The sequence below is a fragment of the Coregonus lavaretus genome (genome assembly GCF_964263955.1).
Source record: "Coregonus lavaretus genome assembly, chromosome: 8".
NCBI classification, from domain to species: Eukaryota; Metazoa; Chordata; class Actinopteri; order Salmoniformes; family Salmonidae; genus Coregonus; species Coregonus lavaretus.
The window spans coordinates 46,217,494-46,361,672 of NC_139995.1; the positions used below are offsets into that span (position 1 = coordinate 46,217,494).

The window sequence follows — 144,179 nt, forward strand, 5'->3', positions numbered from 1 at the left end:
TTCAAGTTTTTCTTTATTTTTTAAATTTTTTTATATTTGTAGATGTCACGACTTCCGCCGAGGCTGCCTCCCCTCCTTGTTTGGGCAGGTTTTGGCGTTCGTCGTCACCGGCTTACTAGCTACTGCCGCTCCCATTCTCATCACTCCACTTGTCTTGTCTTGTCAATCACACACACCTGGTGCTCATCCCCTAATTAGTCTGTGTATAAGTGTTCCCTCTGCCCCCTTGTCTTTGTGAGTGATTGTTCTATGTGGGAGGAGAGTAGCTCGGTTGAGATACTCTCTCATTTATTTTGCCAGGGTTGATTTTCCCCTGTGTCATTACATTTATTGTATTTTCTGAGACTGTGTTTGGTGAGGGAGGATTGTTTCCCCTGTACCTGTTTCGATTGCCGTTGTAGGCGCATTGTATGTCTGGAAGGAATACATCTGCATCCGGTTATTTTACTCCTGCGCCTGACTCCGTCCATCATTCACCACAGTAGAATAATAATGAAGACATCAAAACTATGAAATAACACATATGGAATCATGTAGTAAACAAAAAAGTGTAAAACAAATCAACATTTTTTATATTTGAGATTATTCAAATAGCCACCCCTTGCCTTGATGACAGCTTTGCACACTCTTGGCATTCTCTCAACCAGCTTCACCTGGAATGCTTTTCCAACAGTCTTGAAGGAGTTCCCACCTATGCTGAGCACTTGTTGGCTGCTTTTCCTTCACTCTGCGGTCCAACTCATCCCAAACCATCTCAATTGGGTTGAGGTCGGGGGATTGTGGAGGCCAGGTCATCTGATGCAGCACTCCATCACTCTCCTTCTTGGTAAAATAGCCCTTACGCAGCCTCGAGGTGTGTTGGGTCATTGTCCTGTTGAAAAACAAATGATAGTCCCACTAAGCCCAACCCAGATGGGATGGCGTACCGCTGCAGAATGCTGTGGTAGCCATGCTGGTTAAGTGTTCCTTGAATTCTAAATAAATCACAGACAGTGTCACCAGCAAAGCACACCCACACCATAACACCTCCTCCTCCATGCTTTACAGTGAGAAATACACATGCAGAGATCATCCGTTCACCCATACCGCGTCTCACAAAGACACAGCGGTTGGAACCAAACATTTCCAATTTGGACTCCAGACCAAAGGACACATTTCCTCCGGTCCAATGTCCATTGCTCGTGTTTCTTGGCCCAAGCAGGTCTCTTCTTCTTATTGTTGTCCTTTAGTAGTGGTTTCTTTGCAGCAATTCGACCATGAAGGCCTGATTCACACAGTCCCCTCTGAACAGTTGATTTTGAGATGTGTCTGTGACTTGAACTCTGTGAAGCATTTATTTGGGCTGCAATTTCTGAGGCCGGTAACTCTAATGAACTTATCCTCTGCAGCAGAGGTAACTCTGGGTCTTCCATTCATGTGGCGGTCCTCATGAGAGCCAGTTTCATCATAGCGCTTGATGGTTTTTGCAACTGTTCTTGAAGAAACCTTCCAAGTTCTTGAAATGTTCCGTATTGACTGACCTTCATGTCTTAAAGTAATGATGGACTGTTGTTTCTCTTTGCTTATTTGAGCTGTTCTTGCCATAATATGGACTTGGTATTTTACCAAATAGGGCTATCTTCTGTATACCACCCCTACCTTGTTACAACACAACTGATTGGCTCAAACACATTAAGAAGGAAAGAAATTCCACAAATTAACTTTTAAGAAGGCACACCTGTTAATTGAAATGCATTCCAGGTGACTACCTCATAAAGCTGGTTGAGAGAATGTGAAGAGTGTGCAAAGTTTCATCAAGGCAAAGGGTGGCTATTTGAAGAATCTCAAATATAAAATATATTTTGATTTGTTTAACACTTTTTTGGTTACTACATGATTCCATATGTGTTATTTCATAGTTTTGAGGTCTTCACTATTATTCTAAAATAGTCTAATTAAAGAAAAACCCTTGCATGAGTAGGTGTGTCCAAACTTTTGACTGGTACTGTATGTTTGAATATGTAAGCTGTGTGTGTGTACACATTTGCTTTGCTGTGTGTTCGTATGTTTTCAACTGTGATGTGAAAAAGTAGAGCAAGTGCAGAGTAGTGAGGCCACATTCTGATGCAACTGGTGGGATCTGCAATAGCAACAGGTGCCTCCAGGTTCTTAAATGGTTACTCTGGCTGCATTTAGACAGGCAGCCCAATTCTGATCTTTCTTTCACTAATGGGTCTTTTAACCAATCAGATCAGCTATGAAAAAGATCTGATGTGAAATTCTGATGTTATTGGTCAAAAGACCAATTAGTGAAAAAAAAAAAAACAATGGTGTGTATAAAACCCTGGATGACTGACAGGGGGCGCTGTATTAAAGCCACCACGCAGCAATCTTGGCACTCCTCAATTGTAGAACAAATATTTTGGAAGCTATAGAAATGCATTTATTAATGTCTAAAAAAAATTTGGACACCTTTATTATATTACAGACACCTTAATGCATACTTTTAAATTATATTATGTGAGCTAAACATTTAAAAAATATATAAAAACATTTACCTTAAAGTAATTTCTTTAGAGAGTACTAATGTTACTGTCCCCATTACAACATTTACATTTGTCCTTGAAACATTTCATTTAAATACTGTAGAATTCCATTAATTCCTAGGCTTCAAAGCCTCTCAATGGCCAATACATATCATCCAGGGTTTATATATGTCATTGGTCTAAACCCAGCCTATGTGTTTACATACTGTATCTTTTGCCTGACCAATGCACTGAAGATATGCTTCACTGCTTGGTTCGTTCAATATCATATTGCAAGTACTATAGAGTTCTTTCACAATCTCAGTCATGTGGTCTTACTCAGTTTCTCACACGCAGTGTCCTGAGGTATATGGTGCAATGGGAGTGGCGTGGGTCCGGGGTACCTATTGACTAGCCTATGTGTTTAATACTGAGACTACATCTAGCTAGTAGTTTAATACTGAGACTACACCTAGCTAGTAGTTTAATACTGAGACTACACCTAGCTAGTAGTTTAATACTGAGACTACACCTAGCTAGTAGTTCAATACTGAGACTACACCTAGCTAGTAGTTTCATACTGAGACTACACCTAGCTAGTAGTTTCATACTGAGACTACACCTAGCTAGTAGTTCAATACTGAGACTACACCTAGCTAGTAGTTTCATACTGAGACTACACCTAGCTAGTAGTTTCATACTGAGACTACACCTAGCTATTAGTTCAATACTGAGACTACACCTAGCTAGTAGTTCAATACTGAGACTACACCTAGCTAGTAGTTTAATACTGAGACTACACCTAGCTAGTAGTTCAATACTGAGACTACACCTAGCTAGTAGTTTAATACTGAGACTACACCTAGCTAGTAGTTTCATACTGAGACTAAGGTCTCTCATGGTCAGTATTAGAACTGCACCTAGTAGTTTAATACTGAGAGTACACCTAGTGGTTTAATGCTGAAACTACACCTAGTAGTTTCATACTGAGACTACACCTAGCTAGTAGTTCAATACTGAGACTACACCTAGCTAGTAGTTCAATACTGAGACTACACCTAGCTAGTAGTTCAATACTGAGACTACACCTAACTAGTAGTTCAATACTGAGACTACACCTAGCTAGTAGTTTCATACCGAGACTACACCTAGCTAGTAGTTTCATACTGAGACTACACCTAGCTAGTAGTTTCATACTGAGACTACACCTAGCTAGTAGTTTAATACTGAGACTACACCTAGCTAGTAGTTTAATACTGAGACTACACCTAGCTAGTAGTTTAATACTGAGACTACACCTAGCTAGTAGTTCAATACTGAGACTACACCTAGCTAGTAGTTTCATACTGAGACTACACCTAGCTAGTAGTTTCATACTGAGACTAAGGTCTCTCATGGTCAGTATTAGAACTGCACCTAGTAGTTTAATACTGAGAGTACACCTAGTGGTTTAATGCTGAAACTACACCTAGTAGTTTCATACTGAGACTACACCTAGCTAGTAGTTCAATACTGAGACTACACCTAGCTAGTAGTTCAATACTGAGACTACACCTAGCTAGTAGTTCAATACTGAGACTACACCTAACTAGTAGTTCAATACTGAGACTACACCTAGCTAGTAGTTTCATACCGAGACTACACCTAGCTAGTAGTTTCATACTGAGACTACACCTAGCTAGTAGTTTAATACTGAGACTACACCTAGCTAGTAGTTTAATACTGAGACTACACCTAGCTAGTAGTTTAATACTGCGACTACACCTAGCTAGTAGTTTCATACTGAGACTACACCTAGCTAGTAGTTTAATACTGAGACTACACCTAGCTAGTAGTTTAATACTGAGACTACACCTAGCTAGTAGTTTAATACTGCGACTACACCTAGCTAGTAGTTTAATACTGAGACTACACCTAGTAGTTTCATACTGAGGGACCAAGGACACAGATCAAGTCTTTGGCCACAGAGTCATTCTGTCACAATGACTCACTCAAAGACTGCATTGTCTACCCACAGGGACAGAGTGAGGTCATGGATTAGGTATAGTTCTCGGCAATAAAATGGAGTGAGGGGATTGTTCTGTGCACTCTCAGCAGTATAATTTCACCACAATCTTGCCTTGCATTCTGTTTTTGGCATGAGTGAAAGATAATAGATCCTAGAACTGATGCCTCCACATGCAATACCTGCATGAAAGGCAGGTGTATATTTACATGTCTAACTTGTTTGCGTTCCCTTTTATCTACAGTCCACTCAAAGCACATTGCATTGTAGGCAGATGTGTTAGGTGAAAAGGTATCTCTATCTTAACCAAGACTAAACATTGTAGGCGGATGTGTTAGTTAGGTCAAATGGTTCTCTATCTTAACCAAGACTAAACATTGTAGGCGGATGTGTTAGTTAGGTCAAATGGTTCTCTATCTTAACCAAGACTAATCATTGCTGGACTATAGACCAACCCCATGTTGCTGACACACAAACTATTCCAATTTTGTGAATAGGCATGACATTGATGACTCACTTCAAAGTAAAAGTTGTTTGCTCAAGACAAGCGAGTCAAATGAAGGCATCTAAAGGTAACACCCATACCTCCAGTCCTCACAGAGCCATTTGTCACAGATCTTTGCACACCCAATAACTAATTATAGCTACTGAGAAACTGCAATAGAAGCTATGTGAGTTCTTGTTTTGATTCTCCTCCCTGTGACTTCAGTGCTAGTCGCCCAACAGTGGAATGCTATCCTCTTCCAGGAGCCTCTAACCATTGGTGGTTATGATAACACAATCTATAAAGTCCAAATTGAACTTGGCCACACTTGAAAATTGATAGAAAATAGTACTCCTGCCCCTGCCTCCTCCTCCACGTAATGAGCTTGTCATGTTGTTTGCACAACTTATCTCTTATTGCTCAGTGATTGTGTGAGTTGTATTCCATGTGGAAGAGGGTGTGTGCTTTTCCACTGTGGATAAGGCTGTTTGCTGTATAGGATTATGTGTGAATGTATGGTTTTGTGGGTTTCTTTCCTGTCAGTGCATTTTAGCACAGTGTGTGCATGCATTATGCACATTTGTGTGTTGGGGTGTGTTCATGTATGTGTATTTTTGTTTATTGGTGTGTGTGCTCGCTCACGTGTGTTCGATTCCCTGAGAAGGTACTCAGATGTGGCCGGTCGTCAGGTGGTGTCACTCCTATATCAGTGTCCTTCCCTTTATAGCTCAAGCTCTACTGACTGCAGACCTGGGTTCAAATACTATTTTCCATCTTTCAAATACTTTTGAGCGTTTACTTAAGTCTACCTGAGTGCCAGATGGGCGGGGTTTGCAGTCTGACTTTTTAAATTGGTTATTTAAGCCATGCAAGCAACAACAAAAAAAAAGGACAAAAACAATTTGAAATGATTACAAATAATATTTGAACCCAGGTCTGACCGACTGCTCTGTGTGCCTTCCCTTTACCCCTCCCCCTTTCTCCCTGTTCCCTCCCCTTCCCTTTACTCCTGCCCCATGCTCCCTGTCCCTCCCCTTCCCTGTTCAAGGCTGGGGACCATGCTGCAGCTTACAGAGTAGGTACAGAGTCAGACGCATACAGTCACACAGACAGACAGTGAACATGGGCCAGTTACTCAGCTGGGTCCGAGCTCCTCGGGACAGTCAGACCTTACAGGATGTGGCCGTGGAACAACAGGTGAGCTTTCATAATGCAACTCTGCTCACAGGTTAGAGAGGAGTGTGTGTGTATTGTTTTGTATGTTTAGTAGCGGGCTTATATGGGAAGGCAAGTCAGAAGGAAAAGTTTTGCTGGCATTAATCCAAGTCAGACGTCATTCTCTGGGGTGTATTCATTATGCCGATTCTGTTGCAAAATGTTTAGTCTGTAGCAAAACGTTTTGCAACAAACTGTTTACTCCAAACTGAAAATGTTCTGCAACTAAAATGAGTTTCTATTGGGCAAATTCAAGGTAGCTCCCTCCAAGTTTCGTTCCGTTTGCTTCCATTTGGTTCTTAAACGGTAAACGGTTTCCGTTGCAAGACGTAATGAATACACCCCTGCTCGAGCATGGAGGAGGAGGAGGAGGAGGGTAGAGAAGTGGTGTTGGAATGTGAGAGCTGCTCTGTCAACGTCTGGGAACAGAAATACAGGACAGTCTGCGTTATATTAAACCGAGACAAAGACAAAAGCTTTGCTGTGCTCTTCACATGGCACCAGCAAAAGTGTGTTGCTTCCAGTTGTGTCAGTGTGTCTGTGTCTGAAGCATTGAAAGTCATGGTAGTTGAAGTCTGTCAACATTTATTTTTACATTTGAGTCATTTAGCAGACGCTCTTATCCAGAGCAACTTACAGTTAGTGATTGCATACATTTTCATTCTGGCCCCCCATGGGAAACGAACCCACAACCCTGGCATTGCAAGCGCCATGCTCTACCAACTGAGCTACAGGGGACTAGAAGAATAGTCTGGGAACAGAAGAATAGTACAGTCTGTACCGTTGTCATGGATAGAGGATATTGCACCAAGGCAAAGACGAGGTCTGTGCTCTTCACATGGCCCAGCAAAGTGTGTTGCTTCCAGTTTTGTCAATGTGTCGGTCTCTGCAGTTTATTCATTTGCTAAGTTGTGTGTGTGTTGGTTAGAATATGATACAATCAACCAAACAAATATATTTCTAAAACTATCAGGTTGTTATAGTAAAAGAGGATGTGTTCTAAATGATTTAACTGCTTCAATAAAGGCTAAACAAATCAATAAAAAAAAACCTCCCTATTATTATTATTACCTGATCATACATTATTATCTGGTCATACATTATTACCTGGTCATACATTATTACCTGGTCATACATTATGTGCTTACCTTATGACTAAAGGGTCAGTATGAGCTGCTAATGTTATATTCCTTAATGTTTGTTAATTTGTCATGGTGCAACATCGAATAGGCGTATGCACTGTAAGTACCTGACGATAGACACAAGGAAGCACATTAGATAGACACCGGACAACAGTATGTTGATGGCTGTAGATTCGTCTTTTAGCATGGGAATAACTGTGAATTAGCAGGGAGCAAATGCGACCATTACAATTAGAGCATGCTAGCTAACTTGCTCTTACATCAATAACATACAAAAGCACATCCCAGGAAGCCCCCAATATCTAACAGGTACTGTACACACACACATACACATATATATATATATATATATATATATATATATATATATATATATACACATACACACACACTACCAGTCAAAAGTTTGGACACACCTACTCATTCATGGATTTTTCTTAATTTTTACAATTTTTTACATCGTAGAATAATAGTGAAGACATCAAAACTATGAAATAACACATATGGAATCATGTAGTAACCAAAAAAGTTTTAAACAAATCAAAATATATTTTATATTTGAGATTCTTCAAATAGCCACCCTTTTTGCCTTGATGACAGCTTTACACACGCTTGGCATTTCAATTAACAGGTGTGCCTTCTTAAAAGTTAATTTGTGGAATTTGTTTCCTTCTTAATGCGTTTGAGCCAATCAGTTGTGTTGTGACAAGGTAGGGGGAGTATACAGAAGATATTTGGTAAAAGACCAAGTCCATATTATGGCAAGAACAGCTCAAATAAGCAAAGAGAAACGACAGTCCATCATTACTTTAAGACATGAAGGTCAGTCAATCCGGAAACTTTGAAAGTTTCTTCAAGTGCAGTCGCAAAAACGATCAAGCGCTATGATGAAACTGGCTCGCATGAGGACTACCACAGGAATGGAAGACCCAGAGTTACCTCTGCTGCAGAGGATAAGTTCATTAGAGTTACCAGCCTCAGAAATTGCAGCCCAAATAAATGCTTCACGGAGTTCGTCACAGACACATCTCAACATCAACTGTGGGGACTGTGTGAATCAGGCCTTCGTTGTCGAAATGCTGCAAAGAAGCCACTACTAAAGGACAACAATAAAAACAAGAGACCTGTTTGGGCAAAGAATTTTTCCTTTGGTCTGGAGTCCAAATTTGAGATTTTTGGTTCCAACCGCTGTGTCTTTGTGAGACACGGTGTGGGTGAACGGATGATCTTCGCATGTGTATTTTCCACCGTAAAGCATGGAGGAGGAGGTGTTATGGTGTGGGGGTGCTTTGCTGTTGACACTGTCTGTGATTTATTTTGAATTCAAGGCACACTTAACCAGCATGGCTACCACAGCTTTCTGCAGCGATACACCATCCCATCTGGTTTGGGCTTAGTGGGACTATCATTTGTTTTTCAACAGGACAATGACCCAACACACCTCCAGGCTGTGTAAGGGCTATTTTACCAAGAAGGAGCGTGATGGAGTGCTGCATCAGATGACCTGGCCGCCACAATCCCCCGACCACAACCCAATTGAGATGGTTTGGGATGAGTCGGACGGCAGAGTGGAGGAAAAGAAGCCAAAAAGTGCTAAGCATATGTGGGAACTCCTTCATGACTGTTGGAAAAGCATTCCAGGTGAAGCTGGTTGAGAGAATACCAATCGTGTGCAAAGCTGTCATCGAGTCAAAGGGTGGCTATTTGAAGAATCTCAAATATATATTTTGATTTGTTTAAAACTTTTTTGGTTACTACATGATTCCATATGTGTTATTTCATAGTTTTGTACTATCATTCTACAATGTAAAAAATAGTAAAAATAACGAAAAACCCTTGAATGAGTAGGTGTGTCCAAACCTTTGACTGGTACTGATATATATAATCAGGAAATGTAAATATTGAACTTGTACACATTGTAAATTAAATGCACTATTTCAGGACGTGACCTGCCGCTTGCATGTCAATATCAGACTGGGAATAATTGATGTTCGCTATCTCCCCCCATCTGCAAGCGTAGCCAATGACATAACACCTTATTGACATCTGACTTGAACCAACCAATAGAAATACATGAACATTGAATACATATTTCTGCAGTGGGAAGTGGAAACATAACCAATCCTCGTACATGTGTGTAATTCTGATAGTAGAATATGTTCAGGCATGTTTTTGATAATAGTTCACATGTTTAAAAAAAAAAAAGAATTACAGTTGAGTTATGAGTTGTGTGTGGATGTTTATGTTTGTGCATGTGTTCTGGTAGTATTTGTATGATAACACAAGTATCAGTTTTGTGTTATAAAGTTGCCCTTGTGACTGAGTGGGCTGCAGTCTTATATCTCTCTGTTTCTTGTGTTTTGGGGGGGATTCTTGGTTCTGCTTTGGGCTAGTTGGGGTACTTTCCCAGACTTGCATTGTCAACATACTGACTGTGCACTCTGCCATTCCGGCTCAGAATAATCTGCTGCTTTCATCACACACATAGGAAACAGCCACAGGGGAAACGTATCTTTGATACACATTCCAACCATGTTGCATTTTAAAGATGCACTATGCAGAAATCGCTCCGCCATTTCCTGGTTGCTAAAATTCTAAATCGTTAGCCTAATTTCAGTTTTTATGTGACAAAACAAGCAACTATAGTGTAGAGAATCATTGTACCATCTAAACCGCTGTGAAGTATATTTTCCATAACCAGAAATATATTATTTTCAACTGTTTGAAGCTGGTGTACAAAACCAAAATAAGTAAAAACTAAACCGGGAAGCATAGAATAGCACACATAGAACAGATCTACCGCTTCTTAGACTTGCTTTCAAAGAGAATTACATATCTATAACTTACATTTCTATGTGAATTGCAGCTTTAATGATGACCTCATAGAGAATGATAGAGGTCTCTAGTGGCCAAAATGCAATTTTAGCAAGGGCAGCACCATTGAGGGCTTTGACTATTTTAATGTAGTCAACTGGGTGGGACTTCAACTTCAATGGCTGATCCCTCCTGATGATCCGGTTGGAGTCATGTCTAACCGGGTCATCAGGAGGGATCAGCCAATCGTGAAGAAGAAAATGTACTACTTTAAAATGGAGATTGACTCAATGGCACTGCCCATGCTGGCACAGATGCAAAGATTAGTTATTTATCTATCTCTGTGACAACTGGACAATGGTGTTGCATTAATCTGCTTCCCCAGTTCACTTCCTGCTGTTCTGTCAAACACACTTGTTAAGTGAGATATAGTAAGGACCAGTGAGTGTCAGGGAGTGACATTTGACACTCTGTAATAAAATTAGCTGAGCACTGTGTGCTGTCTTATATTTAATATTACCCAATACATTTCCTAATTACACATTCAGTATGTAACTATATAACTTTAAGCTGTACAGAACATACATTTCACAATATATGCTGCTGTATATATTTACATCTGTTATATTCAATGTTAGAGACTCATCATAATATATCGACACAGTATTGTATACATGGATCTAAAGTGATGTTACACAATGAATATAGGAACATATTCACACCAAAAATTAAAAGGCCTATTATAGATCCTGGTAAGTAAAGGCCCGTTTTGTGGCAATGTGTGGATATTGACCAGAGCTCTAATGTGTGGAATGTGTCTATTGTATTGACCAGAGCTCTGTGTGGAATGTGTCTATTGTATTGACCAGAGCTCTAATGTGTGGAATGTGTCTATTGTATTGACCAGAGCTCTAATATGTGGAATGTGTATATTGTATTGACCAGAGCTGTAAAGAGGGGAGGGATCTGTATTCCAGCATGTCTGTGATACCCAGAGGTGTGTGTGTGTGTGTGTTTTGTTTTTGTATTTCCCTTTGAATATGTACAGTACTATGTGTTTCTGTGTACATCAGAAAGATAGATTTCTCGCTCCACTGTCAGTTTGGCTTGAGCGTGACTGCTGATCCAATCATGACACGCTCAGTGGCGCTCTCATGCTCTGGTTATATAAAAGCACCTCTGGGAGAGTTTCCAAGCCTTTGGGCTTACCTGAGAATGTGCTGTTTACAAGGGTGTTGAACAACATGCCATTTACCTATTCGCTTGTGCGTTTGTTCTCCTGTCTATTTCCATCAATTATGGTTGAGGCTAACCCTGGCTCTTTCCCAATACTCTAAGATAACTTCCTTTCCTCGCTTCCTTTCGCATCCTTCATTTGTTTCCTTTCCTTCATTGCCACTGATAGGTGATCATGGAAAAAGGACAGCCCTATTTGCTGGTACCAGATATATATTTTAGTTTAACAGGAATGGACAGGCAATGTCCTGAGTAATCACACACCCTGTAAAGTGTTGAGGTGATGCAGGTTGGCATTTATTGAAATTAATCTTGCCCTGGAGGCAGCTCTGCAGAGTGGTCACTAGCTGGCACAGCCACAAAGTCATACAATCAGATTTGAAACATAACATAACCACACTACTAACCCTAAATTCAATTAAAACAGACATAGACAGACAGACAGAGAGCGAGAGAGACAGACAGACATAGAGAGCGAGAGAGACGGACAGACATAGAGACAGACAGACATATAGAGAGCCAGACAGATATATATATATATATATATATATATATACACATACATATACATACATACATACATACATACATACATACATACATACATACATACATACATACATACATACATACATACATACATACATACATACATACATACAGTGGGGGAAAAAAGTATTTAGTCAGCCACCAACTGTGCAAGTTCTCCCACTTAAAAAGATGAGAGAGGCCTGTAATTTTCATCATAGGTACACGTCAACTATGACAGACAAATTGAGGAAAAAAATCCAGAAAATCACATTGTAGGATTTTTAATGAATTTATTTGCAAATTATGGTGGAAAATAAGTATTTGGTCACCTACAAACAAGCAAGATTTCTGGCTCTCACAGACCTGTAACTTCTTCTTTAAGAGGCTCCTCTGTCCTCCACTCGTTACCTGTATTAATGGCACCTGTTTGAACTTGTTATCAGTATAAAAGACACTTGTCCACAACCTCAAACAGTCACACTCCAAACTCCACTATGGCCAAGACCAAAGAGCTGTCAAAGGACACCAGAAACAAAATTGTAGACCTGCACCAGGCTGGGAAGACTGAATCTGCAATAGGTAAGCAGCTTGGTTTGAAGAAATCAACTGTGGGAGCAATTATTAGGAAATGGAAGACATACAAGACCACTGATAATCTCCCTCGATCTGGGGCTCCACGCAAGATCTCACCCCGTGGGGTCAAAATGATCACAAGAACGGTGAGCAAAAATCCCAGAACCACACAGGGGGACCTAGTGAATGACCTGCAGAGAGCTGGGACCAAAGTAACAAAGCCTACCATCAGTAACACACTACGCCGCCAGGGACTCAAATCCTGCAGTGGCAGACATCTCCCCCTGCTTAAGCCAGTACATGTCCAGGCCCGTCTGAAGTTTGCTAGAGTGCATTTGAATGATCCAGAAGAGGATTGGGAGAATGTCATATGGTCAGATGAAACCAAAATATAACTTTTTGGTAAAAACTCAACTTGTCGTGTTTGGAGGACAAAGTTGCATCCAAAGAACACCATACCTACTGTGAAGCATGGGGGTGGAAACATCATGCTTTGGGTCTGTTTTTCTGCAAAGGGACCAGGACGACTGATCCGTGTAAAGGAAAGAATGAATGGGGCCATGTATCGTGAGATTTTGAGTGAAAACCTCCTTCCATCAGCAAGGGCATTGAAGATGAAACGTGGCTGGGTCTTTCAGCATGACAATGATCCCAAACACACCGCCCGGAAAACGAAGGAGTGGCTTTGTAAGAAGCATTTCAAGGTCCTGGAGTGGCCTAGCCAGTCTCCAGATCTCAACCCATAGAAAATCTTTGGAGGGAGTTGAAAGTCTGTGTTGCCCAGTGACAGCTCCAAAACATCACTGCTCTAGAGGAGATCTGCATGGAGGAATGGGCCAAAATACCAGCAACAGCGTGTGAAAACCTTGTGAAGACTTACAGAAAACGTTTGACCTGTGTCATTGCCAACAAAGGGTATACAACAAAGTATTGAGAAACTTTTGTTATTGACCAAATACTTATTTTCCACCATAATTTGCAAATAAATGCATTAAAAATCCTACAATGTGATTTTCTGGAAAACAAATTCTCATTTTGTCTGTCATAGTTGACGTGTACCTATGATGAAAATTACAGGCCTCTCTCATCTTTCTAAGTGGGAGAACTTGCACAATTGGTGGCTGACTAAATACTTTTTTTCCCCACTGTATATGTTATATTTGAGATTCTTTAAAGTAGCCACCCTTCGCCTTGATGACAGCTTTGCACACTCTTGGCATTCTCTCAACCAGCTTCATGAGGTAGTCACCTGGAATGCATTTCAATTAACAGGTGTGCCTTGTTAATTTGTGGAATTTATTTCCTTCTTAATGCGTTTGAGCCAATCAGTTGTGTTGTAACAAGGTAGGGGTGGTATACAGAAGATAGCCCTATTTGGTAAAAAACCAAGTCCATATTATGGCAAGAACAGCTGAAATAAGCAAAGAAAAAACGACAGTCCATCATTACTTTAAGACATGAAGGTCAGTCGATCCGGAAAATGTCAAGAAATGTGAAAGTTTCTTCAAGTGCAGTTGCAAAAACCATCAAGCGCTATGATGAAACTGGCTCTCATGAGGACCGCCACAGAAAAGAAAGACCCAGAGTTACCTCTGCTGCAGAGGATAAATTCATTAGAGTTACCAGCCTCAGAAACGCAGCCCAAATAAATGCTTCACAGAGTTCAAGTAATAGACACATCTCAATATCAACTGTTCAGAGGAGACTGCGTGAATCAGGTTTTCATGGTCGAATTGTTAAGTTTTGCAGATGGGTCAAATACTTATTTCCCTCATTAAAATGCAAATCAATTTATAACATTTTTGACATGCGTTTTTCTGGATTTTTTTGTTGTTATTCTGTCTCTCACTGTTCAAATAAACCTATCATTAAAATTATAGACTGATCATTTCTTTGTCAGTGGGCAAACGTACAAAATCAGCAGGGGATCAAATACTTTTTTCCCTCACTGTACATACATACACAGTTGAAGTCGGAAGTTTACATACACCTTAGCCAAATACATTTAAGCTCAGTTTCTCAATTCCTGACATTTAATCCTGTCTTATGTCAGTTAGTATCACCACTTTATTTTAAGAATGTGAAATGTCAGAATAATAGTAGAGAGAATGATTGATTTATTTCAGCTTTTATTTCTTTCATCACATTCCCAGTGGGTCCGAAGTTTAAATACACTCAATTAGTATTTGGTAGCATTGCCTTTAAATTGTTTAACTTGGGTCAAACGTTTTGGGTAGCCTTCCACAAGCTTCGCACAATAAGTTGGGTTAATTTTGGCCCATTCCTCCTGACAGAGCTGGTGTAACTGAGTCAGGTTTGTAGGCCTCCTTGCTCGCACACGCTTTTTCAGTTCTGCCCACACATTTTCTATAGGATTGAGGTCAGGGCTTTGTGATGGCCACTCCAATACCTTGACTTTGTTGTCCTTAAGCCATTTTGTCACAACTTTGGAAGTATGCTTGGGGTCATTGTCCATTTGGAAGACCCATTTGCGACCAAGCTTTAACTTCCTGACTGATGTCTTGAGATGTTGCTTCAATATATCCACATACTTTTCCTTCCTCATGATGCCATCTATTTTGTGAAGTGCACCGGTCCCTGCTGCAGAAAAGCACCACCACAGCATGATGCTGCCACCCCGTGCTTCACGGTTGGGATGGTGTTCTTCGGCTTGCAAGCCACCCCCTTTTTCCTCTAAACATAACAATGGTCATTATGGCCAAACAGTTCTATTTTTTTCCATCAGACCAGAGGACATTTCTCCAAAAAGTATGATCTTTGTCCCCATGTGCAGTTGCAAACCGTAGTCTGGCTTTTTTATGTTGGTTTTGGAGCAGTGGCTTCTTCCTTGCTGAGCGGCCTTTCAGGTTATGTCGATATAGGACTCGTTTTACTGTGGATATAGATATTTTGTACCTGTTTCCTCCAGCATCTTCACAAGGTCCTTTGCTGTTGTTCTGGGATTGATTTGCACTTTTCGCACCAAAGTACGTTCATCGCTGCATGGTCCCATGGTGTTTATACTTGTGTACTATTGTTTGTACAGATGAACGTGGTACCTTCAGGCGTTTGGAAATTGCTCCCAAGGATGATCCAGACTTGTGGAGGTCGACAATTCTTTTTCGGAGGTCTTGGCTGATTTCTTTTGATTTTCCCATGATGTCAAGCAAAGAGGCACTGAGTTTGAAGGTAGGCCTTGAAATACATCCACAGGTACACCTCCAATTGACTCAAATGATGTCAATTAGCCTATCAGAAGCTTCTAAAGCCATGACATCATTTTCTGGAATTTTCCAAGCTGTTTAAAGGCACAGTCAACTTAGTGTATGTAAACTTCTGACCCACTGGAATTGTGATACAGTGAATTATAAGTGAAATAATCTGTCTGTAAACAATTGTTGGAAAAATTACTTGTGTCATGCACAAAGTAGATGTCCTAACCGACTTGCAAAAACTATAGTTTGTTAACAAGAAATTTGTGGAGTGGTTGAAAAACGAGTTTTAATGACTCCAACCTAAGTGTATGTAAACTTCCGACTTCAACTGTGTATATATATATATATATGACCGAGAGACATGGAGACAGAGAGAAAGAGAGACAGACAGAGAGAGACATTGACACTCATGTAGCCAGTCAGTCTTCTGTCATGTAAGTCAGTGCATGTTCAACAGAAGGGGATTTTTCAAGACAATGGTCTTTTGAGTATTCACCTGCATGATGGAACAACTACATATGTGTCTTATTTACTTATCAGAGATAAATGACTTGACAGCTGTGGCAACTTGTGAACACTGACTAGTGTGTGCACATTAGTTTGTGTGTACATGTGTGTATTTTGTGTTATTGTTCAATACAAAATATAAAAAGTGTACGTATGTGTGTCCATAGTGACATTGGGATTCTTTGTGTGTATTTAGGGTGGCGCAAACTGACAGGCAACATATTTATTGTTATTTATAGTGTTGCACCTACATGAGCCACATATAGGGCCCAGACTGGCTGCACTCTATACTGTAGGAGAGGGCTATAGGGCAGCTTGTATCTATTGTTGAACAAGGCTGGTCTCCTAAACAGATTTAGTAACTTCCTGTTTGCTCTATGAGAAGCTCATCCTTTTGTTCCAAATGAAACACACATTTTGACCTGTAGAGATACATATATTAGATATATTATACATACAGTGGGGAAACAAAGTATTTAGTCAGCCACCAATTGTGCAAGTTCTCCCACTTAAAAAGATGAGAGAGGCCTGTAATTTTCATCATAGGTACACGTCAACTATGACAGACAAAATGAAAAAAAAATCTCCAGAAAATCACATTGTAGGATTTTTAATGAATTTATTTGCAAATTATGGTGGAAAATAAGTATTTGGTCAATAACAAAAGTTTCTCAATACTTTGTTATATACCCTTTGTTGGCAATGACACAGGTCAAACGTTTTCTGTAAGTCTTCACAAGGTTTTCACACTGTTGCTGGTATTTTGGCCCATTCCTCCATGCAGATCTCCTCTAGAGCAGTGATGTTTTGGGGCTGTCGCTGGGCAACACTGACTTTCAACTCCCTCCAAAGATTTTCTATGGGGTTGAGATCTGGAGACTGGCTAGGCCACTCCAGGACCTTGAAATGCTTCTTACGAAGCCACTCCTTCGTTGCCCGGGCAGTGTGTTTGGGATCATTGTCATGCTGAAAGACCCAGCCACGTTTCATCTTCAATGCCCTTGCTGATGGAAGGAGGTTTTCACTCAAAATCTCACGATACATGGCCCCATTCATTCTTTCCTTTACACGGATCAGTCGTCCTGGTCCCTTTGCAGAAAAACAGCCCCGAAGCATGATGTTTCCACCCCCATGCTTCACAGTAGGTATGGTGTTCTTTGGATGCAACTCAGCATTCTTTGTCCTCCAAACACGACGAGTTGAGTTTTTACCAAAAAGTTCTATTTTGGTTTCATCTGACCATATGACATTCTCCCAATCCCCTTCTGGATCATCCAAATGCACTCTAGCAAACTTCAGACGAGCCTGGACATGTGTCCCCCTTAAGCCAGTATGTCTGGCACTGCAGGATTTGAGTCCCTGGCGGCGTAGTGTGTTACTGATGGTAGGCTTTGTTACTTTGGTCCCAGCTCTCTGCAGATCATTCACTAGGTCCCCCCGTGTGGTTCTGGGATTTTTGCTCACCGTTCTTGTGATCATTTTGACCCCACGAGGTGAGATCTTGCGTGGAGCTCCAGATCGAGGGAGATTATCAGTGGTCTTGTATGTCTTCCATTTCCTAATAATTGCTCCCACAGTTGATTTCTTCAAACCAAGCTGCCTACCTATTGCAGATTCAGTCTTCCCAGCCTGGTGCAGGTCTACAATTTTGTTTCTGGTGTCCTTTGACAGCTCTTTGGTCTTGGCCATAGTGGAGTTTGGAGTGTGACTGTTTGAGGTTGTGGACAGGTGACTTTTATACTGATAACAAGTTCAAACAGGTGCCATTAATACAGGTAACGAGTGGAGGACAGAGGAGCCTCTTAAAGAAGAAGTTACAGGTCTGTGAGAGCCAGAAATCTTGCTTGTTTGTAGGTGACCAAATACTTATTTTCCACCATAATTTGCAAATAAATTCATTAAAAATCCTACAATGTGATTTTCTGGATTTTTTTTCTCAATTTGTCTGTCATAGTTGACGTGTACCTATGATGAAAATGACAGGCCTCTCTCATCTTTTTAAGTGGGAGAACTTGCACAATTGGTGGCTGACTAAATACTTTTTTCCCCCACTGTATGTTGTATTTTATTCTGTGTTTGTTGTATTTTATTCTGTGTTTGTTATATTTTAGACTGTGCTTTGTTCTGGCCCATGAAGTGCAGTGGCAGGAAGCTAATTATTGTTATGCTGCGGTATAACGTTAGCTGAGTTCACACTGTTTGCCTAGTGTCTCCCTAGAAACAAAACCTTATCGACTGGATCCTCTCACCTGCACTGATTTGCTCCTGATGCAGGCCAAGTAATCTGATTCGTCTACTCCCCTGGGATGGGTGGGCCATGCTTTGGCTAAGCACTCAGTGGTGAGAGATAAGGGGTGCATTGGACAGCGTTAATATTGGTGCACAAAATCAAATATTAAGGTTTTGCTCGGCTGAGAGAGAGTATCTCATGATAAGCTGTAGACCACACTATTTACCTATATTTTTCATAGCTGTCTATTTACCACCAAAAACTGATGCTGGTACTAAGACCGCACTCAATGAGCTGTATAAGGCCATACGCAAACAGGAAAACGCTCATCCAGAGGCTGCGCTCCTAGTGGCCGGGGACTTTAATGCAGAGAAACTTACATCCGTTTTACCTCATTTCTACCAGCATGTTAAATGCGCAACCAAAAGGGGGGGAAAAAAACTCTAGGCCACCTTTACTCCACACACAGAGACGCGTACAAAGCTCTCCCACGCCCTCCATTTGGCAAATCTGACCATAATTCTATCCTCCTGATTCCTGCTTACAAGCAAAAACTAAAGCAGGAAGCACCAGTGACTCAGTCAATAAAGAAGTGGTCAGATGACGCAGATGCTAAGCTACAGGACTGTTTTGCTAGCACAGAATGGAATATGTTCCGGGATTCTTCCAATGGCATTGAGGAGTAGACCACATCAGTCACTGGCTTCGTCAATAAGTGTCGATGACGTCATCCCCACAGTGACCGTACGTACATACACCAACCAGAAGCCATGGATTACAGGCAACATCTGCACGGAGCTAAAGGGTAGAGCTGCCGCTTTTAAGGAGCGGGACTCTAACCCTGACCCTTATAAGAAATCCCACTATGGCCTCTGACAAACCATCAAACAGGCAAAGCGTCAATACAGGACTAAGATTGAATCGTACTACACCGGCTCTGACGCTCGTCGGATGTGGCAGTGCTTGCAAACTATTACAGACTACAAAGGGAAGCACAGCCGCGACCTGACCAGTGACACGAGCCTACCAGACGAGTTAAATCACTTCTATGCTTGCTTCAAGGCAAGCAACACTTAAGCATGCATGAGAGCATCAGCTGTTCCGGACGACTGTGTGATCACGCTCTCCGTAGCCGATGTGAGTAAGACCTTTAATCAGGTCAACATTCACAAGGCCGCAGGGCCAGACGGATTACCAGGACGTGTACTACGAGCATGCGTTGACCAACTGGCAAGTGTCTTCATTGACATTTTCAACATGTCCCTGACTGAGTCTGTAATACCAACATGTTTCAAGGAGACCACCATTGTCCCTGTGCCCAAGGACACTAAGGTAACCTGCCTAAATGACTACAGACCCGTAGCACTCACATCTATAGCCATGAAGTGCTTTGAAAGGCTGGTCATGGCTCACATCAACACCATTATCCCAGAAACCCTAGACCCACTACAATTTGCATACCGCCCCAACAGATCCAAAGATGATGCAATCTCTATTGCACTCCACACTGCCCTTTCCCACCGGGACAAAAGGAACACTACGTGAGAATGATAATCATTGACTACAGCTCAGCGTCCAACACCATAGTGCCCTCAAAGCTCATCACTTGGCTAAGGACCCTGGGACTAAACACCTCCCTCTGCAACTGGATCCTGGACTTCCTGATGGGCCGCCCCCAGGTGGTAAGGGTAGGTAACAATACATCTGCCACGCTGATCCTCAACACGAGGGCCCCTCAGGGGTGCGTGCTCACGCCCCTCCTGTACTCCCCGTTCACCCATGACTGCATGACCAGGCACGAATCCAACACCATCATTAAGTTTGCCGACGACACAACAGTGGTAGGCCTGATCATCGACAACAATGAGACAGCCTATAGGGAGGAGGTCAGAGACCTGGCCATGTGGTGCCAGGATAACAACCTCTCCCTCAACGTGATCAAGACAAAGGAGATGATTGTGGGCTACATTCTCATCGACGGGGCTGTAGTAGAGCAGGTTGAGAGCTTCAAGTTCCTTGGTATCCACATCAACAACAAACTAACATGGTCCAAACACACCAAAATAGTTATGAAGAGGGCACAACAAATGCTATTCCCCCTCAGGAGACTGAAAAGATTTGGCATGGGTCCTCAGATCCTCAGAAAGTTCTACAGCTGCACCATCAAGAGCATCCTGACTGGTTGCATCACTGCCTGGTATGGCAACTGCTCGGCCTTCGACTGCAAGGCACTACAGAGGGTAGTGTGTATGGCCCAGTACATCAGTGGGGCCAAGCTTCCTGCCATCCAGCACCCCCACAGCATGATGCTGCCACCCCCGTGCTTCACGGTTGGGATGGTGTTCTTAGGCTTGCAAGTAACCCCCTTTTTCCTCCAAACATAACAATGGTCATTATGGCCAAACAGTTCTATTTTTGTTCCATCAGACAAGAGGACATTTCTCCAAAAAGTACGATCTTTGTCCCCCATGTGCAGTGGCAAACCGTAGTCTGGCTTTTTTATGGCGGCTTTGGAGCAGTGGCTTCTTCCTTGCTGAGCGGCCTTTCAGGTTATGTCGATATAGGACTTGTTTTACTGTGGATATACAGTGAGGGGGAAAAAAGTGATTTTGTACGTTTGCCCACTGACAGAGAAATGATCAGTCTATAATTTTAATGGTAGGTTTATTTGAACATTGAGAGACAGAATAACAACAAAAGAATCCAGAAAAACATATGTCAAATGTTATAAATTGATTTGCATTTTAATGAGGGAAATAAGTATTTGACCCCCTCTCAATCAGAAAGATTTCTGGCTCCCAGGTGTCTTTTATGCAGGTAACGAGCTGAGATTAGGAGCACACTCTTAAAGGGAGTGCTCCTAATCTCATCTTGTTACCTGTATAAAAGACACCTGTCCACAGAAGCAATCAATCAATCAGATTCCAAACTCTCCACCATGGCCAAGACCAAAGAGCTCTCCAAGGATGTCAGGGACAAGATTGTAGACCTACACAAGGCTGGAATGGGCTACAAGACCATCGCCAAGCAGCTTGGTGAGAAGGTGACAACAGTTGGTGCGATTATTCGCAAATGGAAGAAACACAAAAGAACTGTCAATCTCCCTCGGCCTGGGGCTCCATGCAAGATCTCACCTCGTGGAGTTGCAATGATCATGAGAACGGTGAGGAATCAGCCCAGAACTACACGGGAGGATCTTGTCAATGATCTCAAGGCAGCTGGGACCATAGTCGCTAAGAAAACAATTGGTAACACACTACGCCGTGAAGGACTGAAATCCTGCAGCGCCAGAAAGGTCCACCTGCTCAAGAAAGCACGTATACATGCCCGTCTGAAGTTTGCCAATGAACATCTGAATGATTCAGAGGAGAACTGGGTGAAAGTGTTGTGGTCAGATGAGACCAAAATCGAGCTCTTTGGCATCAACTCAACTCACCGTGTTTGGAGGAGGAGGATTGATGCCTATGACCCCAAGAACACCATCCCCACCGTCAAACATGGAGGTGGAAACATTATGCTTTGGGGGTGTTTTTCTGCTAAGGGGACAGGACAACTTCACCGCATCAAAGGGACGATGGACAGGGCCATGTACCGTCAAATCTTGGATGAGAACCTCCTTCCCTCAGCCAGGGCATTGAAAATGGGTCGTGGATGGGTATTCCAGCATGACAATGACCCAAAACACACGGCCAAGGCAACAAAGGAGTGGCTCAAGAAGAAGCACATTAAGGTCCTGGAGTAGCCAGTCTCCAGACCTTAATCCCATAGAAAATCTGTGGAGGGAGCTGAAGGTTCGAGTTGCCAAACGTCAGCCTCAAAACCTTAATGACTTGGAGAAGATCTGCAAAGAGGAGTGGGACAAAATCCCTCCTGAGATGTGTGCAAACCTGGTGGCCAACTACAAGAAACGTCTGACCTCTGTGATTACCAACAAGGGTTTTGCCACCAAGTACTAAGTCATGTTTTGCAGAGGGGTCAAATACTTATTTTCCTCATTAAAATGCAAATCCTTTTATAACATTTTTCTGGATTTTTTTGTTGTTATTCTGTCTCTCACTGTTCAAATAAACCTACCATTAAAATTATAGACTGATCATTTCTTGGTCAGTGGGCAAACGTACAAAATCAGCAGGGGATCAAATACTTTTTTCCCCTCACTGTAGGTACTTTTGTGTCACGATCGTTGAGAGACGGGTCAGACCAAGGTGCAGCGAGGTATGCAAACATGTTTAATAAACTCAATAAACATAAACAAAACAAGAAACAACGTAACGTGAAGTCCTCAGGCTAAACACATACAAGCCTAACACGGAACAAGATCCCACAACTAAGGTAGGCAAACAGGCTACTTAAGTATGATCCCCAATCAGAGACAACGAGCGACAGCTGTCTCTGATTGGGAATCACACCCGTCCAAACATAGAAATACAATACCTAGAACATAAACAGAATTTCTAGCATAGATTCTCACGCCCTGACCAAACCAACTAAAGACAACCGGCCTCTCAAGGCCAGGGCGTGACATTTTGTACCTGCTTCCTCCAGCATCTTCACAAGGTCCTTTGCTGTTGTTCTGGGATTGATTTGCACTTTTCGCACCAAAGTACGTTCATCTCTAGGAGACAGAATGCGTCTCCTTCCTGAGACGGCTGTGTGGTCCCATGGTGTTTATACTTGCGTACTATTGTTTGTACAGATCAACGTGGTACCTTCATGCGTTTGGAAATTGCTCCCAAGGATGAACCAGACTTGTGGAGGTCTACAATTTTTTTTCTGAGGTCTTGGCTGATTTCTTTTGATTTTCCCATGATGTCAAGCAAGGAGGCACTGAGTTTGAAGGTAGGCCTTGAAATACATCCACAGGTACACCTCCAATTGACTCAAATGATGTCAATTAGCCTATCAGAAGCTTCTAAAGCCATGACATAATTTTCTGGAATTTTCCAAACTGTTTAAAGGCACAGTCAACTTAGTGTATGGACCCACTGGAATTGTGATATAGTGAATAAAAAGTGAAATAATCTGTTTGTAAACAATTGTTGGAAAAATTACTAGTGTCATGCACAAAGTAGATGTCCTAACCGACTTGCCAAAACTATAGTTTGTTAACAAGAAATGTGTGTTGTGGTTGAAAAACAAGTTAATGACTCCAACCTAAGTGTATGTAAACTTCCTACTTCAACTGTACATGTACATATTACCTCAATTACGTCGACTAACCGGTGCCCCCGCACATTGACTCTGTACCGGTACCCCCGGTATATAGCCTCGCTACTGTTATTTTTACTGTTATTTTAATGCTTTTATTTTTTACTTATCTATTGTTTACTTAACACTTATTTTTCTTAAAACTGCATTGTTGGTTAAGGGCTTGTAAGTAAGCATTTCACTGTAAGGTCTACACCTGTTGTATTCGGTGCATGTGACAAATAACATTTGATTTGACATTGTGTGATCGCTAATCAGCAACTATCAATGTGTGTTGCATTGTGGGGATAAAAGTTATTTGACTTGCGCCCACATCTGCATGATCTTTACATGAACCACATGATCGAGGGTCATGCAGTTTTTTATGATTTCTGCAAGTTTCTGCAGTTGTTCCTCATCAACTGCACCCTGCATTCATCGCCTACATAATGCCCGTGTTCGAGGTCGACTGCAGACTGACTCATGTACAAATAACGAATCATTATTATTTGTATATCAGACAGTCTGTCACCATTTACCGACAATGCATCCATCATGAATTTTATGCTCTCGAACACAGTCAATGAGAGGCACAATTGTGCACCAAACACAAGGGTGTTTTGCTCGACCCACATGGATGTGACTGAAATGGAGCAAACTTTCTGCCACAATTTACAAGCTATGACTGATTCAAATAAGAAACCTCTCTGGCCAACCATTGTGATTTCCAGTTTGTGAGTGTGTTGTTAGGGTAATATGGGGGTTAGAGAAGAGTTTATTTTGACATTCTAACAAAAAACTTGTATAAACAATGGAAGCATATTACCGTTGATATCAGCCTTGATGTTAGAATACAACTAACCAGCAACTTTTTGTTTCTCCCTTGACTGCAACAGCCTGCTTTTGACTGCTGTCAATGCTTTAAGAACGCGCCCAAAGGTTACCAAGAGTTACCGAGTGAGTCGGTCCCACCCGAGTTGTTCCACCCCAGTGTAAGCATGCCACGCCTACACACATGCATGCATGCGTACACACACTAGTGGGAACACACGGACTGTGTACAATGCTAGAGTCAGTAGGGAAGATAAAGATGGAGGCGATTTCTCCTCAGATCCCTCACAACAAATAAAACACAAATGAATGCCAAGGGCAGCGATTACATAACAAGCAGAGAAGTCAGTGGTTTGTTCGGTTTTCCTTTTATAAGGATGTTTATTTTTTATAGAGCCAATCAGTTTGGAGGAATGCAGACACAATGCAGAGCCTTCAGATCCAGGACGAACGTCTGGGGATAGATATTACATTATTACATGACGTTATTACAGAAAACAAGTGAAAAGCACGGCAACAGCAAACAACTCACCAGGGTGTGAGGTTTACTTGGGTGGAACCTTTCATCAGTTCCCTGTCTGTAGTTGCGACATCTTAAAACCTCCCAGGGCAACATGGACAACCCAAAACAAGTTCTGCCTGATCTGGCGATTTTCATCTGGCCATTTCTATTTTCATGTGTCATTGTCAACAAACATTGGCTGAGAACATCCCATCTATTGTACTGTAGATTATATATTTTGTCATTAAAACACCTTCACAGATACAAAGTAACAATCACAAATTAACTTTGAAGGGATAAGGAGCATTGAAGGGGTGTCGCACTACAATGGTGCCGAGGCTTTGAAATAGAATGTTCACTTTCAAACACTCATATCTGTAGTTTTACAATAACATCCCCTCATTTTGTCCAGGTGCCATACTGTGTCTGGACAATAGGGGGAGCCACGAAGGCTAGACAGGGCTACTCAGTTACAACACTTTTACATATAATGGTTCTGCATCTTAGAAGAGACGTTGTCTAAGAAGTTGACTTCTATCTGAGTAGTCAAGCAAACAAGTTTTGCAATATGGAAGTATTAAACCATTTTATGAATCAATTAAATCAAAGCTCATATGACATGGTAGTGTGTAAACATGTTGTTCCACACTCTTACATAAGGGTTGGCTAATGTCCCATCGCTACATTTTCCTGTGTGTTTTCATAGTAGCTACAACAAGGTCTTTGACGACTGTTTTGGGTAGAGGGAGAGCGTGTCTGTGCTTGTGTTTGGGTCTCCATTATTTTCTCTAATTTCCGCTCTCTCATCCCCCCCTCCAGTCCCCTTGTTCTCTTTCCCCAATTTCCGCTCTCTCATCCCCCCCTCCAGTCCCCTTGTTCTCTTTCCCCTTCCTCCCTCTTTTCCTTAGCATACTCTTTGCTCTGCTCTTTCTCTCTCCAAACCCTCCATTGCTCCTCTGTAAAAAGGGTGCAGTTTGGGCTTGAGGCTGCATGCGACGCTCTCTTGCTCTCTTTCACTTCCTCTTGCTCTCTCATTTTGTCTGGTTCTTTATATCTTTGTCCATATTTATATGTCTCTCTTTTCTCCCTCATCATGTTCTCTCACTTTCTCCCCCTTTTCTCACACTCTCTCTGTTTTTTAGTCACTGCAGTTCAGATTCCTAAGCAGTGAGCGTGTCAGACACACTCTACTGCTGCCAGACAGACCGGCCTTGCAGCAAACCACCTCTGCCCAGACTGCTTTGGCTACACCCATCTCTATCAACAACTATATGTCGATTTACCTTCACTTCACATAGGGCTTGGTCCTCTGGTCCTCTGTAGCTTAGTTGGTAGAGCATGGCGCTGGCAACACCAGGGTCGTGGGTTCAATTCCTGCTTAGGCCACCTATATGAAAAATGTATGCATGTAAGACTGCTTTGGATAAAAGCGTCAGCTAAATGGTATATATTATTCTTATTTTATTACTTGTAGGCCTATAGCTCAAAACAGAATTCACTACTTTATCATCATGGGCAATTCCACAGTACTGTATTCACTACTTTAAAATGTTTACCAAACAAAAACATTGATTACGAAGGTTAACATTTACATTTTAGTCATTTAGCAGACGCTCTTATCCAGAGCGACTTACAGTTAGTGAGTGCATACATTTTCATACTGGCACCCCGTGGAAATCGAACCCACAACCCTGGTGTTGCAAAAGCCATGCTCTACCAACTGAGCTACACGGGGCTACAAACCATACAACTCTGTACACAAGGACTACTTTTAACAATTTACACAGAACATTTTACAAAAGCACATTTACTGGAAGAAGTGTGCAGGTGTTAAAATCTCTCTCAGTTCTTTTATGTGTCTATGTTTTCCAAAAATTAAATATCTGCTCCGAACTAACATTCAACGATGTCTGCAGATAGAATGGGGTGTCAGCTATGACATGACAAATTGAAGTGAATTGGATTTACACCAGGTAACAGAATTGCGGTAACGGAATTACGTCATGGGTCCCTGATCTGTACTACGCAGATATGCATATGAATGTCATGGTGATGTATCCTAAATAGGTACACACTTGTGTAAATATGCAATATCCTCCTTTGTGCATATTTCAGTATTATTCTTCACACTGGCTATTATTTTAAAGAGCTCTGCCCCAAACAAGACCACATTTGGTTGGTCCGGATCGGACCAAATCTGAACAAATCAGAGACGTACTGTGCATTCGGAAAGTATTCAGACCCATTGACTTTTTCCACATTTTTGTTACGTTACAGCCTTATTCTAAAATGGATTAAATGCATTTTTTTTACACACAATACCCCATAATGACAAAGTGAAAAACCCCAGAAATTGTATTTACATAAGTATTCAGACCCATTGCTTTGAGCTCAGGTGCATCCTGTTTCCATTGATCATACTTGAGATGTTTCTACAATTTTGATTGGAGTCCACCTGAGGTAAATTCAATTGATTGGACATGATTTGGAAAGGCACACACCTGTCTATATAAGGTCCCACAGTTGACAGTGCATGTCAGAGCAAAAACCAAGCCATGAGGTCAAAAGAATTGTACGTAGAGCTCCGAGACAGGATTGTGTTGAGGCACAGATCTGGGGAAGGGTACAAAAAAGATTCTGCAGCATTGAAGGTCCCCAAGAACACAGTGGCCTCCATTATTCTTAAATGGAAGAAGTTTAGAACCACCAAGACTCTTCCTAGACTCTTCAAAACTGAGCAATCTGGGGAGAAGGACCTTGGTCAGGGAGGTGACCAAGAACCTGCTGGTCACTCTGACAGAGCTCCAGAGTTCCTCTGTGGAGATGCGAGAACGTTCCAACCTGATTTTGCTTTGCCATTATGGGGTATTGTGTGTAGATTGAGTGAAAAATTAAATGTAATCAATTTTAGAATAAGACTGTAACGTAACAAAATGTGGAAAAAATCAAGGGGCCTGAATACTTTCCGAATGCACTGTATATGTTTCACAAGTTTGGACATCAAAATACAGCACAGTAAAGGACAGCACAGCACATAACAGTAGAGTAGATTAGAGTTCAGTACAGTAGAGTACACTAGAATAAAGTAGAATATAGTAGAGTTCAGTAAAGTACAATACAGTAAAGTAAAGTAGAGCATAGTTCAGTTACCGATTTGGTAAAGTAATTTTGAGTTTTAATCACTTAAAAATTCATAAACAAAATTGATATCAGTAAAAACACTATCTAATTTATAAGTCTACCTTTACTTGTTACTACTGTGATCTTTCATTATCCTCCCTCATGAGGGAGAGAAATTAGAAAATATCTGTAAGATGTGGATTTTTGGTAACGGAATTTCAAGGCACAAGGCAATGTTTCTTAAACTTACAGAAGGCAGAATAAATTCTTCAAAACGAAATACAGTACCAGTCAAAAGTTTGGACACAGCTACTCATTCAAGGGTTTTTCTTAATTTTTACTATTTTCTACATTGTAGAATAATAGTGAAGACATCAAAACTATGAAATAACACATATGGAATCATGTAATAAACAAAAAAGTGTTAAATAAATCAAAATATATTTCATATTTGATATTCTTCAAATAGCCACCCATTGCCTTGATGACAGCTTTGCACACTCTTGGCATTCTCTCAACCAGCTTCACCTGAAATGCTTTTCCAACAGTCTTGAAGGAGTTCCCACATATGCTGAGCACTTGTTGGCTGTTTTTCCTTCACTCTGCCGTCCGACTCATCCCAAACCATCTCAATTGGGTTGAGATCAGGGGATTGTGGAGGCCAGGTCATCTGATGCAGCACTCCATCACTCTCCTTCTTGGTCAAATAGCCCTTACACAGCCTGGAGGTGTGTTGGGTCATTGTCCTGTTGAAAAACAAATGATAGTCCCACTAAGCCCAAACCAGATGGGATGGCGTATCGCTGCAGAATGCTGCGGTAGCCATGCTGGTTAAGTGTACCTTGAATTCTAAATAAATCACAGACAGTGTCACCAGCAAAGCACTCCCATACCATAATACGTCCTCCTCCATGCTTTACAGTGGGAACTACACATGCAGAGATCATCCGTTCACCCACACCGCGTCTCACAAATACACAGCAGTTGGAACCAAAAATCTCCAATTTGGACTCCAGACCAAAGGACACATTTCCACCGGTCTAATGTCCATTGCTCATGTTTCTTGGCCCAAGCAAGTCTCTTCTTCTTATTGGTGTCCTTTAGTAGTGGTTTCTTTGCAGCAATTTGACCATGAAGGCCTGATTCACACAGTCCCCTCTGAACAGTTGATGTTGAGATGTGTCTGTGACTTGAACTCTGTGAAGCATTTATTTGGGCTGCAATTTCTGAGGCTGATAACTCTAATGAACTTATCCTCTGCAGCAGAGGTAACTCTGGGTCTTCCATTCCTGTGGTGGTCCTCATGAGAGCCAGTTTCATCATAGCGCTTGATGGTTTTTGCGACTGCACTTGAAGAAACTTTCAAAGTTTCCGGATTGACTGACCTTCATGTCTTAAAGTAATGATGGACTGTCGTTTCTCTTTGCTTATTTGAGCTGTTCTTGTCATAATATGGACTTGGTCTTTTACCAAATAGGGCTATCTTCTGTATACCCCCCCTACCTTGTCACAACACAACTGATTGTCTCAAACGCATTAAGAAGGAAAGAAATTCCACAAATTAACTTTTAAGAAGGCACACCTGTTAATTGAAATGCATTCCAGGTGACTACCTCATGAAGCTGGTTGAGAGAATGCCAAGAGTGTGCAAAGCTGTCAAGGCAAAGGGTGGCTATTTGAAGAATCTCAATTTGTTTAACACTTTTCTGGTTACTACATGATTCCATGTGTGTTATTTCATCATTTAGATATCTTCACTATTATTCTATAATGTAAAAAAATTTAAATAAAGAAAAACCCTTGCATGAGTAGGTGTGTCCAAACTTTTGACTGGTAGTGTGTAAGTGTTGATATTAGTTGGCAGGGGTCTTTACTTTCAACATTATTGTGTTTTGGTGTATTTCTAATACCTTTTAAGACTATTTCTGATACATTTGTTTTTTTAAGACCCCTTTTCCATCTGACCCAAAATCAAAGCCTTTGCTATTCCTAATTTTTGGGATGGAAAATGGTTGAAAAATGTATAATTAAAAATAAATAAATAGACTCTTCGCTTTCATTTGACACCCAATTTGACATGAACTTCACGTTGGTGCTCATGGGTCCTTTTTAAATTGAAGTGACCTCATTACTTGCTTCTACATGCAGGCTGTTGTGTCTGTATTATTGAGCTGCCCACCTTACCGCCACATATACACACACACACACACACACACAGTCAGAAGACCCAGCCCAAACTTTCCCTTACAAATGGAAACTGACTGGTCTTGCTTGTTTTTCCTGGCTAGCCTTGTGAATGGAGGGCAGTGTCCCCTTTCGACCAATTAGGTCCAGGCTGCGTCACTTCCTTGTTAGAAAAGGGGAGGGGCTTGAACTGTTGATCTGTCGGGCTTATCCTAGCTGGGAGCGCAGAAGGTTTTTTCTCTAGTCTGTGTTTTGTGTGTGTCAGTGTGTGAGGGACGTATACTTCATCCAAAGTGAATCTAAATTAACCTGGCCTCGGGACAATACACTCAAATCTATGGTATGTACCTAAACACAGCTTTTCAGTGTGTGTTGTGGTTTTCTCTCTTGGTGCCAGCCCTATCGATTTAGTTTGAGGGTTTTGTTGAAGCGGCAGACACTGTTGTGGTGAGTGACTTTCTGTCTTATCTTTCATGAGCAGACATATCCACCACAGATGTTACTTAAGTCACTTAGACGAGACCCTGGGGCTTCTGATGTTTGTGTCCTTTACATGTTATCGAGGAAACTTGGCAAAGAGCTCAATACAGCTGTACGTGACCTAGGGGAAAATTCAGAGATTTATATGCATTGCTTGGAGGCAAATTGCTTAGTCATTCAATTAAGCTCTAGCAGACTTGCTGTCATCAGAGTGCTACTGAAGGAGTAGATATTGTCATCTGTGGTGAGATTTTATTTACACATTTACACTCAAAAACATTCTCAACATTCACAGATTGTAGAAATTCAGACAGGGCAGAGCCTTTGAAACTAAGAGAGCATGATTTTATATACACACACATACAAATTATGACTCTGTGAGTCAATTAACTTATTGCTGTTGTGACATTTGAAGTATGTGACAATCCACTGTGAAAAATTAAATTAATAATAGTATTAATGATGCTTATGACAACAGGAAGTATGCCGTGTTTGACAGTGTCAAATATTACTGAATGACATCTTTGCAAGACAAAGCATACGTCCAGGCAGTCATAGGCCATGTCATGAGCTCTCTCATGTTGAATGCATGTGACCATAGGAGTGCATTCTAGCCATTGATGTCTATTTTCCAACTTACTCCAACTATTCCACTATTTACATTAGCGTAGCTATAACACCAACCTAGTACATGACACTACTAGACATCATTGTCCCTAAATAGTTTAGCTAGGTCAGTACTTTGTAGCATACGCTGGTTAGCCAACTCCTTTGAAATCACTGTAGCAGCTAGCCATGTTGCGATTAGGGTTTGGGTGAATTCCAAAGTTATTGGGGTCAATTTCAAAGTAATGACGTACATTGTGCCCGGGTTAGCCAACTGCTTTGGAATCAGTGTAGCAGCTAGCCGTGTTGCTATACCCAGCTAGGTGTGTTGCTAAACCCAGCCCTTTTCACGTGTCTGTCTGTGGTCTGTGGGGTGGGGCCCAGTATTAGTCATCAGTTTTCATAGCTCAGCTCAGTAAAGCAAAGACAGACAACCTCTTTAACCCTATTGTTAAATAAGCTCCTATTAAACCCCTAAGAGGAACAAGCCTGTTGTTGAAAAATCTCAAATTAAACCCCTAGTAGGAACAAACCATAGAGATAGATAGAGGACTCTAGTGCCCAAGTGCCTGTTTTAGCATGGACAGCGCAATTGAGGACTTTTACCATTTTTAAGTAGTCAACTGGGTGGGACTTCCTATGGGTTAAGGAAGGATCACATAATTCCGGAGGGATCAGCCAATGAATTATACTTGTGAGCAAACATTCCATAACTGCAGGTGGCAGTAAATCACCAACCTTGGCTTTATACCTGTTCAAACAACACACCCCAGGGGTGTATTCATCAGGAACAAAAATAACCAAACGGAACAAAATGGGGAGGGACCTACCTGAATTTGCCCAATAGAAACTGTCGTTTTCATTGCAAAATGTGACCCACCGCCAGGATTCGGTCCAATGTAGCAAAATGTTTTTTTTTTATTATTTTTTTACATTGGATAAAAGTAGAGAATCAGAGCTAGAAAATGGTATATGATACACTGCAGTTGAGGAACAATGGGAAAGTAATTCTTCTTTGAAAGTTGATAAACTTGTAACCCCACTTTTGAGAAAATGGCCCTTGAATGTTTTGGTACACCTACTGGAGAGCTGCTCTTTGTCTACACTAGGGCTGTTGCGGTGACCATATTACCGGCGGTCACGAGTCATGAATGGCAGTCAAATTCCACGTGACTGTTTAGTCACGATAATTAGGCTTCTCTAAGCTCTGATGCTGTTGATGGTCATTAGTAGCCTACAAAACTTGCCTGGTACTCAGCACTCTATTGTCCCTCCTAATCACTCTGACATGAATGCAAATGTTATCGAAAGTCTAATCAAACACTTCATGAGAGCCCATGAGCTCATGATGCGCATTTCTATAGGCTATGCAATTGCGCGAGAAAACAGTGATGGCCTCTATTAAAAAGGGGAGGATCCCATCAGCTTTCTATAGGATAGGCCTAATATATTTATTTCTCAACTTTCCTAATATTAAGCACATTGCTTATCTTTACAACAGGAGAATAGCCTACCGGGTTGGCATGAAAATGAACAACAGGAAAAGCGTCCTCCATTCGCTATTTAATTGCATAGATGACATGTATTTTTTCCCACTGCCCCTGTTTCGAGACAGGTGAATGATAATGGTCCATTCTAAATCAAAACAAATTTCCCACATATATATTATTTAGTATATGTAAAGACGAGATTAAATCAAGAATAGTCTGATGGGTGACAATATTAGCCTATCACTTGTGAATTATATATTATCACTTGTGAATGATGCCCAGCATAAGGCAAGAAACAATGCCTTTTTTTTAGTGACTTTTTCGAATCAAAGTCGCACACCTCATGTAGCCTAGCCCATAGGTCTATAAGTTTTGATAAGGTTTGTATCACAACTAAAGTGGCCAAATAACTTCTTAAAATTAAGCACATTCATCTGCTTTACAAGGGGTGCAGAGCCTAACTGGCATACATAAGCAGCGCGTGAATTTTACATTTGGGGAAGATAATTCTCATCATAAAAATGCACCTTTATAATAAAAGCATTACATGCATAATCGGATTTGCGGTCACTTTTGATAATGGTGTTTTCCCCCTAATGGAACATTCGCGCTTATAGCCTACTGCCATGTGCGCATTTCTGCGCTTATAATGTGAAGAAATAGCCTAATGGTTTTATCAATATTTTAAGCTAAACATTCTGATCTGTTGCGTCATTGCGCAAAAATTGGTTTTTGATGTTAGTAGTTGTATTAATTTGGGATCTATCGTATCCCCAGCTGTCCCAGACTTATGTTTGGAATATTCATTTCTCGCACAGAATAGAATAGGTCAACTTTTGTACTATGGGGGATAGTAGATTGACATAGGCTAGTGCTTTTGCTGTTCGTTAGGCCTACTCATCTTGTTGGCTGACGAAAAGTAAATGTGGACAGTTCTTCCAATATCTTCAATATGCACCTCGGAATTGGTTAAGGATGTGCGCAGTTGCGTCCCCGATGTGGCTGTCTTCACTTGTAGCCTGTGAGAAAGACCCGATCACGTGATGAAGAGCCATGTGAGTGAGAGGTGCTTTGGAGCGCGTAGCACTCAGGGAGAAGAGCACATCGCAGCACTCCATGCCAAGGGCCGCAAAAGGCATGGATTTTTTTAGGGTGCATTACAGCCACACAAAGGGGATCCCGCCGGGAAATTCGAGGCATTATCAAGTGCTTGTCAAATTGTGAATGAGAGACTGATGAAGTGTGTACAGCCTGCGCAAAAAAATAAGCAGAGTTCATGCCTTTCATGCAACTTTTTTCAAATCATCATTAGAGTCGCATCATGCAGCCTTACAATGTATTAAAAATCAAAACATATAGCCCAACATTTGTAGAACAACTAAAGTTACATTAATAACTCCAAATGAAGCATATAGGAGTACCTATTTCTTTGTTAACCGCTCAACAACAGAATAGCCGCATGTGCACACTCCCTCAAATCGTTGAGAAAATATCCTTTCTATTTTATTCAGCTTTGTTCAATTATTCTTCATACTATAAAATAATGCCACTGAATTCTAAGCAAATCTTGTCTGCTAAATGAACTAGTATAGCCCACAGCCATTTGGCATAGCCAGATCAGGACCTAACATAAGGACAACTCAGAGTATGTTATTCTGTTCTTCTGAAATAGACTACATTTTCTTTATACTTGCTTCTTTAGACCTGTCTAAAATACATAATGGAATTATTGTGAAGGTGTAGACTATATTACATGGATTTATTAGACCTTTTAAAATGTAGACGTTCCAAAGGTCTGCATCAGTGGCTTGTAGGCTATGTGTGGAAGCCAGGAGATGCTAAATGTGTTTATGTTAATTAACAGTCAATTACCGTGAGACCGACAGTTATTTGCTTGACAATCACTGGCTGATGACATTTCGTTACCGCCACAGCCCTTGTCTACACCCATTCAGTATTGTTCACACCCTCTTAAGCCTTAGCCCCACCCATCTCTTTATGGATTCACATGTGAGGCCATGTGCTAAACAGAGTGAGTAGTGTAGTAAACAACCAAAGATTTTAAAATGGTAAAAGTAGTAGCCTACAATAAGGAAAATACACTATCTAGTCCTTGGCCTATATCCTAATCTGACTTTAGTGCATGTTGTTCTTCACATTACCGTCTCTGGTAAACACACACTATATCAAATAAAATCTACGTTTATTTGTCACATGCACAGGATACAGAAGGTGTAAATGGTACAGTGAAATGGTTACTTGCATATTTGCATAGTAGCGATATCAAAAACAGAAAGTGTCCAGACAAAAATATTTTATAATTATTAGATGACGCTTACCCAGACACACTTGTCTAAGTTGATGGGTCATGTGAAAGAAATGATAGACATTTACATTTACGTCATTTAGCAGATGCTCTTATCCAGAGCGACTTACAAATTGGTGCATTCACCTTATAGCCAGTGGGATAACCACTTTACAATATGTTTTTTTTCTTTCTTTGGGGTGGGGTAAGGGGGGGTAGAAGGATTACTTTATCCTATCCCAGGTATTCCTTAAAGAGGTGGGGTTTCAAGTGTCTCCGGAAGGTGGTGAGTGACTCCACTGTCCTGGCGTCGTGAGGGAGCTTATTCCACCATTGGGGTGCCATATAACCACCCCCCAGCCACATCTAGCTAAGTGGATGGGTCACTATTGTCTAGAAATGTACACATATTCATGAAATACAATAGATGGCCATAATCACCCCCAGACACACCAGGCTAACTTGATGGGTCATGTAATCATCTGGCGAAGTGGAGTCTTTTGTTTAGACATGTAGCTAGCTAGCTAGCTAAACAATGAACCGGCATAAACCCAACTCCTACTACTACCAATACCAACTGATTGTCAAGGTTGAATGAATCTGCAGGTAGCAAAAGCTAACCAACTAGGTTCAATGTTAGCTAGCTAGCTAACATTAGGCTATAACTAGCAATGCAAATGGATTTCTGATTTGAATAAAATTACTACACAGATCATACACGTAACATTAGGTAGCGAGCCAGCAAGTTAACGTTCGCTAGCTAGCTATCAGTACACTTTAACTTGCAATGAAAACGACTTTCTGACAAAATGTGAATTTATAATATTTGAAAATGTAGCTAGACTCTTACCCGTATACATGAATGAACGCTTCACGGCAGACTGGAACCATTTAACACAGTTTTGTTTGTAGCTACAGCTTGTTTGGCCAGCGTTGTGTCAAGTCACTCCGGTTCACACTGACCATGGCTTGTGCAGAAAGTAGCCCATCACAACTTTTTCCAACTGATCTGTCGTGTCGATAGCGCCTGCTAAATTCAGGGCATCAATGTTGTTGAGAAAAGTAGTAAAACCTTTGTAGTTCTAGATGGCTAACGTTATATCTTTCAAAAAAAGCTGCGGTAGAAAGGATTATCAACACATACTGAGCAGCTCACGTTATAGACATAAGCATGCTACATGGCAGACCAATCCAAATTAATCTCCCGGGATGTCCAGCTCATCCATTATCTCAGCCAATCATGGCTAGCAGGAAGGTTCCTGTCTTTTTCCGTGGCTAAACCAACTCGTAATTGAACAATTTCATTCGTATTTACAGATTAAATACAAGTTTGTTATTAAGACACATGAAAGTTCCCATGTTCAGAGAAGGCATTTCTGCCCCAAAACGCATTTTGATAAATAAATAAAAAAAGACGTTCAAATGCCTCTCCTGTGAAGTAGTGACGTGCGACATACGCCTAGCTTCCTGAAACGGGTCACAAATATTTTCAGTTTGGAGTAAACAGTTTCCATTGCAAAACATTAGACTAATGACTACACCCTAGGTGGCAGTATGCACCCTTTCAGTTTGTTTACCAACTCATAGAAATAGTAGAAGAAGAACATTTACTACTTAAAAATGGAGATGGCCTCAATGTCGCTGCCCATGCTCTCACGCCATAATGGGGCCGATACAATGTTGCGTCCTATAACTATGTCTATGGAACAACCCTATTTCCTACCTGTTACACAGACTGACATGTCTTTATATTATTAACTAGGGCCAGGACGATACCAGTATTGCAATAGTTTTTCCATGGCAAAAATGAAAACACAAAGCAGACCACATTCTTTGCTCCTTTAGAAACCTGCTGTATGTAAAATATTGTGCTATAGCTTGGAAAATAAATAAATGTGACTCTGGATGACAACATAATGATTGTTCCCAACATTAGGGCTATTTTCCTAAATAAGTTAAATCCGCTTCATGTTTTGTTTCCTTGCCATGATACTAACGAGTATCGCGATACTGGTATCGTTCCGGCCCTAATATTAACCTGAGCAGCCCATTGGCTCCTGTGTCACGCTGGCTGCCCCTTTATGCAGCAGTGGTGCCCTCTGCTCTGACGTTTCTGTGCCACCATTTCATATACACTCTCCTCGGGTGTGGCTACGACTCTGACTTAGTTTTGACTGGAGGGATATGAGTGTGTGTGCGTATGTGCGTATAGATAGGCAATGGTTTCAACTGGTTTCAGGGTAACTGGTCCTTAAAACAGCCCCATGTCTATTTTGGCCCATGGTCTCGTTTTGGTTGCGGGTGCCGGTAGCTCCCTGGCTTCCCAGAAGCAGCGTCACTGTCACGCTGATATTGGTGTCTAGTTATCAGCTGGAACTGTATGGTTGTTGTTCACTGGTTGCTATCCACAGTAACTATAGCCCTTAGCTTTACACTGCGGTTCACTACTGTGTGTGTGCGTGCGTGTGTACTAGTGATGTGCGGGTCACCCCCCCCACTGTCAATCTCCCTCGGCCTGGGGCTCCATGCAAGATCTCACCTCGTGGAGTTGCAATGATCATGAGAACGGTGAGGAATCAGCCCAGAATTATATGGGAGGATCTTGTCAATGATCTCAAGGCAGCTGGGACCATAGTCACCAAGAAAACAATTGGTAACACACTACGCCGTGAAGGACTGAAATCCTGCAGCGCCCGCAAGGTCCCCCTGCTCAAGAAAGCACATATACAGGCCTGTCTGAAGTTTGCCAATGAACATCTGAATGATTCAGAGGAGAACTGGGTGAATGTGTTGTGGTCAGATGAGACCAAAATCGAGCTCTTTGGCATCAACTCAACTCGCCGTGTTTGGAGAAGGAGGAATGCTGCATATGACCCCAAGAACACCATCCCCACCTTCAAACATGGAGGTGGAAACATTATGCTTTGGGGGTGTTTTTCTGCTAAGGGGACAGGACAACTTCACCGCATCAAAGGGACGATGGACGGGGCCATGTACCGTCAAATCTTGGGTGAGAACCTCCTTCCCTCAGCCAGGGCATTGAAAATGGGTCATGGATGGGTATTCCAGCATGACAATGACCCAAAAAACACGGCCAAGGCAACAAAGGAGTGGCTCAAGAAGAAGCACATTAAGGTCCTGGAGTGGCCTAGCCAGTCTCCAGACCTTAAACCCATAGAAAATCTGTGGAGGGAGCTGAAGGTTCGAGTTGCCAAGCGTCAGCCTCGAAACCTTAATGACTTGGAGAAGATCTGCAAAGAGGAGTGGGACAAAATCCCTCCTGAGATGTGTGCAAACCTGGTGGCCAACTACAAGAAACGTCTGACCTCTGTGATTGCCAACAAGGGTTTTGCCACCAAGTACTAAGTCATGTTTTGCAGAGGGGTCAAATACTTATTTCCCTCATTAAAATGCAAATCAATTTATAACATTTTTGACATGCGTTTTTCTGGATTTTTTTGTTGTTATTCTGTCTCTCACTGTTCAAATAAACCTACCATTAAAATTATAGACTGATCATGTCTCTGTCAGTGGGCAAACGTACAAAATCAGCAGCTTCTCTTCTGTCATTAGCCTACTTATTGCCCTAGAAGACAAAATAAATACTTGCTCACTAGAAAATGTCATACATTGATAGAATTATTGTTTCAATTTAGTTGACATTGATAAAGTTCTCTTTCATCTCTGCTTCTCCAGTTTCATCATAGCGCTTGATGGTTTTTGCGACTGCACTTGAAGAAACTTTCAAAGTTTCCGGATTGACTGACCTTCATGTCTTAAATTAATGATGGACTGTCGTTTCTCTTTGCTTATTTGAGCTGTTCTTGCCATAATATGGACTTGGTCTTTTACCAAATAGGGCTATGTTCTGTATACCACCCCTACCTTGTCACAACACAACTGATTGGCTCAAACGCATTAAGAAGGAAAGAAATTCCACAAATTAACTTTTAAGAAGGCACACCTGTTAATTGAAATGCATTCCAGGTGACTACCTCATGAAGCTGGTTGAGAGAATGCCAAGAGTGTGCAAAGCTGTCATCAAGGCAAAGGGTGGCTATTTGTTTAACACTTTTTGGGTTACTACATGATACATGTGTTATTTCATAGTTTTGATGTCTTCACTATTATTCTACAATGTAGAAAATAGTAAAAATAAAGAACAACCCTTGAATGAATAGGTGTTCTAAAACTTTTGACCGGTAGTGTATATTCATAGTACATTTACCAATCAAATGACAAGGGAACAACAGTCTGTCACGGTTTCGGCCGAGGCTGCTCCTCCTCCTTGTTCGGGCAGGCTTCGGCGGTCGTCGTCTCCGGAGTACTAGCTGCCACCGTTCTTTGTTTTCTATGTTTGATTGGTTTGGTCTGTTTAGTACACCTGTTCATGTTTAGTGTTGATTAGGTGTCCTATAAGTTCTCGTTGTTTCTGTCATGTGTTGTGTGTAATTGTTTTTCCTGTCTGTTTTGGTGTTCTACGGTTGTTTGGACAGACGCTCGTATTTACCGTCGCACATTTGTTCGTGCGTAGTCGGTTTTGTATTTTACGCAATGTTGCGTATTGTTCGCCTCCGGGTTAGTTTGACCCGTTCTTTTGTGCTTTTCCAGTAAAGGCAAGTTTGACTGAGCTCCTGTGTCCTGCACTTGATTCCACACCACATTCGCTTCAGAACCCTTGACAGAATTACACACCATCTATGGAATCAGCAGGAGCGACAGCAGCGCCTGAGTCGTTGGAGGAGCGTGTCCGCAGCCAGGATGATCAGATCCAGCGAATGGGGACCGCTCTGCAGGACGTCATCAACACCTTGCACCGATGGGAGTCCAGAGGGTTACCCACACCTCCACCTACCTCACCACCATCGGTCAGTCCGGCCGCCCAAGTTCCGGAACCCAGTGGGATTCGGCTCTCGCTCCCGAGGGCATATGACGGCACAGCTGCCGGGTGTCAGGGGTTCCTCCTGCAGGTGGAGCTCTACCTGGCCACTGTACACCCGGTGCCCTCGGGACACGAGAGCGTTTCCGCCCTCATCTCCTGTCTCACCGGCAAGGCATTGGAATGGGCCAACGCCGAATGGAGGAGGATAGACGCCACCACCATCTCCTATGCGGAGTTCTCCCGTCGCTTCAGGGCCGTGTTCGACCATCCACCTGAGGGGAAAGCGGCGGGGGAGCGTCTATTCTACCTCCGACAGGGGAGGAGAAGCGCCCAGGAGTTCGCACTGGAGTTCCGGACTCTAGCGGCAGATGCAGGGTGGAATGAACGGGCCCTCATCGATCACTTTCGGTGTAGTCTACGGGAGGACGTCCAACGTGAGTTGGCTTGCAGGGACACCACCCTTACGTTCGACCAGTTGGTCGACATGTCCATCCGTCTGGACACCCTGCTGGCCACTCGTGGACGTTCCGAGTGGGGTCCGTCCATTCCATCCTCCAGCACCTCCGAGCCGAGCCCTATGGAGCTCGTAGGTGCTGGCGCTAGAGAAAGGAGGAGAAGGAGCCCGAGGGAGGCTGTCCCCTGTACCACTGGTGGCCGTGGAGGGCACACTGCGGCCAGGTGCTGGGGAGGGTCTCCAGGGGGAGGGGACAACAGGCCACGCACTGGGGAGCCATCCCAGGTGAGTAGACGCCCCACTTACCCAGAGCTTTCTGTTGTACATTTTTGTATCCCTGTAAGTTTTCCACAGGTTGCACCTCATTCCCAGCATAAGGCGCTAGTAGATTCAGGCGCAGCTGGGAATTTTGTTGATCGGAAATTTTGTTTAGATTTAGGGATTCCCCTCCTTCCGGTTGACGCTCCATTTCCCGTTCATGCATTAGATAGCCGCCCGTTGGGTTCGGGGTTGATTAGGGAGGTCACAGCACCACTTAAGATGTGTACGCAGGGGGGTCATGAGGAGAATATTCAGCTATATCTGATCGACTCTCCTGCGTACCCGGTGGTGCTGGGAATTCCCTGGTTAAGTACCCATAACCCTTCCATTTCGTGGCAACAGAGGGCTCTCAAGGAGTGGTCTGCTCAGTGTGAGGGACGATGTCTGGGTGTTTCCGTGGGGGCGACCTCGGTGGAAAGTCCAAACCAAGTGCCCGCAATGCACATTCCCCCTAAATATGGGGATTTGGCACTTGTGTTCAGTAAATCGAGGGCGACGCAGTTGCCTCCTCACAGACAGGGGGATTGTGCGATAGACCTCCAGGCAGGTGCGGCGCTCCCGCGGAGCCACGTGTATCCGTTGTCTCAAGAGGAGAAAAGGGCTATGGAGACTTACATAGCTGAATCTTTGAGACAAGGATACATACGGCCCTCCACTTCCCCTGCGTCCTCGAGCTTCTTTTTTGTGAAGAAAAAGGATGGAGGGTTGCGCCCGTGCATTGATTACCGTGGTCTCAATCAGATTACTTTGAAATACAGTTATCCACTCCCTCTGATTGCGACTATGACGGAGTCATTGCACGGAGCGCGTTTCTTCACAAAACTGGATCTCAGGAGCGCATATAACTTGGTGCGCATTAGGGAGGGCGATGAATGGAAAACAGCCTTTAGTACCACCTCGGGTCATTACGAGTATCTCGTCATGCCATACGGGTTGATGAACGCTCCTTCGGTCTTCCAGTCCTTCGTGGATGAGATCTTCCGGGACATGCAGGGGCAAGGTGTAGTCGTGTACATTGATGACATTCTGGTGTACTCTCCTACCCGAGCCGAGCATGTAGCCCTGGTGCGTCGAGTGTTGAGGAGGCTGTTGGAGCACGACCTGTATGTCAAGGCAGAGAAATGTCTGTTTTTCCAGGAGTCGATCTCCTTTTTGGGTTATCGGTTGTCCGCGTCAGGGGTGAAGATGGAGGTGGATCGTGTGTCAGCCGTGCGTAATTGGCAAACCCCAACCACTGTTAAAGAGGTGCAGCAGTTCTTGGGCTTTGCGAATTACTACCGGAGGTTTATCCGGGGTTTTGGACAGGTGGCAGCTCCCATCACGTCTCTTCTGAAAGGGGGTCCGGTGCGCTTGCAGTGGTCAGCTGAGGCGGACAGGGCTTTTGGGAAACTGAAGGGCCTGTTTACTTCGGCTCCGGTGCTGGCGCATCCGGATCCCGCCTTACCATTTCAGGTAGAGGTGGACGCGTCTGAGGCCGGTATAGGGGCTGTTCTATCTCAACGGTCCGGCACGCCACCTAAACTCCGCCCCTGTGCTTTTTATTCTAAAAAGCTCAGCCCGGCGGAGCGAAATTATGACGTAGGGGACAGGGAGCTGTTAGCCGTGGTACAGGCCCTAAAGGTGTGGAGGCATTGGCTTGAGGGGGCTCAACACCCTTTCCTCATTTTGACTGACCATCGGAACCTGGAGTACATCCGGGAAGCTAGGAGACTGAACCCTCGCCAGGCTCGGTGGAACATGTTTCTAGCCAGGTTCGTATTTAAAATCACGTACATCCCTGGGTCCCAGAACGGTAAGGCAGACGCCCTGTCCCGGCGGTATGATACAGAGGAGAGGTCCGTTGAGCCCACTTCCATACTACCGGAGTCTTGTCTAGTGGCACCGGTTGTGTGGGAGGTCGATGCTGAAATCGAGCGGGCGTTGCGTACCGACCCTAGCCCTCCACAGTGTCCTGTGGGGCGGACGTACGTTCCGCTCGAGGTTCGGGATCGACTCATTTATTGGGCTCACACGTCACCCTCCTCTGGACATCCTGGTATTGGCCGGACAGTGCACTGTCTTAGTGCTAAGTACTGGCGGCCCACGTTAGCCAGGGATGTGAGGGTTTATGTCTCCTCCTGCTCGGTGTGCGCCCAGTGTAAGGCGCCTAGACATCTGCCTAGGGGTAAGTTACAACCCCTGCCCGTTCCACAACGACCATGGTCTCACCTCTCGGTGGCCTTCATCACTGACCTTCCCCCCTCGCAGGGGAATACCACTATACTGGTCGTTGTGGACCGGTTCTCTAAGGCCTGTCGTTTGCTCCCTATGCCGGGCCTTCCTACTGCCCTACAGACCGCCGAAGCGCTATTCACCCACGTTTTCCGGCACTACGGGGTACCCGAGGATATTGTGTCTGATCGAGGTCCCCAGTTCACCTCCAGAGTCTGGAGAGCATTTATGGAGCGTTTGGGGGTCTCGGTGAGCCTTACCTCGGGTTACCATCCTGAGAGTAATGGGCAGGTGGAACGCGTGAACATTTACATTTACGTCATTTAGCAGACGCTCTTATCCAGAGCGACTTACAAATTGGTGCATTCACCCTATAGCCAGTGGGATAATATTTTTTTTTTTGGGGGGGGGGGGGGGGGGTATCCCAGGTATTCCTTAAAGAGGTGGGGTTTCAAATGTCTCCGGAAGGTGGTGAGTGACTCCGCTGTCCTGGCGTCGTGAGGGAGCTTGTTCCACCATTGGGGTGCCAGAGCAGCGAACAGTTTTGACTGGGCTGAGCGGGAACTATGCTTCCGCAGAGGAAGGGGAGCCAGCAGGCCAGAGGTGGATGAACGCAATGCCCTCGTTTGGGTGTAGGGACTGATCAGAGCCTGAAGGTACGGAGGTGCCGTTCCCCTCACTGCTCCATAGGCAAGCACCATGGTCTTGTAACGGATGCGAGCTTCAACTGGAAGCCAGTGGAGTGTGCGGAGGAGGGGGGTGACGTGAGAGAACTTGGGAAGGTTGAACACCAGACGGGCTGCGGCATTCTGGATGAGTTGTAGGGGTTTAATGGCACAGGCAGGGAGCCCAGCCAACAGCGAGTTGCAGTAATCCAGACGGGAGATGACAAGTGCCTGGATTAGGACCTGTGCCGCTTCCTGTGTAAGGCAGGGTCGTACTCTCCGAATGTTGTAGAGCATGAACCTGCAGGATCGGGTCACCGCCTTGATGTTAGCGGAGAACGACAGGGTGTTGTCCAGGGTCACGCCAAGGCTCTTCGCACTCTGGGAGGAGGACAAAACGGAGTTGTCAACCGTGATGGCGAGATCATGGAACGGGCAGTCCTTCCCCGGGAGGAAGAGCAGCTCCGTCTTGCCAGGGTTCAGCTTGAGGTGGTGATCCGTCATCCATACTGATATGTCTGCCAGACATGCAGAGATGCGATTCGCCACCTGGTTATCAGAAGGGGGATGAACCAGGATGTGGGTAGGTTTCTTAGATCATACTGCCAGGGCCGGCCGGAGGAGTGGGCACGGTATGTTCCTTGGGCAGAAATGGCCCAGAATTCCCTACGCCACTCCTCAACTAACCTAACCCCTTTCCAATGTGTGTTAGGTTACCAGCCGGTTCTGGCACCATGGCAGCAGAGCCAGATCGAGGCTCCTGCGGTGGATGAGTGGGTGCGGCGCTCGGAGGAGACGTGGAACGCTGCACACGTCCATCTGCAGCGGGCCATCCGTCGTCAAAAGGCGAGCGCCGATCTCCACCGCAGTGAGAGGCTGGTGTACGCACCTGGTGATCGAGTCTGGCTCTCTACCAGAAACCTGCCCCTCCGCCTGCCCTGCCGGAAGCTGGGTCGGTGGTTTGTGGGGCCGTTTAAAGTCCTGAGAAGATTGAACGAGGTGTTTTACAGATTACAACTGCCTATTGAGTATAAGAATATTAACCCCTCGTTCCATGTGTCTCTTCTCAGGCCGGTGGTAGCTGGTCCACTCCAAGAAAATGAGATCAGAGAGACTCCTCCGCCCCCATTAGACATCGAGGGGGCACCGGCGTACACCGTGCGGTCCATCTTGGATTCGAGACGTCGGATGGGGGGTCTCCAATATCTCGTGGAGTGGGAGGGGTACGGCCCGGAGGAGCGGTGCTGGGTGCCGAGGAGGGACATCTTAGACCCGTCTCTTCTGACTGAGTTCCATCGTGGTCATCCCACGCGCCCTGCTCCGCGTCCTCCTGGTCGTCCTCGAGGCCGGGTACTGTCACGGTTTCGGCCGAGGCTGCTCCTCCTCCTTGTTCGGGCAGGCTTCGGCGGTCGTCGTCTCCGGAGTACTAGCTGCCACCGTTCTTTGTTTTCTATGTTTGATTGGTATGGTCTGTTTAGTACACCTGTTCATGTTTAGTGTTGATTAGGTGTCCTATAAGTTCTCGTTGTTTCTGTCATGTGTTGTGTGTAATTGTTTTTCCTGTCTGTTTTGGTGTTCTACGGTTGTTTGGACAGACGCTCGTATTTACCGTCGCACATTTGTTCGTGCGTAGTCGGTTTTGTATTTTACGCACTGTTGCGTACTGTTCGCTTCCGGGTTAGTTTGACCCGTTCTTTTGTGCTTTTCCAGTAAAGGCAAGTTTGACTGAGCTCCTGTGTCCTGCACTTGATTCCACACCACATTCGCTTCAGAACCCTTGACACAGTCATACCTTTTCATTGTCAATAATTTAATTTTGCCCATATTCTTGATGAAGAATGTTAAGCGCACTGGTTTGATACCACAAAATCAACCAAATCCACTAGATAACACAGCCTAAACTCTATATTGAAAATACTGTGATTGAAAAACATTTCTACACATGTGCTACCTGATTTTAGTCATTTAAGTTCAGACTGGAGAATTTTTCATAAAAAAAAAAAAAAATCAACAACAAAAATTACTCAGACACTCATGACCCATTCAAAACCTCCCACCATTCGACAGGGATACTGGCCCATGTTGACTCTAATGTTACCCATGTTGACTCCAATGCTTCCCACAGTTGTGTCAAGTTGGCTGGATTTCATTTAGGTGGTGGACCATTCTTGATACACACGGGAAACTGAGTGTGAAAAACCTAGCAGCTTTGCAGTTCTTGACACAAACTGGTGCGCCTGGCACCTACTACCATACCCCGTTCAAAGGCACTTAAATATTTTGTCTTGCCCATTCACCCTCTGAATGGCACACATACACAATCCATGTCTGAATTGTCTCAAGGCTTCTTTAACCTGTTTCCTCCCTGTCATCTTCACTGAAGTGGATTTAACAAGTGACATCAATAAGGGATCATAGCTTTCACCTGGATTCACCTGATTAGTCTATGTAATGGAAAGAGCAGGTGTTCTTAATGTTTTGTATACTCAGTGTATATGAGAAATGGAGAAGAAATCATGGTAAGACTTGAGCATCCAGGTATAATGCATTATGACTTGTCATGACCCCTTTATAATGTCATATAAGCATCTCATAATGACCCGGACAAAATAACAGCCAATTTGAGACAGTTGAAAAATTATAATAACATATTAAACCTTGTTATAACACATTACAAAGGCTCATACAAGTTATAAAGCATTAGAGCTGGATTTTGTCTATCTGTCATGTACTGAGTGTGTACAAGAACAGTTTATTGACTGTAAACAATGGCCTGTCATGGAGGCTAGCATTTAGCATGTTAGTCTTGGTTACCTCCCACAGACCTGGTGACTTTGGAATGAGGAATGTAGGAATGTTGCACATATGTTGGATGCAGATTAGAGAACTACTGATATGGATTTTTTAGGGCCGATGTCAATACTGATTTTTGGGGGTCAAAAATGGCCGATATTCAACATCATAAAAAAAAAATTGTATTACACTTTCCCAGAGACAGCCATTAATGCATCAATTTTAAAATCAAACAATACATTTGACTTTAGTAAAAACAATCTAACTACATAACATAATGGTAATAATTTTATTTGAATAGTAAATCTCTTGATAAACTGGGTAAATGAAGATGGCATAGGCCTACTCAAATACAGGTGGATGCATGTTCAATAGGAGTGTGTGCATGCATTGATTTATTGAGCTTGTTTGGGCTAATTAGTGGAGTCTATGGTGCTACAGATGACAAACAATCTGTTTGCCTTCCATTTGGCACTTATATAAGCCTACTGATCAACAATATCTGCATAGAAGCATCACTCCAGCATGTCACGCCTGTATGTCATCATACTGTATAGGCACTGGTGTTAGTTTGAGAATATAAAATAACATCAATTCAATGCAAATGGATTCAACGTAACGTCATGATTTGTGATCACGGATGCTTATGAAAGTAGTATTTTTTGTCATTTTCCGTGATCGGGGATTTTTTTTTGTTTAAGCTGTCATGACGCATCTAAACAACTCAGCTGCCAGGACGAAATTAGAAAAATAAATGGACTAGTTCAGGTATCTGTCAAGAAATGGGCGGGTTGGAACTTGAACCTACTGCTACGATTAGATAAAGCGAGGCTGTAACTCCACTGCCTTTCACATCTCTCATGTCACTTGCTGCAGTTCACTGCTACTATAAGTAGCGATGACATGTGCTACCAAACCATACATTTACATTTTAGTCATTTAGCAGACGCTCTTATCCAGAGTGCATACATTTTTTTAAATATATTTTTTTTCATAATGTGCATAATATCTACCAAGGAGCGCGAGGATAGGAAAAAAGATGAAATGACGATGTACGTTTTATCTGAATGACTAAAATCTGCCCAAACATAGTTTGAGAAGTAAGAACGCACACACACACGCGCTGATCTATAGCTTTCTTGGTCCATAAACATACAGGAAGATTCTTAGGTAGGTAAACCTATTGCCAATCTTTATTTAGGCATAAAAATAAAATAGAAATCTAACAATCAACTTTCAATTTACGGATACGATTGCGGCTGGTCAGATCAGCACACCAGTATAATAGCTAATGTTACACTGCAAGTGAAATGGCTCGTTGACGAAAATGGTGCTCAAAATAATGGTGTTCAAAATAATAATCAGCTAACGTTAGCTAACTACATTGGCTATTAGCTCCTATCTGATATCTTAGCACCATGTTTATCTAGCCAGCTAGCTAACATAATGGCTAATATAGCTAAATAGCTAACACCACAGATGAAAGGGTTAGTTATCGTAATCTTTGCTAACAGGTCACATAGCTATCTGCTTAGCTAGCTTGCTTATTGCATGCATATCCGGGCACGTCGACACGATAATTATTATTAGTGAATTAACTAAACTAATATTTGCAACAGTTCAATTTTGGTCACTGTGTCAATCAATTTCTCAATACTGCACCTTTCTGTTGGAGAATGAGCTAACGTTAGCTTGCTGCTTATTTTCCCAGATGACATTCCTCTGCATTGTGTTGTGCTGAGGTGGCGCCTGGCCTACCAGGAGTTTTGTTAATGGGCCGATAGATTAGAAAAGGCCACTATCAGGCCGAAAATCAGCTTGGTCGTTCTCTAACGCAGAGAGATAGACGAACTCTGAGACTTTGGGTGAGTCTCAGGTGAGCTGGAGGAACACTTGATCAGAATCTGGTGAGCAAAATAAACCATGTTTTACCCTCAGATAAGGTGATGCCGTTTTGGATTGGTTGGACTTCTAATCACTAATAGTGTTTTGGTCATGTTTGATTAGCAATGATAGCGATTTTGCTACTCTTTGTTTTGCTGGAATAATGTTTGGTTAGCCCTTAGTTAATCAATATTAGTGTTTTGCTACTTTCTGATAAGCAGTAGTACAGAAGTTTTGCCACTGGTTATGGTAACCATGTTTGGCCTTTTAATGGAACAGTGCAGTTAAAAACATGATTCCAGTTTTTTAAATGATATTTCCACACTGAGGTTGAAATAACACTACAATTTTGAAAATGATGATAATGCCCTTTTTCTGTAAGGGCTGTTTGAAAAATAAAGGCCTTTATCACATTAGCCTCAATCGTGTTTTAGCAGCAGTAACAACAATGGCTAGTCAGTAAAACATTTCAATACTGGGTTATACTCATGAAGTATGCCTACCTTCAATAGTTTAGACTCCTATCACAATCAGCAGTAAAAGTGACTGTTACTGGCATTTTATGTCACTGTTTAGGTTGGAGCCTGATAGATGCATTGGTGTGGTTGGCTGGTTTCACCTGTACTGTCACGGTTGTCACAGAGACAATGCCTGAGTGCATGTTCTTATGCTGACTGGTACCTGCCCTGTATTCGCTACCCTCCCAATGCATTGTGTGGTTCTTCATGGGTGTATGCTAAAAGATTGACTGTTGTTTATCTACCTGCCTCTAATAAAAAGTGTATGAGTAGTTAGGTGAGTTAGCCTAACCGGTCTAGCTAGTAGTTAGCTCACCAGAGGAGAAAATGCATGGATATTGGCCAAGTGTGCAATGTACAAAAAAAGAATGATGTTTTATCTTTTACTTTTGTCTTATTTTGGGGGAATAAAACCTAAACCTAAATGCTGTTCATCATTACCCTTGTGTAGTGAGTCCAACTGATGTCTTTGAGTTGAGGTCTGGCGTGTACTTTTTGACATTGAATCAAGAGCTAAGACACTGTGGTAGGTTTAACATGGCTAGCTTACATGCTAATAGGTTGGGCATGACTTGAATAGCCAACAATAACATAAAATATGGACGCCAGAGCAGAGGGGCAATGTTAGTGTGGTTCCTTGTCAGGGTTTGTGTTACATTAGAAATGAGAAGTGTGGTTTGTTTTTACACACAAAAACCACTTCCTGTGTTGTGTGCTGTTGGTTGGAAGACAGAGGAGAAAGCTGGCGGTGAGACCGCCATGTTCCTTGGCTGCCATGATCACATGACTACAAGTGTAGCCAAATGCCTTTCATTAAACATATGTTTTGTGTTTTGTTTTCCACCTCAACAAAATATTTGTTTTTATCAACCATAGTCTGTAATTCAATTTAAAGTAAACATGGGTAATATTTGAACAGCATTTAAATAAATGTCTCTGGGATATTTTGTCAACATAGAGATGGACACAGATAACATACTGATTATTTATTTGGTTTCCAAAAGATGAGCCAGTCAGTATGGCCCTGTGCCATGCCAAGACACCGCCCTTTCTTTGCCTGCCCTTTCTTTGCCTATCCTTTCTTTTGCCTGCAGATTCTGGTGTGTTGCCTAGCGCCCAAATATTTATCCAAAAGGAGGGCAGCTTTACTTGTCAACCTTTTTTCAGCCCCTCCCTCCCTACTTCCTCCCAACCCGAATGGGGACTTGTTCCAATATTTTAAAGATGCATCCTCCCTTCCCTTCCTTCTTTGAAGTTCATTACTGATCATCACTAACTGATCAACACAAGATTGGGTTGGTGAAAACAGCAGGCTATTAACCATGATTTCTCTTATCTAATCATGTACAAATCAGTGATTGCCTCAAGGAAAAAGAGGGAAGAAAGCATTTATATGGTATTTGAACGTGGCCTAGGCCTCATTTGGCTTCTTAGTATTGGCTGAAGGGCAAAGTGACTAAAGCGCTTAGCGAGTATTCAACAAGGTTTTTGTCAAGTGAGTCAACACCACTGTCCTCCCACTGGACATACTGTAGATGAAGTAATATTGTTAGTGAACAACAGTAATCATCTTCAAGTAGTGTAGTATGGCAAAATAAAGTTAATCTGAAAGTATAGTAGTATAGTATTAATATAGTACAGTATTTCACTAGTAAGAATTTAGTATACAGTTTGACTAGTAAGATCTCAACCTCACTGTCACTCTTCCTCTCTCTCTCCATCTGTCTGTCTTTATCTCCCAGCCATCTCTCTGTAATGTAGAATAACGAGCCGGCTTGACCACTTGGTTCGCTCTAAAACTTAAAGATACAGTACTTATCTGGGCATGACAGACTCACACACATTCTTGGGACTCAAAGAATAAGAAATAGATTCTGCTGTGCTGTAACCCTGGGACATAGCCAGTATGGGTGGGCTTCTTGCCCTGTGGGTCACCACCACTGAAAGGGTTCTCTTTAACATACTCTACCTGGTTTCTGCATTCCTCAAACCTGCAATGTTTGTAACTGACTATTAATGCTTCAGTCACAATGTGTGCATTCCATATACACAAAACAGTGGGAAATGGGATCCGCCTGGTTATGTAATATTATGAGAAACCGCTGTATAGAAGTCCGTAGGCAAACTGTTTTGATTAAATTATGACACACACACCAGTGTTTCCCCTATATTAATTTATATATAGTGGCCCACCGCTAGTGAATATACGTAGAACCATTGGTCATTTTATCAATGGAACAGGATTGCTACATGTGATGTTTCTCTTGTCATGCAGAATGTGTGTGAGGAAATGGTACTGCATCATTAATTATTTTGTTCTATATCCAGACATTTGAGCAGCATGGAATGTTATGCATTATGGCATCAATGATTCTGACAATGATCAAGTCTGTGTTTTATACTATGAGTGACAACGATTCCTGTTTGTGTTTTCTCTCTCTCTCTCTCTCTCGCTCTCTCTCCCCTCCCCCCTCCCTTCCTCCAGTCGCAGCCCAGACAGTACTCACCCACTTCTGTGGCACAGGTCGCCGTGAATCCAGCACAATTTGAGGTAACTTTAACACACACCTCTAACTTTGCTCAGGCATCACCTTTTCTTTGGAATAGGTCTTAGACCAATCTGGCTTCCAGTCTATTTGACCTTTGACCCCTTCTTTGGGCGATGTTTGGTACTGTTAATGTCTTTCCTGTTTCAACAGAGTAGTGTGACCCAATCAGGCAAAGGATTGGTCACACCCAAATCTGCAGGGAGTAGAAGAATGGCTTAAGAATTAAATACAGGCTTATGTTATTCAGCTCAGCAAATTCTTCCAACTGAAATGTTTTAAACATATCCTGAATTATTCTATATGTTCTATACGTTCTATATGTTCTATATGTTCTATATGTTCAATACGTTCTATATGTTCTATATGTTCTATACGTTCTATATGTTCAGGAGGCTTGGTAATGTACCTGTATGCTTGTTATTGTTATGTGCTTGGCTTTATTGAGGGAAAACATGCAGCACTTCCTTGGGAAAGTTTTTAAAATTCTTGACTCTGTAAATGTGTTGAGCTCCAGACATAGGTTGTTAAGAAATATGACATACTGTACAAACCACAAGGTAATTGCTTTCTAAGTTCTATTATTAGGACCAGCTTAGATAGACACGCACAACAGTCAATCTGATCCCTACTTCTGTCAGTGCAAAAGCTCCACGCTGTAGAACTCTCTGCTAGTTGGTCTCTCTCCAGAAAATAGAACGATTAAGGAAAGAGAACGCCTCTAGTCGGCACACATTGTACTGCACCTTCTTTAACTGGTTTCCAGCCCAATATTTATAATAATAATAATAATAGTGACAACAACAACAACAACAGGGCCTTAACAGATTGGACAAACTGTTCTTTTGGTTTAATGTTTTAGTTGTTGTGGAAATTGGGTGGGCTGTGGGGGGACTGAACGTTTTCTTATAAATGGGTTTTAATCAAAGCGCAACCAACATTTCAACATGGGTTTAGGTGTTTGTTGTGTCGTTGACCACTCAGGACAAAGGGATTACAGAACTGGTTTACCCAGAGAAGTTAAATCAGTTGTCTGAATCTCTTCCCTGAATTTATTCCAAAAGTCTATGCCCAGACAATGCCATGGTGATGGCATAGGGACGAGATGCCAACCTGTGGTGGCGTATTCACGTGTCGCTCAACTCCCCCTTTGGGCCTCTTCCATGACAACGCAACATAAAATGTCACTTATTCTGGTATCTGCCTCTGCGTGAAACCCAGGGACAGGCTTTGGTTGAACGTGCAAAGCTATTTTTCAAAACAGACTATGTGTTTCAGTGTGGTGTGTTATGTCAACATAGTCACATTTAACCATGATAGTTATGTCACCTAAGCTGACATACAGTATTGAGTGTATGGGATAATGATGATTGATAAGGGTGTTTAAGGTTATTTGAGTCAAAGACCTTACCCCTAGACTAGAGCTTTATAGATGCCCCTTATAAGAACTTGACCTTGAGGTGCCCTCCTTCCGGTTAAAATTAGTTTGGCTTGTGAAGCAGTGACAGACGGTTTGCTACACAGGAGAGCTACTCAGGTTTCACTTGTATCATACACAGGCATGTGCTGCATACCTATATACAGATGTAGGATCTTAATTTGATCACCCTGTTGCAGGATAACATTCCTGCAATGCAGAACATTTAAGATTTTAGGTTTAAAAAGGATTCTGAAGTTTGTAACTTCTACTTTTATATTTCCGACTTGATTTTACCTGACGAAAAATGTATCAACCCCTCCAAAAATGTCCATTAATTATAATCCACATAATAATTAACATTTCCTGTTGCTGCAGGATTATTATCCTGCTGTAGCAAACTGGCTCAAATTAAGATCCTACATCTGTACGCACATGGTTATGTATAGTACCGAATACATCTGTACAGACTTTATGATCATTTTTACTTTCCTATGTTTTTCTTCTTCTCAGTCATTTGTTGTTCGATCACAAGGCACAGAATGAAATAGAGAAGCAATTGGATAAGGCAAGCTGAAAGTAATCATGTGACCGAGCCAATCACAATCCTTGTTGCATTACAGAGTGCATCTGCCGCCTCGACCATGACTACAAACCCAGGGGCGGTGTCCGTGACAATGGGTGGCGCCACAGCAAGTGGTACCAAAGCGGGAGGAAGTCCTGCTACAGCAGGGACAACACAGAGAGGAACGGCCAAAGTGGTGATACCAGAGGTAGACTGACATAGCTGGGTCTATGGAGAGTCCTTTGGGACAACCTTGGCATATTCTGACGTTCTTAACCCCCTTCCCTCATTAACATGGGTGTCTGTTACATGGAATATTTCTTATCCCTCTCTTTCTTCATGCTCACCTTCATCCTCTGAAACACTTCATTCACAAAGTCTACAGCTGCTTGGGCTCTCTACCATTGACTTCTTCACAGCTTTACCTATGGTGCATTCAGATCTGCTTACGTCACCCTTCACCATGACCTCAAAGAGCTTAAATGATTGATTGTGCTATTTTACATGCTGGAGAATGGGATTAGGGCTCTTCACTGTCCATTGGAATGGTGCATAAGTGTGTTGTTGGCTCGCTTTCTCAACCACATTTCCATAATATGTTCTGCGCCTGCTTCTTGGTTTGTAGACGGCACTTGTCTCTCCTAACGCTGCGGCAGCAGGTGCTACTATTATTGACATACCAACACCTGGGACCAGAGGCAGTCCTAAAGACACCCCAACGGTAACTCCATACACCCCTCCCCTAAATATAGTTAATGATTTCATCCTCGGAATCTTGTTGTGTATGTGACCTCTGAATGGCTGTTGGGTTTTAAGTTCCGGGTAGATGTTGCCCATATACACATATCTAGGATCAGCTTACTCTCCTCAAATGCCTAACTTAACCATAACTGCTGTGGGCGACGGGAAAAATCTGGCGGGAAGTGAGCTGGCAACCTGAGGCTTGTGTGGCAGCTCCCCGAACCTCTCCAAAACCTGTCAAATCAAATACCATTTTATTTGTTGCATGCGCCGAATACAACAGGTGTACCGTGAAATGCTTACTTACGAGCCCTTTCCCAACAATGCAGAGTAAAGTGGTCAATGCAAATAGTCCGGGTAGCCATTTGATGAACTGTTCAGCATTCTTATGGTTAGGGGTAGAAGCTGTTCAGGAGCCTTTTGGTCCCAGACTTGCCGCTCCGGTAACGCTTGCCGTGCAGTAGCAGAGAGAACAGTCTATGACTTGGGTGACTGGAGTTTTTGACTATTTTTAGGGCCTTCCTCTGACACCGCCTGGTGTAGAGGTCCTGGATGGCAGGGAGCTCGGCCACAGTGATGTACTGGGCCGTACGCACTATCCTCTGTAGCGCCTTGCGGTCGGATGCCAAGCAGTTGCCATACCAAGCGGTGATGCAGCCAATCAAGATGCTCTCAATGGTGCAGTTGTATAACTTTTTGAGGATCAGAGGGCCCATGCCAAATCTTTTCAGACACCTGAGGGGGAACAGGCGTTGCCATGCCCTATTCACGACTGTGTTGGTGTGTTTGGACCATGATAGGTCCTCAGAGATGTGGACACAGAGGACCCACTCCACTACAGCCCCATCAATGTCAATGGGGGCGTGCTCGGCCCTCCGTTTCCTGTAGTCCACGATCAGCGCCTTTGTCTTGCTAACGTTCAGGGAGAGGTTGTCCTGGCACCACACTGCCAGGTCTACGACCTCCCTGTAGGCTGTCTCATCGTCGTTGGTGATCAGGCCTACGGCCATTGTGTCAAACTAAATGATGGCGTTGGAGTTGTGCGCGGCCACGCAGTCATGGGTGAACAGGAAGTACAGGAGGGGACGAAGCACGCACCCCTGAGGTGCCCCCTTGTTGAGGGTTAGCGTGGTGGATGTGTTGTTGCCTACCCTCACCACCTGGGGGTGGCCTGTCAGGAAGTCCAGGATCCAGTTGCAGAGGGTGGTGTTTAATCCCAGGGTCCTTAGTTTAGTGATGAGCTTGGAAGGCACTATGGCAGAGCTGTAGTCAATGAACAGCCTCCTCATGTAGGTGTTCCTTTTGTCCAGGTGGGTAAGGGCAGTGTGGAGTGTAATCAGAGATTGCATCATCTGTTGATCTGTTGGGGCGGTATGCGAATTGGAGTTGGTTCAGGGTATCTGGGATGATGGTGTTGATGTGAGCCATGACCAGCCTTTCAAAGCATTTCATGGCTACAGATGTGAGTGCTACGGGGAGATAGTCATTTAGACAGGTTACCATGAGGGACTATGGTGGTCTGCTTGAAACATGTAGGTATTACAGACTGGGTCAGGGAGAGGTTGAAACTGTCAGTGAAGACACTTGCCTGCTAGTTAGCGCATGCTCTGGATACGCGTCCTGGTAATCCGTCTGGCCCTGTGGCCTTGTGAATGAATGGTAACCTGTTTAAAGGTCTTACTCACAACTAGTTTAGCATCTGCTTCATCGGTCCACTTCCGTATTGAGCGTCACTGGTACTTCCTGTTTGAGTTTTTGTTTGTAAACAGGAATCCGGAGGATAGAGTTATGTTCAGATTTGCCAAATGGAGGGCGAGGGAGAGCTTTGAATGCATCTCTGTGTGTGGAGTAAAGGTGATCTAGAGTTTCTATTCGCCTCAAGTTGCACAGGTGACATGCTGGTAGACATTCTTTTGGCAGATTTCAGTTTCCCTGCATTAAAATCACCGGCCACTAGGAGCGCTGCCTCTGGGTGAGAATTGTATTGTTTGCTTATGGCCCTATACAGCTCGTTGAGTGCGGTCTTAGTACCAGCATCGGTTTGTTGTGGTAAATAGACAGCTAAGAAAAATAAAGATGAAAACTCTTGGTAAATAGTATGGTCTACAGCTTATCATGAGGTATTCTAACTCAGAACCTTGAGACTTCCTTAATATTAGAGATTGCACGCCAGCTGTTGTTAACGAAGAGACCCCCCACCCCCGAGCTTACCCGGCGCTGCTGTTCTGTCCTGCCGATGTATAGAAAAACCAGCTCGATTTATATTTTCCATGTCCTTGTTCAGCCATGACTCGGTGAAACATAGGATATTACAGTTCTTCAGATCACGTTGATGGGATAGTCTCGAACGGAGCTGATCCAATTTATTCTCCAGCGATTGCACATTCGCCAATAAAACAGAGGGTAGAGGCGGTTTATCCACTCACCGACGTAGTCTCGTCAGGTATCCCACACCCCGGCCTCTATAACGCCGCCTCTTCCTCCTCCTAGTGTCGGGGATTTGGGCCTGGTCTGGGATGAGCAGTATGTCCTTCGCCTCCAATTAATTGAAGTATAAATCCTCATCCAAATCGAGGTTAGTGATCGCTGTTTTGATGTCCAAAATCTATTTTCCGTCATAGGAAACGATGGTGGAAACATTATGTACAAAATAAATTAAAATCAGCTCAAAAAATACAAAATAGCACAATTGGTCAGGAGCCTGTAAAACGTCTGCTATTCCCTCCAGCACCATTCTTTCGAAAAAACCTTTATATGTATTTGTATGTATGTGTCTTTCGGAGGGGTAGGGTTAAAAGCAGAAGTCAAATTTCGGTTAGACCTTGTGTGCAATTGACCAATAAAGCAATCTTAATCTTAGGAAAAGGAAATGCAAAACTGATCCTAGATCAACTTGACCCTACTTTACATTTTTACAACCCCTGCACCTCACACTCACTGGACCCCTTTAACCTTTACATAATTGAATTTCAGGAATTTGTAACAACGGTTAATGTAAGTAATAACACAGTTTTAATGATTTATTTTATGTAATGAAGCCGGTTAATGTAATAACATACCAAAATCAATGTTTTGACTTACTTCCCTTAATTCGATGCACAAACACAGACAAACTCATGCACATCATACAGACACCCTCACAAGCACACATTGAAATGTGCACACACACACCACACAGACGTATACACACACTACAGTGCGACACTGTTTTTTAAAACTTGTTCTTTGTGATATACTGAACGTGAAGTCATTACATTAACCAGTGTTATTACATGAAAAAGTTGTTACAGGGTGTCAATACATTGAATTTGCTCTGTTTCTGTTGTATACATTGAGTTTGAACTCATTCTTGATTGTAGACGGCACCCATGCACCCAGCCAAAGCTACACCTCCTACCACTGGAGGAGACAATATTGTAGGGGAGGCGGCAACTCCATGGAAAACTGAAGTACCAAAGGTCCAAGAGTCTCCGAAACAGACAGCCAAGGTAGATAGCAGACAGTTGAGGAGTGTGGGGCCTCTCTCTTTGGATCTTTATTCTTTGCCCGGCCTGGCTCTCTTTAACCTCACTTCCCCATTCAACACTCTCTTCCTGGGTCATTATTCCATGTGTTATGTCTTCCTCATCATCTCTCCCGTGATCTTGAGGTTTTAGTCATTCTTCCACCCCTTTATATGGTATTCTATCTTCATATTCTCTCTGGCGATATATTTCAAAACATATCTCTGCTTTGGACTTCCTTACTTCTGGCCTGGAGGTGTATGTGTGTCTAAGTAGGAATTGAACAGACTCTTAAGCTCTATGACTGAGTCTTCCCAGCTTGCCTACACTTTATGTTACGCTTAACACATCAAGACAAACCATGTCTTCCAAGTCTGTCACATCTGTTGTCACCACAGAGAAGCCACAATATATTTCCACCTTTACTTTTTCTTCTGGTTGCATCACACCATATCTAGTATTGCTTCTGGGTTTGTTTACCTTCCTATTACTCTAGTAAACTGTGACTACACATTTTGGTTCAGGTACTTCTCTTCTCACGGCGCCTTTCCTTTCCATTACCTATGACAGATAAGGTGCTAACTATCATCCTATCACTCCACTAAACTGTGACTGTAAGATTATGCGCAGCTCTCTGAACTCTTCTCTGCACCTCGTCTAATGGCCTGAACCATATGCGTTTATAGAGTGTGTCCACCACATCAAGCAAAGTTGACGTGGCTAAAAAGGATCCTGCTAAGCTGGTTACGGCTGTTGCTGCACCAGCAGTCACGGCTGGAGACGCCTCTCTGAAGGGGCCACAGACCAAGGTAGACTCCAGACTACGTTGGGGTATTAACCACGCTACAGTACAAGGCTCTTGAGGGTGGGGCTATCCCTGGGGTTAGGGGGCTATCATTGATCACTTGTTTGTGTCATCTTCATTCTTTCACTGTTTTCACACAATGTAACCAAGATCATGAATTAACACAGTGACACAGTAACAGGGACTTGGAAGCAGTGGAAGTAGTGAAGGATATCTGCTGTACCATTTTACATTTTAGCCATTTAGCAGACACTCTTATCCAGAGCGACATACAGGAGCAATTAGAATTAAGTGCTTTGCTCAAGGGCACATCGACAGATGTTTCACCTTGTCGGCTCAGGTATTCGAATCAACAACCTTTTGGTTACTGGCCCAACGCTCTTAACCGCTAGGCTACCTGCCAATTGCTGTACCATTCTGCAACTTTATTTGATTACAGGAGAAAAAATAAGAAACCCGCACACTGCTCTTGCTAGTATCACTGCTCTTGCTAGTATCACTGCTCTTTATCAGATAACTGACGAAGGCCTTGAGGCTGATACGTAAAAGCTTAACATAGAGCAGTGATACAAGCAAGAGCAGTGTGCGGGTTTCTTATTTTTTCTCATGTTATTCAATTGTTACAGTGCACCTGCAACAAAGATAGCTCAGATGTGCGAGTGCCTTTTGAAATTTGACTACAGCAAAAAGAGGAAGCTCTTGTTCCTGCATGAGTACTACCTATGTGGGGTTGGTTGAATTGAGCCCACAGCCATCCAGAAGCTCAGTTGGGTATAGGAGCTGAGCAGTATCACAGATAGTAGCCTAGTGTTGTATTAACTAACCTCTCCTGCTCTGGATTACAGGTACATGTGGAAGTAGGTCCCCCAGGAGCTAACGCAGCCAAAGAGGTAAATCAGCGATCTATCTTTTCTCTATGTGGGTTTGATATTGCACTAAAATGAATGGCACGGAGTTGCATTGCTCATGTTTGAGTTGTGTTGCATCATGTGTAGGAGCTGACTGCGGACCCCTTCGATGCCCTGGCTGATTTCTTGCCCTCATCAGAGCCTCTCGCCCCTGCAGCCCCTGTATACACCGGGCCAGAGGTGATAGAGGTACAGCACCCTCACAGAGTGTGTGTGTGTGGGTGATGATGTGTGTCCACCCGGTCACCATGTAAAACAGTGTGTTGTTGTTGCATGTGTCCACAGCATGGATTGACCTCAAAGAAGGGAGTGATATGTGGGGGGAAAGACTGCCCATTGCCCCCAGGATACCGATTTGAGGACACGGTCAGTCTTTAAATCACCCTCCTCCTCAAGTCTTCTTCCTACTGCTCCTGCACATCATCATCACTTCTGCATCTTCATCCAACCCTCAGCCTATTGCTGTTAGAGAGCTTTGAGTTTGCATGTATCTTTAGCTTGCACTGCAGTACTCCCTTTGACATGACACATTTGTCTGGAACCCCTTGGTTATCAGGTCTTCCAACAGAGAGATACAGTGCATTCGGAAAGTATTCAGAACCCTTGACTTTTTCCACATTTTGTTACGTTATAGCCTTATTCTTAAATGGAATAAATAATTTTTTCCCCGTTATCAATCTGCACACAATACTCCATAATGAGAAAGCAAAAACAGGCCACTCCTGCGTTGTCTTGGCTATGTGCTTAGGGTCGTTGTCCTGTTTGAAGGTGAACCTTTGCCCCAGTCTGAGGTCCTGAGCGCTCTGGAGCAGGTTTTCATCAAGGATCTCTCTGTACTTTGCTCCGTTCATCTTTCCCTCGACCCCCACAGCATGATGCTGCCACCACCATGCTTCACCGTATGGATGGTGCCAGGTTTCCTCCAGAGGTGAAGCGTGGCATTCAGGCTAAAGAATTCAATCTTGGTTTCATCAGACCAGAGAATCTTGTCTCTCATGGTCTGAGAGTCCTTTAGGTGCCTTTTGGCTAACTCCAAGTGGGCTGTCATGTGCCTTTTACTGAGGAGTGGCTTCCCTCTGGCCACTCTACCATAAAGGCCTGGTGGAGTACTGCAGAGATGGTTGTCCTTCTGGAAGGTTCTCCCATATCCACAGAGGAACTCTGGAGCTCTGTCAGAGTGACCATAGGGTTTTTGGGCACCTCCCTGACCAAGGCCCTTCTCCCCCGTTTGCTCAGTTTGGCCGGGCGGCCAGCTCTTGGTGGTTCCAAACTTCTTCCATTTAAGAATTATGGAGGCCACTGTGTTCTTGGGGATCTTCAATGCTGCAGACATTTTTTGGTACCCTTCCCCAAATCTGTGCCTCGACACAATCCTCTCGGAGCTCTACGGACAATTCCTTCGACCTCATGGCTTGGTTTTTGCTCTGACATGCACTGTCAACTGTGGTACCTTATATAGAGAGGAATGTGTGCCTTTCAAAATCTTGGCAAATCAATTGACTTTACCACAGGTGGACTCCAATCAAGTTGTAGAAACACCTCAAGGATGATCAATGGAGACAGGATGCATCTGTGCTCAATTTCGAGTCTTATACAAAGGGTCTGAATACTTATGTGAATAAGGTATTTCTGTATTTTATGTTTTATAAATTTGCCAAAAAATCTAAAAACCAGTTTTCGCTTTGTCAATATGGGGTATTATGTGTAGATTGATGAGGAAAAAAAGTTATTTAATCAATTTTAGAATAAGGCTGTAACTTAACAAGATGTGGAAAAAGTCAAGGGAATACTTTCCGAATGCGCTGTAAGCCCCATCCAGAAACAACCCCTAGCCCCTGTCTTATCCCCTGGACACTTGTGTTAATCTAAGAGGACTGGATAGGTGTAATCAATATGGACACAGTTTCTCCAAGCTGATCAGATGACAAGATGGAACTACTACCATATCTATCATTTTCTTTCAGATGTATATGATGCAACGTAGAGGGCTTGGACTAGGGTTTATTTCTGGACTAGGCCAAAAAAGCCTGTGTATAGTTACCACCCTTTAATATTATTTTTTCATTATTTTGAGAACATTATCAGATTTTATTTAAATCTAGATTTACTCTACTAAAATATGTAACTAATGAACTTTTATTATATTTTTCATAGGCCCCAGTTGCAGATGTCAAGCCAAAAGATGTCCCGGTAAGTCATTGTATTTACTGCTAGGGAATGCAGTGTCTGCTGGGGAGAAATATTGAGATATTGACTTCCCCATCTCCTCTCCTCTTTCTCTCAATCTTTCTCACATATCCACATACTAATGGAAGCATCAATGTGCACAAACACACACACACACACACACACACACACACTGAAGGAACTAAAAAACCATAGGCCATCCCATGGTCTCTTGACAGTTTTGGGTACCTCTACAGTGGGGAATGTTGCATTGCACTGTGGGGTGTTGGCTCTGCAAACAACATTAGACTCACCTCAACAAGCTGGCTCTAGTTCTGCTAAACCCATCACTTATAAACACACACACACTAGCAACAGATACATAGTCAACACACAATCACTCATTACTCCACACCTATTCACCTATACACACCTACACACACACACATTCACCCTCTGGGTCACACCTTGTTTTGTAATGCAGTTCTCTGTGTAGTATACCTCTGCGTCTAAGAGCTTGATAGAACATGAGGCAAACTCTTTTACCCCTGAAGTATGTTGTCAAAAGTGAGTTGTCTAGAGTTTCCCATTGGTTATAAATCGTTCATTTTTACAAGACAACTGAAACCGATAAATCTGATGTTAAGTAAAAATTCTGCTCAGAGTCCTTTGCAGAGTACTTTGAGATTCTGGGGAATGTGATTGGTGGGTGTGTCGGTTCTTTTCCTCCTGGTCTGGTTTACATATGCCCCCTTTCAATGCTTGGCGTTAGTCTGACACGCTCTCTAGTGGTGGATTTGAAGACAAAACTGTAACTGTAATGCTTTGTGTATAATTAAGGTTATTTGTTTGCTTGTTTGTTTACTTGTATCAGAAACCCATGAGCACAGATGAGGCTCTGGACTCCCTGTCCTTTGGGTTCACAACCTCTATGGCTCCCATCCCTCATAAACAGGAGAAGGTGAGACGTTGCACTATTAACAGGTTATAATCACTTATAACAACTTGGGCACTGTTCCCTGAAACATCCATAACGTTACAGAATTATTATTACTTTCGGGTGAGACTGAGGTCCTGACCAGTGACACTGTAAATAATGAGTGAGGTAGGGTGGGGCGATATGGCCTAAAAATCATATCTACATTTTTTCAAACTTATGGGCGATTCACAATATACAGTGGGGAGAACAAGTATTTGATACACTGCCGATTTTGCAGGTTTTCCTACTTACAAAGCATGTAGAGGTCTGTAATTTTTTATCATAGGTACACATCAACTGTGATAGACGGAATCTAATACAAAAATCCAGAAAATCACATTGTATGATTTTTAAGTAATTAATTTGCATTTTATTGCATGACATAAGTATTTGATCACCTACCAACCAGTAAGAATTCCGGCTCTCACAGACCTGTTAGTTTTTCTTTAAGAAGCCCTCCTGTTCTCCACTCATTACCTGTATTAACTGCACCTGTTTGAACTCGTTACCTGTATAAAAGACACCTGTCCACACACTCAATCAAACAGACTCCAACCTCTCCACAATGGCCAAGACCAGAGAGCTGTGTAAGGACATCAGGGATAAAATGGTAGACCTGCACAAGGCTGGGATGGGCTACAGGACAATAGGCAAGCAGCTTGGTGAGAAGGCAACAACTGTTGGCGCAATTATTAGAAAATGGATGAAGTTCAAGATGACGGTCAATCACCCTCGGTCTGGGGCTCCATGCAAGATCTCACCTCGTGGGGCATCAATGATCATGAGGAAGGTGTGGGATCAGCCCAGAACTACACGGCAGGACCTGGTCAATGTCCTGAAGAGATCTGGGACCACAGTCTCAAAGAAAACCATTAATAACACACTACGCCGTCATGGATTAAAATCCTGCAGCGCACGCAAGGTCCCCCTGCTCAAGCCAGCGCATGTCCAGGCCCGTCTGAAGTTTGCCAATGACCATCTGGATGATCCAGAGGAGGAATGGGAGAAGGTCATGTGGTCTGATGAGACAAAAATATAGCTTTTTGGTCTAAATTCCACTCGCCGTGTTTGGAGGAAGAAGAAGGATGAGTACAACCCCAAGAACACCATCCCAACCGTGAAGCATGAAGGTGGAAACATCATTCTTTGGGGATGCTTTTCTGCAAAGGGGACAGGACGACTGCACCGTATTGAGGGGAGGATGGATGGGGCCATGTATCGCGAGATCTTGGCCAACAACCTCCTTCCCTCAGTAAGAGCATTGAAGATGGGTTGTGGCTGGGTCTTCCAGCATGACAACAACCCGAAACACACAGCCAGGGCAACTAAGGAGTTGCTCCGTAAGAAGCATCTCAAGGTCCTGGAGTGGCCTAGCCAGTCTCCAGACCTGAACCCAATAGAAAATCTTTGGAGGGAGCTGATTGTCCGTATTGCCCAGCGACAGCCCCGAAACCTGAAGGATCTGGAGAAGGTCTGTATGGAGGAGTGGGCCAAAATCCCTGCTGCAGTGTGTGCAAACCTGGTCAAGACCTACAGGAAACGTATGATCTCTGTAATTGCAAACAAAGGTTTCTGTACCAAATATTAAGTTCTGCTTTTCTGATGTATCAAATACTTATATCATGCAATAAAATGCAAATCAATTACTTAAAAATCATACAATGTGATTTTCTGGATTTTTGTTTTAGATTCCGTCTCTCACAGTTGAAGTGTACCTATGATAAAAATTACAGACCTCTACATGCTTTGTAAGTAGGAAAACCTGCAAAATCGGCAGTGTATCAAATACTTGTTCTCCCCACTGTATATCTTAATTTTTTTTAATGTTTACTCTAAATAAATGTTGTTGTACAATTAAAGGTCAAATACACTGCATTTTAAACAGTCAGCAATAATAAAATGAATTCAGGGCTTGTGAAGTTAAACCTAGGCTAAATACACTACGTGACCAAAGGTATGTGGACACCTGCTCGACGAACATCTCATTCTCATTGTGGTTATCCCACTGGCTATAGGGTGAATGCACCAATTTGTGAGTCGCTCTGGATAAGAGCGTCTGCTAAATGACGTAAATGTGCCCTTCAGCAAGGCACTTAACCCTAATTGCTCCTGTAAGTCGCTCTGGATAAGAGCGTCTGCTAAATGACTAAAATGTAAATGTAAATGTAATTCCAAAACCATGGGCATGAATATGGAGTTGGTCCCCCCTTTGCTGCTATAACAGCCTCCACTCTTCTGGGAAGGCTTTCCACTAGATGTTGGAACATTGCTGTGGAGACTTCCTTCCATTCAGCCACGAGCATTAGTGAGGTCGGGCACGGATGCTGATGTTGGGCGATTAGGCTTGGCTCACAGTCGGTGTTCCAATTCAGCCCAAAGGTGTTCGATGGGGTTGAGGTCAGGGCTCTGTGCAGGCAAGTCAAGTTCTTCCACACCGATCTCGACAAACCATTTCTGTATGGAACTCGCTTTGTACACTGGGGCATTTTCATGCTGAAATAGGAAAGGGCTTTCCTTAAACTGTTGCCACAAAGTTGGAAGTACAGAATCGTCTAGAATGTCATTGTATGCTGTAGCGTTAAGATTTCCCTTCACTGGAACTAAGGGGTCTAGCCCGAACCACAAAAAACAGCCCCAGACCATTATTCCTTCTCCACCAAACTTTACAGTTGGCACTATGCATTGGGGCAGGTAGCGTTCTCCTGGCGTCCGCCAAACCCAGATTTTTCCGTTGGACTGCCAGATGGGGAAGAGTGATTCATCACTCCAGAGAATGTGTTTCCACTGCTCCAGTCCAATGGCGGCGAGCTTAACACCACTCCAGCCGACGCTTGGAATTACTCATGGTGATCTTAGGCTTGTGTGTGGTTGCTTTGCCATGGAAGCCCATTTCATGAAGCTCCTAACGAACAGTTATTGTGCTGACGTTGCTTGCAGAGGAAGTTTGGAACTCAGTAGTGAGTGTTGCCACCGAGGACAGACGATTTTTACGCGCTGCGCGCATCAGCACTCGGCAGTCCCGTTTTGTGAGCTTGTGTGGCCTACCACTTTGCGGCTGAGCCGTTGTTGCTCCTAGACGTTTCCACTTCACAAGAGCAGCACTTACAGTTGCCCGGGGCAGCTCTAGCAGGGCAGAAATTTGATGAAAAGGTGGCATCGTATGGCGGTGCCACTTTTAAAGTCAATAAGCTCTTCAGTAAGTCCATTCTACTGCCAATGTTTGTCTATGGCGATTGCATGGCTTTGTGCTCGATTAAATACACCTGTCAGCAACGGATGTGGCTGAAATAGCCTAATCCACTAATTTGAAGGGGTGTCCACATACTTTTGTATATAGTGCATTCAGAAAGTATTCAGACCCCTTGAAATTTTCCACATTTTGTTACGTTACAGCCTTATTCTAAAATGGATTAAATAGTTTTTTCCCCATCATCAATCTACACACAATACCCCATAATGACAAAGCAAAAACTGGTTTGTAGAAATGTTTGCTATTTTTTTTTCACTTAGTCATTATGGGTACTGTGTGTAGATTGATGGGGGGGGGGGGATTATGTCATACATTTTAGAATAAGGCTGTAACGTAACAAAATGTGTAAAAAGGGAAGGGGTCTGAATACTTTCTGAATGCACTGTATATAGTGTATAAGCCTTCCACAACCATAAGACCCACTAATAATTTAATTATTTTATCAAAATAGTTGAATCTGCTTTTTTTGCAATAATTACTTATCTTGCTTTCAAGTCTATGAAAATGCCATTTTTTGTTACAAATTTAACTAGAACCAAGCATAATGCACATTCACTAATCATGACTAACTTCTTGTAGCAGGCATTAGGCTATAGAAAATTAGCACAGGTCTCATCAACAATCTCTCAAGCCCATGTGCTAGTGATTAGCCAGTTTATCTTCATATTTCAAGTGTAGCCAGTTTGGCTCTATTTGCTAGCTAACAAGGTTGAACAGTTGAATTGTTATGAACACACCATTTTGTCTGTCTCCAACTGTTTGAAAAGCATGTTAGCATGTCCACTTTGTTCAGATGTTGAAATCAAGTGGCCTACCTTATTTCTCAGAATGAGAACGAGTTGCCAATTCCTTATATGATTGTTTTTTCATACTCTCGTTTTGGTCGTGTCTGCTCTGCGCGCAATTTGAGTAGTTGAGACATAAAAGGTGTATCGTTAGAAAAGTTAACTTATCCCCTATTACAGTAAAATAATGTCTCAATGTGTTTTGGTGTCAATATGACCGATTCTGTTGCACTAAACCTCAAGTACAAGTAGCGAGTTGAAACCGCTTGTCAGTGAGGATATGATCTCTCAACTTTGTTGGCGTGAGAGGCAAGGCTTGTTGGTGTGTGTAAAGCATAGAGGAACAGGCGAACATCTCGCTAAAATCTGTCCAAAATAAGCCCAATGCGTTTCTATGGGTTTATTTTGAACGTAAACTTGTTAGGGCGGAGACTTGCATTTCTTTAGTATATATAGATTTCTGGTGTAAATGGGGAGGTGCACAGAAGGAGCGAAAGAGACGAGACCAAAAATACAACACGAAAACAAGCGGAAGTAAACGCTCATAAAAAATATAAATGACAAAACCTCGATTCTTGCGATACAGGCATACATTCGAATTAATTCGATATATCGCCCAGCCCTAAAGTGAGGTGTCATTATAACCCGATGATATTTCATCTGTTGACAGAAAGTGGAGGATTTGGCTGCCATTGATGCCTTGTCTGCTGGCTTCTCCAACTTTGCTCCACCTCCATCAGCTCCCATCAAGGTAAAGAAAGACAGATTATATTAACTGTCATTAGCATGAGATGGTAAACTGTTATGAGAACCAATGTCAAGTTATGTCAACTGACATAGCACAGTCATAATGACACATAGCACAATGTAGGCTAGCTTGTTGGACAGCTAACTTGCTAGCCACTTACTGCTGATGCTAATGCCATATTGTATTGATGATACATACAAGATTACCATTTATTTCATTTTGACACAGTGTCAGCTGTAATAGCTTATGACAACTGTTATGTCATGTTAACGTTCTGTAAAGACAGCCTTCTAGTGAAGGCTTCAAATGAGCTTTCCCCGGTTCCTCTCAACTAGAACCTAAGAAACAGTATTTAACAAACCAAATAATAATCTTCTTCTTCTTCTTCTTCCAGAAAGCTGAAGAGTTTATGTCTGCTCCTGTGACCAAGTCTCCTGCTCCCCCCGCTGACAAGAAAGCTAAGGTGGAAAAGGTAAATAACACCAAAGAAACAGGTCCTACATCATGACTACATCACATAAGCCATGCATAACACTAAATAAACCATGACAAACGCTTATGTCCAATGTTTCTTATAAGCGTCTGGGTTAGAGTCCCGCTCCTTGAAAGCGGCAGCTCTACCCTTTAGCTCAGTGCGGATGTTGCCTGTAATCCATGGCTTCTGGTTGGGGTATGTACGTACGGTCACTGTATAGAGACACCCTCACAATCACAAATTGAAATGTACACATGCACAAACACACACACCACACACACACACACCACACAGACGCGTATACACACACACTACAGTGTGACACTGTTTTATATGATATACTGAACGTGAAATTTCTATCAAAACCTTTCTCATTCTGTTCCCAAATTGACCTAGCTATGATACCTATTTTTTCATAAAAATAAAAAAAGTGATTGACATACAAGAAAGTATGATCGTCCTGATCATCTAACTTACAGTAAAATAGACTTGAAATGATTACCTGTAACCTGATGTTGTGATTGTGGGTCATGTTGTTGCTGGACCATATGTATTTATGTCTTTGTCATAACTAGTTGGATTCTATGAGGAAAGCATCCCTTCATCAAACATTCCAATTGGCTCAACAACCAAATGTTCACATTGTTGCTGTGGATTTTGTCATACCCACAATTTATGATCAAATCTGTGCGTACACATTTTTTAAATAAATGAGGCCCTTGGTCTCCCATGCAGGGAGCGAGTAGCACCAACCCTGCTTAGCTTCAGAAGCAAGCCACTATTTTGGTGTATGGGGCTGGGACTGATGAAATGTAACCCCTTTCAAATTCATAGACAGTGCACTAGATGCATGGACAGTCCATGACAGCCACATTGATAGTTTTAAACAGAAGCTATACACAATGTCTCTGTCTGACCCAGCTGACTAATGAGTGTCTGTGTTCAGAGTCTGAAGAGTCTCTCTGCTCTAACTCTCTCTGAGACTTTTATACTGCCACATATGAATATTCATAAGCATATCATAGGTGAAACAAAGTTGTTGTCCACTTCTTAGAGGTCCAATCCTGCAAGGGTGTGTTAAGCAAGCGAAAGAGAGTGAGTTGATACTCACCTGATAACGTAATAATCACAGGTTAACGTAACTTATTACATTAAGCGGAAAAGGTTATCCGTTCCAATTGTTTATTACGTTAAATAGCAAGTTATTACATTAGTTATTATTAGTTATTAAATGAACTGGTTTTATTACATAAAAAAATCAAGTTATTACATTTAGAAACGTTATTACATTAACCAGTGTTATTGCATTAACCGTTGTTACAGGGTGTCAATACATCGAATTTGCTCTGTTTCTGTTGTATACATTGAGTTTGAACTCATTCTTGATTGTAGACGGCACCCATGCACCCAGCCAAAGCTACACCTCCTACCACTGGAGGAGGCAATATTGTAGGGGAGGCGGCAACTCCATGGAAAACTGAAGTACCAAAGGTCCAAGAGTCTCCGAAACAGACAGCCAAGGTAGATAGCAGACAGTTGAGGAGTGTGGGGCCTCTCTCTTTGGATCTTTATTCTTTGCCCGGCCTGGCTCTCTTTAACCTCACTTCCCCATTCAACACTCTCTTCCTGGGTCATTATTCCATGTGTTATGTCTTCCTCATCATCTCTCCCGTGATCTTGAGGTTTTAGTCATTCTTCCACCCCTTTATATGGTATTCTATCTTCATATTCTCTCTGGCGATATATTTCAAAACATATCTCTGCTTTGGACTTCCTTACTTCTGGCCTGGAGGTGTATGTGTGTCTAAGTAGGAATTGAACAGACACTCTTAAGCTCTATGACTGAGTCTTCCCAGCTTGCCTACACTTTATGTTACGCTTAACACATCAAGACAAACCATGTCTTCCAAGTCTGTCACATCTGTTGTCACCACAGAGAAGCCACAATATATTTCCACCTTTACTTTTTCTTCTGGTTGCATCACACCATATCTAGTATTGCTTCTGGGTTTGTTTACCTTCCTATTACTCTACTAAACTGTGACTACACATTTTGGTTGAGGTACTTCTCTTCTCACGGCGCCTTTCCTTTCCATTACATATGACAGATAAGGTGCTAACTATCATCCTATCACTCTACTAAACTGTGACTGTAAGATTATGCGCAGCTCTCTGAACTCTTCTCTGCACCTCGTCTAATGGCCTGAACCATATGCGTTTATAGAGTGTGCCTACCACATCAAGCAAAGTTGACATGGCTAAAAAGGATCCTGCTAAGCTGGTTACGGCTGTTGCTGCACCAGCAGTCGCGGCTGGAGACGCCTCTCTGAAGGGGCCACAGACCAAGGTAGACTCCAGACTACGTTGGGGTATTAACCACGCTACAGTACAAGGCTCTTGAGGGTGGGGCTATCCCTGGGGTTAGGGGGCTATCATTGATCACTTGTTTGTGTCATCTTCATTCTTTCACTGTTTTCACACAATGTAACCAAGATCATGAATTAACACAGTGACACAGTAACAGGGACTTGGAAGCAGTGGAAGTAGTGAAGGATATCTGCTGTACCATTTTACATTTTAGCCATTTAGCAGACACTCTTATCCAGAGCGACATACAGGAGCAATTAGAATTAAGTGCTTTTCTCAAGGGCACATCGACAGATGTTTCACCTTGTCGGCTCAGGTATTCGAATCAACAACCTTTTGGTTACTGGCCCAACGCTCTTAACCGCTAGGCTACCTGCCAATTGCTGTACCATTCTGCAACTTTATTTGATTACAGGAGAAAAAATAAGAAACCCGCACACTGCTCTTGCTAGTATCACTGCTCTTGCTAGTATCACTGCTCTTTATCAGAGCACTGACGAAAGCCTTGAGGCTGATATGTAAAAGCTTAATAAAGAGAGCTCTGACGAAGGCCTTGAGGCTGATACGTAAAAGCTTAACATAGAGCAGTGATACAAGCAAGAGCAGTGTGCGGGTTTCTTATTTTTTCTCATGTTTTCAATTGTTACAGTGCACCTGCAACAAAGATAGCTCAGATGTGCGAGTGCCTTTTGAAATTTGACTACAGCAAAAAGAGGAAGCTCTTGTTCCTGCATGAGTACTACCTATTTGGGTTTGGTTGAATTGAGCCCACAGCCATCCAGAAGCTCAGTTGGGTATAGGAGCTGAGCAGTATCACAGATAGTAGCCTAGTGTTGTATTCACTAACCTCTCCTGCTCTGGGTTACAGGTACAGGTGGAAGTAGGTCCCCCAGGAGCTAACGCAGCCAAAGAGGTAAATCAGCGATCTATCTTTTCTCTATGTGGGTTTGATATTGCACTAAAATGAATGGCACGGAGTTGCATTGCTCGTGTTTGAGTTGTGTTGCATCATGTGTAGGAGCTTACTGCGGACCCCTTCGATGCCCTGGCTGATTTCTTGCCCTCATCAGAGCCTCTCGCCCCTGCAGCCCCTGTATACACCGGGCCAGAGGTGATAGAGGTACAGCACCCTCACAGAGTGTGTGTGTGTGTGTGTGGGTGATGATGTGTGTCCACCCGGTCACCATGTAAAACAGTGTGTTGTTGTTGCATGTGTCCACAGCATGGATTGACCTCAAAGAAGGGAGTGATATGTGGGGGGAAAGACTGCCCATTGCCCCCAGGATACCGATTTGAGGACACGGTCAGTCTTTAAATCACCCTCCTCCTCAGGTCTTCTTCCTACTGCTCCTGCACATCATCATCACTTCTGCATCTTCATCCAACCCTCAGCCTATTGCTGTTAGAGAGCTTTGAGTTTGCATGTATCTTTAGCTTTGCACTGCAGTACTCCCTTTGACATGACACATTTGTCTGGAACCGTTATCAATCTGCACACAATACTCCATAATGAGAAAGCAAAAACAGGCCACTCCTGCGTTGTCTTGGCTATGTGCTTAGGGTCGTTGTCCTGTTTGAAGGTGAACCTTCGCCCCAGTCTGAGGTCCTGAGCGCTCTGGAGCAGGTTTTAATCAAGGATCTCTCTGTACTTTGCTCCGTTCATCTTTCCCTCGACCCCCACAGCATGATGCTGCCACCACCATGCTTCACCGTGTGGATGGTGCCAGGTTTCCTCCAGACGTGAAGCGTGGCATTCAGGCCAAAGAATTCAATCTTGGTTTCATCAGACCAGAGAATCTTGTCTCTCATGGTCTGAGAGTCCTTTAGGTGCCTTTTGGCTAACTCCAAGTGGGCTGTCATGTGCCTTTTACTGAGGAGTGGCTTCCCTCTGGCCACTCTACCATAAAGGCCTGGTGGAGTACTGCAGAGATGGTTGTCCTTCTGGAAGGTTCTCCCATATCCACAGAGGAACTCTGGAGCTCTGTCAGAGTGACCATCGGGTTCTTGGGCACCTCCCTGACCAAGGCCCTTCTCCCCCGATTGCTCAGTTTGGCCGGGCAGCCAGCTCTAGGAAGAGTCTTGGTGGTTCCAAACTGTGTTCTTGGGGACAGATTTTATTTAAATCTAGGCTTACTCTACTAAAATATGTAATTATTGAACTTGTATTATTTTGAATAAAAATGTATGTTTTACTTTTCATAGGCCCCAGTTGCAGATGTCAAGCCAAAAGATGTCCCGGTAAGTCATTGTATTTACTGCTAGGGAATGCAGTGTCTGCTGGGGAGAAATATTGAGATATTGACTTCCCCATCTCCTCTTTCTCTCAATCTTCCTCACATATCCACTAACTAGTGCACGCACCAATGTGCGCACACACACACACACACAAACACAGTAAATTAACTAAACAAACCATAGGCCATCCCATGGTCTCTTTTGACAGTTTTGGGTACCTCTACAGTGTGGAATGTTGCATTGCACTGTGGGGTGTTGGCTCTGCAAACAACATTAGACTCACCTCAACAAGCTGGCTCTAGTTCTGCTAAACCCATCACTTATAAACACACACACACTAGCAACAGATACATAGTCAACACACAATCACTCATTACTCCACACCTATTCACCTATACACACCTACACACACACACATTCACCCTCTGGGTCACACCTTGTTTTGTAATGCAGTTCTCTGTGTAGTATACCTCTGCGTCTAAGAACTTGATAGAACATGAGGCAAACTCTTTTACCCCTGAAGTATGTTGTCAAAAGTGAGTTGTCTAGAGTTTCCCATTGGTTATAAATCGTTCATTTTTACAAGACAACTGAAACCGATAAATCTGATGTTAAGTAAAAAGTCTGCTCAGAGTCCTTTGCGGAGTACTTTGAGATTCTGGGGAATGTGATTGGTGGGTGTGTCGGTTCTTTTCCTGCTGGTCTGGTTTACATATGCCCCCTTTCAATGCTTGGCGTTAGTCTGACACGCTCTCTAGTGGTGGATTTGAAGACAAAACTGTTACTGTAATGCTTTGTGTATAATTAAGGTTATTTGTTTGCTTGTTTGTTTACTTGTATCAGAAACCCATGAGCACAGATGAGGCTCTGGACTCCCTGTCCTTTGGGTTCACAACCTCTATGGCTCCCATCCCTCAGAAACAGGAGAAGGTGAGACGTTGCACTATTAACAGGTTATAATCACTTATAACAACTTGGGCACTGTTCCCTGAAACATCCATAACGTTACAGAATTATTATTACTTTCGGGTGAGACTGAGGTCCTGACCAGTGACACTATAAATAATAAGTGAGGTAGGGTGGGGCGATATGGCCTAAAAATCATATCTACATTTTTTCAAACTTATGGGCGATTCACAATATACAGTGGGGAGAACAAGTATTTGATACACTGCCGATTTTGCAGGTTTTCCTACTTACAAAGCATGTAGAGGTCTGTAATTTTTTATCATAGGTACACATCAACTGTGATAGACGGAATCTAATACAAAAATCCAGAAAATCACATTGTATGATTTTTAAGTAATTACTTTGCATTTTATTGCATGACATAAGTATTTGATCACCTACCAACCAGTAAGAATTCCGGCTCTCACAGACCTGTTAGTTTTTCTTTAAGAAGCCCTCCTGTTCTCCACTCATTACCTGTATTAACTGCACCTGTTTGAACTCGTTACCTGTATAAAAGACACCTGTCCACACACTCAATCAAACAGACTCCAACCTCTCCACAATGGCCAAGACCAGAGAGCTGTGTAAGGCCATCAGGGATAAAATGGTAGACCTGCACAAGGCTGGGATGGGCTACAGGACAATAGGCAAGCAGCTTGGTGAGAAGGCAACAACTGTTGGCGCAATTATTAGAAAATGGAAGAAGTTCAAGATGACGGTCAATCACCCTCGGTCTGGGGCTCCATGCAAGATCTCACCTCGTGGGGCATCAATGATCATGAGGAAGGTGTGGGATCAGCCCAGAACTACACGGCAGGACCTGGTCAATGACCTGAAGAGATCTGGGACCACAGTCTCAAAGAAAACCATTAATAACACACTACGCCGTCATGGATTAAAATCCTGCAGCGCACGCAAGGTCCCCCTGCTCAAGCCAGCGCATGTTCAGGCCCGTCTGAAGTTTGCCAATGACCATCTGGATGATCCAGAGGAGGAATGGGAGAAGGTCATGTGGTCTGATGAGACAAAAATATAGCTTTTTGGTCTAAATTCCACTCGCCGTGTTTGGAGGAAGAAGAAGGATGAGTACAACCCCAAGAACACCATCCCAACCGTGAAGCATGAAGGTGGAAACATCATTCTTTGGGGATGCTTTTCTGCAAAGGGGACAGGACGACTGCACCGTATTGAGGGGAGGATGGATGGGGCCATGTATCGCGAGATCTTGGCCAACAACCTCCTTCCCTCAGTAAGAGCATTGAAGATGGGTTGTGGCTGGGTCTTCCAGCATGACAACAACCCGAAACACACAGCCAGGGCAACTAAGGAGTTGCTCCGTAAGAAGCATCTCAAGGTCCTGGAGTGGCCTAGCCAGTCTCCAGACCTGAACCCAATAGAAAATCTTTGGAGGGAGCTGATTGTCCGTATTGCCCAGCGACAGCCCCGAAACCTGAAGGATCTGGAGAAGGTCTGTATGGAGGAGTGGGCCAAAATCCCTGCTGCAGTGTGTGCAAAGCTGGTCAAGACCTACAGGAAACGTATGATCTCTGTAATTGCAAACAAAGGTTTCTGTACCAAATATTAAGTTCTGCTTTTCTGATGTATCAAATACTTATATCATGCAATAAAATGCAAATCAATTACTTAAAAATCATACAATGTGATTTTCTGGATTTTTGTTTTAGATTCCGTCTCTCACAGTTGAAGTGTACCTATGATAAAAATTACAGACCTCTACATGCTTTGTAAGTAGGAAAACCTGCAAAATCGGCAGTGTATCAAATACTTGTTCTCCCCACTGTATATCTTAATTTTTTTTAATGTTTACTCTAAATAAATGTTGTTGTACAATTAAAGGTCAAATACACTGCATTTTAAACAGTCAGCAATAATCAAATGAATTCAGGGCTTGTGAAGTTAAACCTAGGCTAAATACACTACGTGACCAAAGGTATGTGGACACCTGCTCGACGAACATCTCATTCCAAAACCATGGGCATGAATATGGAGTTGGTCTACCCTTTGCTGCTATAACAGCCTCCACTCTTCTGGGAAGGCTTTCCACTAGATGTTGGAACATTGCTGTGGAGACTTCCTTCCATTCAGCCACGAGCATTAGTGAGGTCGGGCACGGATGCTGATGTTGGGCGATTAGGCTTGGCTCACAGTCGGTGTTCCAATTCAGCCCAAAGGTGTTCGATGGGGTTGAGGTCAGGGCTCTGTGCAGGCAAGTCAAGTTCTTCCACACCGATCTCGACAAACCATTTCTGTATAGAACTCGCTTTGTACACTGGGGCATTTTCATGCTGAAATAGGAAAGGGCTTTCCTTAAACTGTTGCCACAAAGTTGGAAGTACAGAATCGTCTAGAATGTCATTGTATGCTGTAGCGTTAAGATTTCCCTTCACTGGAACTAAGGGGTCTAGCCCGAACCACAAAAAACAGCCCAGACCATTATTCCTTCTCCACCAAACTTTACAGTTGGCACTATGCATTGGGGCAGGTAGCGTTCTCCTGGCGTCCGCCAAACCCAGATTTTTCCGTTGGACTGCCAGATGGGGAAGAGTGATTCATCACTCCAGAGAATGTGTTTCCACTGCTCCAGTCCAATGGCGGCGAGCTTAACACCACTCCAGCCGACGCTTGGAATTACTCATGGTGATCTTAGGCTTGTGTGTGGTTGCTTTGCCATGGAAGCCCATTTCATGAAGCTCCTAACGAACAGTTATTGTGCTGACGTTGCTTGCAGAGGAAGTTTGGAACTCAGTAGTGAGTGTTGCCACCGAGGACAGACGATTTTTACGCGCTACGCGCATCAGCACTCGGCAGTCCCGTTTTGTGAGCTTGTGTGGCCTACCACTTTGCGGCTGAGCCGTTGTTGCTCCTAGACGTTTCCACTTCACAAGAGCAGCACTTACAGTTGCCCGGGGCAGCTCTAGCAGGGCAGAAATTTGATGAAAAGGTGGCATCGTTTAAAGTCTTTTAAAGTCAAAAAGCTCTTCAGTAAGTCCATTCTACTGCCAATGTTTGTCTATGGCGATTGCATGGCTTTGTGCTCGATTAAATACACCTGTCAGCAACGGATGTGGCTGAAATAGCCTAATCCACTAATTTGAAGGGGTGTCCACATACTTTTGTATATAGTGCATTCAGAAAGTATTCAGACCCCTTGAAATTTTCCACATTTTGTTACGTTACAGCCTTATTCTAAAATGGATTAAATAGTTTTTTCCCCATCATCAATCTACACACAATACCCCATAATGACAAAGCAAAAACAGGTTTGTAGAAATGTTTGCTATTTTTTTTTCACTTAGTCATTATGGGTACTGTGTGTAAATTGGGGGGGGGGGGGGGGGGGGAATTATGTCATACATTTTAGAATAAGGCTGTAACGTAACAAAATGTGGAAAAAGGAAAGGGGTCTGAATACTTTCCGAATGCACTGTATATAGTGTATAAGCCTTCCACAACCATAAGACCCACTAATAATTTAATTATTTTATCAAAATAGTTGAATCTGCTTTTTTTGCAATAATTACTTATCTTGCTTTCAAGTCTATGAAAATGCCATTTTTTGTTACAAATTTAACTAGAACCAAGCATAATGCACATTCACTAAACATGACTAACTTCTTGTAGCAGGCATTAGGCTATAGAAAATTAGCACAGGTCTCATCAACAATCTCTCAAGCCCATGTGCTAGTGATTAGCCAGTTTATCTTCATATTTCAAGTGTAGCCAGTTTGGCTCTATTTGCTCGCTAACAAGGTTGAACAGTTGAATTGTTATGAACACACCCTTTTGTCTGTCTCCAACTGTTTGAAAAGCATGTTAGCATGTCCACTTTGTTCAGATGTTGAAATCAAGTGGCCTACCTTATTTCTCAGAATGAGAACGAGTTGCCAATTCCTTATATGATTGTTTTTTCATACTCTCGTTTTAGTCGTGTCTGCTCTGCGCGCAATTTGAGTAGTTGAGACATAAAAGGTGTATCGTTAGAAAAGTTAACTTATCCCCTATTACAGTAAAATAATGTCTCAATGTGTTTTGGTGTCAATATGACCGATTCTGTTGCACTAAACCTCAAGTACAAGTAGCGAGTTGAAACCGCTTGTCAGTGAGGATATGATCTCTCAACTTTGTTGGCGTGAGAGGCAAGGCTTGTTGGTGTGTGTAAAGCATAGAGGAACAGGCGTACATCTCGCTAAAATCTGTCCAAAATAAGCCCAATGCGTTTCTATGGGTTTATTTTGAACGTAAACTTGTTAGGGCGGAGACTTGCATTTCTTTAGTATATATAGATTTCTGGTGTAAATGGGGAGGTGCACAGAAGGAGCGAAAGAGACGAGACCAAAAATACAACACGAAAACAAGCGGAAGTAAACGCTCATAAAAAATATAAATTACAAAACCTCGATTCTTGCGATACAGGCATACATTCGAATTAATTCGATATATCGCCCAGCCATAAAGTGAGGTGTCATTAAAACCCGATGATATTTCATCTGTTGACAGAAAGTGGAGGATTTGGCTGCCATTGATGCCTTGTCTGCTGGCTTCTCCAACTTTGCTCCACCTCCATCAGCTCCCATCAAGGTAAAGAAAGACAGATTATATTAACTGTCATTAGCATGAGATGGTAAACTGTTATGAGAACCAATGTCAAGTTATGTCAACTGACATAGCACAGTCATAATGACACATAGCACAATGTAGGCTAGCTTGTTGGACAGCTAACTTGCTAGCCACTTACTGCTGATGCTAATGCCATATTGTATTGATGATACATACAAGATTACCATTTATTTCATTTTGACACAGTGTCAGCTGTAATAGCTTATGACAACTGTTATGTCATGTTAACGTTCTGTAAAGACAGCCTTCTGGTGAAGGCTTCAAATGAGCTTTCCCCGGTTCCTCTCAACTAGAACCTAAGAAACAGTATTTAACAAACCAAATAATAATCTTCTTCTTCTTCTTCTTCCAGAAAGCTGAAGAGTTTATGTCTGCTCCTGTGACCAAGTCTCCTGCTCCCCCCGCTGACAAGAAAGCTAAGGTGGAAAAGGTAAATAACACCAAAGAAACAGGTCCTACATCATGACTACATCACATAAGCCATGCATAACACTAAATAAACCATGACAAACGCTTATGTCCAATGTTTCTTATAAGCGTCTGGGTTAGAGTCCCGCTCCTTGAAAGCGGCAGCTCTACCCTTTAGCTCAGTGCGGATGTTGCCTGTAATCCATGGCTTCTGGTTGGGGTATGTACGTACGGTCACTGTATATTTACATTTTACGTCATTTAGCAGACGCTCTTATCCAGAGCGACTTACAAGAGCAATTAGGGTTAAGTGCCTTGCTCAAGGGCACATCGACAGATTTTTCACCTAGTCGGCTCGGGGATTAGAACCAGCGACCTTTCGGTTACTGGCACAACGCTCTTAACCACTAAGCTACCTGCCGCCCCCATAGAGACACCCTCACAATCACAAATTGAAATGTACACATGCACAAACACACACACCACACACACACACACACCACACAGACGCGTATACACACACACTACAGTGTGACACTGTTTTATATGATATACTGAACGTGAAATTTCTATCAAAACCTTTCTCATTCTGTTCCCAAATTGACCTAGCTATGATACCTATTTTTTCATTAAAAAAAAAAAAGTGATTGACATACAAGAAAGTATGATCGTCCTGATCATCTAACTTACAGTAAAATAGACTTGAAATGATTACCTGTAACCTGATGTTGTGATTGTGGGTCATGTTGTTGCTGGACCATATGTATTTATAACTACATAACTAGTTGGATTCTATGAGGAAAGCATCCCTTCATCAAACATTCCAATTGGCTCAACAACCAAATGTTCACATTGTTGCTGTGGATTTTGTCATACCCACAATTTATGATCAAATCTGTGCTACACATTTTTTAAATAAATGAGGCCCTTGGTCTCCCATCCAGGGAGCGAGTAGCACCAACCCTGCTTAGCTTCAGAAGCAAGCCACTATTTTGGTGTATGGGGCTGGGACTGATGAAATGTAACCCCTTTCAAATTCATAGACAGGGCACTAGATGCATGGACAGTCCATGACAGCCACATTGATAGTTTTAAACAGAAGCTATACACAATGTCTCTGTCTGACCCAGCTGACTAATGAGTGTCTGTGTTCAGAGTCTGAAGAGTCTCTCTGCTCTAACTCTCTCTGAGACTTTTATACTGCCACATATGAATATTCATAAGCATATCATAGGTGAAACAAAGTTGTTGTCCACTTCTTAGAGGTCCAATCCTGCAAGGGCGTGTTAAGCAAGCGAAAGAGAGTGAGTTGATACTCACCTGATAACGTAATAATCACAGGTTAACGTAACTTATTACATTAAGCGGAAAAGGTTATCCGTTCCAATTGTTTATTACGTTAAATAGCAAGTTATTACATTAGTTATTATTAGTTATTAAATGAACTGGTTTTATTACGTAAAAAAATCAATTGTTGTTATTGCATTAACCGTTGTTACAGGGTGTCAATACATCGAATTTGCTCTGTTTCTGTTGTATACATTGAGTTTGAACTCATTCTTGATTGTAGACGGCACCCATGCACCCAGCCAAAGCTACACCTCCTACCACTGGAGGAGGCAATATTGTAGGGGAGGCGGCAACTCCATGGAAAACTGAAGTACCAAAGGTCCAAGAGTCTCCGAAACAGACAGCCAAGGTAGATAGCAGACAGTTGAGGAGTGTGGGGCCTCTCTCTTTGAATCTTTATTATTTGCCCGGCCTGGCTCTCTTTAACCTCACTTCCCCATTCAACACTCTCTTCCTGGGTCATTATTCCATGTGTTATGTCTTCCTCATCATCTCTCCCGTGATCTTGAGGTTTTAGTCATTCTTCCACCCCTTTATATGGTATTCTATCTTCATATTCTCTCTGGCGATATATTTCAAAACATATCTCTGCTTTGGACTTCCTTACTTCTGGCCTGGAGGTGTATGTGTGTCTAAGTAGGAATTGAACAGACACTCTTAAGCTCTATGACTGAGTCTTCCCAGCTTGCCTACACTTTATATTACGCTTAACACATCAAGACAAACCATGTCTTCCAAGTCTGTCACATCTGTTGTCACCACAGAGAAGCCACAATATATTTCCACCTTTACTTTTTCTTCTGGTTGCATCACACCATATCTAGTATTGCTTCTGGGTTTGTTTACCTTCCTATTACTCTAGTAAACTGTGACTACACATTTTGGTTCAGGTACTTCTCTTCTCACGGCGCCTTTCCTTGCCATTACCTATGACAGATAAGGTGCTAACTATCATCCTATCACTCCACTAAACTGTGACTGTAAGATTATGCGCAGCTCTCTGAACTCTTCTCTGCACCTCGTCTAATGGCCTGAACCATATGCGTTTATAGAGTGTGCCCACCACATCAAGCAAAGTTGACATGGCTAAAAAGGATCCTGCTAAGCTGGTTACGGCTGTTGCTGCACCAGCAGTCGCGGCTGGAGACGCCTCTCTGAAGGGGCCACAGACCAAGGTAGACTCCAGACTACGTTGGGGTATTAACCACGCTACAGTACAAGGCTCTTGAGGGTGGGGCTATCCCTGGGGTTAGGGGGCTATCATTGATCACTTGTTTGTGTCATCTTCATTCTTTCACTGTTTTCACACAATGTAACCAAGATCATGAATTAACACAGTGACACAGTAACAGGGACTTGGAAGCAGTGGAAGTAGTGAAGGATATCTGCTGTACCATTTTACATTTTAGCCATTTAGCAGACACTCTTATCCAGAGCGACATACAGGAGCAATTAGAATTAAGTGCTTTGCTCAAGGGCACATCGACAGATGTTTCACCTTGTCGGCTCAGGTATTCGAATCAGCAACCTTTTGGTTACTGGCCCAACGCTCTTAACCGCTAGGCTACCTGCCAATTGCTGTACCATTCTGCAACTTTATTTGATTACAGGAGAAAAAATAAGAAACCCGCACACTGCTCTTGCTAGTATCACTGCTCTTTATCAGAGCTCTGACGAAGGCCTTGAGGCTGATACGTAAAAGCTTAACATAGAGCAGTGATACAAGCAAGAGCAGTGTGCGGGTTTCTTATTTTTTCTCATGTTATTCAATTGTTACAGTGCACCTGCAACAAAGATAGCTCAGATGTGCGAGTGCCTTTTGAAATTTGACTACAGCAAAAAGAGGAAGATCTTGTTCCTGCATGAGTACTACCTATGTGGGTTTGGTTGAATTGAGCCCACAGCCATCCAGAAGCTCAGTTGGGTATAGGAGCTGAGCAGTATCACAGATAGTAGCCTAGTGTTGTATTCACTAACCTCTCCTGCTCTGGGTTACAGGTACAGGTGGAAGTAGGTCCCCCAGGAGCTAACGCAGCCAAAGAGGTAAATCAGCGATCTATCTTTTCTCTATGTGGGTTTGATATTGCACTAAAATGAATGGCACGGAGTTGCATTGCTCGTGTTTGAGTTGTGTTGCATCATGTGTAGGAGCTTACTGCGGACCCCTTCGATGCCCTGGCTGATTTCTTGCCCTCATCAGAGCCTCTCGCCCCTGCAGCCCCTGTATACACCGGGCCAGAGGTGATAGAGGTACAGCACCCTCACAGAGTGTGTGTGTGTGTGTGTGGGTGATGATGTGTGTCCACCTGGTCACCATGTAAAACAGTGTGTTGTTGTTGCATGTGTCCACAGCATGGATTGACCTCAAAGAAGGGAGTGATATGTGGGGGGAAAGACTGCCCATTGCCCCCAGGATACCGATTTGAGGACACGGTCAGTCTTTAAATCACCCTCCTCCTCAAGTCTTCTTCCTACTGCTCCTGCACATCATCATCACTTCTGCATCTTCATCCAACCCTCAGCCTATTGCTGTTAGAGAGCTTTGAGTTTGCATGTATCTTTAGCTTTGCACTGCAGTACTCCCTTTGACATGACACATTTGTCTGGAACCCCTTGGTTATCAGGTCTTCCAACAGAGAGATACAGTGCATTCGGAAAGAATTCAGAACCCTTGACTTTTTCCACATTTTGTTACGTTATAGCCTTATTCTTAAATGGAATAAATAATTTTTTCCCCGTTATCAATCTGCACACAATACTCCATAATGAGAAAGCAAAAACAGGCCACTCCTGCGTTGTCTTGGCTATGTGCTTAGGGTCGTTGTCCTGTTTGAAGGTGAACCTTCGCCCCAGTCTGAGGTCCTGAGCGCTCTGGAGCAGGTTTTCATCAAGGATCTCTCTGTACTTTGCTCCGTTCATCTTTCCCTCGACCCCCACAGCATGATGCTGCCACCACCATGCTTCACCGTGTGGATGGTGCCAGGTTTCCTCCAGACTTGAAGCGTGGCATTCAGGCCAAAGAATTCAATCTTGGTTTCATCAGACCAGAGAATCTTGTCTCTCATGGTCTGAGAGTCCTTTAGGTGCCTTTTGGCTAACTCCAAGTGGGCTGTCATGTGCCTTTTACTGAGGAGTGGCTTCCCTCTGGCCACTCTACCATAAAGGCCTGGTGGAGTACTGCAGAGATGGTTGTCCTTCTGGAAGGTTCTCCCATATCCACAGAGGAACTCTGGAGCTCTGTCAGAGTGACCATCGGGTTCTTGGGCACCTCCCTGACCAAGGCCCTTCTCCCCCGATTGCTCAGTTTGGCCGGGCAGCCAGCTCTAGGAAGAGTCTTGGTGGTTCCAAACTGTGTTCTTGGGGACCTTCAATGCTGCAGACATTTTTTGGTACCCTTCCCCAGATCTGTGCTTCGACACAATCCTCTCGGAGCTCTATGGACAATTCCTTCGACCTCATTGCTTGGTTTTTGTTCTGACATGCACTGTCAACTGTGGGACCTTTATATAGACAGTTGTGTGCCTCTCAGAATCATGTCAAATCAATTGAATTTACCACAGGTGGACTCCAATCAAGTTGTAGATGCATCTCAAGGATGATCAATGGAGACAGGATGCACCTGAGCTCAATTTCGAGTCTTATACAAAGGGTCTGAATACTTATGTAAATAAGGTATTTCAGGTTTTTTTGTTTTTTACATTTGCAAAAAGGAAAAAAAGTAATTTAATCAATTTTAGAATAAGGCTGTAACTTAACAAGATGTGGAAAAAGTCAAGGGAATACTTTCTGAATGCGCTGTAAGCCCCATCCAGAAACAACCCCTAGCCCCTGTCTTATCCCCTGGACACTTGTGTTAATCTAAGAGGACTGGATAGGTGTAATCAATATGGACACAGTTTCTCCAAGCTGATCAGATGACAAGATGGAACTACTACCATATCTATCATTTTCTTTCAGATGTATATGATGCAACGTAGAGGGCTTGGACTAGGGTTTATTTCTGGACTAGGCCAAAAAAGCCTGTGTATAGTTACCACCCTTGAATATTATTTTGTCATTATTTTGAGAACATGATCAGATTTTATTTAAATCTAGGCTTACTCTACTAAAATATGTAATTATTGAACTTTTATTATTTTGAATAAAAATGTATTTTTTACTTTTCATAGGCCCCAGTTGCAGATGTCAAGCCAAAAGATGTCCCGGTAAGTCATTGTATTTACTGCTAGGGAATGCAGTGTCTGCTGGGGAGAAATATTGAGATATTGACTTCCCCATCTCCTCTTGCTCTCAATCTTCCTCACATATCCACTAACTAGTGCACGCACCAATGTGCGCACACACACACACAAAAACACAGTAAATTAACTAAACAAACCATAGGCCATCCCATGGTCTCTTTTGACAGTTTTGGGTACCTCTACAGTGTGGAATGTTGCATTGCACTGTGGGGTGTTGGCTCTGCAAACAACATTAGACTCACCTCAACAAGCTGGCTCTAGTTCTGCTAAACCCATCACTTATAAACACACACACACTAGCAACAGATACATAGTCAACACACAATCACTCATTACTCCACACCTATTCACCTATACACACCTACACACACACACATTCACCCTCTGGGTCACACCTTGTTTTGTAATGCAGTTCTCTGTGTAGTATACCTCTGCGTCTAAGAGCTTGATAGAACATGAGGCAAACTCTTTTACCCCTGAAGTATGTTGTCAAAAGTGAGTTGTCTAGAGTTTCCCATTGGTTATAAATCGTTCATTTTTACAAGACAACTGAAACCGATAAATCTGATGTTAAGTAAAAAGTCTGCTCAGAGTCCTTTGCGGAGTACTTTGAGATTCTGGGGAATGTGATTGGTGGGTGTGTCGTTTCTTTTCCTCCTGGTCTGGTTTACATATGCCCCCTTTCAATGCTTGGCGTTAGTCTGACACGCTCTCTAGTGGTGGATTTGAAGACAAAACTGTTACTGTAATGCTTTGTGTATAATTAAGGTTATTTGTTTGCTTGTTTGTTTACTTGTATCAGAAACCGATGAGCACAGATGAGGCTCTGGACTCCCTGTCCTTTGGGTTCACAACCTCTATGGCTCCCATCCCTCATAAACAGGAGAAGGTGAGACGTTGCACTATTAACAGGTTATAATCACTTATAACAACTTGGGCACTGTTCCCTGAAACATCCATAACGTTACAGAATTATTATTACTTTCGGGTGAGACTGAGGTCCTGACCAGTGACACTGTAAATAATAAGTGAGGTAGGGTGGGCCGATATGGCCTAAAAATCATATCTTAATTTTTTCAAACTTATGGGCGATTCACAATATACAGTGGGGAGAACAAGTATTTGATACACTGCCGATTTTGCAGGTTTTCCTACTTACAAAGCATGTAGAGGTCTGTAATTTTTTATCATAGGTACACATCAACTGTGATAGACGGAATCTAATACAAAAATCCAGAAAATCACATTGTATGATTTTTAAGTAATTAATTTGCATTTTATTGCATGACATAAGTATTTGATCACCTACCAACCAGTAAGAATTCCGGCTCTCACAGACCTGTTAGTTTTTCTTTAAGAAGCCCTCCTGTTCTCCACTCATTACCTGTATTAACTGCACCTGTTTGAACTCGTTACCTGTATAAAAGACACCTGTCCACACACTCAATCAAACAGACTCCAACCTCTCCACAATGGCCAAGACCAGAGAGCTGTGTAAGGACATCAGGGATAAAATGGTAGACCTGCACAAGGCTGGGATGGGCTACAGGACAATAGGCAAGCAGCTTGGTGAGAAGGCAACAACTGTTGGCGCAATTATTAGAAAATGGAAGAAGTTCAAGATGACGGTCAATCACCCTCGGTCTGGGGCACCATGCAAGATCTCACCTCGTGGGGCATCAATGATCATGAGGAAGGTGTGGGATCAGCCCAGAACTACACGGCAGGACCTGGTCAATGACCTGAAGAGATCTGGGACCACAGTCTCAAAGAAAACCATTAATAACACACTACGCCGTCATGGATTAAAATCCTGCAGCGCACGCAAGGTCCCCCTGCTCAAGCCAGCGCATGTCCAGGCCCGTCTGAAGTTTGCCAATGACCATCTGGATGATCCAGAGGAGGAATGGGAGAAGGTCATGTGGTCTGATGAGACAAAAATATAGCTTTTTGGTCTAAATTCCACTCGCCGTGTTTGGAGGAAGAAGAAGGATGAGTACAACCCCAAGAACACCATCCCAACCGTGAAGCATGAAGGTGGAAACATCATTCTTTGGGGATGCTTTTCTGCAAAGGGGACAGGACGACTGCACCGTATTGAGGGGAGGATGGATGGGGCCATGTATCGCGAGATCTTGGCCAACAACCTCCTTCCCTCAGTAAGAGCATTGAAGATGGGTTGTGGCTGGGTCTTCCAGCATGACAACAACCCGAAACACACAGCCAGGGCAACTAAGGAGTGGCTCCGTAAGAAGCATCTCAAGGTCCTGGAGTGGCCTAGCCAGTCTCCAGACCTGAACCCAATAGAAAATCTTTGGAGGGAGCTGAAAGTCCGTATTGCCCAGCGACAGCCCCGAAACCTGAAGGATCTGGAGAAGGTCTGTATGGAGGAGTGGGCCAAAATCCCTGCTGCAGTGTGTGCAAACCTGGTCAAGACCTACAGGAAACGTATGATCTCTGTAATTGCAAACAAAGGTTTCTGTACCAAATATTAAGTTCTGCTTTTCTAATGTATCAAATACTTATGTCATGCAATAAAATGCAAATCAATTACTTAAAAATCATACAATGTGATTTTCTGGATTTTTGTTTTAGATTCCGTCTCTCACAGTTGAAGTGTACCTATGATAAAAATTACAGACCTCTACATGCTTTGTAAGTAGGAAAACCTGCAAAATCGGCAGTGTATCAAATACTTGTTCTCCCCACTGTATATCTTAATTTTTTTTTATGTTTACTCTAAATAAATGTTGTTGTACAATTAAAGGTCAAATACACTGCATTTTAAACAGTCAGCAATAATCAAATGAATTCAGGGCTTGTGAAGTTAAACCTAGGCTAAATACACTACGTGACCAAAGGTATGTGGACACCTGCTCGACGAACATCTCATTCCAAAACCATGGGCATGAATATGGAGTTGGTCCCCCCTTTGCTGCTATAACAGCCTCCACTCTTCTGGGAAGGCTTCAATATGACCGATTCTGTTGCACTAAACCTCAAGTACAAGTAGCGAGTTGAAACCGCTTGTCAGTGAGGATATGATCTCTCAACTTTGTTGGCGTGAGAGGCAAGGCTTGTTGGTGTGTGTAAAGCATAGAGGAACAGGCGTACATCTCGCTAAAATCTGTCCAAAATAAGCCCAATGCGTTTCTATGGGTTTATTTTGAACGTAAACTTGTTAGGGCGGAGACTTGCATTTCTTTAGTATATCTAGATTTCTGGTGTAAATGGGGAGGTGCACAGAAGGAGCGAAAGAGACGAGACCAAAAATACAACACGAAAACAAGCGGAAGTAAACGCTCATAAAAAATATAAATTACAAAACCTCGATTCTTGCGATACAGGCATACATTCGAATTAATTCGATATATCGCCCAGCCCTAAAGTGAGGTGTCATTATAACCCGATGATATTTCATCTGTTGACAGAAAGTGGAGGATTTGGCTGCCATTGATGCCTTGTCTGCTGGCTTCTCCAACTTTGCTCCACCTCCATCAGCTCCCATCAAGGTAAAGAAAGACAGATTATATTAACTGTCATTAGCATGAGATGGTAAACTGTTATGAGAACCAATGTCAAGTTATGTCAACTGACATAGCACAGTCATAATGACACATAGCACAATGTAGGCTAGCTTGTTGGACAGCTAACTTCCTAGCCATTTACTGCTTATGCTAATGCCATATTGTATTGATGATACATACAAGATGACCATTTATTTCATTTTGACACAGTGTCAGCTGTAATAGCTTATGACAACTGTTATGTCATGTTAACGTTCTGTAAAGACAGCCTTCTAGTGAAGGCTTCAAATGAGCTTTCCCCGGTTCCTCTCAACTAGAACCTAAGAAACAGTATTTAACAAACCAAATAATAATCTTCTTCTTCTTCTTCTTCCAGAAAGCTGAAGAGTTTATGTCTGCTCCTGTGACCAAGTCTCCTGCTCCCCCCGCTGACAAGAAAGCTAAGGTGGAAAAGGTAAATACCACCAAAGAAACAGGTCCTACATCATGACTACATCACATAAGCCATGCATAACACTAAATAAACCATGACAAACGCTTATGTCCAATGTTATACTGGGATGTCCAATGTTGCAGCTGACCCTGTTGTGTGTGTGATGAGTTGGGTTGAGTACTTTGTCATCAAAAAAAGCTATATCCATGCAAATGGAAAACAAACTCTTCAACAAACTATGTTATACTTAACGTTGTCGGTGATCAGGCCTACCACTGTTGTGTTGTCGGCAAACGTAATGATGGTGTTGGAATCGTGCCTGGCCATGCAGTCATGGGTGAACAGGGAGTACAGGAGGGGACTGAGCACGCACCCCTGAGGGGCCCCTGTGTTGAGGATCAGTGTGGCAGATGTGTTGTTACCTACCCTTACCACCTGGGGGCGGTCCGTCAGGAAGTCCAGGATCCAGTTGCAGAGGGAGGTGTTTAGTCCTAGGATCCTTAGCTTAGTGATGAGCTTTGAGGGCACTATGGTGTTGAATGCTGAGCTGTAGTCAATGAATAGCATTCTCACGTAGGTGTTCCTCTTGTCCAGGTCGGAAAGGGCAGTGTGGAGTGCAATAGAGATTGCATCATCTGTGGATCTGTTGGGGCGGTATGCAAATTGGAGTGTGTCTAGGGTTTCTGGGATAATGGTGTTGATGTGAGCCATGACCAGCCTTTCAAAGCACTTCATGGCTACAGACGTCAGTGCTACGGGTCGGTAGTCATTTAGGCAGGTTATCTTAGTGTCCTTGGGCACGGGGACTATGGTGGTCTGCTTGAAACATGTTGGTATTACAGACTCAGTCAGGGACATGTTGAAAATGTCAGTGAAGACACTTGCCAGTTGGTCAGCATATGCTCGGAGTACACGTCCTGGTAATCCGTCTGGCCCTGCGGCCTTGTGAAGGTTGACCTGCTTAAAAGTCTTACTCACATTGGCTACGGAGAGCGTGATCACATAGTCATCCGGAACAGCTGGTGCTCTCATGCATGCTTCAGTGTTGCTTGCCTCGAAGCGAGCATAGAAGTGGTTTAGCTCGTCTGGAAGTCTTGTGTCACTGGGCTGCTCGTGGCTGTGCTTCCCTTTGTAGTCTGTAATAGTTTTCAAGCCCTGCCACATCCGACGAGCGTCAGAGCCGGTGTAGTACAATTCAATCTTAGTCCTGTACTGACACTTTGCCTATTTTATTATTATTATTATTTGATGGTTCGTCTAAGGGCATAGCGGGATTTCTTATAAGCGTCCGGGTTAGAGTCCCTCAGTGCGGATGTTGCCTGTAATCCATGGCTTCTGGTTGGGGTATGTACGTACGGTCACTGTATAGAGACACCCTCACAATCACAAATTGAAATGTACACATGCACAAACACACACACCACACACACACACACACCACACAGACGCGTATACACACACACTACAGTGTGACACTGTTTTATATGATATACTGAATGTGACATTTCTATCAAAACCTTTCTCATTCTGTTCCCAAATTGACCTAGCTATGATACCTATTTTTTCATAAAAATAAAAAAAGTGATTGACATACAAGAAAGTATGATCGTCCTGATCATCTAACTTACAGTAAAATAGACTTGAAATGATTACCTGTAACCTGATGTTGTGATTGTGGGTCATGTTGTTGCTGGACCATATGTATTTATGTCTTTGTCATAACTAGTTGGATTCTACGAGGAAAGCATCCCTTCATCAAACATTCCAATTGGCTCAACAACCAAATGTTCACATTGTTGCTGTGGATTTTGTCATACCCACAATTTATGATCAAATCTGTGCATACACATTTTTTAAATAAATGAGGCCCTTGGTCTCCCATCCAGGGAGCGAGTAGCACCAACCCTGCTTAGCTTCAGAAGCAAGCCACTATTTTGGTGTATGGGGCTGGGACTGATGAAATGTAACCCCTTTCAAATTCATAGACAGTGCACTAGATGCATGGACAGTCCATGACAGCCACATTGATAGTTTTAAACAGAAGCTATACACAATGTCTCTGTCTGACCCAGCTGACTAATGAGTGTCTGTGTTCAGAGTCTGAAGAGTCTCTCTGCTCTAACTCTCTCTGAGACTTTTATACTGCCACATATGAATATTCATAAGCATATCATAGGTGAAACAAAGTTGTTGTCCACTTCTTAGAGGTCCAATCCTGCAAGGGCGTGTTAAGCAAGTGAAAGAGAGTGAGTTGATACTCACCTGATAACGTAATGATCACAGGTTAACGTAACTTATTACATTAAGCGGAAAAGGTTATCCGTTCCAATTGTTTATTACATTAAATAGCAAGTTATTACATTAGTTATTATTAGTTATTAAATTAACTGGTTTTATTACATAAAAAAATCAATTGTTGTTATTGCATTAACCGTTGTTACAGGGTGTCAATACATCGAATTTGCTCTGTTTCTGTTGTATACATTGAGTTTGAACTCATTCTTGATTGTAGACGGCACCCATGCACCCAGCCAAAGCTACACCTCCTACCACTGGAGGAGGCAATATTGTAGGGGAGGCGGCAACTCCATGGAAAACTGAAGTACCAAAGGTCCAAGAGTCTCCGAAACAGACAGCCAAGGTAGATAGCAGACAGTTGAGGAGTGTGGGGCCTCTCTCTTTGGATCTTTATTCTTTGCCCGGCCTGGCTCTCTTTAACCTCACTTCCCCATTCAACACTCTCTTCCTGGGTCATTATTCCATGTGTTATGTCTTCCTCATCATCTCTCCCGTGATCTTGAGGTTTTAGTCATTCTTCCACCCCTTTATATGGTATTCTATCTTCATATTCTCTCTGGCGATATATTTCAAAACATATCTCTGCTTTGGACTTCCTTACTTCTGGCCTGGAGGTGTATGTGTGTCTAAGTAGGAATTGAACAGACACTCTTAAGCTCTATGACTGAGTCTTCCCAGCTTGCCTACACTTTATGTTACGCTTAACACATCAAGACAAACCATGTCTTCCAAGTCTGTCACATCTGTTGTCACCACAGAGAAGCCACAATATATTTCCACCTTTACTTTTTCTTCTGGTTGCATCACACCATATCTAGTATTGCTTCTGGGTTTGTTTACCTTCCTATTACTCTAGTAAACTGTGACTACACATTTTGGTTCAGGGACTTCTCTTCTCACGGCGCCTTTCCTTTCCATTACCTCTGACAGATAAGGTGCTAACTATCATCCTATCACTCCACTAAACTGTGACTGTAAGATTATGCGCAGCTCTCTGAACTCTTCTCTGCACCTCGTCTAATGGCCTGAACCATATGCGTTTATAGAGTGTGCCCACCACATCAAGCAAAGTTGACATGGCTAAAAAGGATCCTGCTAAGCTGGTTACGGCTGTTGCTGCACCAGCAGTCGCGGCTGGAGACGCCTCTCTGAAGGGGCCACAGACCAAGGTAGACTCCAGACTACGTTGGGGTATTAACCACGCTACAGTACAAGGCTCTTGAGGGTGGGGCTATCCCTGGGGTTAGGGGGCTATCATTGATCACTTGTTTGTGTCATCTTCATTCTTTCACTGTTTTCACACAATGTAACCAAGATCATGAATTAACACAGTGACACAGTAACAGGGACTTGGAAGCAGTGGAAGTAGTGAAGGATATCTGCTGTACCATTTTACATTTTAGCCATTTAGCAGACACTCTTATCCAGAGCGACATACAGGAGCAATTAGAATTAAGTGCTTTGCTCAAGGGCACATCGACAGATGTTTCACCTTGTCGGCTCAGGTATTCGAATCAACAACCTTTTGGTTACTGGCCCAACGCTCTTAACCACTAGGCTACCTGCTAAATCTGATGTTAAGTAAAAAGAGTCTGCTCAGAGTCCTTTGCGGAGTACTTTGAGATTCTGGGGAATGTGATTGGTGGGTGTGTCGGTTATTTTCTTCCTGGTCTGGTTTACATATGCCCCCTTTCAATGCTTGGCGTTAGTCTGACACGCTCTCTAGTGGTGGATTTGAAGACAAAACTGTTACTGTAATGCTTTGTGTATAATGGAGGTTATTTGTTTACTTGTATCAGAAACCCATGAGCACAGATGAGGCTCTGGACTCCCTGTCCTTTGGGTTCACAACCTCTATGGCTCCCATCCCTCAGAAACAGGACAAGGTGAGACGTTGCACTATTAACAGGTTATAATCACTTATAACAACTTGGGCCCTGTTCCCTGAAACATCCATAACGTTACAGAATGATTATTAGTGCCATAGTCTTTCGGGTGAGACTGAGGTCCTGACCAGTGACACTGTAAATAAGAAGTGAGGTGTCATTATAACCCAACGATATTTCATCTGTTGACAGAAAGTGGAGGATTTGGCTGCCATTGATGCCTTGTCTGCTGGCTTCTCCAACTTTGCTCCACCTCCATCAGCTCCCATCAAGGTAAAGAAAGACAGATTATATTAGCTGTCATTAGCATGAGATGGTAAACTGTTATGAGAACCAATGTCAAGTTATGTCAACTGACATAGCACAGTCATAATGACACATAGCACAATGTAGGCTAGCTTGTTGGACAGCTAACTTGCTAGCCACTTACTGCTGATGCTAATGCCATATTGTATTGATGATACATACAAGATGACCATGTAATATCATTTTGACACAGTGTCAGCTGTAATAGCTTATGACAACTGTTTTGTTATGTTAACATTCTGTAAAGACAGCCTTCTAGTGAAGGCTTCAAATGAGCTTTCTCCGGTTCCTCTCAACTAGAACCTAAGAAACAGTATTTAACAAACCAAATAATAATCTTCTTCTTCTTCTTCTTCTTCTTCTTCTTCCAGAAAGCTGAAGAGTTTATGTCTGCACCTGTGACCAAGTCTCCTGCTCCCCCCGCTGACAAGAAAGCTAAGGTGGAAAAGGTAAATAACACCAAAGAAACAGGTCCTACATCATGACTACATCACATAAGCCATGCATAACACTAAATAAACCATGACAAACGCTTATGTCCAATGTTATACTGGGATGTCCAATGTTGCAGCTGACCCTGTGCTACTCAGCCTGTTGTGTGTGTGATGAGTTGGATTGAGTATTTTGTCATCAAAAAAAGCTATATCCATGCAAATGGAAAACAAACTCTTCAACAAACTATGTTATACTTATGTTGGGTTGTGAAGCTGTTATCTATTGACATGTGTTTGTGTTTCAGTTTGCTGGTGACTTCTCTCTGATGTCAGGATTGGACTCCCCACTGGACACCAAGCCCAAGACAGATGAGGTTTGTCATATGAGGGCTACAGTTTCTATCTACCAACCAACGAAATAATAGTCTTTACAGTAGAGATGTATTGCAGTTATTCTTGTACTATGCACCATCCATTGTGCTATTGATCACATTATCTAATCCATATACCCCCTTGTCTCCCCCTCCCTATGTCCCACTGACCCCCTCTCTGCCTCTGTGTCCCTCTCTGTCCTCCTCTGTCTGTGTCTTCAGGGTGGCTCCATGTCTCTGGAGGCTCTCAGTGCTCTGGGAGACTCTCTGGCTGCTCCAGAACCAGCGCCTGAACCTCCCAAGATCAGACCTGAGGACGTTGTCACGGTATACTGACTTGTATTCCCTTTATTATTTATGGAGCTCATAGCTGAATTGTTTAGTCTCTGAAGATGACAGCAACTCCTGCTGTGACGGATAGAGTTTATATGGCATTTCGTATGGCCACAGGTGCTACATTTGTGTGTGACATTATTTTGTATTCATTTCTGCTCTTCAGGAGGGCAAACTGACATCGAAGAAGGGAGTGTTTGTGGGTGAGAGAGACCACACTCTCCCACCAAAGTACAGGTTCACAGAGGACAAAGTCAAAGGTCTACCTCCTCCCAAGCCAGAGGTGGGTCTCATATAGGCAAAGCACAAGTAATTGGGAGATAAAAGAGGACAAATTCTGTATCACTATATTAAAAGAACCTGGAGGAACCAGCACCGAAGAGAACCAGGAATTAATGAAGCTAGGGAATCTCCTCCCTCTCCTCTCCTTTCTCTCTCTCTTCAGCCCTCCATGGACTCTGGTGAGGCTCTGAACATCCTGTCAGGTGACTTCATGTCTTCCTCTGTGGCTCCAGCTGTCCAGGCTCCTGTCCTCTGCCCCCCAGCTCCTCCCACGCAGGTGAACAACACCCTCTGCCATTGGTCGCTCACTTATCAAACCATCCCGATTGGTCTGCTCTGTATAAATCTATGATCATCCAATACATGTTTTTATGTCTAGTTGCTTATGTCTCTTAGTGTTTTCATTATCAGTAGTATAACAGCTTAATTAACATGTACATGCCTTGTTCTTGTTTTTTCCTTTTATCTCTCCTCTCTTCTGTGTCAAGGCATCAGATGACTTTGCCTTGGATGCCCTGGCAGAGGACTTTGTAGCTCCAGCTGTTGCTCCTGCTGTAAAATCTGCTGTTGACCGCCAGGTACTAAGACACACTTCATGTGATATCATTGTTGTCTTATGCTTCATTCACGTCCAAGATATCGGGTCAGTCACATTCCCATTGTAACTTGTCAGTGTGTGTGTGCGCGTGTGTGTGAGTAGCTATCTACAGGGACAGTAGATGCTCTAGATACCTTGTCAGACACCCTGATGGACAAGACTCCTATCCCAGAGCCTGCTCCTGTCTCAGTCAGAGACATCGTCAAGGTACTTAGGTTTTATAAAGGGTTTATGCAGGCTTAATTAAGCCTACATAAGATATACTTAGTTTAAAGTGTGACGGAAAATTCCCTCTGTGCAACAAAACTGCCTAAAGCTAAATATTCTGCGAATTTCGAGATTATCATCTCCATTCTTTGGTCAAAATAGAAGCCTTACCTCAATGCAACTAAACCTGTAGCCAATACGAGCTAATGCTATCTGTTATTTTACCTCAGTCTGCTCTCTGCTCATCCTAGGAGAAAAAGATTATGGAGGAGAAGCTTATCAAGGTGGGGGAGAGAGATGACAGCCTTCCAGCTGAGTATCGGCCCACAGAGAAAGACCGAAAGGTAACATATCAATAGTTGTAGTAGGAAATAAAACAGGGAATCCTGAAGATGCTAATTCTAATCTAATGTGCTAATGATAATGTAAATGCTAATGCTAATAAGTGCATAAATAAAAAGGTAAACGACCTTTACATGCATTTACGCTCCACTACATACCCTGAACATTTCACAATAAACCATAAATAATACTATACCATTCTGATCACTTTCATCTTTTGTTTTTACATTGGATTTGGACTAAATAATAAAAAACGGTTTATACCCTGTGCCCATAAGTTATGTGAGGTGGATATAGGGTGTAAGCAAGGCTGTATATTTAATAAGGTTATGTGTCTTTTCTCCTCACAGGCAATGGCAGAGGCCAAAGCCCAGGCTGATGTTAGACCCAAGCAGGTGAGGTTTATGTCCAATCGTATCTATAATCGCACAGGTCAGTCATATACAATGTCAAACTGTGTTGAACACAATGCAACAAACCGGATGTACAGTACATAAGTGACCATCTTCCTCTCCTTATAGCCGTCGACGGATGACAGCGAGGCCCTCAACCTCTTGTCCAGTGACTTCTCTTCCTCAGCTGGTCCAGCTGCAGCCTCAGTAGCCGTGACAACAGAACAGAGACAGCCCAGTCTGAAGGTACGTAACTACTGCAGACTAACAAACTAACAGACCGCCAAAGTGAGTCTCCGAGTAGGACGGTTGATTTAGGATCAGTTTAGCCTTTTAGATCATAATGAATAATATTATATAGACAGGGGTGAGACCTAATCCTAAATCAGCACTCCTATGCTGAAACGCTTTTTGAATACAGGCCCTGTGATGTTGTGTTAGTTGGCAGGTTAATTAATTGACTGGCTGTTTGCGTTTCTCTGTCTAGCCCATGTCTGCCCTTGTCCTGGATGACCTGGCAGGCACCCTGCTCCCAGATGCCCCCGAGTTCAAATCCAAGGAAGACAAGCCAAAGGTGAGGAGGGTATCTAGCAGCAACATTTACATTTAGCAGACGCTCTTATCCAGAGTGACTGACAGTTAGTGATTGCGTACATTTTTCATACTGGCCCCCCGTGGGAATCGAACCCACAACCCTGGCGTTGCAAACGCCATGCTCTACCAACTGAGCTACACGGGACCTGTGGTCTCATTACAATAATCATGTCAAAATAGTGACATTTAACCAGTGTAGTTGTACGTCTCAAAACATTCAGACATATTTCTAATAAAATCTGCTAGTTTAGTAAAGGCAAACGAGGGCCGGGATTTTATCCAAACGCAGGTTATAGGCAATGTAGCTTTAAATGGCAATGTTCCTGCGGGTGCGGAGATTGCATTCACGGTACACGCTGCATATGTCAGCTCAATCGGACATTGCATTTAAAAGCCGCATTGCATATAACCCTTGATGTGATTAAATCCCGGTCTAACCATTGATTCTCTGGTTATAGAGACAGTGGTTGTTGATTGTCTTACAGCGCCCTTTAGTGTTAACCAGAAGTCTCCCATATCACATATCACCATAGTGCTCCCTAAAGTTATGTCCACTCTGACCAAGGTCTCCACTTTGTTTGTTGTAGAGCAAGAGCAAGTCAAGGTCGAAGTCAAAGGTAAGGAAACTACCTTGAGAAAACATGAATGAAATTATATCCTAATAATCATGCGAGAAACATACCCATATCAATGTCCTCTAATTGACTTGACCTTTTGCCTCAGAAACAAAAGGAGGAGGATCTGTCAGCCCTAGACCACCTGTCTGGACAGCTGAGTTCAGACGTAGTGCCAGCATCCACAAATAAGGGTGGCAAGAGCTAGACCTCTAGGTAAGGACTACAAGACTCAACCATCTTTATTGAAACAATGTGACTGTAATGCTACAATGCAGGCTTGCATGTCTCTTATTCCCTAAAGTACTAGCATACATACTATTTAGTCTGAATCTACTGGCCTAGCATACTTATTAATATATTATGACAGGTTTTTGACTGATGTATGTCCTGTGACATTGACTGATGTACGTTTCTGATGTATTGCAGGTTTCTAGCGCAGTACATGTCCCCTGCCACACGGAGGCGCCACTCGAGTGAGCTGCTGTGAATGATGATTCTATTTTTCTAAATGGTGGAGAACGTATACTGGATAAAAAACAAACATGATCACATACTTACACACACACACACACACACACACACATACTGTGTGCAATGCCTTTCCTGCTTGGTTTCGCACATGACAGAAGAATGTACTAGTTTTGGTTTCTTTCCTTTGAGATGAGGAGAGCAAAATAAAGAGAGAGAACGAGAGAGCGAAAGGGAGAGAAAGAGTTTGTTCTAATTTATTTCCCAGGATTGACAATCTGTCCAATCCTGTAAGGAAAATGAATTATGGGCCTTGTCCACAAGTGGCTTGACAGACTGTCCATCCTAGCTAACAGTCTGCATTGCCCCAATGTACCAGTGAAGTTGCTGCAACATTGTTACAGTGTTGGGGTAATAGTGAGTGTCATCTGGGTTTAGGAACAGTATATAGTGGGGATGTAGGATCGGGATGTCTGTCCAATCTTGTTGTACACAGAAAAGCGAGTTTTCTATTAAATTGACAGCCACCATAAGACACTAGTGTACAGCATAGTCTGCTCAGTTTGATGATAACCCTTAGTTTTTCAATATTGAAATGTAAAAGGATTTACAGGAAATGATCTGCTTGAAACGGATGCATCTGAGAGCTCATGCAATTCTATATATTTACTCTCTGTAAAGCAATATCTGTTAAGAAGGGTTTATATATGTATGTACTTTGCCTTCTAAAAGCATTTATTGGTTTCTGTAAACTGCCTTTGTTTGTATACTGTAAAAACATACTCTAGCTAAGACGACACTGGATAATTTACACAGTCCCAAGGGCTATCACATTGTGGTGGCAGAAAGTCCAAAGCTTTGTGGATTATTTTCCCAAGATGGTATCACAGAATTCTACATATTTAGGTGCAGGTCTCAAACTTTAAACTTGAGAGATATTTTGGAAATGGGAATTGTAATTAAATAAATACAAATATGTGAATAATAATTGTGTTTTGCTGTGTGTATTCAGCATTCATGGGTCTGAAGTAACTCCTGCCGTCCTCGTAAACAGAAAAATACTTTTTGTAGCTAATATGGGATAACCAAAATGTGCTTCGCCAATAAATAAATGAATAACAATAACAAAACAAACAAGACACGACAGTAGTAGAATACATTTGTGTAAGAGGGTCTTTCGGTATAGGGAACTTACTGTATATTTGTGTTGCAGTTAATGGGAAGAATGTTATAATATTTTAGAAACATAATATTTGGAAAATCTTTCACTTTTTGTACGAAGCAGCTCAGTAGTTTTGCTAAGCTTTACAAAGCTGCTTCCTCCTCTGAGCTTTGGGAACGTGTGTTCAACCTCGACTCAAGTCTTCATTTTTTTGTGCAACGGCCTTGGGTGCTTGAGGGGTAGAATTTGAGTAGATTTCAAGTGTCGGAAACAAAACATTATAATAAAAATATATGTAGTTTTACCATTTCTGTCTTTTCATTCAGATTGTAAGAGATTACTAATAGAGAGTAACGGAGATAAGAGGTTTTCACTCTAACATGGTTCTACAGCAACAAGAACACACAATTACATACACTATGGTACAATCATTAAAGTATTCCAGAAATATTGCTTATATTGCACATTTCTTCCAAACATTCATAGAAGTCTAGAACAAAACTGAATACGAGTATCAGGAAGAATTCCAACTATTTGAGTTAGAAAATGTTACGTTGGTTTTATTGAAGTTTTGCTGCAGAGCTTGTGTCTTTGGTTTCATTTACCGGCCATGAAAGTCAGAAGGAGAAAAGTATCTCATAACAATATTATAAACTAAGCTATAAGCAAATATATCTCTATTTATTAGACTGAGTAATGACATGAATCATCTTCACAAACCTGACTTAAAGCTAGTATGTTGATTAAATGAAGAGAGCGAGAATTATGCTATTTCTACTAATTCAATGATGTTACAGAACAAATGTGTCAGTAAAAATGTATATAATAGAACAAACTGAATGGTTGATAGTAGAAACAATGTTGCGCCGTCTTGCGTCCCTCTTTCTCAGTGTCTGTGAGAAGAATAGACAATAAAGATGTAGTAAGCTACATAAATCACCTGTTTCGTAAGCATCACTAACTACATTGTGAATGTCAGGTAGACGTTTCAATATGTTCAATTGTTATTTTAAAAAATGTAGTCACTCAAACAATAGGGTGTGTTTTGGCCTGTCTTGTTTTTTTTTTTTTGTTTTTTTTTTAGGGGGTAGATCACCTTTAATATTGCAGATAGATTGTAACTTCCAATCCCCCATATGTTTTTTTCTCTCGCTAATATATATATATATATATATATATATATATATATATATATATATATATATACACATACATACATATATATATATATATATATATATATATATATATATATATATATATATATATATATATATATATATATATATATACACATACATACATATATACATATCCTTTAAAAATATATATTTCCCTTTATTAATTTCCAACCCCACCACCCCTTCCCTAATTGGAGTAAACTAGTGAACAACAAGGCTGTCTTGTTTTTTACAGCGAGAATTGTAATTACTTTATTATAAACACTGACCAATAATATTCACATATTACTATGTGAAATCATTTTTCAATGAACCAATATGTTATTTTTGTGTTCATACATAGTTTGTGCATGCTGCTTTATCCTATACTAAAACACACCTCACAACTTAGAATGTAAAAGTAATATTTAGATGGTTGAGGAGAGTTTATTCATGACATACCTGTTGAGGGTTAGAAAAGTCTGTTGTTGGCTATAGGATGTTGTTGCCCTGGTGCTCCCATTCTCTGCCTGAATAGAAGACAGAAATAAGAGAAGCTTGTCTTTCTAACTACAAACTCAGTTGGACCGTTTAGGGGAGAGAACTCCCAAAAGTGCAGACCTTCTCTTTTTTCAACTACTAATTTTCTAGGCTGCATACATCATAACAGGACTTACGTTTGACATATTAAAGAAGGAAAACTTACTGTCTTTTGTAATGATGTGGGCATCGTTTCGTTCTTATCCCTAAAGCAAAATAATTGTAACATTTTAAATAAACAAATAAATAATATTGATATAATATTTTTAATAATTAATGTATAAAATGGAAATATGGAAATATGAAAATGTTGATAACTATTTATACGAAGGTATGTGGACACCCCTTCAAATTAGTGAATTCAGCTATTTCAGCCACACCCATTGCTGACAGGTGTATAAAATGGAGCACACAGCCATGCAATCTCCTTAGACAAACATTGGCAGTAGAATGGCCTTACTGAAGAGCTCCGTGACATTCAGCGTGGCACCGTCATAGGATGCCACCTTTCCAACAAGTCAGTTCGTCACATTTCTGCCCTGCTTGGGCTGCCTCGGTCAACTTTAAGTGCTGTTATTGTGAAGTGGAAACGTCTAGGTGCAACAATGGCTCAGTCACGAAGTGGTAGGCCACACAAGCTCACAGAACGGGACTGCCGAGTGCTGAAGCGCGTAGCGCATAAAAATCATCTGTCCTCGGTTGCAACACTCACTACCGAGTTCTAAACTGCCTCTGGAAGCAACGTCAGCACAATAACTGTTCGTGGGGAGCTTCATGATATGGGTTTCCATGGCCGAGCAGCCGCACACAAGCCTAAGATCACCATGCGCCGTGCCAAGCGTCGGCTGGAGTGGTGTAAAGCTCGCCACCACTGGACTCTGGAGCAGTGGAAACGCATTCTCTCGAGTGATGAATCACACTTAACCATCTGGCAGTCCGACGGACTAATCTGGGTTTGACAGATGCCAGGAGAACACTACCTGCCCGAATGCAGTGTGCCAACTGTAAAGTTTGGTGGAGGAGGAATAATGATCTGGGGCTGTTTTTCATGGTTCGGGCTAGGCCCCTTAGATCCAGTGAAGGGAAATGTTAACGCTACAGCCAGGCCTAATCACCCAACATCAGAGCACAATCTCACTAATGCTCTTGTGGCTGAATGGAAGCAAGTCCCTGCAGCAATGTTCCAACATCTAGTGGAAAGCCTTCTCAGAACATAGCAGCAAAGGGGGGGGGCAACTCCATATGAATCCCCATGATTTTGGAATGAGATGTTTGATGAGCAGGTGTCCATATTCCTTTGGTCATGTAGAGTACATTCTAACTGAAAAATGGTGACAGCATATTTACATCAGTTGGTTCAATACTCCTGTTTGGTGGGTGTGTGTGTGTTTCATGGGTACATGGGGGTATATTGGTGAGTGAATGCTGGACTCACGGTTGCAGTGGCATACAGTGATGATGAGGAGGAGGAAGAGGAAGCCACAGCCAGCAGCCAATGGAGCCCAAACAATCAAATCACAGGATGCACTAGGGTCCACCTTTCCCACTTCAAAAACACAAGTCAAACACGGGATAAATGTGTTACAATGTTCAACACCATTGGATAATGGAAAATTCAACTGATTATCCAAATCAACACTATCAAATATTTGAGGGCATTTAGATTATGATAAGAATAATTGTGACCATGATGTCAAAAAAAAAATTATACATTTGCACGACTTGGCAGTTGTAGAGCTGGTTAGCTCTATGGCTGTGGTCATTGGTGTAGTCATCATGGTTGTTGTTGTTGTTGTTGTTGTTGTCGCAGCTAAAAAGTGAAGTGTGTTAGCAAGGATTACTTTCAGACTGTTAATAGTCTATAAAAAACCTCTGATAAAAAAAAAAAACATTGTATAGAACTGTATTATTCTGATACAATTTATGTAATTTAGCCTAGCTAGCCTACTCGTCTGCTAAATGGCATATTATTATTATTATTACTCACCTGGCCCAGCAAGCCGAGTTACTTCACCAAACACAAGCGCGTTACCGTTGATTGACGCACAGCTGTAGACGCCACTATCTCGAGCCTTTTCGAAAGCCTTCAGTATCAAGATGTTTTTGCTCATCTGCTCGTCGCTGAAGACATTGGTGTCCACGTCTGTTTTCTTCTGACCGTCCTTAGTACTAAACGACGCAATAAACTCCATTCCAGCGTTGTCCTGCACTCGAAACCAAATCACCATGTTGCTCTTAATCTTTGAATTCGGTGCACAAGTGATCTCCACACGGTCTCCATCCATTTTCTCTGTTAGAGAACTCAGTTGGAGAGTTTCTGATATCGTTTGTCATTTTTTTTTAAAGGGAAGAAAGTACATATCAGAGAGTCAACAAATTACTTCTTATTGAAGATGTCTTATTAATAAAAAAATGCAATTGCTGAAACGTGATACATTTTATTATGGTTTACAAGGCTATAGCCTAAACAATAACTTTCACTTTAAAAATACACTCTAGACAAACCTACAACACTGAATTGATTTGGACAACAAATACCAATTCAAATTTAAATTTAAATATATATAATATGCTATAGGGCAAGCCTATATAACGCCACTTAGTATGAACTAGGCCTGTGAGAGTTCAAGTATTCTGCCAACATCAAATCCATTGATTACTTTAAAACGATCCTACACTGAAGGTAATAAACGTACTACAGTATAGTAATATGAAAAAGTCTGACTTGAATTACCTTGACAAAAGAACAGTAAAACAAGTGTCTGCATCCACTTTTGGCCCATTTTAATGTATTTTGGCAAAGCAACACTTTCAAGCTCTTCTTCATGGAATGAAGAAACAGGTATAATGAGGAGCTCAACACGACCCTAAACCCCGCCCCAAGGTAAAAGCGGTCATTGCAGGAGTCTTGCACAGAGCTCGTGCACCCCAAGGTGGTCTGCAAGGCTGCTCTAGCAGAGCCCACCAATCCGCGCTGTGCCTCGCGACAGGCTGGCTTTGAGCGCAAACCGCACGCGCTCTGTGCGCTCACAGCACAATGTGGCGACGTAAACTAGGTGAAGACGGTAAACAGGAATGGAGTCAACATTTCAAAGGGGAATTTAAGGCAAGAGAAGCAGATCATTACAGACACTTTTGAGGACGTGACTCTGTGCTGCCCCGTTGAGAAACATCATATTGCAAGAATAGCCGAATAATATCAATAGGTCTATAATTATAAAGGCTATTAGATACTTGGCAATTTTGGTTTCAAATAATGTAATATTATTATATATTTGTATTACTATTATCTTTGCAGCATAATGTATTAATCATGTAGTAGCCTACGCCTATACCATGTCAAAATTAGGCTGTGAATCACTAATCTACAGCCTATGTCAGTAGTGTTATGTCAAAGTTTAATAGATAGGTTCTGCAGATTATAAATATTCCTGGAATAGTTTCACACAGACATACAGTAGGTGTTCCTAAAAAAGGTTTAAACATACATTAGAATAGGCTGGTTTGAAACACATCCATTTAATTCCATTTTTTATTCACAATAGAAAAACAGCAGCACTTGTACAGGAAGGAAACAATATTCCTTATGTGAGGTTCTATTTTCTAATAATTGGATTGAAGTGATGAATAGCTTAGAAGGAATGCATTAATGAGGAGCATAGGTTTGTACTATACTGATATAATTTGTTTCACATAACAGGCTGTGATTCATGTAAGGAACGTTAGGGGTAGGACAGATAAGACTTGTATTTCTTACAGATACGAACACTCTCTCTTTGTTGTCTGTGAAACCGTCCTTGAACGTAGGTACATAGAGTACAGATTGGAAGGGTGTCTTTTGGGTGCTGACTCTACAGGTTATTATGATAGCAACTTATGCCTGGGAACGGTGGAGCGCCAAGGGGTGGAGCGCCAAGGGGTTGGGACTAACCCGTGCGCCAACGGATTGGCTGAGTAAAGTCTAAACCACACTCAGACCTTTACTCTGATTGGCCAACAGAAGAGGTGGGAACTCTCTGTCAGAGTATTTGAGAAAGAACCTGTAAACAATGGTTTAGTTTGTTATCATTTGATGACTTCTGTAATCGCAAAAGTCTTGGTTTCTTGCACATAAATATCAGAAGTCTACTTCCTAAGTTTGAGTTATTCACTGCGTTAGCACACTCTGCCAACCCTGATGTTCTAGCAGTGTCTGAATCCTGGCTCAGGAAGGCCACCAAAAATTCTGAAATTTCCATCCCCAACTATAACATTTTCCGTCTAGATAGAACTGCCAAAGGGGGTGGAGTTGCAATCTACTGTAGAGATAGCCTGCAGAGCTCTATCATACTATCCAGGTCTGTGCCCAAACAGTTTGAGCTTCTACTTCTAAAAATCCACCTTTCCAGAAATAAGTCTCTCACTGTTGCCGCTTGCTACAGACCCCCCTCAGCCCCCAGCTGTGCCCTGGACACCATATGTGAATTGATTGCCCCCCATTTATCCTCTGAGTTTGTACTGCTTGGTGACCTAAATTGGGATATGCTTAATACCCCAGCCATCCTACAATCCAAGCTAGATGCCCTCAACCTCACGCAAATTATCAACGAACCTACCAGGTACAACCCTAAATCCTTAAACATGGGTACCCTCATAGATATCATCCTGACCAGTGGCGGCTCCTGAAAAAATTCTCAGGAGGGGCAATTTTTCTGATGATTTAGGTGACCTACACACATTTTAAAAAAGATATGTCCAGCAACAACATGAAGACAGGGGCAGCATATAAGTCAATACCAGAAGCATTTATTGACTGATCTGGGGAGATGGATTCCAGTTTCTGTGACAGATTATAAATAATCTCTGATGCCTTTGTTATATTAGCTTTTGGTTGAATGTACTGTCGTAGTAAATATATAATGTTATAGCTTGGTCTGACTAAAATCTTGTGCATGACCCATTTTGTGTTGGGCGTTTGTTTTCAATCAATGCTGTTCCTATCCTATAACAATGGACAAAAGAGTCCTATCTTGTCAGCCTTGTCAGCAGGTGGCCAAGGACAACACCCACGCCATAGGTCTCTCAGTTCTTCCAACTCACGAGTTCTTGCTCTGAGGACACACACACACACACACACACACACACACACACACACACACACACACATCATCACTGATAACACACACACACACACACATCATCACTGTTAAACACACACACACACACACACAAAAATCCCCTCTCTTTAGGCTGAACATTTGAAGACAGAGAACCCGACTCAGAGCCAATGCAACAGTGGAGGGGACCTCGCCCAACTCATCAGGACCAATCAGAAGATCAGAACTACTAGATTCAACCTACATCATTTATTGTATAAAATGTCTGCACACAATGTTTTCGGGGCTCTCTTCAGATAGCTCCCTAAGAGTTTGACGAACGAGTCCGTGCACGCGATTCCAGATATCTTTACCTCTGAATAAACTGCCTTTATTATACCATATCCACCCTGTCCAAAGTCTCTACTTGGTCTCAGTTCTCCAGTAAACTTGTGATTATCAACAGTACACAACGGTAACAAACAATTGGGGGAACTCACGGGGCAGATAGTAAGGTCGCAGTGACACAGAAAGCAGTTCAATGTCGGGGGTACAGAGTCGCTCTCTTACCAGGATCGATTTTCCCTGTGACTGTCAGATCGCGGTCCGCTCTGACCAGGGTGAAGCCGGCCGGCTCCACTTCTCTGTCCGGGACTCTGTCATCCAGCCAAGTCTCCCAGCTGTATTGGATTCCGCTGCCAGCAGCGTTTTCATTATTTAGTCCGTTCGTAGCGGGTATGTACACGATCAACAAGATCAGTCCAAAACCCACCACTGGAAATCCATGGTTGGCAGAATGTTTGTAAACTAAGTGTACAAATTAAAAACATAAAATAACGCCACTAAGTGTACAAATTAAAAACATAAGATAACGCCACACTGCAGGTCGCAACAGAGACGCTGCTAGCCGCTATTTTCTTAGTTACGTTCATGGTTACGTCACGTATGACGAAAGCGCGTAAGTGCAAGCCCTCAGACACCCATAGAGATTGTATTGAAAGCTTTGAAATTTGAAAAAAATAGATTTTACATGAGAGTCTATGACAGACTTCTGGGCGATTTTCAACCTGACTGAAATCGCCCCAAAAACGGGCGGGGCCATTTGAAGCACGACTTTAGCCTGATTTGACATTTAGTGGCAGTCAGATCAGATTAGAACACTGATAACTACTGTTGCCGTGATATAATTGATTAGAAAAAAAATCCCTTCCTTTTCCCGTTTGGCAGTGCGTCGCCCATATCGCCCTATTGAACACACCGCCCCTGATCCTGACTAACATACCCTCTAAATACACCTCAGCTGTCTTCAACCAGGATCTCAGCGATCACTGCCTTATTGCCTGCGTCCGTAACGGGTCCGCGGTCAAACGACCACCCCTCATCACTGTCAAACGCTCCCTAAAACACTTTAGCGAGGAGGCCTTCCTAATTGACCTGGCCCAGGTATCCTGGATGGATATAGATCTCATTCAGTCAGTAGAGGATGCCTGGTTGTTCCTTAAAAGTAATTTCCTCTCAATCTTAAATAAACATGCCCCATTCAAAAAATACAGAACTAAGAACCGATATAGCCCCTGGTTCTCCTCAGACTTGACTGCCCTTGACCAGCACAAAAACATCCTGTGGCGTACAGCATTAGCATCAAATAGCCCCCGCGATATGCAACTTTTCAGGGAAGTTAGGAACCAATATACACAAGCAGTCAGGAAAGCAAAGGCTAACTTTTTCAAACAGAAATTTGCATCCTGTAGCACTAACTCCAAAAAGTTTTGGGACACTGTAAAGTCCATGGAGAATAAGAGCACTTCCTCCCAGCTGCCCACTGCACTGAGGCTAGGAAACACTATCACCACCGATAAATCTACAATAATCGAGAATTTCAACAAGCATTTTGCTACAGCTGGCCATGCTTTCCATCTGGCTACCACTAACCCGGCCACCAACTCTGCACCCTCTGCTGCAACTTGCCCATGCCCCCCCCGCTTCTCCTTCACACAAATTCAGACAGCTGATGTTTTGAAAGGGCTGCAAAATCTGGACCCCTACAAATCAGCTGGGCTAGACAATCTGGACCCTTTCTTTCTAAAACTAGCCGCCGAAATTGTCGCAACCCCTATTACTAGTCTGTTCAACCTCTCTTTCATAACGTCTGAGATCCCCAGAGATTGGAAAGCTGCCGCGGTCATCCCCCTCTTCAAAGGGGGTGACACTCTAGATCCAAACTGCTACAGACCTATATCCATCCTGCCCTGCCTTTCGAAAGTATTCGAAAGCCAAGTTAACAAACAGATCATCGACCATTTCGAATACCACCGTACCTTCTCCGCTATGCAATCCGGTTTCCGAGCTGGTTACGGGTGCACTTCAGCCACGCTCAAGGTCCTAAACGATATTATAACCACGATTGATAATAGACAGTACTGTGCAGCCGTCTTCATCGACCTGGCCAAGGCTTTCGACTCTGTCAACCACCGCATTCTTATTGGCAGACTAAACAGCCTTGGTTTCTCAAATGACTGCCTCGCCTGGTTCACCAACTACTTCTCAGATAGAGTTCAGTGTGTCAAATCGGAGGGCCTGTTGTCTGGACCTATGGCAGTCTCTATGGGGGTGCCACAGGGTTCAATTCTTGGGCCGACACTTTTCTCCGTGTATATCAATGATGTCGCTCTTGCTGCTGGTGACTCTCAGATCCACCTCTACGCAGACGACACCATTTTGTATACATCTGGCCCTTCATTGGACACTGTGTTAACAAACCTCCAAACGAGCTTCAACGCCATACAACAATCCTTCAGTAGCCTTCAACTGCTCTTAAACACTAGTAAAACTAAATGCATGCTTTTCAATCGAACGCTGCTAGCACCCGCCCACCCGACTAGAATCACCACTCTCGACGGGTCTGACCTAGAGTATGTGGACAACTACAAATATCTAGGTGTCTGGTTAGACTGTAAACTCAACTTCCAGACTCACATAAAGAATCTCCAATCCAAAGTTAAATCTAGAATCGGCTTCCTATTTCGCAACAAAGCCTCCTTCACTCATGCTGCCAAACATGCCCTCGTAAAACTGACTATCCTACCGATCCTTGACTTCGGCGATGTCATTTACAAAATAGCCTCCAACACTCTACTCAGCAAATTGGATGTAGTCTATCACAGTGCCATCCGTTTTGTCTCCAAAGCCCCATACACTACCCACCACTGTGACCTGTACGCTCTTGTTGGCTGGTCCTCACTACATGTTCGTCGTCAAACCCACTGGTTCCAGGCCATCTATAAATCACTGCTAGGCAAATCCCCGCCTTATCTTAGCTCATTGGTCACCATAGCAGCACCCACCCGTAGTCTGCGCTCCAGCAGGTATATCTCACTGGTCATTCCCAAAGCCAACACCTCCTTTGGCCGCCATTCCTTCTAGTTCTCTGCTGCCAATGACTGGAACGAATTGCAAAAATCTCTGAAGCTGGAGACTCTTATCTCCCTCAATAACTTTAAGCATCAGTTGTCAGAGCACCTTACCGATCACTGCACCTGTACACAGCCCATCTGAAATTAGCCCACCCAACTACCTCATCCCTATATTGTTATTTATTTTGCTCTTTTGCACCCCAGTATCTCTATTTGCACATCATCTCTTGCACATCTAGCATTCCAGTGTTAATACTATTGTAATTATTCTGCACTATAGCCTATTTATTGCCTTACCTCCATAACTTGCTACATTTGCACACACTGTATATATATTTTCTGTTGTATTTCTGACTTTATGTTTTTTTTTTACCCCATATGTAACTCTGTGTTGTTTTTATTGCACTACTTTGCTTTATCTTGGCCAGGTCGCAGTTGTAAATGAGAACCTGTTCTCAACTGGCTTACCTGGTTAAATAAAGGTGAAATAAAAATAAAATAAATAAAAAGTTCTCTGTCTGCCCTGCGTGGTTTTTCAGTGAGCCCGTATACGAACCTTCATACTTATCATACATACATTTTGCATATAATAAATGTAGCTTGGATTGAAAATCTCTTGATTATGTTTTCTCTTATTCCAATACCAGATTTGAATTACGCAATTTCTAACACATCACATTTTAACTTCTATTTTTTTTATTATTATTTTTTGTCATTTAGTAGACGCTCTTATCCAGAGAAACTTACAGTTAGTGCATACATTATTATTTTTTCATACTGGCCCCCCGTGGGAAACCAACCCACAACCCTGGCGCATCCAGGCTCTGTCGCAGCCGGCCGCGACCGGGAGACTCATGGGCGGCGCACAATTGGCCCAGCGTCGTCCAGGGTAGGGGAGGGAATGGCCGGCAGGGATGTAGCTCAGTTGATAGAGCATGGCGTTTGCAACGCCAGGGTTGTGGGTTGGTTTCCCACGGGGGGCCAGTATGAAAAAATAATAATGTATTCACTAACTGTAAGTCGCTCTGGATAAGAGCGTCTGCTAAATGACTAAAATGTAATGTAAATGTTGCAAACGCCATGCTCTACAACCCTGCCGGCCATTCCCTCCGCTACCCTGGACGACGCTGGGCCAATTGTGCGCCGCCCCATGGGTCTCCCGGTCGCGGCCGGCTACGACAGAGCCTTGATTTGAACCTCCCGCCACTCGGGAGGTTAAGAACAGATTGTGAGTAGGCTTTGCATTAGTCGAGGATTCTCAATAGTTTTGTAAGCAGCTGGTCAATAAATAATATGTTGAATATTATGACATGAGTCAACATTCATTTAAACATTTTTGAGTTCGTTTTAAAGGGTGAGGCTCTGCTCATAAGACAATTTAGGGTTCCTCCCTTGTGCAAATAAAATATAATAAACAGTAATTTTTGATAACATTTCAATCAAAAACTATAAAGGCTCATGCATAACAAGGCCTATTCATGAGAGATATTGAATGATGTGAATAAATGGTTATTCACCCCCTAAATGCAAGAAATATTTATTGTGGTCCTCTGTAGCTCAACTGGTAGAGCACGGCGCTTGTAACGCCAAGGTAGTGGGTTCGATCCCCGGGACCACCCATACACAAAAAAAATTGTGCACGCATGACTGTAAGTCGCTTTGGATAAAAGCGTCTGCTAAATGGCATATTATTTATTATTATTAAATAGTCTGTTCTAATTTTGCGAAAACAGCCAACAGCCTACTTCCATTGATTATTAAAGTCGAGAAAATGAAAATGCCTGCCGCTGTTGTCAATGACTCTGTGGGGACCTAGGTTTTGAGGAGGATTCGAGATTTTTTTAAAAGCAACTCAATTGTAGCCTAGACTCATTGTAGACTAATGTATCCACTTCATTGACCACCTTTTACGCATGCGACTATAGGCTTATCAACATGGATATTACGTTAGTTTCACTGACCTACAGGCTATAGTTATAATTACCTATCTTTTGCTTATTTGTTGGCGTAGGCGAATGTGTTGCCCACATTATATTAGCAGTTTGCCAACCGCAAGGAAATGACATTTTCAGCACGCAGATCCATGACATCGTCCTACTCCGCTGTTTCAGCAAAACCACTATCCTTTCTCCCAAAAGGTTTGTGGTTGTTCGTTTCTCTTCCGTTAGAAATTTGATTGGCTAAGATATGTAAAAATAAGCTTTTGTACATTTGATGGAAAGAGTCCTCAAAGATAGACTGCCAGAAGAGTGTAGGCTACAGAAACCAACTCATATGATCAGCCAAGTAACATCACCTGTGGCGCAATGCTGTAACCTATAGGCCTACATCCTGTAAAAGGGTGGAAACATGAGTTTAGCTACAACATTTGCTTCAATATTAAGCAATCTTCTCTTCGCCCCAGCTAGCACATAACGTTCTGAAAACCATATGTTTCTTAGAGCTTGGTGAGAGTGTGGTTGTCCTATGGTTATTTTGCATACAACCTTCCCACAGCTTTCTGGGAATCGTGCAGGATAGTTGCTTGGCTTTGGAACATTCTCAGCACATTTAAGGACTTGACAATAAAAATATAATTTATTGGTATTTTATTACTTTAACAAAACGTTTCCTAAAAATTCAAACATGGTTACATTTAATTTCAATTTTGGTATTGTTCTAGGAATGTTCTACAACTGGTTTGACATTGGGAATGTTCTCAAATAATTCAGAGAACGTTAAGAAACAACATTCTTCTGTGAGAATTTCAGTACTTCAGCATAACGTTTCCTACAGGTTTCCTCATGGTTCTATTTAAAGTCACGTTCTCAAATTGTTCAGAGAACATTAAGAAAACTTTCCATAAAAACCACAAGAAAACGTTAGTAACGTTCAGAGAACATTCTAAGAATGTTATTTAAAAACATATACATTCCCTTCTTAATATCAACAAAACTCCCTCTATCCTCTATCTTGTTAAGTGTGTTCAGGTGTGTTGGCCGTGCCAACTAATTGGCCAGACCTGATCTTAATGAGTGCTTGTTCCCTTTGAAATGGGCTCTGTTTGAATAGACTAAAATGAACTGCATTGCATGCGTAAAAAGAACATGTCATACTAGCTCCATTCTGGTAGCGCAGTGGACTAATTTAATGGATAAAGAACAGAAAATTACAAGTTCCAATCTCACTGATGCCGTGTCACAATAAAAAAAATAGATGTGTTTGTATGATTAATGCCTAAGAAAATGAATTTCCATGTGTCCTATCTGTGCTTGGAGTTTTAAAAAAAAGTTTACCCAAAATAAGCTAGCAGTGTTATTAAAAGTCTTATTGAAACATTCATGAAAGTTTGAAGGAAGTTATTGAAAAACCTCAAAATAACATCATTTCTGTTCTCAGAAAGTTAATAAAACCTCCCAGGAAAACTTTCAAGGAACCAGAGTAAAACGTTCTCAGAACCTCCCTGCAACCTAAAAATAAACGTTCCCAGAACAGGTGAAATTGTCACTTCTCAGGACGTTTAAAAAACAACCAATGTGAAACAAAAAACATACGTTCCGACAACTTCCAAGGAACCAAATGTGCTAGCTGGGGCGGCTGTGGGCATAAAAGCTGTTCCATTTGAGTTTCCATTTGAGAGATGAGCTCACCTTGTTCATGTTGCAATAATGTCTTGCATCACCTCATGCCCTTCATTTGCTTTGGAAAAGGAAAGAGCACTTTTACTTGCTTTGAGGTAGCCTAAAGTAACTAAAATCTGAATGTCATGTTGAATGTCATTGCCTAATACTGTAGGCCTATAAGTGATGCAATAACTCATAACAGCAGGGGGATTGTGCATTGTGTTGGTGTGTTCTGTAGTTAGATGGTGGGTGTCCAGGAAGAGCCAGTCAGACAGAGACATAGGGGCTCTAACAGTTAGCCAGTTTCCATTCCTTTGTATCTGTGTTGACTCACCTAACCCTCCATGGTGCTTTCTCTCTACCCCTACCTGGGCTTCCGGCGGCAGGTAGCTTAGTGGTTAAGAGCGTTGTGCCAGTAACCGAAAGGTCGCTGGTTCTAATCCCCGAGCCGACTAGGTGAAAAATCTGTCTGTGCCCTTGAGCAAGGCACTTAACCCTAATTGCTCCTGTAAGTCGCTCTGGATAAGAGCGTCTGCTAAATGACCTATTTATTTATTTTATATTATTTATTTTACTCACAACGAGGGCTCTCCAACCCCAAACAGTGTGTGTGTGTTTGTATCTAGAGGGATGACCGGGGGATGCCAAGGAGAGAGACAGAGTTCCTTGAACATTTAGCACCACATTAGACAAACAGAGAGTGTGAGGAACTCGCCATTCAAATGTGGTCAGAAGAAGGCTCCTCTCATTTGAGATGGAACAGTAGCAGTATCAGGATCATTTTCCCTGCCCTTATAGGGGCTCTATGCATTGTGGGAAGGGAAGAGACAGAGAAGCTACAGTTGGGTGAACTAAGCATACAGTAAGTAGCAATGGCTGACTAGCTGTGACATAGCTTGCCTTGTCTGTCATCGTTAGAGCGAGATAATCAACACAGACAGACAGACAGACACAGAACACACACATACACACACATACATGCACGTATACACACCCAGAATCTGTAACCAAAAAATATAATGGAATTGACATTGTGTAAGACAATAGTGTTCAAGTCTATTATCAGTCTATTGTAAATTAACCAAGAGTACATTAGTTAAATACATTTTGGTAAGGGGCTTGTTTGTTTTTGGGAATGCCGATGGCAATGACATGAGGCCTTTCAAGATGCAGATTTGAAATATTCAGTCTTCAAAATAATTTGTACTCAGTTTAAACTGTCTGAGATATATTCATTATCATGGATGACATAGTTTCTGTTATTTCAAAAAATTTGTGTTAACATATATGTTACGTTTTTTGCTAATGCTTTGTCTGTGTTTGTTTAGGACTAAACTGTATACAGCACTTCATATTTTATTTTTGCCTAATGTTTTGTCTAGCATTGTTTAATTAATCACTTGTGTAAGGTGAACTATATTTCAATGTTGTTTACAGTACTTAACCAATCATAGGTTGGCAAGAAGCCTAGCGGTTAAAAGTGTTGGGCGATTAACCGAAATTTCACTGGTTTGAATCCCTGAGCCAACTAAGTGAAAAATCTGTCTGTGCCCTTGAGCAAGGCACTTAACCCAAATTGCTCCTGTAAGTCGCTTTTTATAGGAGTGTCTGCTAAATGTTTAAAAAAAAAATGTTTGGTAAAGAATTTCACCAAATGTGTGATATAGGGGTGTACAGAATATGATAGCTTTTAATAATTATTTATCTTCCAAAAGCTATTTGTATCAATCTTAAGCTTGGGGAAAATGAAACAATGAAAAATGTAAATAAAAGTGGTTCTTGCCACTGCTGTAGATTGCCTTTTTGTGTAGCAATAGTAACAGAAATGGATGTGCCCAAGTTAACGATTATAGCTACTGTAGAAGGACATATAAATTAATACAATTATGAGACTACAAATTATGAGACTGGCAGAAATATACAAAATTATATCTTCAACCATACATTAGATTTTGTACACAGGATTAACTGTACTATATATTATATATTTGTTTAACTAAATAGAGTACTATTGTTCTGATCACAATATCATTGTTTGATTGTTTCATTCTCTTTTCAAATATCTTTCAAAGCAAATAAAAGAGAAGAAGAATTTTAGTAGCGCTATTGTGTTTCATGTAATCCTAATATTATATTGATAGATATTACATTGAGTGTTTGTTTAAGTGTATATTTATAAGAGTGATATACATTCTTTGTACTATGCTCAAACAGAAATCATGGATTAAATGACAGGATTACTTTTCAATGATAGTTTTCACTGTCAAGTTATATTATGCTCCGGCAACAAGCATTCATATTTCTTCTAAAGTTATTAGTATTCTTAGAATATCTTTAGATTCTTTTCAACTTTCCGCACATCTCTCTTCAGGATAACCACATACCATTCCAGATAGACGCAATGGCTTAGGACTGTTGTGAACGTGTGCACTAAACCGGAACATGTTGATAAACAGAGTACATAGAATGCTTGATTTAAGTGAACTGGGTAATTCTTTATTTGACAGTCCTGTTTCTACTGGTGTTACCCAAGACTGTAAATTAAAGTGTTTCCTATTTATTTAATAGGAAATAATATGGTAGCAATGTCAAAGAAACATAGTTCGTCAGCTACTATACCAAATACATAGTGATGATTTTTTTCAATGAATCCCAAAGAAACCAAAGTGTAATTATTACAAAGTGATTAGTTAATAACCACTGTAAAATACAGTGTAACTATGAACTACAATTCCATGTGCACTTTTCTGATACCTAATTCCACCATCTCATCCACTGCAGTCAACTCTGCCAATTTCTTTTGTTAGGACACAATATCAAAAATAAACAATAGACATTCAACGCAATGACAGGAGTTTAAATAAAGTTGAGGGTTTTGTAATGTCTGACGACAATGTACTCATTCCTTTTCACTCTCTTTTCCTCTCTCTCTCTCTCTCTCTCTCTCTCTCTCTCTCTCTCTCTCTCTCTCTCTCTCTCTCTCTCTCTCTCTGTCTCTCTCTCTCTCTCGCTCTCTCGCTCTCTCGCTCTCTGTCTCTCTCTGTGGCGTGGTCTGTGGTCGCTCTGCGGTTGTTTTGTTTCAGCGTCAAGATGAGGGGCTCAAAGTTTAAAGAACAACGAGCTAGATAGAGCGATAGCATCTCAATGTGCGCAGCGTGCTCTCTCTCCTCTCTCTCTTTCTCTGTCACACAGGAAAGGGTCTTGTTCACTCATCGAGACCTGAAGAACCACCGAAGACAGATGTTTTTGATCAACCCATTGAAATGCTACAGGTGTGCATGCTGTTTTATACAAGCGTTATCTTTATGTTTATCATGTAGACTAATATTGTGGTTGACATCAATAAAGACTATATATATATATATATATATATACAGTGTTACAGAATGTCCCTGCTCTCCGCAATATGAAGTGAAATGGTGGAGAGCAGGCTTGATTATGTTTCTGTTTAAACACACACAGTCAGATTAGAAGTCTCCTACTCAACAGCTAAACAAGGAAATCCCCCCCCCCCCCCACACACACACACACACACACACACACACTCTCTCTCTCTTCTGGTCCCTTGGATAAGATGACAGTACGTAGACATGAAGTAATGTTTTTTTTTTTTAAATAGCTTTTATTTATCATCAATACATGATAAACACATCCAATAATCATGACATTAGGCTACCACAGCAGAATGCATAGCATTGGTGCTATAATAGCACATGCGAGAGTAATACCTGTTCAATATAAAGGTTTTATATTTGATACATCCCCTTAATTACAAATCCATATCCAGAGACATTAACATTGTGAACAGAATCCTAAGACTTTTCTTTTAGACAGTTGGTACTTCATGTTGGTTCATCGTCGTAATGAACAAAGAATTGTAAAGGAAGATGCTGATATAACTGTCTTCAGTTTCATAAAGTGGAAGGAGATCCCTGTAAGGACACATACAGTAAATACAGCACTGTCTCTGAGTCTGCAGTGTGGGCGCTCTGAATGACTTCAATGGTCCTTTCCTGTGAGGCAGATACAAATAGTCAAATAGATGAATACAGGGACAAAGACAGTGTCAATTATAGAGAAAGACTGATCAATCACATGTAATCGTATTCATTGTAATCTTATTCATTGTGATCTAAAAGGCCAAAGTGATCCTACTCTGAGACGCTTTATGAATACAGGCTCAGATCTAATTCTGAGAAAAAGAGTAAGTCACAGAGATTGATACAGAAGCAGGAAGATATATTTTATGGTGTTGTGAGAAAAGGGGAGATGAGGAGGGGAGAAGTGGAAGATGTCATCACAACCTTGTGAAGTTTACACATGAGAACTTACTTGGCAAACTGATGTCGACACTTTTTGGGTAGTCCTGTAGCACATACAAAAAACGAATTTAGAACAACAGCATAGTAACTGTAATAAACATGAGTACATTACTGCCTCCCCCATGTATATAGCTATCCCATACATAATGCATACATTTGGTTATTGTTGTTTACGTCCAAGTGCACTTTATTGCCTTTGCTTTGTCAAACATCTGAAATGTTGTTTGTGGCTGTTCAGGCCGCTGAGGCTGGGTTCCTAATATATTATGCTTACTTGTAACTCAAGTTTTCACACAAATATTCCTTTGACAACAATGCACAATTTATGCGAAAGTCCAAGTTAAGCATCCGCATCTCTAGTATGGCTTTGGCCCTGTATGACCAGCATCTTTGACAATTGACTATGCTAATTACAAACAGCACTGGAGCACATTCCTTGTTGGTTCTGCTATATTGCTTTATCTGAAGGCAAGGAAGGAGAGAAGTCGCTCACGGCTGAAGTAGTACAGTGTGGAGATCAAAGCCACAGCCAGGGCCAATAGTACTCCAACCAAAGGCCAGAGAACCTTGGAGCCACAGCCTGGAAGACAACAGAAAACCTGTTAAACAATGTTTAAACAGCTGGGACGTATATCGTATCAACGTGACTAGTTACATAACATTGGGGTTACAGACATAACCCTGGTTCTCCAAAAGAGAGAACGAGATGTCACCAATTTATGGGATAATCTAATGTGGATTTAGCTTAACACATTCAACTTGTTACAACAAACAACTTATTGGACAGACTCGTTAAACTTATGAACCTTACCTTTTGGGGTTTGGTAGTTGCTTTTGGTGCAGCAGCCGTTTGGGATGCCTTGGGGCTGGGGCTTTGTGATGGGGGGTAATGTTGGCCGAGTTTCTGGTGTTTTACAATATGATGGATGTAAAACACACTGTGAGCGAGACGAAATACACAAAAGATAATTGAAGGAGATTTGGACAGATGAAGAAGCTGAGACGGTAACTCAACTGGCGCAAGGGAATATTAACTTCTAATTGCTTTTTCTTTTCGATAATAAGGCTGAATTGCCCACTGACGTCCTGACTTCACTAGAAATTAAATGAATTCCAACTCAGCTCTGTGAAGAGAGACAAAGCAAAATCTGAATTAAACTGTTTCGGTAGAATATTGAAAATCAGGAAATTGGTCTGTTCTCAGGCCATTAAAAAAATAATAAAGTAGTATAGTGTAAGAGAGTGCATTCCATTGTTGTGTAACTAGTTCTAGCTCGGAAATATTGGAATTCTGGATTAATTCAGGAATCTTCTCATCTCTAATCAGCCATAAGAAGAATGGGAAATGTCAGTGCCATGCAGGGAAATGGGTTCCTCTCACCTCCAGGTCTGAGAAGAACTCCTAGCCTCCACAGCTCATTCTCTTTCTGGTTCTGGAGCATATAGGAGTACAGCCCTGCATCCTCTGCCATTATGTTAATGATGCGCAGTGTGAAAGTAATCTTGCTTCCCCCATCCCGCTGACTGGCCTTGAACCGGTGTTGGTCCACACCGTGTTTGTGGATGGTCCGGCCAGCATTGTTGAGTCTGAGAAGGAACTGGAAGCAGAGGTTGCCATGGAGAGTGCGGAACCAGAAGACCTCCTGGCAGGAGCGGCTGGAACACTCACAGGTGAGGACCTCTGTGTCATTGATCCGGGGGTAGCGGACGAAGTCGGACTCTTTTGGTGTCTGGCTGGACACTGGGATAGGAGACGCGAATGGAGGTTTAGTTTGGCTAAACAAACTTCCACCACATCAAAGGAAACATACAGTATATAAACAATACTGATGGAATAAGGTCCTATTGCCATTTGTGCGTGCTGGACAGAGATCAAAATAATAAGAAGACATGATGGATGTCCGTAACACGTATGCTGTCCTACAATATTTTCACCTGACAAAGAGCCGTATAAGTTTGAAACATTGTCTGTTTGTGCGTCAATGTAATTAAATGATTGTGCTTTCACCAGTGTTGTGAAAACCTGTTTATTTAAATCAGATACATTATACTTGAAATACATATAGTAAGTTAGAAAGACAGAAAGAAAACAGAAGGTTTGAGACTGCTCCATGTAAAATGAAGCAAATAACCTAAACATGCACAAACCAACACTATCATCAAACCAGTAGTTTTGCAAGAGTGGAAATGTTAAATGATAGCACCTTGGAACCATGAAGAAACACAAATAAAAGGTTAGAGGAGAGACTTATCTATCGAGGCGACATTATGAAGCAAACATTGTGTTAGACACTGCTGAACTGTTTTGCTTGGCTTCTTTATATGTAATGTCCACAGAAATATGTATAAATATCTTAACTGCAGAGCTTTCGTAGATTTAAGAATACCTCTTGGTCGTCTTTGAATTTCAGTCATGTCTTGGAGACAATATTGAGGGTCTGTGCATTTTGGCTCCAGCATACTGTTTTTATTTACTGTTATTCGATCATCACAGACTAAAACAACATATCACTCAAATCACTTAAATATTTTAAAGAACTTTATATAAAGAAACTTAAAGAAAACACAGGGGCCTCTTCAACGCTCCATTAACTCCCTTAACCTTTTCTGGTGTGAAACCTTATTGCAAAAATACACAAGACTAGTCAGAAATAACGACCTTTCCACAAATGGAATGATAAGCAAATAACAAATAACACACACACTTAACACTCTGACTTGCACTCGGTGTCAAGGTAGGTCTAATCCTGTTCCTGAGGCCTCAACAGAGAATAACTTGTTGACAGTGTGTAGACAGAATATTGCGGTCCTACCTGTTGTCCACAAACACACCACTGTCCATACCATTCCCAATGGGGTCATCTTGAGTGGTTGTGGACTTGTGGTGTTTGTCTCGAGTGTTAGTTGGGGGTCGGCGAAAGTGCTTTATTTCCCCTTAATGCATCTGCCAGAGAACAGGGGAGGAACTGAAGTGTCACCTGGGTAACACCCCTATGTGACAACACACAGCCACACACCAGGCCTATCAGAGAGCGAGCCACACACACACTTGTAATGTAGAGATTAGATGATATTCAATGTATGTGTAATTTTTCCCCAAATAAGAAATAATCTTTATATGCTCTTGTTGATTGTTTGGAAGGTTTTGTCTGTATTTGTCACTTAAGAGATCACTGTATCATACACTATTAACACATAAATAAAAAATATAAAAAATAACTTTGGAAGTTTGTATATGGTCTTTAACCAAATCTCTACTTTTGATGAAAATGGCATGCTGTAGAAGTGTCCACACACTTTTTTTGTGATTTCACTTGGTTTTGAGAAACTTACTCCACCAGCGATAGCCTTCATCAGGGATATAGCCTACTGCTACTGCTTTGCAGTATACGAGATGCTACACAAAGATGTATCTATTCAGAATAAAGTAACACTCATGGAGCAACAGAAAGTGAACAGTTTCATAATATCAACAATGACTTTCCTCTATGTCCCAACCCATGGACTTCTAGAACCACTGGCAGAGAAATTTCAGTCAAGGTCGAAAGTATTTAGAGTCTGTATAAATAGTGCTTGTCAACACTATTTTAGTACTATATTGTGTTGTTTTATACCAACACATTTAAAATGGTCTCATTTTTTCTGGTGTGACTAGTTTGCACAATTGCCAAGTCTTGATCACCTCTCCTAACCCGAACCTCTCTGCCCAGGTGTGTAACCTAGACCAGCTGCAGCAGCACTGAGTACTGGAGCACGGCTGCAGATCCAGCTACCTTAATTCCAGTTAATGTCAAAGTAATACACAGACAACCAACAATGATGCACAATGAGTACTTCTGTCATTGCTATAACTGATGAAGATATCTGAGAAAATCTAAATGAATTGACTCTGTCAATGAAATTCTACTAAGGCTTGACAATTTCAACACTGCATGAACTTTACCGTAAGATGTAGTGAAACAGCTTGGAGGTCACTGTTTCTACAATAAAGCGATATGTAGCCTATATTTGATATTAAAATTAATGACCAATATTGCTGTTTGATAGAAAATATAGTAGTTCACATTTACGTGTTCACAACCTTAAAGCAACATTTTCAGAATGTTTTTTTGAGTCCCACTGTCACGTCGGCGTGATTTAGTGCTTCTAACCCCTCTTAAACATTGTGTGTTTGAGCTACAGACTCCTGTTTTTGCATTAGTTTTGTCCATTTCTTTTGCATCCACCAGTACCAACGATTAGCGTGTATGATTAACGGGGCTGAACTAGAGCAGTGTTTGTGAGACAAGGGCGAATCCCAAAAACGGTTATTCTTACAAAAACGTCTGTAACGTCTGAAAAGTTTGAGCTGAGACTTTCACGAAAACGCACATGTTTTCTGTTTTGCTCTATGACGCTACTCTATGACGCTACATAGACGATCGTGGTCCTCTGTAGCTCAGCTGGTAGAGCACGGCGCTTGTAACGCCAAGGTAGTGGGTTCGATCCCCGGGACCACCCATACACAAAAAAAAAATGTATGCACGCATGACTGTAAGTCGCTTTGGATAAAAGCGTCTGCTAAATGGCATATTATTATTATTATCATAGTAAATCCCAGGACATAATGTCTATAATACTGTAATAAGCTCACATAGTTGCTGTCACAAACTCCAATCTCCACATAGTTGTCACTGACTAGTTGGATATTAATTTCCCACTGAGCAAACAATTTCTGTATGTACAACATTCTTATAAATTCATTTTGTATCATATTTTTTGCTTGGCGGACCTTATTTGTGTATTGACATTTGTCAATAAAACTCATGAATGCACATGTTTATGTCACATTGTTCTGTGTTCTACTTGTAGCCCTGGTTGTCCTGAAAATAAAATGGTAAAACATTTCAATGTGAGGCTACATATGAGGGCAGAGCAAGCAGTACTGAATTTCAGCTTTTTCACTGTGGGATTTCCATTTACCACCACTCACTGAAATCCCACATGTGCATCTGCTGTCTTTTTTGTTGAAATATCTTTATACCCTCTTTATGCCTGTCTTTGTACAGGCAACCTTTGATGTATTCACTTCACACACTAACTAGGGAATACAATTCAATAGAAGGTGGAACGATCCCCTCAATTCTTGACTTTTCTATTTTAATTTCCGAAAGATTTCTGTTCAGTAAGAACATTTCACAGATATGCATAGCAGGATGTTGAAGATATACAGTTGGGGTCATTTAAAAGTTAACCTGTACTACAGTGCAGTAAAAAATATGTGCTTAAAAGTGGATGAAACTGCAACGTCGGGGCATATATCAGAAATGCATTTCATTACATAGGTTGTTGTTATATAATTGCTATTGAACTTGGCATTTGGCGTCACCCTGCGAGAGAGTTTCTCACATTAACAATGTACCTTGCTGCAGCTAAGCCAAGGCATTCTGAAAAGTAACTTGTTAGTGCCCAGAGCTGCATGGCTATAGAGCTTGGTTCTTTGGAGTATGTGTGTGTGTGGGGGCTGAGGGGTAAAGGGGAAGAAACATGGCCTAGGTGGGGGTCGTACAGGGGGAGGATGTGGGCACGGCACAGCTCTACGGGGGTCGAGGGTTTGAGAGAGACAGGGAAACAAACCACATGATTCTTTGAAAACAGAACATCTCAGAACATCTCTCTACACGCCTCTGAACAGTCAAGCCTTTGTTGGGCTCTTGAGTCGCAAAGCTGAAATTGAGAAATATTTAATCTCATGTCTGTTCAGGTACACACAGTATAGGAGTCCTAAGAATGTTCAAGTCTTCTTTCCCATCTGTATGATTTGTATGGTTGTTTGCAAAACAATTCTGAATGAAAGGTTGAATTCAGTGTGTTAACTTGATAACAATGATCCAATAGACATTGATCAAATATACACCAGATGTAACTGCTGTATATAAACTGTCATTCATTCTACAATAAACCGTAGTATGCCAAGTGTCCTCATTTTTACCTCCTGCACCTGTTTGACCCGACACAAATGCAAGCTCACACACATGCACGCACAGACACATTTTCTGCAGACGTTGCTCTCTTTCTAGTCTAAACACTCTCTTCAAAATGAGATCCATGTAGATAGGCAACCTCTATATTTAATCAGATTCAGTAGTTGTATTACCTCCTACTGGTATCTTATTACACTGAGATTAACAGTCCTACAGTATTGTAGCTACGGTAACTACCTGTAACAGTAAGCTAATTGTAGCCCTGATTCCTGAGAAGGAGCTGATTTTTTTTTTTGCCGACATAACAGATATACACTGTAATTTACAAATTAGAAAATGACATTTCTTGAAGACAACATGCGTGTGCTTGCTAGGTTTGAAGTATTTTTCATGGTAGTGAAAGAGGCCCTGAGATTGCAGAGTTGGATTGACCAGCTGCTGCCCCCCTATGGTAAATGTTGGCCATAGCATAGCAAAGAGGTGAGCTCTCCTTTCCAAACCTGTCTTACCATTACATTTATAGTCTTGCTACATTGGTGAGAGAGATTTTCAGTCAAGAAATATGTTAAAGGTAATAGGTAAAATTTTGCCAAGCTCCACATGCAAATCGCCCCTCTGCCCACTTTGCTTTATGGATTGACCATGCAATGCATACTTCCAGCAGGATGCACAGCCAACAACTATGGTCTGTATGTCCTGCCGAAGGACCCTATCATGCGGAATAGGTGGTTGGAGTTCGTTGGTCAACAGTGGTGGTGAGTATACCGGTAGCTAGACCAAAGACTGCTATTTATGTATCTGGTTATGTATATTTTGATAATCGTTATCACTACCATCACATGCATAGCTGATGTTAGCTAGCTAGCTACCTCATTACAATTCGAATTAGAGTATTTCTGTCTATGGGTGGGCCTGGCTGCCAAGTGGGTGGGCCTATGCCCTCCAAGGCCCATCCATGGCTGCACCCCTGCCCAGTCATGTGAAATCCATAGATTAGGGCCTAATGAATTTATTTCAATTGACTGATTTCCTTATATGAACTGTAACTCAGTAAAATCTTTGAAATTGTTGCATGTTTTGTTCAGTATAAGATTGAGCGGACCAACGAATTTTAGCTAGCTAATATTAGCACTGTTAGCTATTTTTGAACTTTGCTAGTAACAGTAATATTAACATTGCCATCTCTCTAAAGTAAATTTGATGACATCATAATATGGCAAAGTTGTTTCCTACTAATTATTTGCCTACTTTTGCAAAGTCATTGTATTTCCATGCCAGTATAGGTTAATGTAATTTAGACTAAACAATCACTAGCCTCCGAGTTGCAACCCATGTCTAGGGCACAAATAAATATTGGATGCAGCTATGGTGGTACTAGCTAACTTATGTCTGACTACAACAGTGTACTAACTAGCAGCAATAAACTCAAACCAACCCAGGGCCATAGCAAAACATGTCACAGTTGGTTGCATAGCGTATTTGTGTTTGTATTTATTATGCCAAGGCAGCAGCTACTCTTCCTGGGTGTCACGAATTCAGCCGAGGCTGCTCCTCCTCCTTGCTCGGGCAGGCTTCGGCGTTAGTCATCACCGGAGTACTAGCTGCCACCGATCTATTTTTATGTGTTCTACTTGTTTTGTCTATATTGCACACACCTGGTTCAAATTACGATAATTTGTTTCCCTATTTTACCCTCTGGTTCTCTCGCGGTGTTGTGCGTGATTGTTCGTTGTTTTGTTGTCATTGTGAGTCTGTTTTTGCTTCCCTGCGTGGAAGATATGTTTATTTACTTGAGACAAGTAAAGTACGTCGTTGACGAAGTTCTGTGTCCTGCGCCTGACTCCGTCCTACCGCTACACACTGACGCATGACACTGGGGTCCAGCAAAATTAAGGTAGTTATAATTTTTATTTTTTATTACAATACATTCACAACAGATTTCACAACATATTAAGTGTGTGCCCTCAGGCTCCTACTCTACTACAACACAAAATCCATGTGTACGTGTGTGTATAATGCATATGTTATCATGTGTTTGTATGCATGTGTCTGTGCCTATGTTTGTGTTGCTTCACAGTCCCTGCTGTTCCATAAGGTGTATTTTTATCCGTTTTCTAAATCTAATTTGACTGCATGCATGAGTTATATGGAATAGAGTTCCATGTAGTCTTGGCTCTATGTTGTACTGTGCTCCTCCCATAGTCTGTTCTGTACTTGGGGACTGTGAAGAGACCTCTGGTGGCATGTCTTGTGGGGTATGCAAGGGTTTCAGTAGTTTTTTATTTATTACACCTTTATTTAACCAGGTAAGCCAGTTGAGAACAAGTTCTCATTTACAACTGCGACCTGGCCAAGAAAGCAAAGCAGTACGATAAAAACAACAACACAGAGTTACGTATGGGGTAAAACAAAACATAGTCAAAAATACCACAGAAAATATATATACAGTGTGTGCAAATGTAGCAAGTTATGGACGTAAGGCAATAAATAGGCTATAGTGCAAAATAATTACAATTAGTATTAACACTGGAATGATAGATGTGCAAGAGATGATGTGCAAATAGAGATACTGGGGTGCAAATGAGCAAAATAAATAACAATATGGGGATGAGGTAGTTGGGTGGGCTAATTTCAGATGGGCTGTGTACAGGTGCAGTGATCAGTAAGGTGCTCTGACAACTGACGCTTAAAGTTAGTGAGGGAGATAAGTCTCCAGCTTCAGAGATTTTTGCAATTCGTTGACAGAGTCGAAAGCCTTGGCCAGGTCGATGAAGACGGCTGCACAGTACTGTCTATTATCGATTGCGGTTATATCGTTTAGGACCTTGAGCGTGGCTGAGGTGCACCCATGACCAGCTCGGAAACCAGATTGCATAGCGGAGAAGGTACGGTGGGATTCGAAATGGTCGGTGATCTGTTTGTTAACTTGGCTTTCAAATACTTTCGAAAGGCAGGACCGGATGGATATAGGTCTGTAACAGTTTGGATCTAGAGTGTCACCCCCTTTGAAGAGGGGGATGACTGCGGCAGCTTTCCAATCTCTGGGGATCTCAGACGTTACGAAAGAGGTTGAACAGGCTAGTAATAGGGGTTGCGACAATTTCGGCGGCTAGTTTTACAAAGAAAGGGTTCAGATTGTCTAGCCCAGATTTGTAGGGGTCCAGATTTTGCAGCTCTTTCAGAACATCAGCTGTCTGAATTTGTGTGAAGGAGAAGTGGGGGGGGCATGGGCAAGTTGCAGCGGAGGGTGCAGAGCTGGTGGCCGGGGTAGTGGTATCCAGGTGGAAAGCATGGCCATCCGTAGCAAAATGCTTGTTGAAATTCTCGATTATTGTAGATTTATCGGTGGTGATAGTGTTTCCTAGCCTCAGTGCAGTGGGCAGCTGGGAGGAGGTGCTCTTATTCTCCATGGACTTTACAGTGTCCCAAAACGTTTTGGCGTTAGTGCTACAGGATGCAAATTTCTGTTTGAAAAAGCTAGCCTTTGCTTTCCTAACTGCTTGTGTATATTGGTTCCTGACTTCCCTGAAAATTTGCATATCGCGGGGACTATTTGATGCTAATGCAGTACGCCACAGGATGTTTTTGTGCTGGTCAAGGGCAGTCAAGTCTGAGGAGAACCAGGGGCTATATCTGTTATTAGTTCAGTATTTTTTTTATGGTGCATGTTTATGTAAGATTGAGAGGAAATTACTTTTAAAGAACAACCAGGCATCCTCTACTGACGGAATGAGATCTAGTTCCATCCAGGATACCTGGGCCAGGTCAATTAGGAAGGCCTGCTTGCTAAAGTGTTTTAGGGAGCGTTTGACAGTAATGAGGGGTGGTCGTTTGACCGCGGACCCGTTACGGACGCAGGCAATAAGGTAGTGATCGCTGAGATCCTGGTTGAAGACAGCGGAGGTGTATTTAGAGGGTAAGTTAGTCAGGATGATATCTATAAGGGTGCCCATGTTTACGGATTTAGGGTTGTACCTGGTAGGTTGATAATCTGTGTGAGATTGAGGGCATCTAGTTTGTATTGTAGGATGGCCGGGGTGTTAAGCATATCCCAATTTAGGTCACCAAGCAGTACGAACTCTGAGGATAGATGGGGGGCAATCAATTCACATATGGTATCCAGGGCACAGCTGGGGGCTGAGGGGGGGTCTGTAGCAAGCGGCAACAGTGAGAGACTTATTTCTGGAAAGGTGGATTTTTAGAAGTAGAAGCTCAAACTGTTTGGGCACAGACCTGGATAGTATGATAGAGCTCTGCAGGCTCTCTCTACAGTAGAGTGCAACTCCACCCCCTTTGGCAGTTCTATCTAGATGGAAAATGTTGTAGTTGGGGATGGACATTTCTGAATTTTTGGCGGAGTGTGCTAATGCAGTGAATAACTCAAACTTAGGATGCAGACTTCTGATGTTAATGTGCAGAAAACCAAGGCTTTTACGGTTACAGAAGTCAACAAATGATAGCTCCTGGGGAGTAGGAGTGATACTGGGGGCTGCAGGGCCTGGGTTAGCCTCTACATCACCAGAGGAACAGAGGAGGACTAGAATAAGGATACGGCTAAAGGCTTTAAGAACTGGTCTTCTAGTGCGTTGGGTACAGAGAATAAAGGGGGCAGATTTCCGGGCGTTGTAGAAAAGATTCAGGGCATTATGTACAGACAACGATATGAGTAAAGTGGAGGTAAACCTAAGCGTTGGGTAACAATGAAAGAGATAGCATCACTGGAGGCACCGATTGAGCCGGTCTCAGCGTGTATGGGGGGTGGAACAAAGGAACTATTTGAGGCAGTTTGAGAGGGACTTGGGGTTCTACAGTGAAATTGTATAATAAGAACTAACCCAAACGGCAATAGGCTAGGCATATTGACATGGGAGAGAGGCATAACGCAATCACAGGTGTTATTAGAGAGAGCTAAGACAACAACTGGTAATGGCGATAAAGTTTGGGCTAATGCTAAACAGAATAAACAGGACAGGGTACCGTGTAAAGGAACAGTCCAGCAGGCATCAGCTGTGCAGCTGAGTGATCATAAGGTCCAGTGAACAGCAATATGTGAGTTCAAATTGGTGATTCAGCACAGCGAGCAGGAAGCACGGTTGTAGTTTGCGTATGCTAGCGGGCCGGGGCTAGCAGATGGATCTTTGTGGTCGTCGCAACGGGAAGCCTGTTGAAACCACAGACGATTACGTCGGCAGACCAGTCGTGATGGATCGGCAAGGCTCCGTGTCGACTCTAGGAGGTCCCGTCCGGTTGACAGAGGTAGATAGCCGGGAGATGTGCTTGACTCAAGGCTAGCTCAAGGCTGATTTAGCCAACCACAACGTTCATATGGTTGCAGCTAGCTAGTTGCGATTATCCAGTCCAGTGATTCCGGCAGAAAATCTGATAGGTTCTGGGTCGATAACTCGCTGTGCAGACAGTGCAGACTGGCCGATAATAGTCCAGACTAGAGCTGGCTGGTAGGTAGTGCAGGCCATGGACAATGGAGAAAAAGCCGCTAACGGTGGATAATAGCAAGTAGCTAGTTAGCTGGCTACTCCCGTCCGGTAGACAGAGAGGTAGATAGCCGGGGCTAGCTCAAGACTAACTGGCGCTACGGGGCCAGTGGAGATTAGCCTACAGCAACATCCATTCGACATCCATTCGGATGCGGCTAGCTAGATCCGGTGTTACGGTCCAGTGATTCAGTTATTCCGGCAGAAAATCCAATGTTCTGGGGAAAACCTCTAACGGTGGCTAATAGCTTGTTAGCTAGTTAGCTGGCTGGCTAGTTTAAACTGGAGATTCTAGATAAAGGTGAGTAACATAATCCATTCCACATTGAGTGAGGCGGGTTGCAGGAAAGTATATTTAGTAGAAGGATGAAAAGTGTGATAGGGAAATATATACGTAAAATACATTTAAAAACAAAACAAAAAACAGGCTATTTACATGGACACACAAGAGAACACGACCGCACTGCTACGCTATCTTGGAACATTGAGTTCAAACAGACAGCTCGGTGCATTCAACATGTCAATACCTCTCTCAAATACAAGTAGTGACGAAGTCAATCTCTCCTCCACTATGAGCCAGGAGAGATTGACATGCATATTATTAATGTTAGCTGTCTGTGTACATCCAAGGGCTAGCCGTGCTGCCCTGTTCTGAGCCAATTGCAATTTTCCTAAGTCCCTCTTTCTGGCACCTGACCACACGACTGAACAGTAGTCCAGGTGCGACAAAACTAGGGCCTGTAGGGCCTGCCTTGTTGATAGTGCTGTTAAGAATGCAGAGCAGTGCTTTATTATGGACAGACTTCTCCCCATCCTAGCTACTGTTGTATCAATATGCTTTGACCATGACAGTTTACAATCCAGGGTTACTCCAAGCAGTTTCATCACCTCAACTTGCTCAATTTCCACTACAAGATTTAGTTGAGGTTTAGGGTTTAGTGAATGATTTGTCCCAAATACAATGCTTTTAGTTTTTGAAATATTTAGGACTAACTTATTCCTTGCCACCCATTCTGAAACTAACTGCAGCTCTTTGTTAAATGTTGCAGTCATTTCAGTCGCTGTAGTAGCTGACGTGTATAGTGTTGAGTCATCCGCATACACAGACACACTGGCTTTACTCAAAGCCAGTGGCATGTCGTCAGTAAAGATTGAGAAAAGTAAGGGGCCTAGACAGCTGCCCTGGGGAATTCCTGGATTTTGTTGGAGAGGCTTCCATTAAAGAATACCCTCTGTGTACTGTTAGACAGGTAACTCTTTATCCACAATATAGCAGGGGGTGTAAAGCCATAACACATACGTTTTTCCAGCAACCGACTATGATCGATAATGTCAAAAGCCGCACTGAAGTCTAACAAAACAGCCCCCACAATCATCATAAATTTCCCTCAGCCAATCATCAGTCATTTGTGTAAGTGCTGTGCTAACTGAATGTCCTTCCCTATAAGCGTGCTGAAAGTCTGTCAATTTGTTTACTGTAAAATAGCATTGTATCTGGTCAAACACAATATTTTCCAAAAGTTTACTAAGGGTTGGTAACAGGCTGATTGGTCGGCTATTTGAGCCAGTAAAGGGTGCTTTACTATTCTTAGGTAGGGGAATAACTTTTGCTTCCCTCCAGGCCTGAGGGCACACACTTTCTAGGAGGCTTAAATTGAAGATATGGCAAATAGGAGTGGCAATATCGTCTGCTATTATCCTCAGTAATTTTCCATTCAAGTTGTCAGACCCCGGTGGCTTGTCATTGTTGATAGACAACAATTTTTTCACCTTTTCCACACTTTACGGATTTCAAAATTACAATGCTCGTCTTTCATAATTTGGTCAGATATACAGTACCAGTCAAAAGTTTGGACACACCTACTCATTCAAGGGTTTTTCTTTATTTTTTACTATTTTCTACATTGTTGTCACGACTTCCGCTGAGGCTGCCTCCCCTCCTTGTTCGGGCAGGTTTCGGCGTTCGTCGTCACTGGCTTACTAGCTACTGCCGATCCCATTCTCATCCCTCCACTTGTCATGTCAATCACACACGTAGCACTGACGTCTATAGCCATGAAGTGCTTTGAAAGGCTGGTCATGGCTCACATCAACAGCATTATCCCAGAAACCCTAGACCCACTCCAATTTGCATACCGCCCCAACTGATCCACAGATGATGCAATCTCTATTGCCCTCCACACTGCCCTTTCCCACCTGGACAAGAGGAACACCTACGTGAGAATGCTATTCATTGACTACAGCTCAGCATTCAACACCATAGTGCCCTCTAAGCTCATCACTAAGCTAAGGATCCTGGGACTAAACACATCCCTCTGCAACTGGATCCTGGACTTCCTGACGGGCCGCCCCCAGGTGGTAAGGGTAGGTAACAACACATCTGCCACACTGATCCTCAACACGGGGGCCCCTCAGGGGTGCGTGCTCAGTCCCCTCCTGTACTCTCTGTTCACCCATGACTGCATGGCCAGGCACGACTCCAACACCATCATTAAGTTTGCCGACGACACAACAGTGGTAGGCCTGATCACCGACAATGATGAGACAGCCTATAGGGAGGAGGTCAGAGACCTGGCCGTGTGGTGCCAGGACAACAACCTCTCCCTCAACGTGACCAAGACAAAGGAGATGATTGTGGACTACAGGAAAAAAGAGGACTGAGCACGCCCCCATTCTCATCGACGGGGCTGTAGTGGAATGGGTTGAGAGCTTCAAGTTCCTTGGTGTCCACATCACCAACGAACTATCATGGTCCAAACACACCAAGACAGTCGTGAAGAGGGCACGACAAAGCCTATTCCCCCTCAGGAGACTAAAAATATTTGGCATGGGTCCTCAGATCCTCAAAAAATTCTACAGCTGCACCATCGAGAGCATCCTGACTGGTTGCATCACCGCCTCGTATGGCAACTGCTTGGCCTCCGACCGCAAGGCACTACAGAGGGTAGTGCGTACGGCCCAGTACATCACTGGGGCAAAGCTTCCTGCCATCCAGGACCTCTATACCAGGCGGTGTCAGAGGAAGGCCCTCAAAATTGTCAAAGACTCCAGCCACCCTAGTCATAGACTGTTCTCCCTGCTACCGCACGGCAAGCGGTACCGGAGTGCCAAGTCTAGGTCCAAAAGACTTCTCAACAGCTTCTACCCCCAAGCCATAAGACTCCTGAACAGCTAATCATGGCTACCCGGACTATTTGCACTGCCCCCCCCACCCCATCCTTTTTACGCTGCTGCTACTCTGTTAATTATTTATGCATAGTCACTTTAACTCTACCCACATGTACATATTACTTCAACTATCTCAACTAGCCGGTGCCCCCGCACATTGACTCTGCACCGGTACCCCCCTGTATATATAGCCTCCCTACTGTTATTTTATTTTACTTCTGCTCTTTTTTTCTCAACACTTTTTATTTTTTGTTTTTTACTTTTTTTGTTAAAAATAAATGCACTGTTGGTTAAGGGCTGTAAGTAAGCATTTCACTGTAATGTCTGCACCTGTTGTATTCGGCGCATGTGACCAATAACATTTGTTTTGATTTGACACACACCTGGTGCTCATTCCCCTAATTAGTATGTGTATAAGTGTTCCCCTTGTCTTTGTGTGATTGTGAGAGCGAGTAGCTCGGTTGAGCTACTCTTCTATTTGTACATGCCAAGGTGGAATGTTTTCCCTTGTTATAGTTTCGTTTTCACGCTGGGAGCGTTTGATTTATGTAAACGGAATAAACTCTGGACTTCGGTGTTTTACCTCCTGCGCCTGACTCCTTTATTCATACCTCGTCACAATTGTATAATAATAGTGAAGACATCAAAACTATTAAATAACACGTATGGAATCATGTATTAACCAAAAAAGTGTTAAACAAATTAAAACATATTTTAGATTCTTCAAAGTAGCCACCCTTGATGACAGCTTTGCACACACTTGACATTCTCTCAACCAGCTTCACCTGGAATGTTTTTCCTACAGTCTGAAGGAGTTCCCACATATGTTGAGCACTTGTTGGCTGCTTTTCCTTCACTCTGCGGTCCAACTCATCCCAAACGATCTCAATTGGGTTGAGGTCGGGGGATTGTGGAGGCCAGGTCATCTGATGCAGCACTCCATCACTTTCCTTCTTGGTCAAATAGGCCTTACACAGCCTGGAGGTGTGTTGGGTCATTGTCCTGTTGAAAAACAAATGATAGTCCCACTAAGCCCAAACCAGATGGGATGGCGTATTACCGCAGAATAGCTATGCTGGTTAAGTGTGCCTTGAATTCTAAATAAATCACAGATAGTGTCACCAGCGAAGCACCCCCACACCATCACATCACCTCCTCCGTACTTCACGGTGGGAACTACATATGTGGAGATCATTCCTTCACCTACACCGCGTCTCACAAAGACACAACGTTTGGAACCAAACAGATTTCGACCATGAAGGCCTGATTTCCACAAATTAATTTTAAAAAGGCACACCTGTTAATTGAAATGCATTCCAGGTGACTACCTCATGAATCTTGTTGAGAGAATGCCAATAGTGTGCAAAGCTGTCATCAAGGCAAAGGGTGGCTACTTTGAAGAATCTCAAATATAAAACCTATTTTGATTTGTTAATCTTTTTTTTTTTTTTTTTTTTCTTTGGTTACGACATGATTCCATATGTGTTATTTCATAGTTTTGATGTCTTCACTATTATTCTACAATGTAAAAATAAAGACAACTACGCTCTTATACACTTAATAGCACGCGAGCCCCCAGCAAATTCAAAGGAGTTTTCACTGCTGAATGCCGACAGTCCAAGGGAACAAACATTTCACGGCTCCGCCATAATACCTGTCTCCTACCAGTGCTTCATTGTGCCTCGCTCAACTGTGTTATCTGTCTCACATTGAATGTGAAGAGCGAGAGAGAAGCGCAGGGGGGCGGGTGATGGCTCGGCCGGTTGTCAGTGGCAGGTCGCCGACTGTTCCTCGCTACGCACCGGCCCGGCTGGGTGGTAGCGTTTGGTGTAGCCTCTAACAGCTGTGTCAGGCGTGTCCCTCGTGTCTGACTCGCTTTTCAAAGATGGCTAGAAATACACACATTTTGTGCTCTTGTTGGAAGCAACCACTCCCCCGTTGTTGACTAGAAATTAGCTATGACTGGGCTGTGTAACAGGCCTGAATCTAATCCAATCTGGAGCCAGCCAATCAGTCTACATCTGTAAAGCATAGAATTAGCTTCCAAATGAGATTACGTTATTTCTCAAGCTATGTTTATAATTGAGGGATTATGACAATCGTTGACCCTGTTTATCTGTCAAAGTGCACAACTGGGTGCCAGACTGATCCCCTGGTCATGAACGGATGCCAGGACCTACCAGAAGGAGCAAAGGTGGGTACCAACAAGTGCAGGAATGTGATTACAATGGTTTAGCGACCAAAACTTATTTCGTTCACTTGCTATTTTCACAGCTTGTCAGGCAAGACCTAATAAAAGTGTCATGTGACACAAGTACCCTCGACTCCTATGAAAAGGACACGCCATCATGAGGTCTCTGAAAGTGACTCGAGTTACTGCCCTGATGACACAGATGGCTTCATCAACAACGCCAGGTAATGTGTGTTATGTAAAAAGTTGTATTCAAAAATACCCGTCTTTGATAAACTAGTAGGCTAACATACCCTCACCGTGAGCATTCCTATGAATGGAACAGTCAGCCACATGTTGGCAAGTATCCGGCCAGCAACCTTCACCTGTCAGCGGCAACAGCTTTCACAGTCTCATCATTTGTAGAAATACAGAAGGTAACCCACTTCATTACATTGATACATTTGATAACTCAATTGTGAAACATTTATGTAAACTGACATTATTTGTTGCTTATTTTCTCATTCTTAGATTAACATAATGTCCAGGGCATAACCTAGCCTGAACCAGCCTGATCGCTATGTTAACCATTCTACTTCACTTCACATTTTATGATTGCTGAAGTGAAATAGAAAGGTGAACGCAGTGATCAGGTTGGTTCCACCAGGCTAATCATAACCACCATTGATAATGTAATCAGTGTTTGTGTGTGACCAACCAGTACCATTGATGAGGGGCCAAGTCCTCACCTCCAGCCTCACCTCTTGCCTGCTCACCAATGGTTGTCAATGGGGAGAACCAATTTAGGTATGTTTAGTCTGACCTGTTCAAACTTCAACATAGTACCTGTTTGTGTACCAGATATCACCTATCCTAACTGCCATTGGTAATAGAACAGTGACTATTTAGTAATATTTATTAGGATCCCCTATTAGCCGGCACAAGGGTACTTGTGTCGCTTGACACACTTTTATTAGATCTGAGAAGCTGTGAAAATAGTGAATGAAATGATTTTTGGAGATCCAAACAGGAAACAAATAAATACATAATATACAGTACATAACACTACATAATAGAATACATAATCCAATGTAAAATACAATACAAAATGTATATGTGTGTATGTGTTCACAGAAACATGTATGGAGCCAGCACATGGACACTTGTAAGATGAAGTCCAGACTGACAGACGGGCTTGATACTGATGTCTTTGAATAGAGCTAGAACAGGCAGTCTGAATAACATTTTTACTAGACACAACTTTTACGTGTATTGTCTTTTTAAATTATTTTTTAATTGAATGGTATCAGTCAATATGAGGAGGGAGAAACCCTGTGTATTCTGCACCAGGATCAGGGATCTCCTGTTGTATACAGGACACCACACAGGAAGGTATGACCACTCTGACATGTTTGCCAAGGTAGCCCCATTACCACCAGACAGAATGCCAATAGGTACAGTATCTGTATCGGCTGGGAATGACAATGAAAGATGAATGGTGCACATTGTTATATTATCAGAACACTGTTTCTATGGTATTATGTACAGGGTTGTTTATTCTACATGGACCTGTTACTACATTTGAAAGTTATCAAAACACTTAGTTTAGAATATTCACATTAATTCAGCAATTGCATACTCGTATTGCTCTGTACGCTACTGATGTATTCAAAGCTTCCTCTGGCATCTCACCATACATCTGCCTGTAGTTATTGAACTCAACCTGCAGGAGGTTTGTTTGTTGTGATTGAGTGGGGGGAACAGCTGCGGGCAAGGTTCTGACAGATGGGTTTGTCTTGGTGGTGGCAAGGACACACCCAAGAAGTACTGCCATTAAACCACACCCCCAAGCCAACTCACATTTGGCTTCAACGAGGCCAAATCAGCAGGTGCAGTTCCCCTTTAATAATGTTTACATACTGTTTTACCCACTTCATACAGTACCTACACGTACGCTACGGTCACAAGACACAGGCCTCCTTATTGTCCCTAGAATTTCTAAGCAAACAGCTGGAGGCAGGGCTTTCTCCTATAGAGCTCTATTTTTATGGAATGGTCTACCTATCCAAGTGAGAGATGCAGACTCAGTCTCGACCAGTAAGTCTCTACTGAAGACTCATCTCTTCAGTAGGTCCTATGATTGAGTGTAGTCTGGCCCAGGGGTGCGAAGGTGAACGGCAAGGAGCTGGAGTGACAAACCGCCCTTGCTGTCTCTGCCTGGCCGGCTCCACTCTCTCCACTGCTATTCTCTGCCTCTGACCGTACTATGGGGGCTGAGTCACTGGCTTACTAGAGCTCTTCCATGCCATCCCTAGGAGGGGTGCGTCACGTCGTGCCAGGCTTTTATCGCTATACTCGACTTGAGTGGGTTGAGTCACTGACGTGATCTTCCTGTCCGGTTTTGTGCCCCCTCGGGCTAGTGCAGTGGAGGAGATCTTTCATGGGCTATACTCAGCCTTGTCTCAGGGTAGTAAGTTGGTGGTCTGTTGATATCCCTCTAGTGGTGTGGGGTCTGTACTTTGGCAAAGTGGGTGGGGTTATATCCTGCCTGGTTGGCCCTGTCCGGGGGTATCTTCGGACAGGGCCACAGTGTCCCCGAACCCTCCCTGTCTCAGTCCCCAGTATCTACAGTGAGGGAAAAAAGTATTTGATCCCCTGCTGATTTTGTACGTTTTCCCACTGACAAAGACACGATCAGTCTATAATTTTAAATGGTAGGTTTATTTTAACAGTGAGAGACAGAATAACAACAAAAAAATCCAGAAAAAACGCATGTCAAAAATGTTATTGATTTGCATTTTAATGAGGGAAATAAGTATTTGACCCCCTCTCAATCAGAAAGATTTCTGGCTCCCAGGTGTCTTTTATACAGGTAACGAGCTGAGATTAGGAGCACACTCTTAAAGGGAGTGCTTCTAATCTCAGCTTGTTACCTGTATAAAAGACACCTGTCCACAGAAGCAATCAATCAGATTCCAAACTCTCCACCATGGCCAAGACCAAAGAGCTCTCCAAGGATGTCGGGGACAAGATTGTAGACCTACACAAGGCTGGAATGGGCTACAAGACCATCGCCAAGCAGCTTGGTGAGAAGGTGACAACAGTTGGTGCGATTATTCGCAAATGGAAGAAACACAAAATAACTGTTAATCTCCCTCGACCTGGGGCTCCATGCAAGATCTCACCTCGTGGAGTTGCAATGATCATGGGAATGGTGAGGAATCAGCCCAGAACTACACGGGAGGATCTTGTCAATGATCTCAAGGCAGCTGGGACCATAGTCACCTAGAAAACAATTGGTAACACACTACGCCGTGAAGGACTGAAATCCTGCAGCGCCCGCAAGGTCCCCCTGCTCAAGAAAGCACATACAGTGGGGGGAAAAAAGTATTTAGTCAGCCACCAATTGTGCAAGTTCTCCCACTTAAAAAGATGAGAGGCCTGTAATTTTCATCATAGGTACACGTCAACTATGACAGACAAAATGAGAAAGAAAAATCCAGAAAATCACATTGTACGATTTCTTAATGAATTTATTTGCAAATTATGGTGGAAAATAAGTATTTGGTCAATAACAAAAGTTTCTCAATACTTTGTTATATACCCTTTGTTGGCAATGACACAGGTCAAACGTTTTCTGTAAGTCTTCACAAGGTTTTCACACACTGTTGCTGGTATTTTGGCCCATTCCTCCATGCAGATCTCCTCTAGAGCAGTGATGTTTTGGGGCTGTCGCTGGGCAACACGGACTTTCAACTCCCTCCAAAGATTTTCTATGGGGTTGAGATCTGGAGACTGGCTAGGCCACTCCAGGACCTTGAAATGATTCTTACGAAGCCACTCCTTCGTTGCCTGGGCGGTGTGTTTGGGATCATTGTCATGCTGTAAGACCCAGCCACGTTTCATCTTCAATGCCCTTGCTGATGGAAGGAGGTTTTCACTCAAAATCTCACGATACATGGCCCCATTCATTCTTTCCTTTACACGGATCAGTCGTCCTGGTCCCTTTGCAGAAAAACAGCCCCAAAGCATGTTTCCACCCCCATGCTTCACAGTAGGTATGGTGTTCTTTGGATGCAACTCAGCATTCTTTGTCCTCCAAACACGACGAGTTGAGTTTTTACCAAAAAGTTCTATTTTGGTTTCATCTGACCATATGACATTCTGCCAATCCTCTTCTGGATCATCCAAATGCACTCTAGCAAACTTCAGACGGGCCTGGACATGTACTGGCTTAAGCAGGGGGACACGTCTGGCACTGCAGGATTTGAGTCCCTGGCGGCGCAGTGTGTTACTGATGGTAGGCTTTGTTACTTTGGTCCCAGCTCTCTGCAGGTCATTCACTAGGTCCCCCCGTGTGGTTCTGGGATTTTTGCTCACCGTTCTTGTGATCATTTTGACCCCACGGGGTGAGATCTTGCGTGGAGCCCCAGATCGAGGGAGATTATCAGTGGTCTTGTATGTCTTCCATTTCCTAATAATTGCTCCCACAGTTGATTTCTTCAAACCAAGCTGCTTACCTATTGCAGATTCAGACTTCCCAGCCTGGTGCAGGTCTACAATTTTGTTTCTGGTGTCCTTTGACAGCTCTTTGGTCTTGGCCATAGTGGAGTTTGGAGTGTGACTGTTTGAGGTTGTGGACAGGTGTCTTTTATACTGATAACAAGTTCAAACAGGTGCCATTAATACAGGTAACGAGTGGAGGACAGAGGAGCCTCTTAAAGAAGAAGTTACAGGTCTGTGAGAGCCATAAATCTTGCTTGTTTGTAGGTGACCAAATACTTATTTTCCACCATAATTTGCAAATAATTTCATTAAAAATCCTACAATGTGATTTTCTGGAGAAAAAAAATCTCTATTTGTCTGTCATAGTTGACGTGTACCTATGATGAAAATTACAGGCCTCATCTTTTTAAGTGGGAGAACTTGCACAATTGGTGGCTGACTAAGTACTTTCCCCCCCCACTGTATACAGGCCAGTCTGAAGTTTGCCAATGAACATCTGAATGATTCAGAGGAGAACTGGGTGAAAGTGTTGTGGTCAGATGAGACCAAAATCGAGCTCTTTGGCATCAACTCAACTCACCGTGTTTGGAAGAGGAGGAATACTGCCTATGACCCCAAGAACACCATCCCCACCATCAAACATGGAGGTAGAAACATTATGCTTTGGGTGTTTTTCTGCTAAGGGGACAGGACAACTTCACCGCATCAAAGGGACGATGGACGGGGCCATGTACCGTCAAATCTTGGGTGAGAACCTCCTTCCCTCAGCCAGGACATTGAAAATGGGTCGTGGAAGGGTATTCCAGCATGACAATGATCCAAAACACATGGCCAAGGCAACAAAGGAGTGGCTCAAGAAGAAGCACATGAAGGTCCTGGAGTGGCCTAGCCAGTCTCCAGACCTTAATCCCATAGAAAATTTGTGGAGGGAGCTGAAGGTTCGAGTTGCCAAACGTCAGCCTCGAAACCTTAATGACTTGGAGAAGATCTGCAAAGAGGAGTGGGACAAAATCCCTCCTGAGATGTGTGCAAACCTGGTGGCCAACTACAAGAAACGTCTGACCTCTGTGATTACCAACAAGGGTTTGCCACCAAGTACTAAGTTTAATTTAATAATATTATTATTAAAATTAATAAAATTATTAAGTACTAAGTCATGTTTTGCAGAGGGGTCAAATACTTATTTCCCTCAATAAAATGCAAATCAATTTATAACATTTTTGACATGCGTTTTTCTGGATTTTGTTGTTGTTATTCTGTCTCTCACTGTTAAAATAAACCTACCATGAAAATTATAGACTGATCATGTCGTTGTCAGTGGGCAAACGTACAAAATCAGCAGGGGATCAAATACTTTTTTCCCTCACTGTATGCTGCAATAGTCTATGTGCTGGGGGGCTAGGGTCAGTCTGTCCTATCTGGTGAAATTCTCCTGTCTTATCTGGTGTCCTGTGTGAACTTAAGTATGCTCCCTCTAATTCTCCCATCTCTCTCTCTCCCCTCCCGGAGGACCTGAGCCAGTGGACCATACCTCAGGACTACCTGGCCTGATGACTGCTGGCTGTCCCCAGTCCACCTGGTTGTGCTGCTGATCCAGTTTCAACTGTTCTGCCTGCAGCTATGGAACCCTGACTTGTTTACCGGAGGTGCTTCCTTGTCCCGTACCTGCAGTTTTCGACCCTCCCACTCTCTCCCTCCCTTTCTACCGCACCTGCTGTCTTGACCTCTGAATGCTCGGCTATGAAAAGCCAACTGACATTTTATTCCTGAGGTGCTGACGACGACATGGATAACATAAAGCTGGCGGTATATACGCTACATCGGCAGGAATAACATCTGACTCCGGTAAGACAAGGGGTGGTGGACTATGTATATTTGTAAACAACAGCTGGTGCATAAAATCTAATACTAAGGAAGTCTCGAGGTTTTGCTCGCCTGAGGTAGAGTATCTCATAATAAGCTGTAGACCACACTATTTACCAAGAGAGTTTTCATCTATATTTTTCGTAGCTGTCTATTTACCACCACAAACCGATGCTGGCACTAAGATTGCACTCAATGAGCTGTATAAGGCCATAAGTAAACAGGAAAACGCTCATCCAGAGGCAGCGCTCCTAGTGGCCGGGGACTTTAATGCAGGGAAATTTAAATCCGTTCTACCAGCATGTTAAATGTGCAACCAGAGGGAAAAAAACGCTATACCACCTTTACTCCACACACAGAGATGCGTACAAAGCTCTCCCTCGCCCTCCATTTGGCAAATCTGACCATAACTCCATCCTCCTGATTCCTGCTTACAAGCAAAAACTAAAGCAGGAAGCACCAGACTCGGTTAATAAGGAAGTGGTCAGATGACGCAGATGCTAAGCTACAGGACTGTTCTGCTAGCACAGACTGGAATATGTTCCGGGATTCTTCCAATAGCATTGAGGAGTACACCACATCAGTCACTAGCGTCATCAATAAGTGCATCGATGACGTCGTCCCCACAGTGACCGTACGTACATACCAGAAGCCATGGATTACAGGCAACATCTGCACTGAACTAAATGGTAGAGCTGCCACTTTCATGGAGCGGGACTCTAACCTGGATGTTTATAAGAAATCCCGCTATGCCCTCAGACAAACCATCAAACAGGCAAAGAGTCAATACAGGACTAAGATTGAATCGTACTACACCGGCTCCAGAGCATATGAGCGGAGTGGAGCGGGAGCGAGCGTGGAGCGTGAGCGGACGGATTTTGAACAGAGCGCAGAGCGTCATTTTTTAAAAGGACGAAGCGTCGCCCTATTTCCCGCTCCAATTTCGCTCGCTCACACCACGAGTCTGAAGCATGCTCAAGCCTGACCCAGAATCCATCTGTTTAATTTAATTTGTGTCGACCATGAATTTGTATTTTATAGAGCGAGAGGAGCAGCAGCAGCAACAAGAGAAAAGGGTTGAGGAATTCAAAAGTTTATTCACTGCACGCAAAGGCCCAACCATAACAAGGGAGAGAAAAAGAGAGCTGGATGTAGCATTTTTTGAAATTATTTTCATGGACTATGAACCGCTGAGTAAAGGAGAACGCGAAGGGATGCAACACTTCGCCAGCGCAGCTCAACCGGGCTACACCCCCCCAAGAAACTATGATAAATCAGTACTTTACTTTGTCAAATTTACATCTGAGATGCCCCATTCACATGCTTCAGCTGGCGATCAAAAACGCCTTTAACGAGCACGACAACATCAATAGGCTGTTAGTGAAAGTCGGGCACCTGGTGAAAAGTGTACGCAAGAGCACAGAGGAAACCGACCAATTAGGTGTCCGCCCCACAAATGCCTGCGCCATTCGATGGAGCAGCCAGCTGCGGATGATTCAGTCGTTCATCCGGTTGTTCCAAAAAGACCCGTTATGGCAAAACAAACTCAAGTCTAATGTTGCTAACATCACCTTGAATCAAGTACGGCAGCTGACGCACCTTGTCAGTGTGCTGACACCACTAGCAGATCTCACAGACAAAATGCAGAAGGAGCTGGGGAACCTGGGGATGATCCTCCCTGCTGTCACAGAAATCAAATCCCTGCTCACCGATTACACTCACGCTGCACTTCCAATGGGCATCGCTGCTTTTGCAGGAACATTGGCAAACAACGTGTCAATTCGCTATGGAATATACTACACTGATTAACATCTCATTTTAGCGTCAGTGTTAGATCCCCGTTTCAAGACAGAATGGATAATCCGAGATGAGTCTGTATGCAACAAATTCGGGGAGATAAAGTAAGGCTGTGGTTTAAGCTAAAAGTGAAATACATGCAGATTTTGTTCCTTTTTTGGAGTGAGCGGGGGGCGATTTGAGTGGAGCGCGATGCAAACTGCGTTGAGCGCTGAGCGATAATGAGCGGACTGGCCTGATGTGGCTTTGAGCGGGGGGAGCGGAGGGGTGAACAGCTCCGTGAGCGAGGAGCTGAGATTCTCACCGCTCCACTCCGCTCATATGCTCTGACCGGCTCCGATGATTGTTGGATGTGGCAGTGCTTGAAAACTATTACAGACTACAAAGGGAAGCACAGCCGCGAGCTGCCCAGTGACACAAGCCTACCAGACGAACTAAATCACTTCTATGCTTGCTTCGAGGCAAGCAACACTGAAGCATGCATGAGAGCATCAGCTGTTCCGGATGACTGTGATCACGGTCTCCGTAGCCGATGTGAGTAAGACTTTAAAGCAGGTCAACATTCACAAGGCCACAGGGCTAGACGGATTACCAGGACGTGTACTCCGAGCATGCGCTGACAAACTGGCAAGTGCTTCACTGACATTTTCAACATTTCCCTGACTGAGTCTGTAATACCAACATGTTTCAAGCAGACCACCATAATCCCGGTGCCCAAGAACACTAAGATAACTTGCCTAAATGACTACCGACCCATAGCACTCACGTCTGTAGCCATGAAGTGCTTTGAAAGGCTGGTCATGGCTCACATCAACACCATTATCACAGAAACCCTAGACCCACTCCAATTTTCATACCGCCCCAACAGATCCACAGATGATGCAATCTATTGCACTCCACACTGCCCTTTCCTACTTGGACAAGAGGAACACCTAAGTGAGAATGCTATTCATTGACTACAGCTCAGCATTCAACACCATATTGCCCTCAAAGCTCATCACTAAGCTAAGGACCCTGGGACTAAACACCTCCCTCTGCAACTGGATCCTGGACTTCCTAACGGGCCGCCCCCACGTGGTAATGGTAGGTAACAACACATCTGCCACGCTGATCCTCAACATGGGTGCCCCTCAGGGGTGCGTGCTCAGTCCCCTCATGTACTCCCTGTTCACCCATGACTCCAACACCATCAAGTTTTCCGACGACACAACAGTGGTAGGCCTGATCACCGACAATGATGAGACAGCCTATAGGGAGAAGGTCAGAGACCTGGCCGTGTGGTGCCAGGATAACAACCTCTCTCTCAAAGTGATCAAGACAAAGGAGATGATTGTGGACTACAGGAAAAAAAAAAAAGTGGACTGAGCACGCTTTCATTCTCATCGACGGGGCTGTAGTGGAACAGGTTGAGAGCTTCAAGTTCCTTGGTGTCCACATCACCAACAAACTATCATGGTCCAAACACACCAAGACAGTCGTGAAGAGGGCACGACAAAGCATATTCCTTCCACCCAAGGAGGTGGAGCTCTAACTGTAGAGCTTGGGCTGGATGCCCTTTCACCCAAGGACGAGGTAGAGGACTGGCTGTAAAGCGACTGGACCCCCTTCCACCCAAGAAGGTGGAGCTCCGGCTGGATGATTTTCCACCCAAGGACGAGGCCCTTTCACCCAAGGAGGAGGTGGAGCTTCGGCTGTAGAGCTCAGGGTGGAGGCCCTTCCACTCAAGGAGGTGGAGCTCCAGCTGAAGGCCGTTCCACTCAAGGAGGTGGAGCTCCAGCTGAAGGCCGTTCCACTCAAGGAGGTGGAGCTCCAGCTGAAGGCCGTTCCACTCAAGGAGGTGGAGCTCCAGCTGAAGGCCGTTCCACTCAAGGAGGTGGAGCTCCAGCTGAAGGCCGTTCCACTCAAGGAGGTGGAGCTCCAGCTGAAGGCCGTTCCACTCAAGGAGGTGGAGCTCCAGCTGAAGGCCGTTCCACTCAAGGAGGTGGAGCTCCAGCTGAAGGCCGTTCCACTCAAGGAGGTGGAGCTCCAGCTGAAGGCCCTTCCACTCAAGGAGGTGGAGCTCCAGCTGAAGGCCCTTCCACTCAAGGAGGTGGAGCTCCAGCTGAAGGCCCTTCCACTCAAGGAGGTAGAACTCCAGCTGAAGGCCCTTCCACCAAGGAGGATGTGGAGCTCAGGCTGTAGGGCAAGAGGCCCTTCCACCCAAGGACGAGGTGGAGCTCTGGCGGGAGACTTCTTTCACCGAAGGAGGAGGTGGAGCTCCAGCTGGTCAACTCTGACAGCCCTAGTTGATACTGATAATATTATGGTTTTTTTTATATCTGTAGGCTTATACTGGAATTTAGCTTTTAGCTGTGAATGTTTAGCCTAAAATATTAAATTAACAAATTAAGAAATAAACCATTCATATTTAATTTACAAGGTTATGGACCGTGCATCCAGCTTGCAAATATGGTAGCCAGTAGCCTTCTCAGAGTGTTTAGACAGGCAGCCCAATTCTGATAAATGTTTCACTAATTGGTCTGTAGACCAATCAGATCATCTCTGAAAAAGATCTGAAGTGAAAAGATCTGATGTGATTGGTCAAAAGACCAATTAGTGGGAAAAAAATCAGAATTGGGCTGCCTGTATAAACGCAGCCTTAGTGTGCACACTCGGGAAGCAGCCGGTGTCCTATACAGTAGGGCAGGATTGTAAGCCAGTTTCGCCCCCTACCAAAAAAAGTAATAGCTAACTAGTTCGTTTTACTTTGTTGATTAGGCTATTATGAGTATCCAGTGTAAAACTGTATGCATACGGCTCAGTATGCATATGCATACGGAATCCAACCGTTTCCAGTCGTAGTACAGTACGATCTGCACAGCGCGTCAGGTAGACTATGCACCAAAAGGTGA

The 144,179-nt window shown here is 42.8% G+C and overlaps 3 protein-coding genes across 6 annotated transcripts; 1 reads left to right on the forward strand and 2 right to left on the reverse strand.

Annotated features, from left to right (window-relative positions):
- The first annotated feature begins 6,040 nt into the window (after positions 1–6,040).
- LOC311133807 (uncharacterized protein) lies at positions 6,041–98,521 on the forward strand. Of its 4 annotated transcripts, none has more exons than XM_084167383.1 (49): positions 6,070–6,190; positions 51,375–51,440; positions 53,476–53,625; positions 54,043–54,138; positions 57,518–57,646; positions 58,348–58,470; positions 59,312–59,356; positions 59,462–59,563; positions 59,660–59,740; positions 61,529–61,564; positions 62,415–62,501; positions 67,225–67,305; positions 67,697–67,774; positions 69,170–69,298; positions 70,002–70,124; positions 71,013–71,057; positions 71,163–71,264; positions 71,367–71,447; positions 72,347–72,382; positions 73,223–73,309; positions 77,849–77,929; positions 78,321–78,398; positions 79,947–80,075; positions 80,779–80,901; positions 81,725–81,769; positions 81,875–81,976; positions 82,079–82,159; positions 83,896–83,931; positions 84,770–84,856; positions 87,399–87,479; positions 87,871–87,948; positions 90,440–90,568; positions 91,272–91,394; positions 92,025–92,111; positions 92,304–92,384; positions 92,789–92,866; positions 93,157–93,225; positions 93,445–93,549; positions 93,722–93,838; positions 94,001–94,114; positions 94,326–94,415; positions 94,538–94,642; positions 94,894–94,986; positions 95,335–95,379; positions 95,506–95,622; positions 95,864–95,950; positions 96,558–96,587; positions 96,694–96,800; positions 97,014–98,521. In XM_084167383.1, the coding sequence occupies exons 1-48, from the start codon at positions 6,116–6,118 to the stop codon at positions 96,790–96,792; spliced, it is 4,242 nt and encodes a 1,413-aa protein (XP_084023509.1). In that variant the 5' UTR covers positions 6,070–6,115; the 3' UTR covers positions 96,793–96,800; positions 97,014–98,521. The 4 variants fall into 4 exon arrangements, with proteins under 4 accessions (XP_084023511.1, XP_084023509.1, XP_084023510.1 ...); XM_084167384.1 differs by lacking the exon at positions 6,070–6,190 and adding an exon at positions 30,505–30,620; XM_084167385.1 differs by lacking the exon at positions 54,043–54,138 and having other exon boundaries at positions 6,041–6,190.
- A 232-nt stretch (positions 98,522–98,753) lies between these two features.
- LOC311133808 (T-cell surface glycoprotein CD8 alpha chain-like) lies at positions 98,754–102,743 on the reverse strand. The gene is made up of 7 exons (XM_084167387.1): positions 102,652–102,743; positions 101,905–102,234; positions 101,629–101,727; positions 101,353–101,463; positions 100,084–100,123; positions 99,840–99,907; positions 98,754–99,110 (listed from the first exon to the last, which is right to left on the reverse strand). Exons 1-6 carry the CDS (start codon positions 102,698–102,700, stop codon positions 99,850–99,852), a joined length of 687 nt encoding a protein of 228 aa, XP_084023513.1. The 5' UTR covers positions 102,701–102,743; the 3' UTR covers positions 98,754–99,110; positions 99,840–99,849.
- A 13,592-nt stretch (positions 102,744–116,335) lies between these two features.
- LOC311133681 (uncharacterized protein) lies at positions 116,336–119,221 on the reverse strand (the record flags this gene model as incomplete). The annotated part of the gene is made up of 5 exons (XM_084167214.1): positions 119,143–119,221; positions 117,711–118,070; positions 117,141–117,233; positions 116,823–116,909; positions 116,336–116,373 (listed from the first exon to the last, which is right to left on the reverse strand). The coding sequence occupies exons 1-5, from the start codon at positions 119,189–119,191 to the stop codon at positions 116,336–116,338; spliced, it is 627 nt and encodes a 208-aa protein (XP_084023340.1). The 5' UTR covers positions 119,192–119,221.
- Between the last annotated feature and the right edge of the window lie 24,958 nt (positions 119,222–144,179).

Coding starts and splice junctions, on each gene's coding strand:
- LOC311133807 (XM_084167383.1), top strand. CDS start 6,116: ATGGGCCAGTTACTCAGCTGGGTCCGAGCTCCTCGGGACAGTCAGACC. Junction 67,775..69,169: donor AGAAAGCTAAGGTGGAAAAG/GTAAATAACACC, acceptor TCTTGATTGTAG/ACGGCACCCATGCACCCAGC. Junction 71,058..71,162: donor GAGCTAACGCAGCCAAAGAG/GTAAATCAGCGA, acceptor CATCATGTGTAG/GAGCTTACTGCGGACCCCTT.
- LOC311133808 (XM_084167387.1), bottom strand. CDS start 102,700: ATGGGCCAAAAGTGGATGCAGACACTTGTTTTACTGTTCTTTTGTCAA. Junction 102,235..102,651: donor TTTACTGTTCTTTTGTCAAG/GTAATTCAAGTC, acceptor AAACGATATCAG/AAACTCTCCAACTGAGTTCT. Junction 100,124..101,352: donor CACTGTATGCCACTGCAACC/GTGAGTCCAGCA, acceptor ATTTTGCTTTAG/GGATAAGAACGAAACGATGC.